Source organism: Cuculus canorus, chromosome 2, assembly GCF_017976375.1.
Source record: "Cuculus canorus isolate bCucCan1 chromosome 2, bCucCan1.pri, whole genome shotgun sequence".
In the NCBI taxonomy this organism is placed as follows: Eukaryota; Metazoa; Chordata; class Aves; order Cuculiformes; family Cuculidae; genus Cuculus; species Cuculus canorus.
The window spans coordinates 89268485-89390400 of record NC_071402.1 but is presented as its reverse complement, the minus strand read 5'-3'; the positions used below and the strand labels follow the sequence as shown (position 1 = coordinate 89390400).

The 121916-nt window shown below is 43.3% G+C and overlaps 5 protein-coding genes across 15 annotated transcripts; 2 read left to right on the top strand and 3 right to left on the bottom strand.

The window, feature by feature from the left end:
• Positions 1-15013: 15013 nt before the first annotated feature.
• On the top strand, positions 15014-17607 carry LOC128851241 (tubulin beta-2 chain). Its single transcript, XM_054058773.1, has 4 exons — positions 15014-15172; positions 15599-15707; positions 15988-16098; positions 16314-17607. The coding sequence occupies exons 1-4, from the start codon at positions 15116-15118 to the stop codon at positions 17372-17374; spliced, it is 1338 nt and encodes a 445-aa protein (XP_053914748.1). The 5' UTR covers positions 15014-15115; the 3' UTR covers positions 17375-17607.
• Positions 17608-29124: 11517 nt separating this feature from the next.
• On the top strand, positions 29125-31868 carry LOC104066605 (tubulin beta-1 chain). The gene is made up of 4 exons (XM_054058771.1): positions 29125-29286; positions 29904-30012; positions 30267-30377; positions 30593-31868. The coding sequence occupies exons 1-4, from the start codon at positions 29230-29232 to the stop codon at positions 31651-31653; spliced, it is 1338 nt and encodes a 445-aa protein (XP_053914746.1). The 5' UTR covers positions 29125-29229; the 3' UTR covers positions 31654-31868.
• A 135-nt stretch (positions 31869-32003) lies between these two features.
• On the bottom strand, positions 32004-49433 carry BPHL (biphenyl hydrolase like). Its single transcript, XM_009569220.2, has 7 exons — positions 49301-49433; positions 46731-46834; positions 43987-44153; positions 39870-40023; positions 37454-37585; positions 34601-34724; positions 32004-32245 (listed from the first exon to the last, which is right to left on the bottom strand). The coding sequence occupies exons 1-7, from the start codon at positions 49402-49404 to the stop codon at positions 32158-32160; spliced, it is 873 nt and encodes a 290-aa protein (XP_009567515.2). The 5' UTR covers positions 49405-49433; the 3' UTR covers positions 32004-32157.
• A 7420-nt stretch (positions 49434-56853) lies between these two features.
• On the bottom strand, positions 56854-85375 carry RIPK1 (receptor interacting serine/threonine kinase 1). Of its 3 annotated transcripts, XM_054058213.1 has the most exons (12): positions 85193-85375; positions 80477-80692; positions 78700-78853; positions 78093-78230; positions 73452-73680; positions 72441-72590; positions 71220-71296; positions 68253-68343; positions 65460-66017; positions 63726-63806; positions 61460-61609; positions 57102-59206 (listed from the first exon to the last, which is right to left on the bottom strand). In XM_054058213.1, exons 2-12 carry the CDS (start codon positions 80626-80628, stop codon positions 58908-58910), a joined length of 2079 nt encoding a protein of 692 aa, XP_053914188.1. In that variant the 5' UTR covers positions 80629-80692; positions 85193-85375; the 3' UTR covers positions 57102-58907. The 3 variants fall into 3 exon arrangements, with proteins under 3 accessions (XP_053914189.1, XP_053914190.1, XP_053914188.1); XM_054058215.1 differs by lacking the exon at positions 85193-85375 and having other exon boundaries at positions 56856-59206; positions 80477-80638; XM_054058214.1 differs by lacking the exons at positions 80477-80692; positions 85193-85375 and having other exon boundaries at positions 56854-59206; positions 78780-78853.
• Positions 85376-87877: 2502 nt separating this feature from the next.
• NQO2 (N-ribosyldihydronicotinamide:quinone reductase 2) lies at positions 87878-100853 on the bottom strand. 9 transcript variants are annotated; one of them, XR_008448463.1, is made up of 8 exons: positions 100754-100853; positions 99909-99961; positions 99397-99561; positions 97815-97945; positions 95530-95643; positions 94093-94194; positions 92810-92929; positions 87878-88013 (listed from the first exon to the last, which is right to left on the bottom strand). XR_008448463.1 is itself a non-coding variant. In XM_054058220.1 (8 exons), exons 2-7 carry the CDS (start codon positions 99913-99915, stop codon positions 92817-92819), a joined length of 693 nt encoding a protein of 230 aa, XP_053914195.1. In that variant the 5' UTR covers positions 99916-99961; positions 100754-100853; the 3' UTR covers positions 87878-88013; positions 92810-92816. The 9 variants fall into 9 exon arrangements, 6 of the variants coding, with proteins under 6 accessions (XP_053914195.1, XP_053914193.1, XP_053914192.1 ...); XM_054058220.1 differs by having other exon boundaries at positions 92810-92990; XR_008448462.1 differs by lacking the exon at positions 87878-88013 and adding an exon at positions 88026-90565.
• Between the last annotated feature and the right edge of the window lie 21063 nt (positions 100854-121916).

The window sequence follows — 121916 nt, the reverse complement described above, 5'->3', positions numbered from 1 at the left end:
GAGACCTTATAGCAACCTTCCAGCACCTGAAGGGGGCCCACAGGAAAGCTGGGGAGGGGCTATTCACAAAGGCTGGTGGTGACGGGAGGAGGACCAGCAGGTACAAACTGGAGAGGGGCAGATTTAGACTAGATATTAGGAAGACTTACCAAGGGAAGTTGTGGATGCCCCATCCCTGGAGGTGTTCAAGGCCAGGTTGGATGGGGCCTTGGGTAGCCTGATTTAGTGAGATGTGCCTGCCCATGGCAAGGAGGTTGGAACTAGACGATCTTTAAGGTCCCTTCCAACCCTATCTATTCTATCATTCTATGATTCTATATGGTTGGCCTTCTGGGCTGCGAGCATGCATTGCCAGGTCCTGTCAAGTTTCTCATCAGTCAGCACCCCCAAGTCCTTTTCTGCAGGGTTGCTCTCAATCACATCATCCCCCATCCTTTATTGAAATCACAATGAGTGAACATGCACTATTAGGTGCACAAATCCTCCCCTTCATGCCTCCCCCTTGCCAGTGCGCTGGCCCCGCCAGCACAAACACACACCCCTCCGTCTTCCAAGCTTCTTCAACAAAAGGACTGCAAAGACACCTCACCACCCAACCCCATTATGGGCATCAGTGGAGGGGAGAAAAAAAGAATCAAAGATCTGTATAGAAATGTATCAGAAGCACTGAAATTTTGGGAGGGACTTTTTACAAAGGCTTGTAGTGACAGTACTAGGGGCAATGGGTACAAACTGGAGAGGAGTGGATTTAGACTAGACCGAAGGAGGACTCTCTTCATGATGAGGGTGGTGAGGCACTGGCACAGGTTGCCCAGGAAAGTTGTGGATGCCCCATCCCTGGAGATGTTCAAGGCCAGGCTGGATGGGGCCTTGGGCAGCCTGATCTAGTGGGTGTCCCTGCCCATGGCAGGGAGGTTGGAATTGGATGATCTTTAAGATCCTTTCCATCCCAAAATATTCTAGGATTCTATGATATGGTATTGGTCCAATGCATGTGCTTACATTAAACACAGTTAATAATAAGTGAGCCAAAAGACAACTATGAAATCCTAACATCTACCAATATTCTAAACAAAGAACGTAAGTATATGGTTTGGAGGTTTTGGGTCATGCTTGTTTGAGAACAGGAAAACTTAAATTCACTCATAAGAAAATCTCATAAGCAAAGATCTCGCAGAACTGAAGTCCATCTTGACTGACAGTTGACAACATCAGTAAAATGAATCTAAAACCTAACACGGAAAAACAACGTTTACTACAACTGGTGGAGGCAGCCGCACGGATGGAGAAACCCCACTAGATGGCAGGTGAACCCCTGCTTGCAGAGGCACGGCCGGTAAACAGGGGTCCAGGCTGCTTCGAGGAGTCACTCTGTGGTTTCAGGCTAAAGGAAAGGGTGAGGCTGTGCAGCCTCGGACCCTCCCTGAGGAAGGGGAGGAGGAATGTCACGGTGACCTTGGCTTCATTCAGCTCTGGAAGTTTTTTGGATTACTGGGAATCTACAAAGCAAGCGAGTTGGGTTGGCTGAGCTCCGGAGAATATGGGACTACGAATTAAAGGCCCTACTTTGGGTATGAATTTTGTGCCTACCACACTTTCACCGGAGCACAGCTAAGCTGGTCATTACTGAAAAGGATTTTCCTTAACTGTGCCGTCTGTTGCTGGTGAGAATACAGCCAGCACACTGATGGCCATGGGCCAGTTGCAATTAGAAACGCCTATTTTTGAACCACGGGCAGGGTGTTATCTCTGCCTAAGAAACAAGCAAATTAATGACATGGACTGGGTTTTTAGTTAATGTTTCCTCTGCCTCCAATATTGTATTCATTTCTAGAAATCAATATTTCCATCTCCAAATTCTAAAACTTCATTTTCACACTGAAGAAACGGGAAAAATAATGAACTACTCATCACTTTTCTTCTCTAAGCCTCCCTGTTTCTACTGGCATCTGCTAAAAAACAAAACCCACAGCCCTGCTAATTTCTGCCCATGCTGCCACATCAATGCTAAATCCCGGGAGGCAGCTAAGCCCAGCTCAGCTGCCATACCCCAATATCCCACGGCACAGGATCAGCTTGGAGGGGGGGGGGGTGGGGGGTGTCACAAGCCACCTCCTCTGCCCTACATTTGTCACTTAGTGCTTGCACAAAGCATCATGGGATGTATGGTAGCAGACTCCAGCTACGCCTGTCCCTCGCCTTGCTGCTCCAGCAGGGTCAGGTTTGTGCTGGTCCCCAGCTCTCCCCTACACCCCACCTCCACAGCCTATCCCAATTCTTTGGCTCTGTGTGAACTGGCCTTCTACAAGGTGAATATCTGCAGAGCCTGAGGCTTGTGCTGGGGCTTGAAAATCAGCCTCTCCCTGTCCTAGTAGCCTGTCACAAACTGACATTTAGGCAGGAAGGCAAACAGGTGACAAAAGCCACCTTGGAAGGGGCCAGGTGCTGGCTACCTGCATTGAATGCTCATTCCTCTTTCTGCTTGATGCAGCTGCACGTTCGCTTTGCACTTAGGGAGGGGGTAAGGCCCCCACCTAACACAGTGAAATGTATCACTTGCTGGGTGCATTGCAGCAATAAAAATGAAGGCACAGATAAAATATCTGCTGGGAGCCACACAGGTGGTGGGGGTGAGATTCCTGTGATTAGACACCTGTGGGTGATGGAGATTTGCCCCCGGCTCACTTGATCAGGGGAGAGAAGCAGGCAATTTTAGGGCACAGTTCATCTGAGCTGCTTCAGATCTCTCTTTTGAGTGAGAAGCATCCGCCCATGACTGATTTCTGCTGACTCCAGTGGAGGAGAGGGTGAAAGGTAAAAGGTGTACACTTTTGCAGATGTGTTTATTCATGTAGGCAAATCCTTCTTTAAGTGTTCAGAGCCAATTTCTCTGTTACGCTGGAACAGAGATGGTTTCTGCAGTGGAGTCTCACTTCTCTAACGAAGTTCAAGCCCAGCATGCTTCCTCCCGGTTTGGAAGTTTGGGCCTCCTAAACCTAAGTTTAAGTGATCTGCTGGATTGAAGTAAGAGAATTCTGTTTTCTTTCCTGGTCTTTCCACATCAAGTACAAGTTTCTTGTGTTGCTTCCAAAGCTGTCTACAGCTTTGCTCCTTCTTAGGGGGGAACCACCCACAATTCCATCATGTTCTGATTTGCTCCTCTTCTCATCAGGAGTCTTTTCCAAAGTGCTTGTAGCTTTCCTTGGGATCCTAAGCCCTGCAGACCTCTGAAGGTAAGCCATATGGTTCCTCTACACCTAAGCAGTTCTATTTAATGCTTTTCTCTGAAATGTAGCTGTCATCTGTAGACCATGCTAAATCCTCGTTTAAGCTCAGAAGAGGAAAACCGATTTATCTAGTGAGTAAAATGCTGAGTAAGCATTTTATTTGTAATGCAGGTGTGACGAGTGAGAGGAGCTGTGCAGAACCAGACTATCAAGTGTGAAATGAATTTCCTAGTTAGAGTGTTGTAAAGCCATCAGAGGCTCTGTAAAATGAGAGGGGAAAGCACTCCGGCAGCCTAGGGAATCTCTTGCATTTCCTTAAAGGTGCTTGTCTTTTTTCCTGTGGTCATTAATGCAGTATCCATTAGTCTGCCTTATTTATCAGGTATAAGGCTAGAATGAGTCTCAGCTGCAGTGAGACACCAGATGGCAAACCAATGATAAAGCAAAGATAGTGTTGTAAAAGCACTGCATGCATACATGGATGCGTGTGTATCTACTGCCCATCCTCTCCTACTCCCAGTACAGTTTTAAGCCAGGAAAAAGATCTTCTTCCTGGTAACTGAGGAATTAAGAGACATAAAGCATGTTCTCACGAACAGGGATGTCACTGAAAGAAGCAAATGTTTTCTGATTCTAAAATGTATTCTTACACTTTTGCTCCTGCAGGAATGAAGTGTGAATTTGACACGTGAAGTTGACCATTAGTGTGTGTCAGTAAACCCTTTGCTGATGCTTCAGGACATGCCAGTTTTCTTGGTTTGTTGTCCTTTTGCAGAGGAGTAAATGACCTCTCAGTGAAGCAAAATGAAGCCTCTCAGCTCCTCTGGTGAGGCTTCATAGTACTAGGCTGCTGCAACAGTAGCTGTACTGCAGCCCCAGATGTTTGGGGGCCTGCTTCATGTTGAAGCAGGCGGACTGTTTCTTCGTGTTGAAGACCCATAGGCGGACTTTCCTTAGTGCCACTGGTGGCAGAGGGGGTATTTTTCTGTCCCTGTGCCATTGGGGCACCTGAGGAGCTGCAAAATACTTCCTTTTCTTTTTTTTTTTTTCTGTTTTTTTTTTTTCTTCTTTTGTCATCATTAGATTGTTTTTCTCAGATGGATCAGTCCTTTGGTCTAGTTCAAATACTTTGGCTGCCATAGTAGAGGGCAGCATTCAGTGAGCACCAGCAAGTGAGAAAGGGAGACATGTCTCTGCTTGTGCTGTACAATTGCTGTGGCTTTGATGCAGTGGCCATCTAAACCAATATTAGGTGTTACTACCCCATTATTGCATTCTAGGGCTCATCTGCTAAGATGATGAGTTGGTCTTGGGAAATAAATCAGCCAAAATCTGTTCCCTCTTGTTGCCGTGTTTATTTTTTGTGATTTTGGCTCCTTGAGGATTCCCATACAAAAGGAATGGGAGTTGGGGAAAGCTGAGAGAGGCAGCAGCTGACTGGGATGGGATGTTTATTCAGCTGTTATGGGAATCTGCTCTTGGAACATCTAATCATGGCTGCAGCACTTTCTTAACTTGAGGGCTCAAAACTCTTTGTCAAGAGTTGACCGGCCTGACTTATGGTTCCAGAAAAAAAAACCAGAAGAGAATCTAGGATGGATTTCTGGGAGTTTCAGAAAATCAGGCCATCAAACTAGTTAACTTGTTTGAAAAACACAGTTTAAGGGATCTCCAAAGGAATCGCACCAAATTTATGCTATGAATCTCGTGATCCAAAACAATACCAAGGCCAGCCCCTCCCCCTAGAAAAAACATGTATGAAAAAGCACCTGTGAGGAAATGCAGCATGTAGATGTAAAAGCAATTACACATCTGCAATAGCTGCTGTGAGGGTGTTAGCAAACCTGTTATAGTAACTGCTCTATGCATCTTTTGATACCCAGACAAGCCTTGCTCCGAGGAAATCCGGTTCTGATTTGCAAAAGACTTAAGGTACCAGCTTTTTCCTTTCAGTAAATGCCTCTTCTTTTTTTCTGGGGTTTGTAATGTCAGCTATAAGGATTTCCCGGCCTGGGATGCACATGGCACAGTGATCCTCTCATGGGCACCTTGTGACCCAATGCACAGCATGTTGGACTAGAAATCGGGACTGTTAGGTTTTATGCCCAACTGGCATGGTGACCTTGTGCAAATCCCTCCTACTCTGCATTATTTCACTCCTCTGCAGACTGGAGGAGTGCAATAACCCTTGCCTGTCTTCCTGCAGCTGAACAAAAGTCTGTCTAACACACAGCTTGTAAGGACCTTTGTAAGCTCAGACTAAATTTCTGCCCTTATCAAATGAGACATTTTCCTTTTATTCATATGTGAGTCATTGGAGAAACTTGTCTTAGATCTATCAGAGCATTTGGGACATGTACGCTCATAGCTGCTAGATAGGAGGCACTAACACAGAGTGACTCATTGCTCCCCTTGAGGACAAGAAGACACGGTCGACTGGAAATCATATTTCCTATGCAGATACACTGCTTCTCGGTGGACAGTCTTGAAGCAGCTTACAAACACCGGCTCTTATGCACAAAAGCCAGCAGCTGTACTGAGATCTGCACAAGCAATGGGCTATTAAATACCTGTGACGTGACTGGAAAAGGAACAGGCATGAAAGCTTAATGGAACTGTGCTTTTGAAAGTCTGAGAAGGGAAGAAGAAAATAATCAAGTAGTACTGAAAATTGTCTTCCCTTATATTGCTCAATTCAATGCCTACATCCTACATTACATACAACATATCTGATGGATCCCACTGTTTTCTGCCCTTGGGTCACCTAGCAGGACACAAGGCTGAGGTAAGTAACTTGTGCAGGGCATGTTGTGTCCTTGAACCTGATGGGATGCCAGTCCCCTACCGACTCAAGGACTCATTTGTCTGCTCAGGTTGCAAAGAATTATGTTCTTAGCTGTGGAAGTCACTGATTTAACAACATGCAGTGCTAGCAGTAGCAAAACAAAGGCTGTTATTGTCATGGTTATGGGGCTAGATGCACTTTTGATCTCTTCCCCATCCCTCTGGCTACTTTCCCTTTGCTGATGGCAGAATTTCCATTAATCTTCTTTTCCTCCTTAGATTGGGCCTTGAGCTTAATAGTCTCTGTCAACTGAATCCCTTAGCCTGCAGCTCTGACTGGACATGCTTACCCACAGCTTCCTCCTTTCTCAAGCATGCCAGCAAGTGCCTGCCTCTCAGCCTGGTTCTCCAAACAGCTACTCTCTTTCATTGCTTTTTAAAGTAATGCCATGGCCTTTTGATTTTTTCCATTTTCAGGCAAAACCAGCTGGACAAAATAAGCTTGGATTATTTTGCTTCCTCCTCTTTGGACAAGCAGTGAAGCCAACAGGCTTGGCATTGTCCCTTAGCAGCCCTCAAGTGTTTGCTCAGAGGTGGCTTAGCTCAAGCCAGCCTTTCTTTTGGCTTTTCCTTCCTGCTCTATCGAATACAGTGATTTTGCAGCAAGAGTAAATATCCCAAGTCCTAGCATTGTACCTGTAGGTTACTAGAAAGCAGCCCAACACCATCTGATCCACTGGGGTGTGGTTGTTTGCGTCAGGCTCTCCAAGCCTGTAGTGCAGTTCTTGAACAGCATAATTTAGATCAGAGCTGTATTTGCTTTCCTAGCAGCATGGTATTAAACAGCTAATATTGCCATCTAATCACTGTACCTGATATTATTGAAGATTACACAAAATATAATTTTCACTACCATCACTGCAGTGATCTGTCTCTAATCTCCAGATTCAAATCCAAAGATGAGTGTGCTGCCTATTTGCATGACAACAGAACAGATAGAGTAGTTAACAGTCAGAACATACTACCCTAGGAAAACGTTATCAAGGTTCCTTTACTGTATTTCAAAGTCAAGTATGTTCCCAACAGGCTGAAGCTGCATCTTCAAAGTCTGTGACCTGCCCTAGAACAGCAACTGAAACCCGTCTTTCCAAGCTGCCTCTCAGAAAGCAGGAGAAATCATCCCCCTTTTCTGCTTGGTGTTTGAAAAACCTGGTGCCAGGCACTGTTGCTACTGTTGTTACAGAGTCCTGGGATGAATGGTGACCTTCCCTAGGCCTGAAAAGCTTGTGTATGCATGAAGTCCCATTAAGGGACAGTTGTTATGCATTTCTCATGAGGCAAAACCAAATCAGGTGAAAATTATCAATGAAAGAACCATAAAAGGGAAAAGAAGAAGAGAGAGGAGGACAAAGGAATTAATGGCATTTGGGAGTGATACCTTTCTTTAATAGATTCAGGATCTGAGCCAGCCTCTACAGAAATAAATTGAAAAAAGACACCTGCTAACTTCTGTGAGCTGATAATAAAATTTGTAATGATGAACTTTGCTTAGCAGTTGTCCAAAATGCTGCAGTTTGGGCTCCTGAGTTACTGCTGGATATCTCACCCACCTACCTGCATCCCCACCGGTGCCAAGGTGAGGGACGGCTCTGCAGGCACAGACCAACGCCCTCTCCATGCTCCCCTATAAGCACCTGCCACCCACCTACCCAGATTGCCCCGAGTGATGCTGTCAGCGCCGGCACAGGGGCCCTATGTCGCCACACTCCAGTTTTGCCACCTTTTCCCCATCGCTGCAGTCCCAGCGACAGGAATTTATTAAAGTACAAGGGCAATGAAGGAATGGAAACAGTGTTTTCCTCTCTGCTGCAGGTTCTAGCTTGGTGAGGATGCTTTCAGCTTTCATAAACCAGATCAAAGCCTTTGTGTAAATCCTGCCGTTAGGAGGGAGGTTGTGCCGCTGTACTGACAGCGCAGCAGAGTCCCGTGCAGTTCCCCAAATCCTGTTTTTCGCAGCTGCAAGCTCTTGACACCCAGATTTCTCCCTCCAGCCCAACACAGAAGGGTAACTGATGCTGGGGAGAGAGAAATCCTCCCTAACAGTCGTTTTGTTTTCTAGTAAGACAGAGATTTAATATATTTATGTGAGTGATCTGGGGGCATATTTTTTTTCAGCCTTCAAAATTGTATTTGTTTTCTTTCCAATCTTCTGAAAGATGCGCATCCGAAGCACCTGAGTGCAGCCACAACAGCTGCCTGATAAGATCTTTACAATTCATTTGCACAACCATGCCTTTCGCAAGGGGAAAAAAAGCAAGTGTTAACGAGTTGACAAGCGCACTCTTCCTTACAGCAACCAGCGCTGTCAGCCGCAATATTACTGCAGAGAGGAGAGAGCAGGGTGGTGGCAGAAGACCTTGAGAAAAATGCTTTGTTCAATCCGGCTACAAAGACTCCTGCTTCCTTCACGTACTAAATCCTAGCTGGCGAGCAAGGCAATGGATTCAGTAGAGAGACTCGACTCAGGTAACGATGCAGGGCAGCGTGTTGCTATGTGAGTTTCAAAGATGAGTCCTTGGGGTGGAAAAGGAAAAACGCTTGCCAAGAAGGATCAAAGCGAAAAGGAGCGTTCACTAGGCATGTGTCTTCTGTATCGCTGCGGTGCCAGATTCTGACCTGGTGACTGCATATGGGGGTCTTACAGTGGTTTTACCCTCTCACACTGCCATTTGCAACCAGATCCTCAAACTATGCAAAATTGTTGCATCTCAGTTCAGCCCGAATACACACAAAAAGATCCAGCTTAGGAAAGAAAGGACCAAGACTCAAGAGTATCTCAGACAAGCGAGTGAATATTTTCTTTTATGCCTTGCTCTTTTGGATTTACTGAATTTGTTCCACATGAATGTAGAAACAGCTGCATCAGCACGAGCACTGAGGCTGGAACCTTATTAATATTTATGCCTAGAGAGCAGAGCACACAGGAATCAAAATGCCTTCCCATCATTGGTTAGGGGACCCCAGCATCCGTACAGCATCTTGCCATGTTTGGGGGCTAGGCAAGCAGATTTATTAGAAAGCAGATCAATTTCTCATCAGCATTCTCACTCGATTGCAGGAAAACTGCCCTTTGCCTCCTACCTGCTCATTGCTTCTCTTCATTCAATAATTTCCTAATTAGAGAAATAATTTTTCATTTCTCCTTTGCACTTCTGTGGCTTATATTCTCATCTGTTAAATATGTTGGAGACATCATTAAATGCTTGAATTATTATTCTTGACTTATATAAGGGCATACCCAAAAGCCTAAGTATGAATGAGATGAAATAAGAAATAATGCTGTGACAGGTCCAGCATGTGCTAGCAGGGACTGAGCTCATGATACGTGGTGCTAGGCACATGAAAGGTGTCGTGTGGTGCTGCTGTGACCCTCAAAACCTCCTTTGGGACTTCTTACTATTGTAATTTGTGGTGACAAAGTATCTCAGTGAAAGTCTTAAATCTGAGGCTGGGGGTTTTCTTTTCCAAGAGTGCTGAGTCGGTTCTGGCCAACAGTCTTGCCCTGGCTTTTGTTTCATGAGAGCAACCCTTAGCTTGTCTAATAATGAGTAACTGGTGAGCAGGTAGGTGCAGACAGTGTCTCCAATATAATTAAATCATTCACACATTTTTAAGTAACTAATAGAAACAGCAGCTTGCAGCAGCAGTAAAAGAAAAAAGAAATAATGCCGTGATCTGGTTGAAGCCAGTTGCAGGGCAGACTCGTAGCAGCCCCATGTGGCTGCACAAGCAGCCCCTGGTTTTACCTCTGTTGAGGCCAGGGACAGCCCCAGACAGGGAGCACCAACAGGGGCTGCAGGGCAAGTGTGGCAGCACCAGAGGGGTACCCCTGCTCCCCCAGTGTGCTTCCTCTGTGAGCATGGGACTACATGGCCAGAGCCTGGACCAAGCCAATGACATAGCCACCAGTTGCTGCTTGGTCCTAGGCTCTCTGGGTATGTCTCACTGGGCACACATTGCCATCAATCCTAGATACTGTGGCCTGAAGACAGCTTGGGTTTGATGAGCTTTGGGACTTAAGCATTACACTGATGGGCAGAGGCAGCTGCTGGTGTGCTGGCTGGGCAGGTGTGGGCTGGAGGAGGCAAGTTGGCCTTTGCTATTCCCACCAATGTGTCTTCAGTGTTGACGCACTGCAGTTTTGTGCCGCTTCCTTGTTTTCTTTCATTAGGATCTCACAACTTTCCACGCTGGTGTTGATCCTTTCTTCCTCCCCTGTCCTTGAGCTACTAACGAGCATGTTCTGATAATCCTATCTCTGCCTGCAGTTGTATCCTTTCTTATCAGCTGTGGTGCTGCACTTCTTACTCTCCCATAGCTTAGTGATTTCCTCTAGAGCCTGGATTGAAGCTGTGCAGCCTGGCCATGCTACATCCAGAGCTTTTGCTGGGGCCAGTATACAGAGGGTCACATCTAGCACTGCCGTGGGTGCTGTTGCTACCAGCCTTGTCTGCCCCTTTTCCTTTCCTACCAGACAGCATAGGTGGTTCCAGTCACTGGCATAGACTCCATGAAACCTGTATGTGAAATAAACAAGAGCAGGATAATGAGAAAAAACCGCAAATCTTAAAAAACACCCTCCCCCCCTCCTTCTTCTTGGGCTTAACTGTACTCACAATTTTCTCTACCTCCTCCATCTCAGCAGGGCAGGGGGACAGGGAAAAGGGGTTGCGGTCAGTTTGTCACATGTTGTCTCTGAAATTCCTTCCTTCTCAGGGGCCTGACTCCTCACACTCTTACCCTGCTCCAGTGTGGAGACCCTCCCATGGCAGACAGTCCTCCATGAACTTCTCCAATGTCGTTCCTTCTCATGAGCTGCAGTTCTTCACAAACTGCTCCAGCATGGGCCCCTTCCACTGGGTGCAGTCTTTCAGGAACAGAGTGTTCAGGCATGCTTTCCCCACAGTGTAACAAGTCCTGACAGCAAATTTGCTCTGGTTTGGACTCCATGGGTCCACAGGTCCTTCCAGAAACCTGCTCCAGCACGGGCTTCCCACAGACTCGTGGCCTCCTTCAAGCATCTACCTGCTCCAGCATGGGGTCCTCCATAGGCTGCAGGTGAATATCTGCTCCACTATTAACCTCCATGGGCTGTACGGGATTCTCTGCTCCAGCACTTGGAGCACCTCCTACCCCTCCTTCTTCACTGACCTTTGTGTCTGCAGAGTTGTTTCTTTCACATATTGTCACTCCTCTCTTCACCTGCATTATTTCCCCCCTTCTTAAATATCACAGACATGTTATCATCATCGCTGATGGGCTTGGACTTGGCCAGTGGCAAGTCTGTACTGGACATAAGGGAAGCTTCTAGCAACTTCTCACAAAAGCCACCCTGGTGGCCCCCCGCTATCAAAACCTTGCCACACAAAACCAATGCCGTGACAATGTTGTAGGATGCAGAAGAGCAAAATTTTGGCTTGCCCTAAATGACCTAATGAGCTGCCCTAGGCATAGGTCATCTACTGTCTAATTTGCTCTGTGGTGTAGGACCTCAGCTTGCGAGAGTCCAAACCTCTTTCTCATTTTTACATACTGTAGTGTCTCGCACCTCAAGATACAGAAGTGCCACTCTTGAGGGCCTGGGTATAACTTCAAGGTCTTTGAGTCATTCACGTCCTTCTGAGAGGGGCCCATGGACAAGGATGTGAGATGGGATGCTGAGCCATGGGATGGGCACGTCTTCAAGTTTCTCTTTAGGAAAAACCTCTATTGACCCACAAACTGTGCTGCAGTACATCACACAAGTGCACATATTTCCTATTATAAAGCAAAATGACCAAGTCTTCCCTTGGGCTTTTGTTAGCATTTTTTTGCGACTTTCTGCATCCTGCAAGGGGGTTGGGACTTTCATCATTGACCACCTCAATAGCTGTGACGGTGATCACACCCAGCCTTGTAGCTGGGAGGGTGGGAGCCATGAAAATGAGGGAGGAGAGGATACAGGGGATAAAACTGGGTTGATCCTCTGAGCTTCATTAAACAAACTCTTGTCTGAGGTGATGCTATTCCTCCTCTTGTATATCCAGCGAGGATGGCTGTGGAACAACGCTGTGAGCCGCCGTTTCTGTGTTCCCATAGCCGCGATGCTTTTACACCCTGGGAAATCAGCCGGGCGAGTGAAAATGTTGCAGGGTTTTTTTGTTCCTTTCTTTTTTGTGCAGCTCGTTTCTGCCGAGAGGGGGGGCCGGTTGCCGGGGAGACTGGGGATGGAGGAATCCAGCCAGGGCTGGCCCGGGGCTGGGGCAGGGGCTGCTCTGACAGACACATAGATGTGAGGCAAATACAGAGAGGGGAGAGGCACTGGCAGCTGAGGGCTGAACGGTCCATTTCCCAGCAAGTAATTCACAATAAGCTACGCTGAACCTTAGGGAAACTTCTCTGCTCACCTTCGAATTAAGCTGGACCTTGTCTGAAGTCTCCTGAAGTTATTCGAATGGCTGCTGTTTGCTTCTAAAGGTTCTTGTCTGGGACTGCAGAAAAGACAGACCTGGATTTCTTCCCTCATCCCCCGTTAACGTAGTTGTTTATTTTATAAATCAACATTTCACGTTTTTTTTTTTTCCTTCCAGTCTCAACAAGTTCTATACAGAAGATATTCTTGAACCCTCCCCACACATTTCAAGAACGTGAATTAATTTATTTTAAGATAAAGCAGTCAGGGTGGGTTTCTTTCCTCCAGTGCTAATATTCTGGTTCCCTTGAATTGGATTTTAAAATGGCTTCCTTTGAAGCCTCAAGCTGTTAGGAAGGAGCTTAACATAGGTATGGAGGACGTGTAAAATCAGCTATTCCCTTTTGTGCTGAAATGTCAATAATTCATCTACTCAATAACTAATATGCAGTGTGTGATACGCAGAATACTTGGAAATCACAGCAGCGAGCACTCATGGCACCTGCATTTTGCACCAGCTCTGCTGTAATGGGGTTGCGCTGCGACAGTGTTTCAGGAGCACACCCACCGCAGCCATGGGAAAGAGTGGCATTACTTTGAATCATTACCTGAACTGGTCAGTGTTGTGCTGGAGCTGCTAATCTGCAAGTTATTTTTAAACAAGTAATTAGAGATGTGGATGTTGATTATGCACTCAACATGCCATGAGAAAAATAAAAAAAAAAAAAACCCAACCAAGTTCCCTTGGAATTAAAGCTACACATTGTTGGTAGAGCGTAGTCAACCAAATAATTAAATTGCTCCTGGCTTAGACCAGTAAAAACAGATTTTTACAGGGAGTGCAAATGATCAGATTTATTTTCCTCAAAATCACTACTGAAGAGACACCCCCGAGAATGTGTGTTCTAGCATCCCCTGTGGAAGCTGGGATGCCTCCTCCCAGTAAGGTGAACAAAAGAAAGGTGTGGACGCTTTGGCGGATCCTTGGGAGGATGCCCCGTTGTTCTGCAAATTGCCTTGGAAGAATGGAAAATCAGGTCTAGAGGACCACGGGCGGGGTTGGCCATCTGCATAAACGAGGTTCGAAAGATTTGGGGAACCAGCACATGGATAGAACAAAGGAAAGACTATATCAAAGAAATACGGGCTGGAAATGGGGATGAAGGGTTTTTTTTTCTGCACCTTTAGAATAGCTGCAGCGCTCATCCAGCGGGTCGCTAACCTCCGGTTTAGCGGGGCTGCGGGGAGCCCGCCTGGCCTTGCGGGGCTCCATGCTCTTCTCTTCCTCCTCCCGGCCTCCTCCTCCTCCCCCTGGTAATGCCCGCGGTGCCACACCGGGCTGGCCCAGAATAAACGGGGGAAAGCATCCCCGAGACGCATATGTTCAACCCTCCCTAGCACCACCACCACCACCCCCAGACCCTTTTCAGCTCCTCGCCTTTCTTCATCCCTCATTATGTATAAATCCGCAACGAAGCGACAAAGTGCTGTGAGTTTGCAAGAGCCGATTGCTGCAGAGCTCAGGGAAAACACCCCTCCCAAGCCCCCCCCCCCCCCAGCCCGCCCCCCCCCTCGAGCCCTCTGCAGCAGCAGCCGCCTCGTCCATTGTCTGCCTGAGGGTCGCAACCAGACAGGGGACAGGGCGGAGCCGGTCCCTTCGCTGGAAAGCGGCTCCTAGCTCAGCTATGGGAGCGAAATCCGACTTCGTTAGGCGGAGAAAAAAAAGCTGAGCTCGGCACCGGGGTGACACCGAAAACACCGGCAAATAAAGTCTCTAAGACTCGTTTGGGAGTTTTACAAAGCGAGCATCCTTATCGGTGCTGGGCAACGGGAGGGAGGCATCTCCAGCAGTCGTGTGCATGGTACCGGGCAGGGCGGGAGGACGAGAGGTTTAAACGTGGCTGGGGGAGACCCGCCCGCGTCCTGCCGGGGGGCAGGAGAACCGGGGCAGGGCACGGGGCTCCCGGCAGGGGTTGCCCGGTGCCTCCGGGGGAAGCGGAGTCTCCCGCCGGCGCCGTGTGAACGGGGGGGGGGCGGTGGCAGCCGACGGGCTCCCCGCACCCTCCCCACCCCGCCCCCGCGGCAACGCCCGCCGCTGCGGCAGGGAAAGCTGCTCATCTCGGGGAACAAAAGGCTGCGGCGGAGGGACGGCGGCGGGGCCGGTTCACATGGGCGGCCAACAAAGCCCCGGGACGGGCAGAGCCCTGGACTGGAAAATGCCCACTCTGGACGGGAAATGAGCCCCCCTTCTCTGAGCTGCAGCCAGCGCTGCTGCCCCTAAGCCACGCTCAGCGCCTTTGTCCCTGCTGTCAGCGGCGAACAGGGGCGGCGGCGGCACCGCCGGTGAGCGGCGGGCGCTCCCATTGGCCACGCCCCCTAGATACAAGCCACGCCCCTTCACCAAAACCACGCCCCATTCACCCATTGACTACGCCCCCTCCGCCACAGACAATGCCGCGGGTCCGCCCCGCCCGCCCGCGCCCATTGGCCCCGCGCCGATGCCGCATGACGTCACCGCAGGGGGAGGGGCGCCGCTCTCGATTTAACGGACCGGCGCGGGGCGCGGCCGCTGCAGCGCCGAGTGCGGGAGCGGAGCGGGAGGAGTGCAGCGCGGAAAGGAGCGTGTCGGAGCACCCTCGGAACGCCGGGCACCATGCGTGAGATCGTGCACATCCAGGCCGGGCAGTGCGGCAACCAGATCGGCGCCAAGGTATGCGGCGGGATGCGGGGGGACCGCGCAGACCCAGAGAAAAACGATCGGCGTCGGTGCTGCCCGCAACGCGGGGCGGTGCCCGCCCAGCCGGGCTCCGCGTGTCCCGGAATGGAGTCCCTCTTCCCGCTGGGAGTATCACTGCGCTACCTCGTCCATGCGGGGCGGCTGCCGGGATGCGGGGTTTTGTGCGGGGCAGCCCTGCCGCGCATCCACCTCCCCCGCGGGCTGCAGGGGTCCCGGGCGGGCGGAGGGAAGGGGCTGGGAGCCGGTGCCACACCCCTGCCGGCGGAGCCGGGGGTGGCGGTGCCCGGCGGGGCCGCCCCCACGCGTGGCGAATCCCTGTCCGCCACGTCGCGGGGCTTCGGGCAGGGGGCGCGGGCGGGGCGGTGCTGAGACCCTCCGTTTGTTCCCTGGTCCCGGCAGTTCTGGGAGGTCATCAGCGATGAGCACGGCATCGACCCCACTGGCAGCTACCACGGGGACAGCGACCTGCAGCTGGAGAGGATCAACGTCTACTACAATGAAGCCACGGGTAACGCCCCTCTGCTAAAGAGCTTCCTGGCACCTTGCTGCTGCGTGGGAAGGCGGGGTCCCTCTGTGCATCCCGCTTTCCCTTAGCCCTTCCCATAGCCGGTGATGCTCCAGCACAGCTTAAATGGCTGCTTTGTATTCCCATCCCCACCTACCTCCCACCGAATTCCATCACCACCCTCCATGTCCTGGGCAGTGAAATGCAGAGAGATGGAAGGGAGCACAGAAGGGCTGTGATACTGACTGTAAGGCTGTAACACCGGCTCTGGTTCCTCCCACAGGTAACAAATATGTCCCCCGTGCCATCCTGGTGGACCTGGAGCCCGGTACAATGGACTCTGTGCGCTCCGGCCCCTTTGGACAGATCTTCCGACCTGACAACTTTGTCTTTGGTGAGTGAGGCTGGCATGGAGGAGTCTCAAAGCGGGAGATTCCTGCATGGAAAAGGCTCAGGGCAAGTGTGCTGCTGACCCTGGGGGACCCGAATCCCAACAGCACAGTGGGGATGGAAGTTGGGGGTGAACCTTGTGGGGCAGGAGATGTGGCATTCTATCTGTTCCTCTGCGGAGCACTAACTGGGCACCTTGCTTCTGGTCCAATCGTCTAGGTCAGAGTGGGGCTGGCAACAACTGGGCCAAGGGGCACTACACGGAAGGTGCCGAGCTGGTGGACTCTGTCCTGGATGTGGTGAGGAAGGAGTCGGAGAGCTGTGACTGCCTGCAGGGCTTCCAGTTGACCCACTCGCTGGGTGGTGGCACAGGCTCTGGCATGGGCACCCTCCTCATCAGCAAGATCCGGGAGGAGTACCCCGACCGCATCATGAACACCTTCAGCGTCATGCCGTCCCCCAAGGTGTCAGACACGGTGGTGGAGCCCTACAATGCCACCCTGTCTGTGCACCAGCTGGTGGAGAACACGGATGAGACCTACTGCATTGACAACGAGGCCCTGTATGACATTTGCTTCCGCACCCTGAAGCTGACCACTCCCACGTACGGGGACCTCAACCACCTGGTGTCGGCCACCATGAGCGGAGTGACCACCTGCCTTCGCTTCCCGGGCCAGCTGAACGCCGACCTGCGCAAGCTGGCGGTGAACATGGTGCCTTTCCCTCGGCTGCACTTCTTCATGCCGGGCTTTGCCCCCCTCACCAGCCGTGGCAGCCAGCAGTACCGAGCCCTGACGGTGCCCGAGCTGACGCAGCAGATGTTTGACTCCAAGAACATGATGGCCGCCTGCGACCCCCGCCACGGTCGCTACCTGACGGTGGCTGCCATCTTCCGGGGCCGCATGTCCATGAAGGAGGTGGATGAGCAGATGCTCAACGTGCAGAACAAGAACAGCAGCTACTTTGTGGAGTGGATCCCCAACAATGTGAAGACGGCCGTCTGTGACATTCCCCCACGTGGTCTCAAGATGTCCGCCACCTTCATTGGCAACAGCACGGCCATTCAGGAGCTCTTCAAGAGGATCTCGGAGCAGTTCACGGCCATGTTCCGGCGCAAGGCTTTCTTGCACTGGTACACCGGCGAGGGCATGGATGAAATGGAGTTCACGGAGGCGGAGAGCAACATGAATGACCTGGTCTCCGAATACCAGCAATACCAGGATGCCACTGCTGATGAGCAGGGGGAGTTTGAAGAGGAAGGAGAGGAGGATGAGGCGTAAAGTTGAAATGGGTAGGAATTAAGTATAGTCTGAGCAGGCAAGTGTTCATTGAGAGGAGGAATCTGTGCAGTTGTGCTGAAGCATGCATTTTTTCATTTGGTGCTCTCCACTGTTGCTTCTGTCAGCAGTTTTGTATCCTTGACTGTCCAATGTAACAGTAGTTGCAAAAATACTTCAGAGTCTTCTGTTGAAATGGTTAACTTCTCAAACATAAAGGCTTTTTGTGTCCTAAACTGTCTCCTCTGACTTATTTCTTTCTCAATTAAGAAAGTAACTCTTGTAGTTTTCTGTAACTTCACTCTTTAATCCTTAATCTCAGAGAAAGGTTTAACTCAATAAAAGAATTTTTTTTTTTCAGCCCACCAATTTGGCAGCATAGGTAAACTGCAGTTGCTTGGCTTAAGGTGGTGGTTAATTTATGGAAACTGGGGTGGGGTGGGGGGGTGTCACTGTTAGATAGTCCTATGTCTAACAGTTAATCTAGCATTGCAGAAAATGTTGCCTTAACTAGCAGAAAGAAGACATTGCACTTGAGAATCCTGCAACTCCTATTTATGGACATACATGGTAGTGAGGTCAGTGAGAAGGTATTGAATTCCACTCTACAAGCTGTCAAAACTGATTTGACAGGATAGCTGCAGGCTTACCCACTGCTATTCAAGCAGCTTTTATTTAACTTGTTGCAGGGCCTATAGTACATGCATGTGGGTGGCTGCCTCTGATTTGCCTTGGCCCTGAGCTGCGGTGTCTCCCCCAACCCTTCTCTCTAAATAGAAAAATCTATGCAGAGAAGTAGGGGTGTGTACTAGCAGATGACTCGAACTTCATTAAGAATCTGAATATTCTTCTAAGGCATAAAATTCTTGAGTACTTCCCAGAAATAGCCACTAAGCTGCCCCCAACTGTAAAGTGATTGACTCTTCAATCAATTCCATTTAGAAGATAAGAGGTGATGGGCAGTTTTCTAGAAAACATTGTTCAAAATGCTTCTTAGTGCATACATACAATCTTTGAAGCAGTTGGGTGGATAACCTGACAATAGCTGTCTACTACATCCAAGTTATGTGTTTACAGGGCTGTTGATATTTGATGCTCTTGGTTCCTACAGCAGGAAATGGATTTCTACCTAGACAGGTGAGAGCAGTGCAGCAGCCTGTTGAGCATCTTTAAGGTAAGTTTAGTTTCCTTACAGTGAGGGATGGGCAGGATTTATATTTCTGTATGCTTTAAGGATGCACAAACCCTGCATGAGGGGTCTATAATGCATTTGTCAGTAGCTATAGGGTCTATGAGGCTTTTCTTACCTCTACAAAACAAAAGTAAAATTCCCCCATGGAGTATGGCCATTACCCAAATGTAATCTTGGTCCTTACCTCACCCAAACACCACTTAGTTGGTAAGTCCTGTACTAAAAAAAAAAGTTGCTTTGAGATCTGCTACCAATACTACAATTACAGTTGTCCTTACTCCTCTGAAAAAGCTGGTAATGTGTGCAACCTCTTTTGTGATCCTCTAATGAAATGCTTACAAGGAATTCCTGGAATAAAAACTTAAAAGGGAGCTCCTGTGCATGATTAATATCTTGCCTGTTTTGGCTATGTTAATTGACTGCACTGCCTGCAGACCCTGCTTTGAGTGTAACCTGTTCCTTTGCTGATGGCCTTAATTAACCTATGGTGAGATGTGTGATGGTGTGCAGCACAGCAAACACTACCTAAGGATTTGCACTCATCTATGTTCTTCACTTCTGATGTATAACCTATAAGGTGGGATGAGAAGTGCTTAAACTGCCAGTAAACATACAACCACATACGCCCACAGTGGTACCTGCATTTCTTAGTGCTTGAGCAGTTCTGGGGTTAAGCATTAAACACATTGAGGTTTTTTTAGTAATCAAGTTACTACCTGCTGCCTCAAGCCCTTAGGGGAAATAACAGCTTATTTGGTTGTCACAGTAACCTTCCCTTGAAATCACCTAGCTGGGTTGCACTTGAAACTGTGTACTGCATGGCTTTGTAAAGCTGAGAAGGGGAGACAGCAATCAAAATTTAAGCACAGTTTAAGGAAATTATGAGAAGCTGGTATCTGATAGTAAAGATCTTCCATTCTGCTGTGGGACTATAGCAGGTTTCACTAGTGTTCAGCACGTCTAGCTTCTAATTCTTGGTGTAATTGCACTCTGTCTCTAGCTAACCCTCAAAAAGAGCTACCCAAGCGACACATTTCACTACAGCTCCCTTAGTAGAAAGTAGGACACCATCCCACATTGCTTGCTGTTGTTTGTGTTCTGTTTTTTTTTCTAGAGGAAGAAAAATCTCAAATAGCGATAGTCTAGACAGAAACATGTCCTTTCACAAATCCTACACAGCTTATTTTCCAGTCATAATCATTAAAAAAAAAACCCGCAAGCCGACATTTCAGTAAGAGTCAAGGGAGGGAGAGGAAAAGGGGGTTCTGGAAGGTTTAAAAACTCCTTGGTAGGTACAGTAGGCCAGATATAAAAGAGAATGAGTCTCCTGCTGGGCCTGGGGGCTGTGATACCATTTTTTCTGTTGAATCTTTGAGCTTCAGCTTTATCTACCACCCAGGAGTTCATTAACTATAAAAAGTGGAGACTGAATGCTGTATGCCAAACAACAGTCTTTGCAAGTGCCTGTGACTGCAATTGTTCTATTTCACAAAGAAAGCAGAACCACTGAAAGGATTTCAGATTGGGTAGTCTGACTGCCTTAACCTCTACTGAGTGTTAATTTGCACTTGTCCATGTGACGAATGATACCTTTACAGTTAAAGGTCTTGCGTGAGGCATCCTGTGTGGAAGAAACAAGGCTAGATAGTACAGGCTTAGTGGCGTGCAGCTTAAGCCGCTTAAAATAACCCATTTGTGTTGAGATAGAAGTTAATATCAAGCAATATATTTTTATTTCAACATATCAATGATGGCCTGCAGGGGAGCATTCTCCTCTCTTGATGATTAGAGCTGATGGTGTTGGGGTAGGGAACAATCTCTTTGTGTCCTTTTTAATGCATGGCATTTTTAAGTGCATTAGCAGAATATCTTGACCAAGGCAAACAAGTCTGTCTGTGGCTAAATGCAAGATGATAAAGCTAAATAAGCCTGTAAAAGCAGCTACATACTAACGATGTAGGTTTAATTTAAATAGTAATGGAATGAGGTGTGCTAGCTCTGAGATGCCAATCTCTTCTAATTTCCCTTCCCTTTTTAATTTTAGGACCTCAACCTAAACCCATTTTACCAAGGAAGGATATTTCAATATATGGTCTGTTTCTTCAAAACATTTAAGTATCTATTGAGAACATAGGCTTATATCTGTGTTCCAGCAGATGTTTTCCAATCTGTTAAATGGGAGCAATAATGATTCTTCTCTTCCCAACATATGTGAGGTGACGATATACATCAGAGACCAGGTTGCATTAAATATACAGTGGTCCCAGTGATATGAGAACCTAAGATTCAAACCTGAGATGCATCCTGTTGACAGGTGTATTTTTCCAGAAGATATGAGGGGAAGAACATAATAAACCAAAGTAGCAATAGGACTTATAACCTAAAGAAAGAAGGGAATCTAGATCAAGTCTTCTCCAGACAATTTTCTGTAAAAATAGAGCAAATCCCCAATATGATGCTCATGGATGATGTTATCAGATGCCACATACTTCAGAAAAGTATAGCACTAGCAGGTCCTTCTAGATATTTCCACAAATATTATGTGCTTAAAGAAACCTTGATAAACTGACAGAGCCCTTATGGGACAGTGCTGCAACACCCTACTGCAAAACACAGCTCTGGTACCTGGAGGGACAAGCTTTCTTACCTCACCAGAATGAGTTGAGGCACCTAGCAATACTCGATGCACCAGAACGATTTCTCCCCTTGCTTACTTTGCCCAATGGCAAAGCTATGTGCAAGATAACAGGATGAATCCTGATACTAGCTTTAAGTATGGCAAGTTTCATGGTGTTGCATTGAAATCATTTTCAAAAAAAACCCTCCCAAAACCTCGTCTTACTACATTTTTTTAATGGAGTGCTGTTAAACTATATTAAACTGCTTTGCAGTGGGAGGTGCTTCAATTATTGCTTCCTGTTTAATGAGCCTTATATTTTCGTTTGCTAAAGCTATGAGGAGATAAAATTCTCTCTGGAGAAACCATATGACTACCCCCTTTATTTGGTACACATTCTTTCTCCCAAAGGATGCTGTTATACTTTTCCATTATACATTAAAGCATAACGAACATACGTTTTTAGGGATCATTCAGAGTAGCCTGCCTAAGAGCTATAGGTAACGCAGTTTCCCTGAACCCATTCAGTGTAGAGGAGGCACTGTTTTTTTTCATTTACTGATAAATCCCCTTCTCGATCTTCCTGTGTATTTTTCAGCTGCTTCTGTGTTTCCACAGAAAAAAAGCTCATGACTCTTTTGATGTGTTTTATGTGCCTAGGGTAATCCAAGTAAGGTTATTTTTTTCCTCCTTTCCTCAACTCAAAATAAATTTTTATGGATAAGTATTTGGAGCTAATCTTGTCTGTGACTTAAAAAAAAAAGACATCTGAGAGTTTTCCTCCTTCCAATCTAAAATTCATTCATGGTAGGCACCTGCCTACTGATGGTCCAGCAATCACCTGCCCTGGTCTGTTTGTTATTTACTAAGATGGGAAAGAGCAGACTATTAGATCTTGGATACTTCCATTTTAGATGGGGGTTATCTTTAGCTTGCCTAAATGACCGTTCAAAGTGGAAGCATTTGGTCATGGGAATGTGCCTGAGGCCGTGGTGCATTTTAGAAAAAGACATTTCTTGGCGCTGACTCTATGGACACCTGTCCAGCTGGAGCCCTCTGAACACTTGAATTCAACGCACAGGGATGGTAGTGGGGGCAGGTATGAAAGCCTGCCCCTCTCTTGCCCCCAGCCATTCTACCAGCAAAGGATACAGTGCAGGTGACAACTTTTCCCTCTCTTTGAGCAGTTTAACAAAAAGCTAACTATTCCCCTGCTCCTAGCTTCAAACCCATTTCAAGCATTTTACTTGTGAACCTGCCAGAAAGAAAAATTGTGTCTTTTTGAAGTGTGTGCATAAGAAGGCTACCTACAGTATCTTAGCAAACCCCAAAATAATATGAGAGTAGGTCTTTCCCTCCTTCCCCACTTACAGTCGCTTTTCCCTTACAAGTAGAGTTCCAATTGTAAGGGAAAAAATTGAGTTAGCTTTGTTAAATTCCTCTTTATCAATGTTTGATTCTTGTATTGTATAGATTTTCTAACTAGACTCAATTTATCCATATGTCATATTTTACAATTAGATTATTTTTCTCACTGGGCTTTCTTGGTAAATTTAAGGCATGTTTTCTTATCTTTTTGGCAAGAATGCCTCTACCATTGCAAGCAGAAATGTTATTGTGAACACAGCTTAAGCAGAATGTGAAAACACTCACTCCAGAGGCTGAAATGGCTGCCGTAGCAGAGATTGTGCAGCTTGTTCAGTAAACGGTTCTCTGTTGTTTTGCACTGAAACATGTTTCCACATTTTTCCGTGAATGTAATAGAAAGATATTGGCTGCCCTCATGGTGAATAATTAAACAGAGTTTTCAAGCAGAATTCAAATGGTCTCACAATAAGCTCTACAAACATTAAACAAAACTCAAGCGTTGACTTCTTACAGTCTGCTTCTCTGCATCCTGCCTGATGCTGGTCTTATAATTACTAAATTAATTTTATGTCTGTTTTTCACAAATTCCAGCTGCACCCTCGCAGGCATGGAGAAAGAGCAAGCTTGGATTAGAGATTTCCAGGGCCTTGAGGAAACTGCCACTTGCAGAGGTGAGTAGCTCCATGGGCTGGGCTGATTCAATATCCTCTAGCTGCTATTCCCCTTGCCCTGCTTCAGGAAGTTACCTTTGTTATTTTCTTAGGCAGCTCCAGAGCGTGTCTTACTCCTCTAACCAGTCAGTTCAGCTCCCTGAACTCCACAGTAAGGGACAGTAAATTGGGGAGTGTGCCAGAGGGACAACTGGTGTGAAAGAGCAGGAAAAGGCAGGCAGCTAGAAGCAGGAGAGGGCAGGGCGAGGTATTTAGTAGATTCAGCCACCTAAGTGGGACGACTCTCTCAACTCTCCAGTGGGGAACCCAGGTGATTTTAAGCAATGTACATTGAAATCCCACCACAAACTACTACATCTCTTAGCAGATATCGCAAGATGAAGTTTAGAGTTTGCGTAGTGTCAGTTTGAATTACAAGTAACTATCGGATTGCAAGATAAAGCAAGGAGGCTGAGGAACAAAAGAAATGATGACTAGCAGATCAAAGTCACTATCTGTGCCTTGTTCTTGATGACGTGCAGGAAATAAGCTACCCTGGAAAACATGATATCAGCATTTCATTTATATTGATGCTGGAATCTTAGTCATCTCTTGACCGGTGGACCCAGTTTGTAGAGCTAGCAGACGTATTTCGTCTAATGAACCATCTTAAAAGGTAGATGCAGCCTGGATGGGGGAAGGAGCCATCTGGCTGCTACCCCATCACATCTGGTGTGCCAAGCAGAAATAATGAGAGGCTGCATTGTTTTGCCTTTCTTCTCAGTAAATCATTGCTTGATGATGATCAACATATTTTTCCCTTTCTGGAGTCATTTTCTGAACAAGTAGTCGTGTTTATTATAGTAACTTTGGAAGCCAAACAAGTGGAGTTGTCTTTGCTGTGTCCTGTACAACCATATTCACAGAAATTCCTGACTCTTGGAAGTTATAATCTGAGTTCACAAGAGAAACCATAGGTTATAGAAGAAATATTAGGTTCACGAGGAAACAATTCTTCCTTCAAAAGAAGCATGGCTCATTTTAGTACTGACAGTGCCTTAAATTGCTCCATGACATGATGTTCTCTCACTTGCTCATCCTCTCTTCTCTTCTGTTCTTGACCAAACACACAACCCCCCAGGTACAATAAAAACAAGTACAGAGGATTCTACAATGAAACTGCTTTTGCTCATTCATAAAAGCATGCTCAGTGTTGTAGAATTTAATTGCTTCTAGTGCCTGCAGTGGGTTGTAATTTTGAAATAAAAATAGATTTTCCTTTTGGGTATTTTATTATTAGAATTAAAAATACCTTCACAACTATTCCACCCTCTTGCTGGTGGCAGAAATATTCTTCTATCTTAATGCACATCACAAGCGATTAAGCATCAGATTTCAAAGGTGAACTCAGACAACGTTCATCAGGTGGGAATATCGTAGTTACCAGGTAGAAAGGAAACAATAAGCTAATGAACAGAGCCTGTCATCTGAGCACCAACACAAAGATTCAAAAACTCACGTAGCCTCTGATATATATGTCTGAGAAAGACATGACGTCACTCACTATAAATAAGTGAGAATAAAGCCATAGGCAGACATTTTGTATGCCTGAGCAGCTTTCGCATTTGTACATTTGTGATTCTTTTTTGAACAATGGGAAATTACGGACTGACATGAAAATGTTGTGGGATCCCTGTTGCCTCCCTTGTGCATCCATCTCCCGGGCTCTGCCGTTGCCTTGGAAACTAGGAAGGTAGGATTTGATGCAGGCGGAAAGCAGGCTGCAGAGTGGAGTTTCAGCTGCTGAAGGGCACATGGGCATCTCTGGGCACATGCCTTGCTTTTGTATGAATGGGAGAGTGCTGACTTTCATTTCTAACTCTTAATGTTTAGAATTTATGGACCTATACTAAAAAGTACAATAGGGTACTCCCACCTTTATTTAAATAGCATCAATAGGAAGTATTTGTTAAAGTATTTGCCAAATATAGATTTCTGAATTGACATTTAAGCAGTTGACATTTAATTTGCTCCATTGTGTATTCAAGGATGCTCAGCATTGCTATAGATGAGGGCGCTTATTAGACACATAAACATGTACTTCCCTTCAGGTACTCTGTCTTAAAACCTGGAGCTGTACCCCAATAAAGCTGATCTCTACAAAGAAAACAGCATTACAGCATCTAAGAATTAGGTCATTTCCTAATAGAAGCTCAAAATCCTTAATGGAATAACTATAGAGCCCTAGGAAGCCACTGTGCGTATGTGGAAAGAAGGCATGGCTAGGAGGGAAGGAGTGGACAGATGCCTTCAGGAGGGAAGTAAGAATGCTTCAAGCTGATCTTCTGTAGAGTGCCGGAATACTTGAGCAGCCGAAAACCTCTTCAGTACCTGTGTGGATCCCAGAGATCCCACAACAGCCAGAAATGCAGTTGTGTGCAGTTCCACCAGCAGTGAAAAGATGTAACTGCCTACAGCTGCCCAAAAGGTTGGGTTAAGCCTATAGCAAGTAGAAAGGTATATGCATGAGCAATAATAAAGACTGCCTGTGATTGAATTTGGTAGGAATGTGTCAAAGGAAAATACCAACAACAGCCAGAATAAAAGAACACAAACTTCAAGAGAATTTGGTAAAAATGTTTCAATGCTAGCACAATTCTGAATGTTTTGTGATTGAAAAGCCAGATGTAATAACGCCACATGTAATTCCATGTGTTGCAAAGCCTGAGCTTTGGTTTTCAGAAGAATTCATTCCATCATCTTTCTAGGAATCAAGATGAAGCTGTCTGGCCTGTGTTTCCTTGGATCCCCCTTCTTGCTGTCTTGAAGTTAGCAACAACACCCTTTTTTTATTTTTCCAGTCCTTGAGAACCTCCCAGCTTGGCTTGACTTTCCAAAGATTATCAAGAATGTCTTCTTATCATAATATCTGCCAGCTCCCTCGGCACTCAGGTAAATCTCACGAGACCCACGACTTTTGCATGTTCAATTTATTGAAATGTTCCCTATATTCATCTTTCTCTACTAAGACTAAGTTTCCATTGCTCCAGACTTCCCAACAGGTATCCAAAGCTTCCTAAGTGCAAGCTTTAACCGTGAAAAACAAGGTAAAGAAGGCATTGAGTACTTCAGCTTTTTCCACGTCCTTTTGCCACTATGTCCCCTCCCATATTCAGTAGCGTGTTGATGTTTTTCTCTAGACTTCCTTTTGCTGCAGATGAACCTGTACAAGTCTTACTTATTGTCCTTCATATCCTTTGCTTTGAGCTTCCTAACCGTTTCCTAGCCCTGCAAGCTAGGACAGTGATTCTATGTTGCTCATGGCTCTACTTCCACTTCCTGAGTTCTTCCTTTTTACATTTGTGTTTACTCAGGAGCTTCCTTATTCATCCATACATGCCTCTTGCCACCTTTGCTTGTTTTCCTGTTTGCTGTCATGGGCCATTCTTAAGGCTGGAGGAGGTGATCCCTGGAAGTCAGACAGCTCTCATGAACTCGCTTCTCTCCAGGGCCATTTCTCATAGGATTCGTCCAGACAGATACCTGAAGAAGCTAAAGTCTGTCTTCCAGGAGACCAGGGAAGTGTGATCCTGCAATTTGCCTTGTTCTCTTCTATCAGGATCTTGAACTCTACCATTTCACAATTTCTGCAGCCAGGGCTGCCCTGAGCCTTCACAACCCTGACCACTTTTTCCTTGCTTCTAAGTATCAGGTCCAGCAGAGTCTCCCTTTTGGACTCCTTGATTGTCTGTCATTGATTTCCATTGAAGTTATCATTGATACACTTCACAAAACTCCTGGATTGCTTGTACCCTGCTGTGTTGTCGCTATACCTGATACTGGGGAGGCAGAAGTACCCCTTGAGGGATAGGGTGTGAGACTTCTAGTTACCTGAAAGTCTTACTTCTCTTCCTAATCAGGAGGTGTTTAGCAGATACCTACCACAAAATAGCGCGCATTAGTTTGCCCTCTAATCCTGACCCTTTAGACCTCAGCTGGTTAATCATCCATCCCCTGGCAAAGCTTTGTGTGTTTCTGCTGCTCTCTCACACAAAGAGCAACTCTCACACCTCGCCTGCCCATACTATCCTTTCTAAAGAGCCTGCATCGCTCCATGGCAGCTCTCCAGTCATGTGACCTGTCCCTGTGATCCCAGTGAGACTACAGCCCTGCAGCTGCATGCAGATTTCTAACTCATCATATTTATTACCCATACTGTATGTGTTAGTGTAGAGGCATTGCAGAGAGGCACCCAAGCCCGCTGATTCCCAGGAAGAGTGCGAGAACTTGCCTTGCCATGCTGTCTTCTTGGCACCTCGGACCCCCTCCAGTTCTGTTGTGCTGAATATGAGGCACATCCTCTTTGCCAACCTGTTCCACTGCTTCCTCGTTTGGTTGTGAGTTGTCATCTCCCTTCCCTGGTCATAGTGTAAAGCTGTCCACATTAGATTGGCCAGCAGTGTGGCAAAGATGCTTTCACTGCTGAAAAATTTGCAGTTGTGAATCAATTAACGTTTTATAGTCGAGTCCAATAGTTCCTGCACAATCCATTACAGACCCTGCTGAAGTTTATTTTGGATATTCTCCATGGCAACAACACAGACAAAGGCATGTATCGTGGTTCAAATGTGTTGTTCTCACTGTTGTACTTGAACTGTCCTTCCTCCCTCAGTCATCGGCCATGTACTTAGCTCAGTTTTTTCCTACGAGAGCACACAGAATGATGCTAGGAGCTCGGTCCAAATATCTTCCAAACTGAGGTGCATGGAAGGCGTCTGGTAAGGCAGAACATAACTTTACTTATAGAATAAAAGATATCCCATTCTTATGGGTGTTCGAACTGCTATCACTCCCTCAGACCACTCCCAGAAAAAGATGCGGCAGTGTCAAGTTTCATGCTAGCCCTCTGCACTCCTGAAATTAGAGACTCGCATACATGGGTTTGGCAGCACAAAGTAGGGTTGCACCACTTGAAAGTGGCTGTGGGCTTTATCATCGCCACCCAGTCCCCACTTGTTTCAGGTGCCCAAGCGATGGAAAGATGCTTCTTGTGTTTAAGACATATCGGAACATGAGTTAGCAGGCCTGAGCTAGAAATACAGGCTTGAGGGTGCTAATAAAATATAGAGGTACATGCTTTGCTGCTGTGACGCATATGTGGACAGGCTGAGAGCGTCGGGCTTGTTAAGCCTGGAGAAAAGAAGGCTCCAAGGAGACCTTAGAGTGGCCTTCCAGTAAATGAAGGGGGTCTACAAGATACCTGGGGAGGGACTTTTTACAAGGGAATGTAGTGATAGGGTGAGGGGGGAATGACTTTGAATTGGAGGGAGGAAGATTTAGACTAGACATTAGGAAGAAATTCTTCACGATGAGAGTTGTGAGGCACTGGCACAGATTGCCCAGGGAAGTTGTGGATGTCCTTTCCCCGGAGGTGTTCAAGGCCAGGTTGGATGGGGCCTTGGGCAGCCCGATCTGGTAGGAGGTGTCCCTGCCCATGGCAGGAGGGTTGGAATTAGATGATTTTTAAGGTCCCTTCCAACCCAAACCGTTCTATGATTCTAAAAACAACAGTAAGGGGAAGAGCTCCAACAGGTGTGCAGAGAAGAGACAAGGTTTTCCTTGGTTCTATTTTTAACTTTTTCATTTTCAAGACAAGCCACGCCTTATCAGAACCATCCCCCCCCCCCCCTTTCCCCCCGATAAAGGCGAACCTCCTCCAGTGCCTCCAGGGCAGCCACGCTCTCCGGACCCGGCCCGGGACGCCCCGCTGGCCACGCCCCTTGAGCAATCACCACGCCCCTATTTCAGGCCCCGCCCCCGCCGGAGACAATGCCGCGGCTCCGCCCCGCCACCCCGCGCCCATTGGCCCCGCGCCGATGCCGCATGACGTCACCGCAGGGGGCGGGGCGCAGCGCCCGATTTAATGGACCGGCGCGGGGCGCGGCTGCTGCAGTGCTGAGTGCGGGAGTGGAGCGGGAGGAGTGCAGTGCGGAAAGGAGCGTGTCGGAGCACCCTCGGAACGCCAGGCACCATGCGTGAGATCGTGCACATCCAGGCCGGGCAGTGCGGCAACCAGATCGGCGCCAAGGTATGCGGCGGGATGCGGGGGGACCGCGCAGCCCCAGCCCCAGAATGAAAAGCGCCCCCCGGGTGGCGAAGGCAGAGCGGCTCCTGCTCCCCGCGCCGGTCTGAGCTCCCGTGGGAGCAGGGCTATGCCCGGGCTCGGCCCCGTGGCTGCCCTGCCCTCCCCAGGCAGCTGCAGCGTCCCAGCCGCACCCCCCCCCCGCCTCGCCCCTTCGGGAGGAAACGGGAGGTGTTTCAGTACCGCGGGTAACGCTCTCCCTTCGAGGCTTTGGAGGTGCTCGCAGAAGCTTTGGAGGTGCTTAGGAGCCATCTTGTAGAGGCTAGAGGGTCTTAACTCACTGCTAGACAATGGGAGACCGGCTCACTGAGATCCCTGGGGACTGTCACCCTTGCGATACGAGCTATAAAAGAATTTACTTGCACTTGGGTGCTCCAGCTGCCTGTCTGCCCCCCGGGGGCTCAGCTGCTGTGCAATCCTCCTGCACTGACTCGCTTTCCTCCCGGGCAGCTGCTCCGCCCTGCGAGGGAGTGGTCGGGCCAGGGCATGCACAGCCCCCGCTGGGCTCTGATTGGCACCGGCCAGCTGGGCTCAATCGCCCCTTTTCCAAAAATTTCTTATAGTTCTGGGAGGTCATCAGCGATGAGCACGGCATCGATCCCACCGGCAGCTACCACGGGGACAGCGACCTGCAGCTGGAGAGGATCAACGTCTACTACAATGAAGCTGCTGGTGAGTGTGTGTCTGCTTCCTCGGATGGCAGGTGTGCCAGTTCATCAGGGCTGGAAAATTCCCCGAACAAGAGCTGTCATCTGCAAGTGACTCCTCTAAGAGAGCTTTGTTCTCAGAATGGCTCTGATAATGCAGTAGTCTTGATGGAGAGTGTGTCTCTGTCAAAATGCGGGGAGGCAGAGGGGAGCGCAGCAGGGCTGTGCTGCTGGCTGATGACTGTGAGGCTGTAACACCGGCTCTGGTTCCTCCCACAGGTAACAAATATGTCCCCCGTGCCATCCTGGTGGACCTGGAGCCCGGTACAATGGACTCTGTGCGCTCCGGCCCCTTTGGACAGATCTTCCGACCCGACAACTTTGTCTTTGGTGAGTGAGGCTGGCATGGAGGAGTCTCAAAGCGGGAGATTCCTGCACGGAAAAGGCTCAGGGCCAGTGTGCTGCTGACCCTGGGGGACCTGAATCTCAACAGCGCAGTGGGGATGGAAGTTGGGGATGAACCCTGCGGGGCAGGAGAAGTGGCATTCTATCTGTTCCTCTGCGGGGCACTAACTGGGCACCTTGCTTCTGGTCCAATCGTCTAGGTCAGAGTGGGGCTGGCAACAACTGGGCCAAGGGGCACTACACGGAAGGTGCCGAGCTGGTGGACTCTGTCCTGGATGTGGTGAGGAAGGAGTCGGAGAGCTGTGACTGCCTGCAGGGCTTCCAGTTGACCCACTCGCTGGGTGGTGGCACAGGCTCTGGCATGGGCACCCTCCTCATCAGCAAGATCCGGGAGGAGTACCCCGACCGCATCATGAACACCTTCAGCGTCATGCCGTCCCCCAAGGTGTCAGACACGGTGGTGGAGCCCTACAATGCCACCCTGTCTGTGCACCAGCTGGTGGAGAACACGGATGAGACCTACTGCATTGACAACGAGGCCCTGTATGACATTTGCTTCCGCACCCTGAAGCTGACCACTCCCACATATGGGGACCTCAACCACCTGGTGTCGGCCACCATGAGCGGAGTGACCACCTGCCTTCGCTTCCCGGGTCAGCTGAACGCCGACCTGCGCAAGCTGGCGGTGAACATGGTGCCTTTCCCTCGGCTGCACTTCTTCATGCCGGGCTTTGCCCCCCTCACCAGCCGTGGCAGCCAGCAGTACCGAGCCCTGACGGTGCCCGAGCTGACGCAGCAGATGTTTGACTCCAAGAACATGATGGCCGCCTGCGACCCCCGCCACGGTCGCTACCTGACGGTGGCTGCCATCTTCCGGGGCCGCATGTCCATGAAGGAGGTGGATGAGCAGATGCTCAACGTGCAGAACAAGAACAGCAGCTACTTTGTGGAGTGGATCCCCAACAATGTGAAGACGGCCGTCTGTGACATTCCCCCACGTGGTCTCAAGATGTCCGCCACCTTCATTGGCAACAGCACGGCCATTCAGGAGCTCTTCAAGAGGATCTCGGAGCAGTTCACGGCCATGTTCCGGCGCAAGGCTTTCTTGCACTGGTACACCGGCGAGGGCATGGATGAAATGGAGTTCACGGAGGCGGAGAGCAACATGAATGACCTGGTCTCCGAATACCAGCAATACCAGGATGCCACTGCTGATGAGCAGGGGGAGTTTGAAGAAGAAGGAGAGGAGGATGAGGCTTAAGTCCCCATGATTTAAAAGGAACTTCTGTAAAACAGGCATGTGTACTGAATGACTTCTGGTAGTGGTGGTGAAGCATGTTCTCTAGAAGCTATGTACCCAATTATCCTCTCAGCACTTGTAACTTTGACAGATTTCTCAATGTAACAGTTTAGAATCCGAGTTATTACAATGGTTTTGTTCTTAAATGTTAAGAGCACATAAAGGCATGTATTCTAGATCATGTTTTTTGTCTTTCTTAACACCTCTATTGGACACAAAACAGCTTTTCTGCCCCTGTGTCAAGAAGTAAGTTTAAAGAAACATCAGAAATCCTTCAGCACAGTGGTGCGCTCTGATCCAGTGAAGCTCACACAGTCTGAAAATGTATGCTTTTTCATACAAATACCTTTCATATTTTTTCTTAGAGCACTCAAACCTATCTGTAATTTGAATGAAAATGGACAGCCAACTAAAATGCCTGAATAAGGCAAGGACAAACGCCTCTAACTTGTTTTAGAGTTTAGGTCAGTGTAGGAAATCCTCAACTTGTCTGTTGAAGTCCTCTGCAAAACGCAGATGTAGGTTATGTTTTCCTTCTGGCATCAGAAGCAGCCTTAAAAGAGAAAAATCAAATACTGAATATGCATTATATTCTGTGAGCATAAGTAATTAAAATATTTGTTGCTTTCTTCCTTATCTTGGTTAGCCCCATACAGAACTGAAGTAACTCTTAATAAAATGTACTAGCCCAGTGTATGAGGTTCAGAATGTGAACCACAGAAACAGTTACGTCAACAAGAATACTACATGCCCCACTTTGTGGAGGATAAGCTGGGCTTAAAACTTTGTGTTCTAGACCCAGTTTCTAAGATCCCTTCTGGTGGTCTGCAAAGAAAACCTTCCCAAATTAATGGGAGTGGGATGCATCTTTTTAAAGGTAAGTGAAGTATGTGAGCTTTTTTGCCTCGTTTAGAGAACAGTGGTTGTGTTTGGCAGTGAACACGCTGAAGACATCGCTACAAAAACATAGATTTCTTGTTACCACCCAAACTTAGTTAGCATTTGAACTTTGCCTAATCTTTCTACAAAAAGACAAAATCCAAAATTAACACCATCCATTCATCTATTAAAGCAGAAAAGGTAGGTAACGGTTCTTCACCTATAACAAAAGTTTAGGATTCACATCTGTGCACGTTACATCTTTAGATTGTAATACTACTATGAGTGCAACTAACCTAAAATTCCACTTGCAATTGGTTTTTTTGTGTGAGAAATTTTACACTAGTATGTACTTTCTTTGTATTGTGGTGGGAAATTCTTAGTAAGTGGGAGTATAAAATAATTTGAAGTAGTCTCAACAGAAAGCAAAAAACCTCTTGAGTGATGCATTACTATGTTGCTCCGCTCCAGCAGGGGAGATCTTCCTTCTTTTAATGGTGACAAGTGCTGTTTTGTCTTAGGGGGATAAAAGCAATAGTGTGTGAACCTGCCCAGCTATTCTAACACTTCTGTCTGAATTTCATTAAGTCTGTCTGTTGCACAGACGTGCCAACCTATGGCATCCATAGTGGATGGTATCCACTGCTGCTGTTAAGCCACTGTAATGTTACTGAACTCTAGCCATACCACACAAATACAGAATCATGGCACACGCTCTTACTGTGAGATAAACAACCAATGCATCTGCACTACACTCGACAAAAGCTTTTTCTGCTCTACTACTAGATAAAAATCAAGGCAAGAAAAAGTTGATGGTAGAAATGTGTGGCTGAAAAAATATTAAATCTAAGGTTATATTCTGCTTCCCAATGGAATATACATACGAGGGAGCGCTTCAGCATAAAGACAGGCAAAGAACTCCTATACTTCACATTTTATTGGATCACAGCTTCTAACGCTGTTTTGTCTTCTGCTTGTCTTTCTAAGAGAAACTATCTGATCCTCATCTAGTTTTTGTGATAATTTGCCTCAGCACCTGGAACATTTTGGAGCTCAGTGAACCGGATGACGTTCTGAGCAGGGTACATGAGAGTAACTACCTAGCAGACAGGGAATAAAACACCTGCCTGTGACTGTTAGAAAGGTCTCTTGTCCTCATCTTTCCTGTGGCACAATGCATTTCTACAGACAGTGAGGCTGACTTTGAGGTAAATACATCACTCAATGACACCAATGAACTGGTTCCCTACATTCTGCATTCATAAAACTGGGGTTTGTTCTCCCAATTTTCCCCAGTGCTAATCATCATGGTCTGTTACTAAGTAGTAACAGAACTCTTTAATTTGTGTGCAACTCTATGAAGGAAATACTGCTAGTGAAATGCCAGTTTTTTACAGGAAGCTGGAGGTTTCAGATGGTGCCCTGAAATTTTCTTGTACATAAAGTAGTATCTCTGAGCGCAGTTGTACATCTTTTTCTCATTTTGCTTTTCTTAAAACCACTGAAGATTCATGGGACAGGTGGAAAACCAAAGTCTTTGAGGCTGTTCAAACAAGAAGGCAGAGCACACATCAGTATCCTGCGCTTCTATCCATTAAGTGGGACTCTCTCTCCATTTGTAGCACCTAAATTCACTGCTCTACCGAATGGGGCAGAAATGCAGTCTCTCACAGCAAAAGGAATGCAATGGCCATTATAGAGAAACAGAGAAGAAATCTGCTTGTTTTGATAAATGTTAGGGAGCGGTTTTGTGTGTGAAGTGGAAAGAGGAAAAGGACCTTACTTGTTTTCTTTTGGAAAACACTAGGAAGGAGGTCATTAAAATATTCTACTACTTGTATCACAAGAAAGGTCCAGCTACGCTGCTTGCATCGTAACTTGCTAGTGAAGTCTAGAACAGAGATAGAATGTCAATGTAATGTCTGTGGCAGCGACAACTTGTCCAAATAAATTTTTTTTTTTACTTTGTGGGTTTGAACTACTTCATTTCATCAATGTTGATTTATAAACACTCCATCCTACAACTTACCGGGAGCCTTTGATGTGCTTATGGATGTATTCTGCGTGAGCTCTTGGAACCAAAGGGTCTTTCTCACCATGAATTATAAGTGTGGGACATTTAATATCTGGCAGCAACTGTTGGCAGATACTACCTAGGGAGAAAATAAATGAAGGTCAAGCTTTGTTTTAAAATAGCGTTAAAAACTGAAACTGCCTCTGTAAAGGATCGTGAACTCCACTGGGTTCTAGCTATTGCCTCTCTTCATGGACAGCATGCCACTTATCTACAGAACTGTGTAATCAGAACTATAATTAAAATTTCTTTCTCCAAAATGGTCCTTCACTGGAATTTGGTTCCTAAATGGATACTAGTTCAAACAGATACAGTGAACTAAGTACTTCTGTCCCACATTTCATTCAGGCTCTTTTTGACAGTTCAAAGCAAACACAGGCATCTCTTCCCTGGCTTTGTTCTTTTCAGTGTTAGAGTCTCATGGCCTTGGTGTTTAGGCTACATTTTGTTGCATTGGCTGTCTGTTACAAGATTTGCTACTTTTATCAAGTTAACTTAGGTTGTACTCATACCTGTTCCACCTTCCAAACTCTTCCCTGTCTGTAGCAAGTTAGCTATTTAATACAAATTGTACTAAAGTTATTCAAAGGTTATATTCCCTGCCCATTGATCTTACAGAACCTCAAGAGTAATTTTATGCTGCCTCGTCTTTAATCTCACTAACTTCCCAAACTCTCACAAGAGAATCTTTGGGCAAAATGTACTTGATGAGTTCTATATTTCATTTATCTTTAAGCTAACTTTGTCCTATTTGTAGTTGTCTCCTTCCAACTGCCAACAGCTGTACAGTTACTGCTCATACATGCACGCTTTCCTTAGCTCTAGTGTCATACGCTGTTTCACAGAATTTTTCCAATCACTTGTTCATTTACGTAGTCTTAGTTTGCAGTTCTACCAGTTAAATATTTTAATTTAGAACATCTCACCCATAGTCCTCAAACACCTGCACAAGCATTGAATGTTTTAGCAGAACAAGTAAATTTAGGTTATTTACCTAAGGACATATTTGGCCGTCAAAGTCTTATTTCCTAGCTTCCAGTTCTACAACTGTTCTGTAGTAGAGCCATGAAATTATATTTACTTCAGAAACAGAACAGCAAGAAGAATCTTGAACTTTGCAGCTTTATGCAACTTAGTTTCATTAAGTGTTGGCACCTTCTAAAAGTTCATTTCTTACGGCATTTCACACTGAAAGCTGTCCCATTTAGGGCAAATAGTTTATTTCTTAAAAACTGCTAGAGTTGAGTTTTTGACTAACAAAGGCTTTATTGTCTTTCTTTTATCTCTGATGGGGTTTACTAACCCCCTTTCTTGTATTTGCCATATCTGCATCTTTGTGCAGTGTGTCTTAACTTTAATCCCATGGAGGCCTGCCTGTAGTCGAAGTCATCCTCTCCAAGCTACATCTGGAAAAAAATGCAGTATGACAGTTGCTTTTTTAAGGAAATGTTAGGCCTCTCCCAATATCTAACCCAGTTGCAGTAATTCAGCTCCTTGTTAAATGTCTCCAGGTGGCTTCTTTTTCCCAGTCATTCCATTTCATAGTATTTGAGGCTTGTGCAGACAGTAAAAGGATGAAAGTCACAGGCACAGTTTCACTGGCTTAGGCTTTGAATTTAAAGCATAAACTAGTTTTAAGGAGATGCAGTCTAGAAAGGGGTAAAATAAAATCAGATCACAATTTGTTACATCCCTCTACTGGGAGAAATTCTGGTTTCATGTTGCTGATATCATGCGAAACTTCATGGAAAAAATACAAAATGAAGGAATACTTTCCTTGTAGTACTTGCTGCCGTTCATTATGAAAGCTACAGAAAAATATATACGAGGGTTACAGACTCCTTGTTTTATATACTATGTATTTCTGCACTAGGTAAATTTAAAGCAATTCTCCTCTGAACTAAAACAGGACAATGGGTTATTCACGGTATCCTTTCTGCAAAAGTCTAAATAGAATAATTGCAGGCATTTTCAGAGATAAATACCTAATAATTATATTGCCTACTTTAACTATTCTTTTTGGATTTTTCAACACCTGAGCTGAGTCAATAGTGTTTTTTTCAAACATGCTTTTGTTAATTCTGAATTCTTAAACTCTGAACTTCCTTCTGTTTTAACTCCTTATATGCTATAAGTTTTGAAAGAATGCATCAGCTCTTGTTTGCAGAAACTGGAATGAGCACAAAGATTTCCGCTCTGCTAAAATCGATCTTACATGCTACAATATTACTCTAACTCAACTGCTACAGCTCTGCTCTCTGAAGCTCGGGCAAAGTCTGGTTCAAAATGTAATCAGCATCCAGCAGGAACAGCCAGCTCTGGACAACAACAGTTGTTTCACTGTAACAGTCAAAAAAATGTGCATAAATGACTTAGATGAATATGTAAAACACTAGCTATTCATTAATTAATATCACTTTTTGGATATTTTAACAAGCGGTAATCCTTGTCACCAAGGGGTAACCCTTTGACGCTGAGAGAAGAGAGGAGAAAAAAGCTTGAGCAAAATTCCTCCCGTTCAGTCTGCACAAAAGCAATGATTTAATAATGTAGTTTTGTGGTGGAACAAGAGGAGAGACTCATCAGCTAATGCTTCCCATAACTGTTTTTTCCTCCTGTACCTTGCTGGTTCTGTGAACCGTCTACAGAGTAATTGCTTTCTTCACGAATGTGAGTCAGACCCAGCTTTTAATGCCATATGCAGAGTCCTTCCTTTACTGGCTGCTAGTAGTACTGTTAGATTATTTTTTTTTATCCAGAAATGTCTGCTACCATAACTGCTTCAGTTTAACACTGTAAAAGCCTTACCATCTGATTCTTCAGCAAAGTGAGATATTCCATCTACCCAAGCCTCACAGGTTTTTGCAAAGTATTCATGTCCGTACATCTCTTCTAGTGGTTTCTTGACCTTTTCACTCCACTTTGAAACATCTCGGATGCCTACATAAAATAGCATTAAAATATGTTAAGTCCTTTTCAGCAACAAGATATAAACCAGTACTATCAACATCTAATATGAGAAAGTTTTCAAACCAGATCATAGGTGTGTATTTCAAACCCGAAACCACTCTGAATTGTTTTAAATAACTCAGTAGTATGGGAAGTGTATTAAAAAGATAGTTTTACAGTCTCTCCTGTGGTCTTTCTGAGTTGCTGAAGACCATCTTGTTATTATGGTCACAAGGAAAAACAGAAGAAAATTAATTATCAAAGGACTCAGTCCTCAAGCTTCTGATGTTTCTTTTTGGAGGACTTGCAGAAGAAGAGCTTAAGGAGGTTGCTTGGTTATAAGAAGGAGACTTTTATAACAGTATGCAAGGGCTGGCAATTCTTTTTTATGCCCTTCAGCCTTTGCTTTGGCTCATGGATGGAAGTTCTTCCATAGCTCCTACTAGTATTCACAGAAGGAAGTTCTTACTAAGGCATTCCAGCAGGCTGACATCACGGTACCTTTTCCGTAGTCTCACAGAAAAACAAGCAACTCTACTAAGAAGAGCCTCATGACTCATGGCAGGCTGGCTAAAGCTGTACAAATAATCTGACATTCTAGTTATTTATTTATCAGATTTATCTGGTTTTCTTTTTCCCCTCAAATTTTCAGTACTGCTCATAAACCAGATATCCACAAGGGTGACTTTCACTAAACTACATTTCAGCTGTATAGCTTTGTGTCAATAAATGCTTACATAGCAGAGAACCTGAAAAGTACTGCATCATTAAACAGTAATGTATGCCCCTAGAAAAGCTTTTAATTGGTTTCAAATGGGAATTAAAGGAAGAAAGGAGTGAGGTGTTTATTAACAAACAGAACTTGTTTAGCCAAAGGAGCAAGGTAGCAGTGACCAAAAGAGCTTTCTAACAGCATCCGATTGGAACTGAGTTTGCTCACCGTAGGCTAGCTGTTACTAAAAAGCTGTTTCCCTTGTAGAATCTACTGTTTTATCCTTATGGCTGGCCTTAATTTTGAAAGGGTAGGGGGAAGCCAACGTTGAAAGGACATGCATCAAGTACGCCTTTGCGTCCTACCAAACCTTCCATGGCAGCTGAGATGCACTGACGGGCCAGCTGTGGGCTTGTACTGCTGCTCTCTGAGTCCTGTCACCCAGAAAGAGGCCAAAGGTGAGCACTGCTGTGGGCGCTCTGCGTAAAGTAAGACTTGGGGATTTTTTTAAATCTTTTTTGTTTACATTTTAGCCTGTCGGCTGATATTGACTGATGTGCATTTCAGAATTATATAATCAAAACTTCATAAATATAAAGCACATAAAGAAATAAAGTATCATCTTTACAGACCTAAAACGCGTTTTGCTTGCTCAACTGAAAAATACACTGCTACTACCAGTGCAAGTGCTTTAGCACAGGTAAGGTTGGTACTCATGCGCAATACATACACTTGTAATTCAGCTGAAGCCAGTCAGATTTCACAGCTGGTATAAATCAAACTCCAATCACTTAAATCAAGTTATACTGGGCCACATTTGTTGAAAGTCGGTATGGCTGACTCTCTTAATTTCTAATTTCAAAAGGAAATAAGGTGTCTTTCTGAGTTCACTGGTAGCTTTTGCTGTGTTCCTTTGGAGTGACAAATGGCCCGATTCTACTTCATGTGAGTGGAATAAGGATCAGAAATCCCATTTCTTTACTTTGCAAAGGTTTTGTAACCACAGTAATTAACTTTAAAGGCATGCAAATTAGGCATCTGGGATGTTTACTTGAATGATTAATTTGCTTCCTGAATTCCAATGGTAAGTTATGAGCCTTTTTTCTTACTATCTATGTATTACGTAGGTCTTGGAGGCAAAAGCTGCTGTGTGCTAGCCCAGCTCAGTGACTTTCTGTGGACCTTGTCTAAAGGTTGCAGAAGACATGAGAAAACAAATGAAGCCTGAAATTGGTAGTATTATTTGGAATTTACTTTTAGGAGTTTATTACAGCAAAAAAAATTTTACTTTCTGAAAAAAACTACTGACACTTTTCAGCAGTGTAAATTGGTAAGGACTTGTAAAAAATTCCATTGTTACCTTTGGAGTTATTGCTAGGCCACTTCTCGCCATGGCTTTAATCTACCCCTCTATCTAGCAACTTGGTGAATTTTGAGTCCCCCTCCTTCAGGTTTGTTCTGTCCTCAACTCTGTCACCACTTAGCTGCAACATGACTAAAATCCTTAGGCCAAGAAGAAATTAAAATAATTCTTCAAGAATATGATATTCAGTTTGTACATACCATTGTAAATTCTCACATCCTCTTGAGTAACGCTGGCATTTGCTCCCCAGACAACCAACTTGTGGATAAGAGTTGGATACTTCGCAGCTGCAATGAGTGCTGTAATTCCACCATCACTCCACCCCAGCAAAGAGAACTTCTTAAATTTCAGTGCCTTGTTTTGTACAAGAAAGTTGTATGCAAACCATCAGCTGGTCTTACAGGCAAATATCAAATATTTCTTGAAAACTAACTGTACAGATTTAGACAGAACACTACATAGTTGAACTATAGCTAGCTTTCATAATTGGAAAATATAATTTTTCCTGCTATACAAAAAATAGGAAAGGTCAAATATTTAGAAAACAAGGACTTTACCTGCCCTTCGAATTTTCTACAACTCTTTAATGAAACAGGCATTAGCCATATTGGGTTTTTGCTGCATTTAAAAAGCCCTCTTGAAATTAAGAAATGTTAATTTACAAGGGAGAGTAAAGACCTTCTCAGAGAGCCTGACTGTATCAAGAATCTGTGGATTCTCCTGGTATAAAGTTGGCAAAGACTATCACAGTGTGGGATGATAGGCAATCCAAGACCAAGATAAACTTAAGAAACAGAAAAGTTTAAGACTTGAAAAATGGAGCCCAGTGACCTAATTTACTGATGCCAGCTGATCTGAAAAAAACCAAACCAAAACTGCTCTATAACAAGCAAAAAGTGCTCAAAGTATTTGCTATAGGATTGTAATGAATTTTAGTGCCCAATTCACATTTTTGAAAGCTTTTAAGTGTATATTTTAAATGCTACTTCATGTTGAATTGCAATCCAAAATATTAATAAATTCCTCCTTCTCAGAAAGGAAGGCTCAGGGCAAAAAATATGACAGCTGAGACCTTAATTCATTCTGACCGGTACAATGCTTTCCACTAGAATTTGAAACTTTTGCTTCCTCGTATACTGCAGTCTGTGGTAGGGGGTACTAACAGGGACAGGAGAGAGGTTTTTGTGCATGTCATGTTCAGTGGGCAAGGGACAGGGAAAGTAAAGGCACTCAGGAGCAAACATATCTGAAGGTTGTACAGAGGCAATATTTGATGGTTAAGCAGTATTTGCAGTTTAGTGGGTGGGATGTTTTGGGTTTTTTTTCCAGAAATTACAGCCTTTTAGATGTGATTAATGAAGATATTGTACTTTTGGAGGAAAAAAATCAAGTTAGTTGAGTGAGTTGTTTTGGTACTTGGTGTTTTGTTGTTGAAAGTGCAGGCAATGGACTTTTTCGGACAGAAGAAAGCAACAATGCAGGCAATGATAGAAACAGAGACAGAAAAAACAGTTTCTAGTCTGCTTGCAAACTCAAGGCTGAAGTGAGATATAACTTTATCAGCCAACCTAATATTTAGGAAACTTTTATCACTTTCAGGCTTTTCTGGGTTTGGCTTCTTCCTTGTTATTAGGCTACTATAGTGTTGCTCAAAGTATATTTCACTCTGCTAAGCTGTAATTACTAAACAGAGAGGAAATAAGGTAGGGAAAAGAAAGGAACACGAAAAGTAGGAGCTGACAGCAAGAAAAGAGAACCTTGATTTTTGGCAGCTGATCAAAAGTTGACCCTGGCCTGCTGAAAAAGTAGTTATCTGTGACCAACTTTCCATATCATGTTGCTGAAGGGTTACTGGTGTCTTGGCAAGTTTCAGGAGTTGGCAGCAGTGCTTGTAAAGCTTAAGTTTTTGCTGTTGCTCTTCTCCTATCACCACCAGCAAACTATGGATCTCATCGTCAGCTGGTAGGTGGAATAGCCGATTGAAATTTTTGTTCTTCATGCCAGGTTATTTTCCAATGCTTCAATTGAGATCTATTTGCCTCCAGTATTTTTCTTGTTTACTAACCCTTATCTTGATGCATTCTTTTGATTGTCTCAGGATGCTTTTTCGAGCAAGAGGAATTTAATTTACCCTTTGCAACCTCCAAAAACAATGTGATGTAACAGATGTGTTGGATACAGTATGCGTGTTTGCTTTCTTTCATCTTGAACTACTTACAGTACAGTCCTCCACCTAACATTGTCAATAACCTGAGAGCTGGTTGCACTGCTCAGTTCTGCAGGTGATTTTGTAAGGGCTTTACTCTGCAAGTGAACAAAATCTCTTTTGAAATCACCTCCTCTGTCCAGGCCTACATGAAATGCAACCAAATTATCACATATGCTGTGACAGAAGTAAGTTACAACAGTGAGCTGCAATACGACAGCACTGTGCACTGTATGCTTTCATTGGATCACAGGCAGTATGTTACAAGTAAGGGTTGCGGTTTATCTACAAAAACTTGGAGAAGCCTAAGCTCATCCTTTCACTAGAACAGTGGATATGAAGAGTAAGGACCTCTTAAATATCAATACTAATTATTTCCATAATGATTGTTTTAATGCTATTGGCCTTTGCTAGCATTAGTCATTAGGCTGAAATGCAGCAGTGGACTTACTTGCATTATACTCTTTCCAGTTTAAGCAAACTCCTTCGGAGAACATATACAGTGATACAGAGCAGTGTCATCTGCATCAAGGTGTTAAATACTCTGCAGAATTTCAGCTTCTATTATTTCACAGAAATCTTGCAGGACTCACAGCTCCAGCAAAGACAGCAGAGTCTGAAGGATCCTAGAATAAAGGTTCTAAAGGCCCATCTATACAGATAGGTTTTTTTGGCTACGTGTTAGGCCAGTGAAGTATATAAGCCGTACATCATCATAAAGCCCTCTACAGAGGTATCTGTTTCATTCTGGAAGTCCTACTTGGGATGATTCCTTGGGATTTGTGCTATCCTTTGTTACGCTAAAATTGAAGCAAGATACCCTGCTTGGGAAGATTTTAATCATTTGTTATTATATACATGTATCAATAAACATCTTCAAAAAAACAGGATGTTGTTTCATTTGTTTTGACAGCTTTAGAGATTGGTAGGCTGTTGTCCTGTTTAACTGGAAGCTACAGAGTTACATTCTTTCTGGGGACAGCTCTGTTTTCTATTTTGAATTTGTTAGTATTTGAACAGAGGCAGGAAAGGAGGTTACAACCATTTATACTGAAAGTTTGTCACCTATCCATGGAAGCATCTTGATTTTCTTTGTTAGCATAGCAGAAGAAATGGGTGATTTACAGTGCAGAGAGATTGCTTTTATGGTTAGAGGGCAAAATTGTGTCTTAATCCTGATTCTGCTGTCAGACTTATTTTGTTCCACCACGCAGAATGCTCCAGGAAGGTTGCATTTCCAGTTTCATATGGGTTTCTGGAAGGTTACTGCTTATTACAGAAATGCAATTGGATTGACTGTCTGAATCTTATCTCATATTTTTGGAATTTTATTGCTCTGCCAACTGTCTTAACATGGCCAAAGAGACTGTATAGCTTAACATAACAAAGCCAAAATATTAGCTAAAAGTAAACCAGAAAATAGTGTTAGCACTTATAGGGCAGAATAAAAGAGGAACACAGAAACACAGATTTGAAATAAAAAAAAATCTGCAAGATGGAGAAGTAATAACAGCTTTAGGTCACATTCTTTACAATCGCAACAGCTGTATTAGTTATTAAGATCTGGGACAATCACAGGAACTGTTCGATTTCCCACAAAAATTATTTCAGTAATATGTTGTAAAATGCAAAGTGCCAGGTTACTTTTTAGAATCAAGTGCCTATTGAAATGGGCTGCTCAAGGCAAAATGCAAAGATTCTACTGACTAAAAACATTTCTAAGACTTTTTCACTACTGTAATCCCTTCAGTTAAACCACTTAGCACAGGGTTTGGTTTTTATATACACTTTACCTAAACTTATACAGTTCTTGGCTGCAAACCACTTAGGCAGGGTTTTGGAATAAGCCCATATTGCTTTATAATTAATTCCCACTGCTGAACCTATATATTGCAGAAGAGATGGAAGAAGAAATATTTTCCAGAACAGTGTGCATCAGTGTGCAGTTTTAAGCCTTCATTCGTATGCCCTTTTGCATAATTTGCTGTCTGCTGGAAACAACCTGCTTAACAGCACTCTTCCTCCTCCTCAAAATTTAAGGAAAAGAGTTTTAATATATATATTTTATATATATATATATATAAAACAATAAAATCTCAGAATATACTTACCTGCATAAGATCCACAGCATCTTTGGCATCCCTCTCAAAGAAATCTGGGGGAAAATCTCGAGACGGAGGAATGGACTGTCCATATCCCCGAGGATCCCAAGCAACAATTGTGAAAAGTTGCTTATTCATAGACTTAAGCTGTGGTCCAAAATCTGTTTGACCACTCCCTGAAACATCATTTTTGAGTTACAGTAATCACAATGACACATAAACAGTATACATACTGGACATAGAAAGCCAGAGAAACTTGTAAAAGAAGTTATCCATCAACTGAAGTACATTCTATCTCTGATTGCAGCTAACCTTTTCAAGCCTGAGGAAGTACCACAATAAAAATCTTTAGAACTATCTGCAATACGCTCAGAGCAAACCACTTCTGGTAGGTTTGTAAGCTTACGAAAAACTGTGCTCTACGTATGTGCTTTAATGCAGAATCTTAAATTGAGTTACCTGGGTAGGGATTTATCTTTAACAAATTTAAAACACTAGCAGAGCCATTGCCATTTATCTGGACAGCACAGTTGAAACTGAAAGGGGAGGAACATACTGACTCTAGCTACAAATCTGTAGGTGAAAAGCAATGTGTGAGACAGTTGTTCTTATTTAATAAAACACTTCTATGAGAATATTGGTGCTTAAAGCTGAGCTTTAAGTACTTTGTTGCCTGAGGAGATACTGGTGACAAAAAAGCACAAAACTGTAACTTTTGATTTTTCTAATATGTACGTTACCAAAATAAGACAAATACAACCATCTTTCTGATGCAGAACAGTTTCTTTTATTATTAGCTCAGACCTTTAAAGGATTAAAAAATTAAGTAATCCAGACTGTTGCACTAAGCTATCTGTGAACACTAGCATAAAGATACGACTACAATTTATTTCTTATTTGCATTATGGTCATTTGGTAACAGGTTCACGTGCTACTTGATTAAAACATGTTCATATCTAATATATTCAAATGATGTAAACCAAATTTGCTATCCATTATTATATTAAAAAGGCTGTTTAAGGGAATTTAAGATTTTTTTTCTGTTTACTTGGAGAAATATGTCCTCAGATACCTCCTCCTTTACCATCAACTGATAAAATGTCTAAATGATAAAAGACGCTGTATATAGCGTGCCATGATGGGCTGACTACAGGCTGACATGATCTCTTCTCTCTTGCAACACCAATTAATAGCTAGAGTCAGAAGAAAAATATCAGGTTGTCTGAAAAATAACAACGCAACCTGATTAATATTAATCACGTATTCTTACATAGGCTTTGTACCAAATCTCTGCACTGTCATGCATATGCTTATTATACTATATTTTTGTAACTAAAAAAAAACCCCATAAGGCTGAAAGCATATCTGAATGCTGTGCTTTCTCAGTACTTCTCTAGTTAGAAACATCACTTTTGTTTTAATGTAGTTTACAAAGAGATAAATTAATTCTATTGAGCTAAAAGCACCTATTTGATAGCCACAACGTACTTAGTCTGTTAATACCGTAAGTAGCATGCAATAACATAGAAAACTTAGCATCAGAACAAAGGGAAGAAGTATGCCACAAAACCAAAGTTCAACCCTACATGTTGCCCCAAAATATTAAACCAAAAATTAATAATGGTAAAAATATGAAGCCTAACTACTACTGTTTATATTAATGCCAACTGAACAACAGCAGTGTACACCTAATAATGTTGTTATCCACAACTTTCTATTTAAGAAGTTAGAACTGGCAACAGGATTACTTGTTTAAAAGTCATTTAAAATTAATAGATTAAAACATATAACTACCAAAGCACCCTTAGCATTAACTTTTTCCACCCTTCCCTTGTGATTTTTTTAAAAGGAAGAACCACTTCAAAATGACTTGAAATGTTGCTGCCAAGAACAAATGTTTCCTGCTCTTCAGTTCTTGGCATTCTATCATCTTGATCCAGCAATTCACTTAAGCATGAGCCCAACTCTGAGCACAATAACGGTCCTACTGACAGCCTGCCATGAAGTGCTACTAAGACTGATTCCTTCTTTAGAACACCAAGAACCCAGAAAAAGAAAAAAAAAAAAAGCCTGTGTTAATTTTAAAAGGTTGTTATCAAAAGCAGTGATTTTGATGGACAAATACCACTTAGCTAGGAGAACCTGTTGTCCATGTCAAAAAGCCATTGAGAATGTTAATGATGTTGCCCTGAAAACCCGAAAGAAGAAAACATAAGGAAAAGCAAGTTTCAGATGTGCCTTTTTCACTCTGATAATAAACTGATGTGCTGCATTATGCGTATTAACGCAATTGGAATGCACCTAGTTTCTAAAAAGCAATGTATAATTTAGTGTGTGTAACAAATATAGCTGACCTGGTTTCCCCCCAGCCCCCTGCTATTTTGCACCTTGTGTAGCTCTTTGCCTAGAAGCTTGCTAGCGAGTTTAAGACCTTGGAATTGTTAAAGGAATGCATTAAGTCCAAGCAGAAAACCAAAATATGAAGATAAGGACCACATCTGCAGCACTCCATTGCTCAATGGAAATTCACTGGAGTAGCTGTTAGCTGTGTAGAAAAACACTACACAAGTCTTTGCCTTTACACATTAAAGCGATTTCGTTTGTCACCCCAAAATGAAGTCCGTGCCTTTAATCGCTACAATGCTCTGTAAGCAGGTACTGAACATACTACAAATTAGTTTTGTGCATTCTAGCTTGAGACAGGCTGGCAAAAGAGGTGGTCGCTCTACAGAGATAAGATAAAATTTCCAGACCTAGCATTCCGGGAAGCAGAAGAACTGCGTGGCTTCCTTCTCCTGTCTGCTGATAATGTAGGTGGACTCCATTCACTTGGATTTTGGCAGATGTTATTGAAGTACTAGGGATGGGAGAAGGGGACAGAAATAGGGAAACTTTCAGACAGTTAATTCTCATTACTAACTGGTCATTCAAGCAATACAGAATAATTATTTCTAGATATTAATGACAATATAGTGACATTTAAATGGGTCACTTGCCTTTCATGGGTGTGCAGAACCTGTTCAACACAAAGTCATTTGGATTTTACACAGAATCTTGGTCTGCATAACCAATCGTACCATATACGAGCTGTGACTGTGCAGAATAAGATCAGCTCTTTCTGCCTGTGCAGATCCAGTTTGAAAACCAGAGTACTAAGGCAGATCTGTGGCAGAAATACACCTCAAAGAAACTCATTGTGCTATCATAATTCAGTGAGTTTTGCTGAATTGTTATGCAAATACTATTCCAGTGATTAGTTTGAATGTAATGTTAAACCTCCTTTAAGTACACATACATGACTATATACTTCAGAACCTGAATTCTGAATGTAGCATTTAGATGGCCTTCTTATCTCTTTTTTTAATACCCGATTCTTGCTTTTTTCTATTTATAAAAGAATTTATTTTTTTCTGACTATACCATCTTTTGGTTTGTCATTAATTTTAACAGGTTATTCTATCAGAGTTCTCACCATGGCAAACGAGTACCTTGACCTTATTAAATTTTATAGAAATATGTGGGGGGGTTTGCTTCTGATTAATAATTGCCAAAAACATTTCCAGTTACTAACACAACAGAAATAACCACCATCTTGGTTTTTTTTTTTTTGAAAGTACCAAACATGTCGTTTTAATTGACAAAGAATATATTCTGCTTTCCCAACTCAGATGCTAGATTTTTTTTACACAGTTCCACATTTTGGAGGATTAATTATTAACATGAGGGGCTTGAGAATTTTGCTGAGTTTGTGATGCTTTATTTTATTCTTGGATTGTGCTTCAGTGTGAAGCCCAATTAAATCCAGGAATTTCACAAGGAGAGTATTTTCAGTACTTTCTGGATCGAGAACAAGTAAGTTGGTTCCTTTTATGCGCAGAGAAACCACACTAGAACTGGCTACACCCAAGGCAGATTTGGTCTTCCCCATGTCAAGTTTCTGAGTCTGAAATCTCTTTGTTTTGCTTGTCAGCATAACTTCACTTCCATCAAGTTTTCATAAAGACTGCATTTTCCATTATGTAGCATAATCAGAAACTGTTTTTAAAAACACAAAACCACCCCCCCCCCTCCACTATTTTGTAACTGAACCAGTAATGTTAAGGTGTATAGCTCTTTAAGAAGCATTGCGTATGTCCTGCCCATGTTTACCACGACAGTACAGATGCAGAGTAGGCAGACTTTGTACTCTGCCTTGCTGGAGGTCACACTTCACTTCATATTTTGCAGGAGTGCAGCTTGATCTGCGAACCTTTCTGTTCCAGCTGTGCTACGATGCAACCTAGTCTTTATCTGTGCTGGAGGGGTGGGGAGGTGGGGAATAAGGTTTTACGGCTGTTTTCGGATTTGCAGAATAAGCAGTATTATCTATATCGCATGTATGCATTCTCTTCGCAAGCTCAGTGACATTCAGGAAACACCTTATGGGCAGGCGGCGGAGAAGCAGGGAGGGAAATGGACTCGCAGAGGGGAGGGTGGCAGATGCTGATGATCAGGGACTGTGCAGCCTTGCTTGTACAGCTCTTTGCATCTAAGAAAGGGCTTTTCCTTCCCGAGCGAGATGAATGGCCTGGCTAAGGGCCGAAACAGGTACCTCGGGGTACACCCAGCAACCCCGGAACTGAGGGTGCACCCGTTTTGCTAAAACACCTTGTTCCCAGGCACACAGACACACACATAGACAGCACACTCACACACAGAGGAACAGACGGCAGAAAGACAGACGCACGGAAAGACACGGATATACACACAGAAAGACACAAACACACAGAGAAACATGCAGACACACAGACGTAGACAAACAGACACACAGAGACACAGTCACAAACACAGAAACACAGACAGACATAGAGATACACAGAGGCAGACACACAAAGACGCAGAGAGACACTTGCAGATATGCAGACGCATAAACACAGGCAGACACACAGTCACAAACACATACACAGAAAGACAGACATAAGAGATACACACAGGCAGACACAAAGACACAGACAGAGAGAGACACATGCAGACATGCAGAAACAGACATACACAGATATACAGATACACACACACAAAGACACAGAAACAAACATACGCAGATGCAGATACAGACACAGAGTCACCAACACACAGAAACAGGCACAGACACATGCAGACACAGACAGAAACACAGTCACAAACACAGAGACAGAAACAGACAGACACGCGGACACTCTCACTCACTCTCAAACACGCAGACGCAGACACACACAGACACACACACACTCTCTCTCTTGCTTCCGCAGGCCCCGGGTAGGGAGCAGGGAGCGGGAAGGGGCCAAGGAAGCGCTATGTTTTTTACCCGTAGGAGGCGGCCGGTCCCCGGGCCGTGAGCGGCGCAGCCCGGGCGGGCGGCAGCACCAGCAGCAGCGCCCGCAGCGCCCGCCCCACGCTCCTCTGAGCCATTTTGCCCAACGACCCTCCCCGCCGGGGAAGGGAGGAGAGAGGAGGGGAACGGGGGCGGTGCCTCTCTCCCCTCCCTTCCCCGGCGAGGAGGGCTGAGCAGCGCCGTGGGCTCAGTCGCTTTGGGAGGAGGGGCTGTTTCTGAATTGTTTGTTTTGGGGAGCCTCTAAATAATGTGTCAGAATTCGTGATGGAAAAACCCATCAATGCATAGATGTGCTGTGCATTGTCACTATCATTTCATTTATACTACTCTAGATTATTTTTTTTTGTGGACGTGATAGATAAAAGGTTAATTGGTGTTCAATGGAGGCATTATTAGCCCTTCATCAGCTACTAAACTAGTACAGGAGGAATGCGAATCATTACTACAAAAAGCCAAGACCAGTATGTTTCTTTGTCTGTGTGTGTTTGTGTGCATGTGTCTCTGCCTGTACACGTCTGTGCATATGTGTGTGTGTGTGTGTGTGTGTGTCTGAGCATCCTGGGCTGCATCAAAAGAAGCGTGGTCAGCAGGTCAAGGGTGGTGATTCTGCCCCTCTATTCTTCTCTTGTGAGGCCTCATCTGGAGTACTGTGTCCATTTCTGGAATCCTCAGCCTAAGAAGAATATGGAGCTATTGTGAACAGGTCCAGAGGAGGGCTACAAAGTTGATTGGAGAGCTGGAGCACCTTCCATATGAGGACAGGCTGAAAGAATTGGGGTTGTTCATTCTGGAGAAGGCTCCGAGGAGACCTTATAGGCACCTTCCAGTACCTGATGAGGCTACAGGAAAGCTGGGGAGGGACTGTTTACAAAGGCTTGTAGTGACAGGACTAGGGACAATGGGTATAAACTGGAGAGGGGCAGATTTAGACTAGACATAAGGAGGAATTTCTTCATGATGAGAGTGGTGAGGCACTGGCACAGGTTGCCCAGGGAAGTTGTGGATGCCCCAACCCTGGAGGTGTTCAAGGCCAGGCTGGATGGGGCCTTGGGCAGCCTGATCTAATGGGAGGTGTCCCTGCTCATGGCATGGGGGTTGGAACTGGATGATGTTTAAGGTCCCTTCCAACCCAAACTATTCTATGTGTCTGTGTGTGTGTGTGTGTCTGTGTGCCTGTGCATGTGTGCCTGTCTGTATGTCTGTGCATGTGTGTGTGTGCGCACACCTGTGTCCGTGTGTACGTATATGTGTGTGTGTGTGTGTGTCCATGTCTGTATGTGTATTTCCTAATGAGGTTTATAGGTCTTTTTTTTGTCCCTCCCTTCTTTCCCTCCTTCCCAACCGCACCCACCAACATATGAGGAGAGGCCATGGCACTGGGCGCTTTGACCGCCCCTAGGGGAGGACAGGGGACACCACCCCCTCTGCTGCCCGCGCATCCGATTGGCGATCGCCGGTGTCACTCAGGGCAGGGCGGTGTCAATAATCAGGAGGTTGTCCCCGTTCCACTTCGCGAGGAGCGGGTGTTGTAGGTCTCCTCCGCAGTGGTTTTCCAGTGTACGTTTACGCAGTGTGATCCCTGATCCCACCTGCCACCCGCTGCCCTGCCTGAGGGCAGGAGGTGCGGGCTCTGCTCGGGGCCCTTCTCCTCAAGAAGCACCGGGGGAGATTTAGGTTGGGTATTAGGAGGAATTTCTTTACTGGTAGGGTTGTCAAGCGTTGGAACAGGCTGCCCAGGGGGGTGGTTGAGTCACCCGCCAGGAGGTGTCTAAAAGATGAGTAGATGCCATACTTGGGGACATGGTCTGGAGGCTGGGTAGATGGTTTGACTCAATCTTAAAGGAGTTTAAGAACCAAAACCATTCTATGATTCTGTGATTTCCTGATTCCTCAGGAGAGGAGAGCAGCAGGTGGTCAGCTGCTGGTGGCCAGCTGTGACGGGGAGCAGGGCACTGTGAGCGTCTGTGACCTCTGCGCCTCGACACGGCTCCACCTGGGGTGTCTGCAGGGAGGGAAGGTCCCTGCTCTGGGAGGTAAAAGGTACCAGGTCATGAGCTCCAGCTCTGTCCATGATGTGAGAAGCTGCATGGACTGTGAGAAAACAGAAGACATGGTGGTCTTCTGTGATCCCAGGTCTGCCTGGAATAAGGCTCCCAGTACAGCCAGGGCAGTTGGAACAGTGAAGGCAGCTCTGAGGACTGCAGCTTCCCTAAGTCAATGTCTTTGGCATGCTGCGCCCAGGGCCTTGGCAGGAATTGGTTGCTCTGCCTCATCAACTTCATCCGTAGTGACTCATTGTGGGCAAAGCACACATCTCCTGGCTGAGGGCTTTGGCCTGGCAAGTGCCCACACTGCTCATGGCCAGCCCCTTTTGGAGCAGACTGCCTGCCTTTGTTCACCACAGCACTTTGTTGTGCTTTTTTCAGGACCTCCACACAGGTTGCTCATAAAGCAAGGAGGAAACCAATTACTTTCCTGAGTGTCTGCTTTCCAATTGCAGAAGAGAACGACCATTGTGAACCATGGCCTGCCCAGGGCAATGGCGGAGAAGGCTCTGAAGGTAGTGAGGAAACTAGCAGAAAGCTGTAGAGCTGGTACCTGGCTTGAAACAAACCTAGGAAATGAGGACTCCTGCCTTATTCCTGCATGAAAGGCATTTCCTCAAGACAGGTCTGTGTTACATATTCAGTCCAGCCCAGCGGGAGCTCGGTGACTGCCCTGAATGTGAATAGTTTACAGCCTTCCCGCTCCATTGCCACTTTCTTGTGTGGGACTAACAAATCTTAGAGGTGGATGACAGTCATAACAAATCCCAGCACATAAAGAGATTAATCCAACTGTGTGAGCATTCTGGTTCAGTTTATCCCCTGAGCAGATCAAACCATTTAAGATTAAGGTCTTTAGTATGGCTAATTACAAGCAATCCATCATCAGAACATGCTGCCTTCACTCTTGCCCAATGATGTCTGCAAGCCCCTACAGTTTCCTTGGCTGTTACGCGACTTGCAGAAGCTCATCTTTGTTGTGAATGTCACTGTCCACATTTCTTTCTGATGGAAAATGACCACAGGTGACAGCTCACTGTTCTGCATTTAGGGAAATAGAGGTAGCTTGGTCTTCTGCTACACAAACTGTTGTGTTTTTCTGAGTTCTGCAATTCCCATAGATCAAAAGGAGCTCTTATTTAATGTTTCACTATGAGCTTCAGAGGGTAAGGCCTCAAACTTTTTGTATTACTCTTGTTAAAATATCTTTCAGTATGATCTTCCTGTATATCTTCTCCCTACTGTGGCTGAAAGGGACGTAACAACTTCTCAGAACCTGTGCTAAAGAACTGAGGGAGAAAGGATTCATCGTACAATGGATTAACGCCACTGTCAGTGTGACAAAAGCTGAGGGGTCTTTGTGCAGAAAGGGCTGTCACTCCATGACAGGTGCTGAGCCATGTGTGATTCAAATGCCATTTCCCAGCCCACAAGTATTTTCCCAAACTTCTTGTGAGGGACAGAATGGCAGAACAGTGAGATCTTTCAATATACCTATTAAATTGTGAAGACAGAGTATTCTTCTGATTCCTGGTTGGATAGAAAATATGTATCTACAATTTTTATACTTGCTCAGGTTGTAGAAAATCTAGAACGACCTAGTTGAGTATTGACTTAGCGCATCCTTTGAGAAATGCTGGAACAGCAGGCAAAGACTAATTCCAGTTCTCCAGAGGCATTAATTTCACCTGCATTTGGGATTCCCATATCAGAAGCAGTGACACCAGAATCATTACAACTAGTAGGGCTTTATCTCCGGAGCTCTTAAGGAGGAACTCATTTATTGGGTCATCAGGGCCCTAATAAGCTTTAATAGCCATGACGAGCCTCAGCTGGGGTCTTGTCCCAGAAGCCTCATTTCAGCTCAGCACAGGGGCATCAGCTCCTGCTGCAGCTGCTGCATTACAGCCGTATCTGTGTCTTGGTAGGGTCCCCAATGATCCAGATGTTGTTGTAGACTTTGCTTCTTGTTGCAGAGTTGCTTCCTGAGTCTGTGTACATGCTGACTGATCTTTTTTTCCTCTTTTATTTTAGCTATTTCTATGAAGTGAATTATCCTGCTATTTTCATGTTTGTTTTGATGCATAGGCTTTTGTGCCTCTTGAATGTTGAGCATTAAACCAGACAACATTTTCACCTTAGGATCAGACCTTATTCCTCCAGCTCCACCAAAGAGGTAAGATTTGGGTAGTGGTGAATTGCCAAACTCAGAATGAAGATGTGAAAATGCTGATGTTTCTGTGACTTGGTATTCACCTTCCTTCATAGCATGTGTTTTTGTAGTAGGAGGTCTATTCAGCTAGAATGTTAGCCAAGTTGATAACAACTGGACTTATATTACAAAGAAGGGGATGCTTTGTTGTAAGCAGAAAAGCTAGTAGAAAAATATCTTGGATACCTTTCCTCAAAGAACACTTTAGATCAATGAAGAAACTAAGATGCAGACATGCATTTAAGACTCAGTTTATTTTATGCTTGCTGGTATTTTTGTTACGCTAGCAAAAGATACCTGTCCTACAGCTTAAGCAGTGTCTACATGCCTTTCCTGTGTTCATGAATAACTGCATTATAAACTCAAAGTGCCCAAGTGCAGATGTGTCAATGTGAGGCAGTCTCATAATTTCAAAGTTGAATATGATTGCTATTCCATAAATCTAAGCAGGGTCTTGGTATAACTTTTGTTCAAATTCAGGGCATTATAGATGCAGAGGCCTGAAATGACTGCAAATACTCTGGTGTAAAAGCGGAAACAGCTTCTCCCTTGGAGAGGCCAAGAATTAACACTCAGAAGACAGTTCTTGATATGTTTGTGGAAGGGGTTTTATGAATCTGTTTTGGTGAAGTCAGTGAGCCTGGCATCCTTTCCAGTGCTGTGTTTAGCTCTTTCAACTTGAGATGTGCGTAGGGCACATAGCAATTGCAACCCACCATTCAAAATCCCACCAGTATTACCGGTTTGCTAAGATGATTAGTGTGGATTTTTGTTTCAAACAGTTCTCGTCAAGTGTTTCTTTGAGCTCTATAAGCTTTAATGCTTATCTGATCGCATCTTAGCTCTAGCAGAAGTTAAATGTCTGTACCAAAGAGATGAGGAAACTGTGCTAAAGAGAAAGGAAGTGACCTACTTAGAATCGTAGAGGGGTGGAGAGGAGAGGGAAACCCAGCACAAGTCAGTTTTCTGACTTCTGGTCTCCTTTGTTTCACTCATAGGCAACACTTCTTCCAGCACAAAGACAGCTTCTAGACTCTGCACCCTAGATCCTGTTCTGATCCTAACTTCCCCCTTCCCTTCTCCCCAGGGTCTGTATTAAGTACAGAGTGTGAGCTGCACTTTCCTTAGCTGCTCTTTTGTGGTGAGGAACAAATAAGCATCAATTGGCCGACTCCTGATGCTCATTGGCATGCTAGGGGAGAAACCTGGCAGTCTGCCAGTAGAGGCAGACTACTACTTTAGGTAGTCTGTAGAGGCTGGCATGAGGAAAAGCTGGAAAGATGCTTTGAAAGCCTTGGGTTCCAAGGAAGAAAGCCCTCCCAAGTGCTAGTTGGCTCTAATGTGTCCCTGCTTGTATGGGATGATCCTTCCTACTTTGTTTCCCTGTAGCTTCTTCTTGTGATGTACAAGACTGAGCACGTTTTGAAGACTCAAAGATTCTTACTCTATTTTCTATGTCTCTCCAAAGCTGAAAGAAGGTTTTAATTTGTTGTAGTATAATGATCAAAAAATCTGTCAGAGAAAAGTGACATAGCTTTATTTGGAGCTTCATCATCAGTTGGAGGCCAAATTCTTGAGTATTGCCTCTCCTTGAAAACTGGCCTCTGAGGAAAAGAAGCTGTATGTTGCCACCTCAGTTCAAAGTTCACATCCCAAATACTTGCATCAGATTCCTCTCAAAGTTTTTCATTCAATACTATTAATTGGTATTATTTAGCAGTTATATTGGAAGCAGTAAAAATTTCCTCAAATTCTTAGGTCTTATGCACTGTTAATAATGACACAGCAGAAAATTAACCAAATAAATTTTTCTGAATTACATGGACTCTAATTGTCTTGGTGTTTAAGAATTTCAGCACAAAGTGGCTGCTGAGTAATGGTGACTGTAGCTATGGGGCGGAGGCTGTACTTGAATCATATTTGTTCTTTTGCTGTTAAGCAACGTTCTAGCTTTGCCTCTGCGGAAAAACCTCCAAGACTTGCTGTCTAGAATAAAGGAGAAAACAAAATCAAGTGATTCCAAGTAACACAATAATTCTAGGTAGGGAACTAGTGCTTCCTGTGAGCCGAACTCAACTAGCAATAAAACTCTGTTCTAAAGTCTTGAAGCTTTTACTGTCCTAAACCTGGAAAATGTAATGTCCTTGTGCATAAGTAGATGAGTTCCTCTGCTGTATAAGCTCTTCAAGGAGAGACCATGAGAAAGAGCTCTGCTGCTGCAACCTACAGCCTATTTCTCCCTGGCTTGCACTTCACCCATCTTATGAAAACTCTCTGCAAGGCTGCTGCATTACTGCCACCTCTATACTTGAGGCTGGTAACTTGCCACTTTGATGTGAAATTACTGTTCTGTCCTTACCCTTCATGGCAAAAGAAAGCAGAGAATCTGATGTGTGCCATAATAGTCCTTGCCCACATTATATTCCTGTATTTTTGATCTGTCATGATAGGTTGCTTTTCAGAAATCAACTCATTGTTTTTGGTTTTTTTTCTTGTTTTTTTTCCAATTTTGTATTTGGCTGGAGTGAGGGTTGCAGATGAAATGAGTGACCCAGTAAGTTAATATTAGCTGATCTCTCTCTGCCATACTTAACATTTCTGTAAATTTTTAGGCCGGGGAGAGCACTTATCTCTCTTCTGTGGACCTCTTGTGCACCATTATATTTTACATTTCACGTGCTTAACATTGTCTTGAGACCTGTAGCTTTCTTTTTTTTTTTTTTTTTTTTTTTGCCATATCCACCTTAAGAAACAAGACCAGTCTTATTAAAAGATATCAAGAGGATTCACAGACTCCCTAGGGAGTTTGTTCCAGTAGTTAATCATGCTTATTAAATATGTATTCTAATTTCAGCATGCCTGGCTGCAGCTTCCAGACATTGGGTCCTATTATGTGGTTTTCCACAATATCCGAAGGAGGTTTTAGTACTTTTTATTTTCTGCCCAGGAAGCTGAATCTTCTCTGTCACTGAGTTCTGCAAGCCCTGTACTGAAAGAGCTTGTGTCTTTCAGGTTTGTAGTTTTCTGTTATCCACAGCATCACCTGAACTATAAGCACTAGTCTAGAATTGGACTGGACAGCATCAAAGCTAAAATGACCTTCATCTTCCATGTCTCACTTTAAAGGTCTAGGACTGTCATATGCTGAAGTCTTGTTCTGAAATGCTTCTTCATTTTTATTGTTTTAGAATATAAGATCCAGGCTTGCTTTCTTTAATAAAGAGAAAATGAAGCATTTAACATATGCCCATTAAATGACCATGATTCATTTTGTGTACCAAATAAGAGAGGGATTTTATGAGGGAAAACCAGCATGTTGTGTAAAGACTATAGGTATCTGAGACCTAAAAGCAAATGGAGGGTAGGGAATTGATGTAGCAACACCTTGAAACAAAACTTACTAGAACATAAGGAATGTTTCATGAAGTAACATAGCAACTGGCAGTTGTAACTCTCTGTGTTTTGACCCAGCAGATGACTTCCCATCTATTTCTAGAATTGCTTCAAGAAGAGTAAATTATTTCTGGAAAGTGTATATTCATTATACTGGAGAATGATGTCTCTTATCTGTCTATTGTGCTCAAGAGTTTATAAAAAATTTATCATGTTGCTAAGTCAAAACATTAAGGTAATGCAACAAATTCTGAGGAATTCAAAACATAAGTAGTATTGTGGTATATGTTGATACACCCCAAGCAAGCCTCAGCGAAAAGGAAAGTATGGGTTTTAGCATACACTGACAATAAATCTATTTATTAAGATACTCTTCGGTATCTAGGTGAATGACACACTTATTGTATTGATTTCTGCTAAACTCTCCATTTTGGGGGGCTATTTCCACTATTGCCATGTGCTAAGTAGATTTATGGATGACAAAGAAGTTAGTGCTTGCTATGATTCCAGTTCCAATATGTTTCTACTGAAATGGTAGCTGCTGTATCAAAGAGCAGAAATCCATTCTTCTTAACAGTTTTATTAAATTGTTAGCTTTTTTTTTGACAATAATCAGAAGTTAATGAACACTTATGGCTTTCTTCTGCAGCATAAAAATGACTTGGTCCAAGACATCTGCTGGAAATATTTGTAGATTTGATGGAAATAAGGAGGTATTGTCCTTCATAGGAAGAGTTTGGCATAATTATTCCTAAGGCATAAAACTGTACAGCTCAGTAAATCTTCTTTCATAGATCTTGCATGCTGTGATTATGTCAATCCTAGTAAGTTATGAGTAGCAATGAATATCTGCAGGCACTGGGGTACCATCACCTACACTACGGAGCTGTTCTTGGGTTCCCTGAGACAACTTTAGTGCTGGGAAGCAGCTCTTGCACCATATTTTGAGGTTTAAAGCATTTGCTATCCTGCCAGCAGGCTGCAGCATGCCAGTTAACCTCAGCACAGCAGGAACATTCGCAGGCACATTCAATTTTGCATGACAGTATAAATGCAGCCTAAGAGATTCAGAAACCAGTAATGCTCTCAGCCCTCAGGGTGAGTAGGAGAATGGGTCTTTGATCACGTGGTAATAAGGCACTTTTCCCTTTCCAAAGTTCTCACATCTCCAGTTTTTTACTTTGGATTGCATAATGACTGAATTTTTTTTTTTTTCATAAAACAGATGAGAAATTTATCACATAAAATCTTTTCTACCAAGGAATGTAAAAATAAAATGCAATATTAACCAGTGAAAGAGTATTTTATCAATTATATACTTTTTAAGCCAAAGATAATTTTTGCTTTTATTCACATTGCTCTTCTGTATAATTCCAGGCATCTGTATTTAACATTATAAAAAAATTTTAAAAAATAGTATCATATTGATGTAGAGCAATCTGGGATAGCACCCTTTTAAGTACTGGCACTTGTGGCAAAATCTGAAGAGCTGATCTTGTTTTCTGTCCAAGTTTTCCAGGGAGTGAGTCAGTCTTTCACATATTAGTACCAATATATTAGCTTTGCTGAAGGTGCTTTTGTTCAGAACTGAACAAGGGTACCAATGTGTTTCGAGACAGAATCTAGAAACTTTGACTAATGCATTTTCATTGAATTGATATTCCTATTGAATTTTGTTGTTGTTATCTTCAGACAGTCATTTTATTCAGAAGGAAGATGCTTATTTTCTTTTATCCTGTGGAAGACCCAGTTATCTTGGCATAAACTTGATTTATTGAAGGTTTTCCTTGAAAACTGCTTCGCAGAAAAAAATCTGTTCCAAAAAGGAAAAATCCGTGCATAATCAAAAAGTCCAAAAAGTCTGTTCAGAATTATTACTTGTTACTGGAAGGTCTTCAGGAAAAAATACACTCATTTTCCTCCAGATCTCTTATTCCTCAACGTATTGCTCATTCATTTGCATCAAGCTAGTAATAAGATCCAGTCTTTGGCAGCCAAAGAGGGCTTTGGCAAGCTTTCCAACTGTAGCACCTTTGGAGCCTTCCCTCATCTTCCACTTAAGCAGCATTTGGTGAACTTTTTCTTTTAGTCCATCTCGTTCATAGTCGTGATCGATTTCATCGATCTCGGGATCACAGAAGCCCAGCTTTCGAGCACAGTCCTTCCACTGTTTAGCCAGGTTTTCTCTCACTAGATTCACCTGTTTGTCATTCAGGACAGTGGTACTGTCTGCAAAAAGAGTATACAAAAGTGGTTTTGTTTAAAATCTCTTCTGCTCCTTTTACTCTGTCCTCCCCCAACCACTTATTAGTAATATCTTAAGACACATTTTTAGTGATACAATCAGAAGGCGGTTTCATGGAGGCAGTATCACCCAATGATGCCAGGAAAGAAACCCAGTCAGAACACCTGTATTCACACGTCAGTGGCCGGACTTGCTTTTGATCTGAGGCTATCACAGGTTGTCACTCAGACAACTGCAAAATTGAAAAGCTACTTCCTAGAGTTCTTAGCTGACTGATGTCTCTATGACTACAGGCCTGTCAGTCTCACCTCAGTGCCAGGGAAAGTCATGGAACAGGTAATCTTGAGTGCTATCATGAAGCACATGCAAGAGAACCGGGTGATCAGGCCCAGTCAACATGGGTTTACAAAAGGCAGATCTTGCCAAACTAACCTGATCACCTTCTATGACAAAATCACTCGACTACTGGATGGGGGAAAGGCTGTGGATGTAGTCTTCTTGGACTTCAGTAAAGCCTTTGACACAGTTTCTCACAGCATTCTGCTTAGGAAACTGTCAGCCTCTGGCCTGGACAGGCGCACACTCTACTGGGTTGAAAACTGGTTGGATGGCCGGGCCTAGAGAGTGGTGGTCAATGGAGTTAACTCCAGCTGGAGGCCAGTCACAAGTGGAGTTCCTCAGGGCTCAGTACTGGGTCCAGCTCTGTTCAATGTCTTTATCAATGACCTGGATGAAGGCATCGAGTGCACCCTCAGCAAGTTTGCAGATGACACTAAGCTGGGAGGAAGTGTCGATCTGCTGGAGGGTAGGGAGGCTCTGCAAAGGGATCTGAACAGGCTGGACTGCTGGGCTGAGACCAATGGGATGAGGTTTAACAAGGCCAAATGCCGGGTCCTGCACTTGGGGCACAACAACCCTATGTAGCGCTACAGACTGGGGGAAGAATGGCTGGAGAGTTGCACGGAAGAGAAGGACCTGGGGGTGTTGGTTGACAGCCGACTGAACATGAGCCAGCAGTGTGCCCAGGTGGCCAAGAAGGCCAACGGCATCTTGGCTTGTATCAGAAATGGGGTCACCAGCAGGTCCAGGGAGGTTATTCTCCCTCTGTACTCAGCACTGGTGAGACCGCACCTTGAATACTGTGTTCAGTTCTGGACCTCTCACCACAAGAAGGATGTTGAGGCTCTGGAGCGTGTCCAGAGAAGAGCAACAAAGCTGGTGAGGGGGCTGGAGAATAAGTCTTACGAGGAGCGGCTGAGAGAGCTGGGGTTGTTTAGCCTGGAGAACAGGAGGCTGAGGGGAGACCTTATAGCTCTCTACAACTACCTGAAAGGAGGTTGTGGAGAGGAGGGAGCTGGCCTCTTCTCCCAAGTGACAGGGGACAGGACAAGAGGGAATGGCCTGAAGTTCCGTCAGGGGAGGTTCAGGTTGGATATCAGGAAAAAATTCTTCACAGTAAGAGTCATTAGGCACTGGAACAGGCTGCCCAGGTAGGTGGTCGAGTCGCCTTCCCTGGAGGTGTTTAAGGAACGGGTGGATGAAGTGCTTAGGGACATGGTTTAGGGAGTGTTAGGAATGGTTGGACTCGATGATCCAATGGGTCCTTTCCAACCTTGTGATTCTGTGATTCTGTGATATTCTGGGACACTATTAATTTGTTTACTTAGGAATGCACAGGCAGAGTTTAATTCAGTATTGACCAATGAAACTAAGTTACATTTCAAAATCTACTGATTTCTACCCGAATTAGGTGGTCGTGGTTCAAGAAGTGTTTGAACAATGCTCTTGGATGCATGGTTTAACTTTTAAAAGTTAAACCTGTGGTGGTGTCAGGTGCTGGACTCGATGGTCCTCATGGGTCCCTTTGAACTCGAGGTATTCTGTGACTTAAACAGCCAGGTGGGGACCACCAATCCTCACCTTGCTTCTACCCATCTGAGTGCTGTTTTTCCTCTTGTTCTAATACATCTCTACTTGTAGCTGTATACAGTATATGTATCTCTACTTGTACATTATAAGAGGTCATGAAACTACAGGACAAAAGAGATACATGGTATTACAGAACAGTATTTAGCACAAGCCCTTACTTTATACGTTTCCAAGTACACAGCAGAAAAGGATCCAGTTATTTCTTAATTATCAGAGACAGAAAGCTGTACTGCTTTCATACATTCCAAACCAAATAAAGATAAATACACAGGGAGAATACATCAAAACTAGGGAGCTATTTCTCTTACCAAATATACCCGTTGCTTTGTAATGCCTATAATTTGATTCTGTAGCAACAGAAGTGCCGATGTGTTGATTGTGCTCTTTAATCTTCATGTTATTGTAGGATCCAATTTGAATTCCAGAACTGTGACTTATATTGCACTTGATTGAATCCTCTGTATAAAGGAATTTAATACAATTTTAAAAACAACTGCATATGGTTCAAAATGTCAAGAAGTAACAGAAGAAGGAGAAAAGGAGGAAGAAGGTTCTGCTAATCAAGGAAGCGATAAAATGTTTTACTTGCATTTAATGTAGAAATAGCCATTTATTGTCAACTGTGAGAATATTTTCATTACACAGTGTGACATAATGTATTTTAGTTAAAGCCCATACTATTCTATTTTATAATGAAGTGCCCTAACCAAGCCTTCCATGCTGGTAGTTACTAGACTGTAAATAATGTTTCCTGCTCTTTAGGAATGTGCAGTAGCAGCTTTGCTTTTTGCTGGCTAACAGCTTCAGGTCAGTATTTACCTGAAAGTGCTCTTCATTTAAATCTTAAAGCCTTACTTCTGCCTCTCAGCTTTATTTTTCATAGATGTAAGTTCAGGTTACAGTTATGACTTCAGTAATTTCCAGTTGCTCATAACATTTCTATGCTCTGTGCTATACTATGCTGTCTTGATGGCATCTCACTGTTTCACAATGCATTTCATCCCTGATTTCATCCCTGCTGTCTAGAAGTATATTCCTCATTTGTATCTATTCTCACAGTCAATCAGAGCACGCTTCTTGCTCAGTGTTTGTTTCAACAATTCCCCCCCATTCTGTACTTTTGGCTCTGAGGCAAGAGTGGAACGTATTCTGAGATACCTTATCAAAAAACCCTACTCCTTTAATTTAAGGCATAAGTCAACATGTATGTGTATGCACCGACTGTACAGCTACATCATGTGCACCTCTGGGAGACTGCATCTGTGGTTTACTTGTATGCAATTAAACACCCAATCTGGTGTCTTTTTGCCAACAGCTGTCTGATTTCCACACATAATACGAAACTAAGTGATTATTCTACTCATGTTGGGTGATATCAGTTTTCTGTTCTCTCGACAATATTTTCTGAACTCTGTTTGGACTCATTAGATATTCTAACTCCATTATAAATGGTGAATATCATTGTCTTGTTCTAAAATTAAAGTACAGATACTTAAAATGATAGACCAAGCTCTGTATTTAATCACCCAGAATGACGGCTAGATGCACAAACATCCGTGTTACACACTCAACTGCAATGTGAAGGGTGGAAATCTATGGTCACATATGAAAATCTGGCTAAATGCATTTAATATTTGTTAACTTGATAGCCACTAGTTTGAATTGCTTATGTGTACACATGATTAGTTTCTAGAAGTTGCACAAAAGGAATGCATTTCATTATGTCCCAGAATATTATGATTCCTTTATCCTAAATTTTTTCTTGAGATGAAGGACCCAAGAAATTTGCTCATATTTTTAGGTTAAAAATGAAGAAGTATCGTATGTTTGCTTTTTTTTTAACCTGGTAACAATAAGCACAGAATATGAAAACATGTACAAATGCTTTGTTAATACTAAAAGTTACTTCAGTCATAAATCTCCTTTCCCAAGCTTCTACACTTGACTTGCTTGTCACATTTGGGCCATAAAGACACTAAGGGGCATATAATCAAGAAGACAGAAACCTGCTGATTTGAATGTTGTTTGCACTTACAAGCCAGGCAAGTTTTGAAAGGGTTAATTAGAATTCAGGATGCACCAGGCAATAGAACTTGAAAGGAGCATATATTCACAGGGGTTTGACAGCTGAACTGTAGAGACCTGTGCTCCAAGGAAGGCTGATCAGCACAAAGCCTGCACCTAGAAATTTGTACTAAAAATACAGAGCAAGAAAAGAAGGTGTCCCAAATGCATGTGCAGTTCAGGAGTTGGGTAGAGTCAAAGCAACTTCATGTTTAAGCTTAGAAAATGACTGGGTTAGGAGTACAGGGGATTTGTAATGCTTTCATGTTTTTAAAAAGCTCTTCTATGTAAAAGATGATGTCCTTGATCCATCAAAAATACATATAATGCTGTATACAGGTCCTTCTAGAGAAAAGAATTAGTTTTACATACTAATAACTTCAACTATGGCTAGAGGTATTAAGCAATAACATAAGTTATTTCAAGATCCTAGAAGTTTTTTGCTTTACTGATCAGGATGCGGTGTGTGGCCTATTGGCTACCACGACAGACGAAGGCTATAGTGTTTACCTGTGCTTCCTCTGAGTAACTGAGGTGCAGTAGGACAATATGCAAACGTTCCCCTTGTGAAAGAAGTGGAATCCTTGTTACCTAAACAAAGAGGGAAAACAGAAAAAATGTGAAAACTATTATGTAAATTAAAAAAGCCAACATAGTTTAAAATGACTGTGATATTTGTAACAGTATGACTACGTAGTTTGTGCTTTTAAATACGAGACAAGAAGGGTTTTAATTAACAAGAATATCACCTTGAATAACTCTAGTTAAAGCCATAACCTTACCATGGGTTTGCTCAGTGATTAATAGCCTTAATCATTCTTGGATCCCAGTGAGGGCAATGGGCTTCCATCTGGGTGCACAAATACCTGGCTAGTAGAAGGCAGCGTGGTATCACAGTGTAGCTGTGGCTTGAGTTGCCTCATATTAGGTATTACAACTTAACAGTCCCAAACTCACAGTGATGCTGCTGCTGCTTCCTGCTGAGACTGATCATGTTTGTATTAGCATGCTAGTTGGGACCAGCTCTAGCAAAGGCATGGGACACCACTACATCTTCTGCCAGGGGCAGTAACGCCCACCAGAGATGCATCTTCCCGTCCAGGGCAGCGATTAATTTGGATGCCCACAGATGAGCTCTGTAACTCATGACAGGGTAGTAAGAGTGACTGGGTTATGGTCACCTGACAAATCAAAGGAAGAGCTGCAATGCTTCTCAGTCTGATATATGCCACACTATTGCACACAGCCTCCCTGTAATAGCCATTTTCTTCTTTCAAACAGAAGATTTTACTTCATTGGTCATGTCAACAGTTCTAATCCTTGCCTTCTGACATGACAGATCTCAGACTCACTTCAGTAAATAAATGCACACAACCGACTAATCACAGCCTCTGCATAAATAATAGAGTAACACCTTTGTGGCATTCTGCCTGTAAACGGCTAGGCATCCTTGATTTTCTTGTGAGACAATCTGGAGAAGAATGACACACTAGAAATAGCCAGTATTTAGAGTGAGCAGGCTAATGTATCTCATGCTACCTCTAGTTCCTAAAAGTTACATTTAGCAGGCCTCTAGTTACCATTCATTTATACTTTTTGCCAATGCTCAGTGCTGTTTTCCTTGTCTCCATACCTTTTTACTTCACAGTTCACTAGCAAATACCGACAGAAGCTCCCTCATCAGCACCAGGCAGAGCTCTCTAGAGAAAATGACCTTAACTCCTTGTTGGTTCCCTAAGCTTTGAAGTCTCTTGCCTTGCTGCAAATCAACTTAAAAATACCCCTCTAGCATTTTCTAAAATGCTACAAATGTTGTTTCTGCTCAAGCAGAATCTATAGTATGAATGTTACATTTTTGAGAGTCAAGAGTTTTCCTTTGGCTCCCTAGCATGACCCTTAGCAGTATCAGCTGTCTGCTACTACTTAGTTGGTAGCTGAAGAGTTAGCCATTGGGTCTGATGCTCCTCAATTATGCTAGTGCTTTAGAAATGTTTCGCTTGAAGTTAACAGCCTGAAATCAGTGAAAGCAGCATAATGAAGTCAAAGCTAGGGTGTTTTAGTGACCTGAATTAACTTCAAGTAAACAGAGAACTTCATGAAATAAATTCGCCTTTGCTTTATCACAGATCAACTGTTAGCAGTAAGCAGGCTGTTACGTAAACTACAAAACACACTTGACCACTTCAGTTTTAGAGTAGAAATGCGTCTTCAGAAACATAGGTGTTGGAGGAGGAGGACTCTCACCCGTATCTGTGTCTGCATTCTTTGGATACCAGCTTAAGCTGGTCTGTGGCTGCAGATGTGAACAAGATTCAGGCACAGGAGGTTTACTTAGGCTAAAGGTATTGGCTGAACACAATCCATAGAGACCTTCTGCGTTTCCCGGTAGAAGACTGTTAGGCCCATAAAAAATATCTACATTTCCCGGTTTTGGGATTGTTGCAGCTGGCTGTGGCCAAAAATATGGATTAGTGTTTGTTCCTGTTTTTTCAGCTCTTGGATATGTTTCATTCCATTGAGGAGTAGGAGTTGACTTTGCAAACGGATCATAGGAAACTCTTCGTCTCCTTTCTTCCTCTCTCATTTCAGGGGTATATACTACAGGTGGAACTGCTTTATCCATCCGGCTCCCGAATACATGGTAGTTGTATTCATGCTGAAGTTTTCTTTCCAGATTATCAGCAGATGTAAATGAGGTCTCACAGCTCTCAACTGGTTGGTTCTCAGGGGAGGCAGCAAAGAGGGCTTCGTTAACCTGACTGGTCATGGGACCTTGAGAGCTGTGCAGAGAATTAGGCTGATCTGAAAGAGAGGAAAATTAAATATTTCAAATATATCCAAAGGCAAGTATATAACTTATTGCAATGACACTAGAATCTATCTACCTTTAGTATTATGGTAATATATAAATGGGGACAATATATTACTTCCAGCATAAGCTGTGCTTTATTTTGCAACATATCTTTACTGAGAAGCACTACAGATTTTTATCTAGGAAGTACAGGCTTGTTTAAGCTATTGGTGTCAAAACCTCAATTAGTCAAATGGTGTCAGAATTCACAGCATACTTTGCTTATATTGACAACAAGTTCTGAACCACTGAAGCAGTTTCTGGAGGCATTTGTTAGGGTCTGATTTAATACCATGTCTCCACTGGCATTAACTGGAGTTTAATTAGTCCAAAATTGGTGTAACAGGATGGAAAATAGCACCACTATAATAGGTATCACTTCATACAGCACAAAAAAAAATCCATTAAAATTATGTTTGCAAATAATTATGTAAAATACCTCATCTGGGTATTTTTATGATGAATCCCTTTTGTCTAGTTTAACCTTCATTGCCCCAAAGAATAATTTTTCACAATGCCTAAGAAATAAAATAATTTGTGTTGTCTACGTCTTTCCAACTGATTCTATCAAAGTACACTCTGTTTCAGTCTTGAACTAGATTGAGTTTTGATCTGAGTAGTGCTGCAGCATTCCAAGACTAAACAAGAATGTAAAAATGTGCCTGTTACTATTTGTTCTACCCTTAAAACCACATGAGCTATAGATGCTTTCTTAAAAAATTCTGGAACCTTCACAGTTGTCAACAAAACATTGTACACTGCTTAAAGCCAGGGACTCTTGCAGAGCACTGTAAAATTGGAATAATGTGTATGTATGTGCTTCTATTTAGCTCAGATAATGCCAGTAAACTGGTTCTTTTTTTTTCCTGTTGTTTTTTGTTTTCCAAATTACATTGATTCAGTCCATATTAGGCAGGACCAAAAGTAGCTCCTTTTGATGGCTGTATATTAGTACGCCTTCAGTCTGACTCGCTCTGCTTCTTTTCTAACTGTTGATAGAGAGGGAGTGGGAGGAATAAGCTAATACAGAAACAACCTCATCAAAAGTGACAGTCATTAGCAATTCGGTATTCGCATACACTATGTGGCACCCATTCTCTGTGGCAAATGACATATATGAACAAACCCTGTGGGATGTATTTTACTACTACTATGACTAATGCCGATTGACTGGAGAAAAAACCCTGACTTTGATGGGCTGTCAGGATAGTATCTTTCTGCAGTGCAGATTCCCAATAAAGCATTTCAGACAAGGGCATCTGTAATCAACTGCAGTAATACATGATTATTTCTTCTAGGGAAATGTAATTATACTAATTAAAATTATAGCAGCAGGGCTGCCCTGCTAAGTCTGTCAGTTCTACTGAAGAACAGTTATGGCAAACCTAGCTTTGGGTAACATTTATCAGTTGCGCGTCACAGTTTAAACCTCACTCATTTAAACAAGTCTTTCAAATGGTGTGAGCAAACTTAGCAGGATTTTATTTCTACTGAATTTGATATTGTTGTTTGTAAATTAGCGTTGCAAATTTGATCCTATATCCTTTGCTATTAAGAACCTTTGGTAAAAGGATTCCAGATACACTACTATAAAACTGTAACTATAAATCACGTATTAATGAGACAGCTCTATAAAACCATGAAACGTGCAACTCAATCAAGATTTGATAGAAAATATGAGAGAAAGGAGAGAATTCATCTATTAGCACTCCTCAGATTCCATAAAAAGCAAGATCATAAACAATGTTATAATTATCCATCCTGGTTGTATTCAGAACATTCATAAGAAAGGCTGGAATGGGAAAAGGAAAGTGTTCATGAAATTAAAGCCTACAGACCAAGCAGATGGCATGACAAAAAGGATGGGAAGAAAGATCAAATATGAAAAGTAGTTATTGAGGTGACCACTGAAAAGTCTAACATTAAAACAGATTTTTGGCATGAGAGAAGAAAGCAGAAGAGTGTAAAATCAAATAGATTCAAACTGTAAACTATGGAAAAAGTAAGTATGAATTTTGAGAGCCTGGGAGGAAGTTTAATCTTTTCATTGATTACAATTCTCTCTGAAGCCCTGAATAATTGAGTCTCTTCAAGCCCCTTAATGATAAGATTACTTACTTTTTTAATTTAATTACATGTGCACAACTTTAGCTTTGGCAGAATATACAGAATAATGATGTGCTTACCTACTTGACCATTACTGGTATCTACTGCTACAGCATCTATTTGAAGGGACTGCATCCTATTCAGCAGTTCATTTGACTCGGGCCACATTTTCTACGTGTAAGAAAGAACAAATGATCGAGTTATAGGCAAAAGCTTAACCAAATGGAGTATCTGCAGAACAGGAAACAGCACAGCTTCACAGTGGAGTGACCTGGATGAACAGATTCTGACAATCCGTGGGAACAGATCCCATACTGCTACAGAGAGCACAGCCTGACAGAAAATACCCATTGCTTTGCTACAGATAGGCCAAATCTTTTCTTCAATGAAAGGAGGAAGGACTGCAATGCAACTGCAGTTTATAATGCCACAAGTTGGGCCAAACAATACTCTTGCCTACAGGAGTATGAGCTTAAGCCAGACAGAGTTGCTTTGCATTGCCTGTTTTGTACTGAACAGCTAGACTTTCTGCAAGCAGTCTTCGAGAGAGTGTGCTGTAAAGGTAGCAAATGTGCATCCTGTTTTGTGGATCTATATTTAGTAAGCGGAAGAGGTCAGGAAGATTTACATCCAGGTATGGCTACACTGACTTTTCATAAAAGTATCAGGAACAAGGAGTTCAAAGCAAATCTTCAGAAAGATGCAGTACAATTTCCTTTCTGTAAGCCCTCATCCTCACTTCACTAGTGTGAAGGCAAAATGCATTCCTGTTCTTGTGATGTTCCCATTATTCATACTTCAGTAGAAGTAATTTTTTTTTTTTGTTACCTTAAAGAATAATTTCTCTATTTGTCCCAGTGCTGCTTCCACTAAATCAGGCTGTCCAACCTGGCTTTGAATGCTTCCATGGAAGGAACATCCACAACTTCTCTGGGCAACCTGTTCCAGTTCTCACCACCTTCGCAGTAAAGTATTTCTTCTTAATGTCTAATAGAAATCTATCCTCTTTCAGTTTAAGACCATTACCTTTCCTCCTACCATTCCTGAGAAAATAATAGACTCATGGTTGACTATCTAAATAGTCTTTTGGTAATGCAGCCAGTGTAAGTGGTCACGATATTGATTTAGGACCACTATCATAAATTACATGTATATACTTCACATCACGAGTTTGGTCAAATCAGTTCAGGAATTTTATTTCATCAGTTTCATTTGCAAAATGCTATTGCTTTTCTTGAACAGTCACTGGTGCTTCATAAACATCACCTTCCCTAAACCAGAAACTCTTGTTTCCACAATTGTAGACTTGGTGACAGAAGGAAGTACTTTAAAGATAACTGTAAGCGAATGGTTTCACAAAGGAATTTGTTTGTCTTTCCTTAGTTAAAATAAATGGGTATGTACTCTTCTGAGCCTCACTTGCTGCAGAGGTTAAACTCTTCATGCCATGGGTTCTTACTGATAGCTGTCAGTACTACCGAAGTGAGTAAATTGATAAAAATCTGATTAAAAGGTTCCATAATCTGCCCAATTACTCAAGAAGTTCTCAATCTCTTATTTTCAGTCAGGAAACAAGTCTTTTTATCATAATTTATAAACCTACAGCCAGAAAAGTAAGAGAAACCAACTTGGATAGTCAGGGAAAACATCTGATTTCAAATTTTCCTTGTTGTTATTACTGTGGTATAGCTTCCTGGTCTCAAGCAGACTGGGACTCAACAGACACGCCCTGAATGCAGGACAAAATTACTAAGAATTCAGAGTTTTTTTAAACTTCATCAAAATTGGATTCTGTAACTTTTGAATCTCTAGGAATAACATCTTACTTCATGAGTGAGGCTTGATGGATATACTAGGAGCTTTTTCAAAGTATTATCACAGAATCAGAGTGTCACTCAGGTGGGAATATGCCTTGGGGGACCTCAGTCCCACCTCCTGCTTAAAACAGGATCACTTGTGGTATCAGAGTTGGTAAGTCAGAGCTTTGTGCAGTTGGGTGTTGAAAACCTCCAATGATGGTGACAGACAACTGCCTTGGGCAGCCTCCTCCACTGCTTGGCTGCCCTCAAGGGGAAAAGTTTGTTGTTTCCGGGTTTCTTTATTTTTTCCTCTTACATCCAGCTTGAATCTCTCTTGTTTCAGTCTATGTTCACTGTCACTTGTCTTCCTACTATGCACTGCTGTGAAGAGTGTGGCTCTTCAAACTCCTCAAAGGCAGGTGCAGGTCCTGCTAAACCTACTGCATATCTGGCCTGAAACAGCCCTGGTCCCTCAGCCCTATCTCACATGGCAGGACTAACAAGTGCTGAGCAGATCTGCTCAATCCGCTGCCCACGACCCCTGGTACAGCTTAGGATGCTGCTGGCCTTCCTGGCTGCCAGGCAGGCTGTGCTGGTGCCCAGGTTACTGTTCACCACCATCCCTAGCTCGCTCTAGGCAGCACTGCTTCCCGGCCAGCCAGCCTCCAGCTGGCACTTAAGAGTTATTCCAGGTGCAGGACGTTGCATTTGTCCTTTCTGAACCTCAGAAGCTTTCTGTCACCCCATTCCTCCAGTCTGCAGCTGGCAGCCTTGCCCTTGTTACTGTACTGGCTGGTCCTCCTAGTTTGGTGTCAACTGCACACCTTATGAGAGTAAGCAGTGTTACTTCCCCAAGGTCACTGATAAAGGAGTAAACCAGGGAACATCCTGGTATAGTAGACTCCTGCACCACTGCAGCTGTTACTGGCCTCCAGGTGAAGTAGGAACCGTTAACTGCTGCCCTCTGAGACTCATTACACAACCTGTTTTTGTCTGCCCATCCATGCAGTAACATCTGGACTTGGATGCATGAACACTTTGGGAGACAGTGTTGAAAATCTTCCTAACAGTAGGGTAAATGACATGCACTGCTCTCCCTTCGTTCACAAATCCAGCCATTCTATCACAGAAGGAAATTGGGTCAGTGAAACATGATTAGTATCAAAATGATAGAATCTGGCCATAACAGGGGTTGGGGAGAGGGCATGTAGGGAACTGATGCTTTAAAATGCTTAGAAAGTTACTCACTTTTAACTTCTTCAGATCATCTTCAATATTTTTTCCTAGATTTTGATAGTAAAATGGCTCGTATCTTTCACTAATGTCTGCAAAAAGAGAAGAACTAAGTGAAAGTGTTTTTCAATGGAAAATCAGTGATTTATACTGTTAACAATTTTGATGGATAAGGATTGAATAAGGACTTGTATGAACTTAGAAACAGGAAAACTATACATACATTTGGAATCTGTTTGCACGGTTCATTTAGCCTTAATATAGTAACAAGAACAGGATGATTTCTAGGGATTTTTTTTTGTCACTGTATGGCTTTTTAGAGTGGAATGTGTCCATCTGTGGCTGACAGCAACTTGACTGGCAAAACGATTGGTTGTCACATTTTAAGAAACAAGGTACATTCAACTGCATTCAGCTATTTGATAAACAGCTACTCTGTCTCTTCTAAGGATAGTATTACTGAAATTATCTACTAATATGGTAAATATCAGTAGTTTGCATATGGGAAAACTAGAAGCTCAAACCCAGTGCAGGCATAAACTCAATCCATTACCAGTAGATTATGCAGGTTAAATATGGAAATAGTAGATGGGTTCCTCCTGATATATAAATTTCCTCTGAGTATGTAAGCACGTGCCTGTTGTATGTGAAGGTCTTGCTGCCCCTACCTAAATCCAAGCCTCCATTTCCTGTTATGTGTAGGGATTTTTTCTGTGGTTTGTTTGGTATTTGTTTTTTGCTTTGCTTGTTGTTGTTTTGCTTGGGTTGGAGTTGTGGGGTTTGGGATTTTTTTGGCACTACGTATTAAGGCAGAAAGAGGAGGTAAAGAATTTTGACTTGTATTTCCTGCCTTTTAGTCTCCTTCCCAGACTACTCATTCAAAGCTTTTACTAGGACAGCTTTTGAAACTAGTTTTGATAGGGTATTTTTTTGGTCATACCTAAGGTATACTATATCCCCTTTCTGTAAATTTCAGCAGGAAGATTATTCTGTGCTGAAGACAAATTGTCGGCAGGTATAAAGTGTCTAATTTCCATTTCTCAATCTGTAAAGGTTGGTCCAGATCCCATTTTTGGTCAGGGTACAAGAAGCAGGCTTTACTGGGCATGTGAATTGATATTTCAGTTTTCAAATAAAAAACTTAAATTTTTAAGAGGAAAACACTCCCATTTGTTTTGCTGCATTACAGACTATTGACAGATATATAACAATAAGCATGCCAAACCAATGCCTTACCTGCAAAGGTTGGCCGTTTGTCTGACTCTTGCTCCCAGCATTGTTTCATTAACTCAATAATTTCCATGGGACACTTATCACTGATCTCCTTTATGTCTGGTCTGTTTCCATTCATGATGCCAAAGCAAATCTGGGCTTCATTTATACCATCTGAAAAATAAAATTTCCTATCAGGTCCTGATCACGGGTTTTGCTTCCTCTCTGTAGGTAAAAGAAATAGTGAAGCAGTTCCTTTTGTGTTTGTGGATATGTAAAAGAAGATGTCTGATGTATAGCTACAGGAAGATATCTGATTTATAGCTACAAATCTCCCATGTTAGTGAATCTGAATCCACTGCCCTAACTTCCAAAGATTAGAGGTTTATTTTAAAGTTAATGGATTTACATTTATCTGTAAGACATGCCCAGTGAGAGTAAGGGTGACAGATCTTGCTCTCTAGAACACGAATCAGTTATGCTCTCCACTGGGTATGAACACAGAGATGGCCATGTTTAGGCCAGGCAATGTTTAGCCATTTAGTTAGCAAAAATCCATTCAAAATGATAAAACTCTGGAATTACTCTGGATTATTCTGGAATTCTGAAGTCTGTTCCTATTGTTCTACATGAGCACATTACTGCATGTTCTTGCACCATGAAGCTAAGAAGTGATAGCTTGATGTGTGACCACTCCTGTTAAAAGAAAACCCACATGTAACTAGCCCTCCTTAGCAAATAGCGTACATCGAAGTTTCCATCCTGGCCTGCCCAAGGTTTGTCTTAACTTGTGCCACCAAGTTCAGGTTTCTGCTCCCACATCATGTGAACGTGAATAGGTCGGGCTATTCAATCCAGATTCCATGCTTAGAAGTCAGGAATAATGCAACTAATGCCTCTTACTGGACACAAGACATGAAATGGGTGCTATTCTGGAGCATAAGTGATTTAATCTACTAGTCCTAATTTTATAACTCCAAACACTTAACATCTGTAGTTTAATTTTGTGACAGCATCCTTTGGGAAGTAACTTACGTTCATATGGCTCTTTGTTAGCAAAAATCGCCCAGATCACTATGCCGAAGCTGTAAACATCTGACTTCTCCACAGGTTTTGTATTAACACTGCATAAATGCTCTGGGGCCATATAGAAGAGAGTCCCAGCATTGTTCTGGCAAGTGTTCTTGATTTGCTTCTGTCGGACAGTCTCTTCTTGAGTCAGCCGACTCCAGCTCTTAAAGGAGGCAACACCAAGATCTCCAATCTGAAAAATGAGACACATCAGAGCTACTTCTGGGATGAAGAAGAGCTAAAAAAGTATTTCATGCAGTGGTAGATTTTATGATGAATAGCTGATAATAACTTACCTAAAAATGAAACAGCAAAAAATGCAACTGCAAGAAAGGAAAACAATTTGCCATTTTACTATTCTTTTCTTCTTCCTAAATAAAGTATCACTGCCGAATTGGAAACAATAGGCTGAACCTTCATTATTAACCTAACCCCACTTGGAACAATCACATGATGTGATGAAAAAAGAAGTTTGTTTTCGCTCACATTGACAATCATGTTCAAGATCTGCTTGCAGTGCTTGTGGCAGAACAGAAGATCCACATGAGAAGAAGTTAAGAAGCAAATCCCAAAGTAATCAATGATATAGGCAGGTGCTCTTCCTCCCTCACTGCCCTTTCCATTTAACTTAACTTCCTTAGATCTTCCTACAGGAACGGGGATGAAGAGGATCTAAAATGATGTGATACATGCCAGAGAGACATGGAAAAGGACAGCACAGAATAAGTTTAAAGTGGGGATACCTGGGCACTGTACAATTGACAAGGTGACATTACTGAAACCTTTGGGTGGCATATAAGCATGCTGAACTCACTTAAACCACCTAGTTTACATGTAAGGCAGATCACGATGGGATTTTTTTGGCCAAAAAAAAGAGAAAGCTTGTATCTATTACCTGCAAGCTGCTCATACTGCACTAGGACTTGCTACTATATTATCCTAAGAAGGATGTGGAGCTGTTGGAGGGTCCAGATGAGGGCTATAAAGATGATCAGAGGGCTGGAGCACCCAGGTTGGCCTGAGAGAGTTGGACTTGTTCAGCCTGGAGAGGAGATGGTTCTGAGAAGGTCTTATAAGGACATTCCAGTACCTGAAAGGGGCTACAAGAAAGCTGGGGGGGAAATGTTCGCAAAGGCTTGTGGTGATAGGACTAGAGACAATGGGTATAAATCGGAGCGCGGCAGATTTGGACTAGACGTAAGGAAGAATTTCTTCACCATGAGAGTGGTGAGGCATTGGAAGAGGTTGCTCAGGGAAGTTGTGGATGCCCCATCCCTGGAGGTGTTCAAGGCCAGCCTGGATGGGGCCTTGGGCAGTCTGAACTGCTGGGAGGTGTCCCTGCCTATTGCAGGAGGTTGGAAATAGATGATCTTCAAGGTCCCTTCCAACTTAAACTACTCTATTCTATGATTAGCCTCATCAAACCACTTCTCTCTAATTTATGTGTGAGAAATTCCAAATGACAGAGTTCTCTTCACAGGAATTTATTTTGTAGTTTTGTAGTGTAATGGGGTGATTATTTCAGCAAGTCACCTTGATCACAGACAGGACACTTGATGAGGACTGCTGCAAATTCTGCTGAGTTTTATTCAGTGCTAGGCTCTGCATATATGTGTCTTGATCCAAAACCCCACTCAAGTTAATAGAAGGGCTTTAGAACAGGCTTACAAACCATTCTTTGAAGTAGCTTCCTGCTGCTTTTTTTGTAGCTGCTGGCTGTCATTTAAAATGATGACTAAGGGGGAAAAAAAGAGGAAGACGAACAAGGTGAAGATAATAGGCAAAAGAAGGAAAGGAATAAAAAGGAAGAAGTAAAGGCAGGAGGAGCAATTACAACAGTAAAGGACAAAAGACATGGTCCATAAGACATTTTGTTTCAATCTCTGCATGATTAGGTTTGTTTTTTCTTTCTAGCTTTTCTGGTTTTGTAGATCATCCCGACTTTTAAATACCTCTAGGGCTGGTGACTCAACTACCTCCTTGGGCAGCCTGGTCCAGTGTCTGATAACCCTTTCAGTGAAGAAATTTTTCCTGATGTCCAATCTGAACCTTCCCTGGAGCAACTTGAGACCCGTTCCCTCTCATCCTATCACCTGTCACTTCAGAGAAGAGATCAACACCCAACTCACTACAACCTCCTTTCAGGTTGTTAGAGTGATAAGATTTCCCCTCAGCCTCCTTTCCTCTAGGCTGAACAACCCCAGTTCCTTCAGCCGCTCCTGCTAAGACTTGATCTCCAGCCCCTTTACCAGCTTTGTTGCCCTTCTCTGGATGTGCTCCAGCAGCTCAATGTCCTCGTAGTGGGGGGCCCAAAACTGAGCCCAGGACTTGAGGTGTGGCCTCACCAATGCCCAGTACAAGGGCACAATCACTTTCCTGGTCCTGCTGGCCACACTGTTTCTGATACAGGCGAAGATGCCATTGGCCTTCTCAGCCACCTGGGCACACTGCAGTTGGCTGTCCACCAACACCCTCAGATTATTCTCTACCAAGCAGCTTTCTAGCCACTCTTCCTGAAGCCTGTAGTGCTGCACGGGGTTGTTGTGTCCCAAGAGCAGGACTCTGCACTTGGCCTTGTTAAACCTTATTCTGTTGGCCTCAGCCCATCGATCCAGCCCATTCAGACCCCTTTGCAGAGCCTTCCTACCCTCAAGCAGATGGACACTTCCTCCCAGCTTAGTGTCATCTGTTAACTTACTAGGGGTGCACTCAATCCCTTCACCCAGGTCATTGAACAGAACTGGACTCGGCACTGAGCCCTAGGCACACCACTTGTTACTGGCCTCCAACTGGATTTAACTCCATTTACCGTAACACTTTGGGCCCGGCCATCCAGCCAGTTTTTACCCAGCAGAGCATATGCCTGTCCAGGCCAGCAGCAGCCAGTTTCTCGTGCCAAATGCTGTGAGAAACAGCATCAAAGGCTTCACTGAAGTCCAGGTACACTACATCCACAGCCTTTCCCTCATCCATTAAGTGGGTCACCTTGTCATAGAAAGTGATCAGGTTAGTTTGGCAGGACATGCCTTTCATAAACCCATGTTGACTGGGCCTGATCACCTGGTTGTCTTGTGTGTGTTGGTGTGATGACCTGCTCTGTGACTTTCCCCAGCACTGAGATCAGACTGACAGGCCTGTAGTTCCCTGGATCCTCTCTTTGACCCTTCTTGGAAATGCACGTCACATTTGTCAACCTCCACTCAAGTGGAATTTCCCCAGTCAGCCAGGGCTGCTCATAGATGATGGAAAGGGGTTTGGTGAGCACCTCTGCCAGCTCCCTTAACACCCTAGGGTAGATCCCATCTGGTCCTGTAGACTTGTGAATGTCTAATTGGCCAAGCAAGTCTCTAACCATTTCTTCTTGGATCATGGGAGCTTTAATCTGCTCTCCCTCCCTGTCTTCTGGCTTGGGAGGCTGAGTACCCAAAGGGCATCTTACTTTACTATTAAAAACGTGGCAAAGAAGGCATTAAGTACCTCAGCCTTACCCTTATCCTTTGTCACTACTGTTCCCTCTGCATCCAGTAAAGGATGGAGATTCTCCTTGGCCCTCCTTTTGTTGTTGTCATATTTGTAGAAACGTTTTTTTATTCTTTCACAGAACTGGCAAATTTAAGTTCTAAAATCTTCTGATTTTCTCTCTGCATGATTTCACTTCATCCTTGTAGTCCTCCTGAGATGTTTGCCCCTTCTTCCAAAGCTCATATACTTTCCTCTTTATTCTGAGATCAACCCAAAGTGCTCTGCTCAGCCAAGATGGTTTTCATCCACGATGATTCATTTTATGGGACACAGGGATGGTCTGCTATTGTGCCACCAGAATTTCCTTCTTAAAGGGCATCCAGCCCTCTTGGGCTCCTTTGCCCTTTAGGATTGCCTCCCAAGGAACTTTATCAACTATCCCAAAAGTCTGCCCTCCCAAAGTTCAAGGTGGTTGTTCTGCTGCCCCCCATCCTTACTTCTCCTAGAACTGAGAATTCTACCATTTGTGATCGCTGTGCCCCAGGCGTTTTCCAACTGTTATGTCTCCCACAAGGTCTTCTCTGTTCACAAACAACAGGTCCAGCAGGGCACCTTCCCTAGGTAGTTCACTCACCAGTTGTGTCAGGAAGTTGTTTTCCACACACTCCAGGAACCTCCTAGACTGTTTCCTTTCTGCTGTATTTTACTTCTAGCAGACAGCTGGGAAGTTGAAGTGTGCCACAAGGGCAAGGGTGAGCAGTCATAAGACTTCTCCCAGTTGCTTGTAAAATATATAATCAGCCTCTTCTTCCTGCCTGGGTGGTCTACAGCAGACTCCCACCATGGTATCTGCCTTACTGGGTATTCCGCTGATTTTTACCCATAGACACAACCCTATCATCACCATCACTGAGCTCAAGGCAATCAAACACTCTCTAACACAGAGATTATACAAATCTCAGGCTCAGGGGGTTTATAGATCACCATATTTCGTTGATCCACTGCTACACTCTCTTAGCAATGGGTTGCTAGCCTACAAAGGAGTTCATCTGCCAATCAGGAACAGTAACCAAGGCAGCTGAACTGCATTCTTCAACAGTTCTTCAAACCATCAGCTTTCTGCATTTACATTCCAACAAGTACCTTAATGTGGAAATCTGCATCCACAAGGATGTTTTCTGGTTTTAGGTCTTTGTGTACGAAGCCTTGCTCATGCAGATAAAGCATTCCTTCTGTGATCTCCAGCACAAAACGCCCTTTCACTGACAAAGGCAGTGAGAGCTAAAATAAAGAACAGAAGTACCATTTTAAAAAATGCTACTACAATCATCAAATTAGAAAACAGTCTTTAAAAACATTTCTTTCTCAGTCCCAAGAGCACCTCTACTCAAGCCAGGCTAAAAAAGAACCCAAGTCCTTCTTGGATCTAAATTGTTGCATTAAAGTAATTCTAGATTCACTCTTATATTTACAGAAGCTTTCTTCTTTAGCAAATTCTCCACATATCTCCACGAACACTTCTATAATTCTGAACCTAAAACTGCAGTCCGTGCCTCTGTGATGTGCAGCAGAGCACTAGCTGTCCTATGCTGTCTCTAGAGAAGGCAGGGCTGCCGCGGGCTCTTTAATACTGAAAGGAGAATGAGAAAATAAAGACTCCTTTCTTTGGAGACAGCAGAAACATCTTGTCCCTTTCAAGCATCTTATCAGCCCTGAGGAGTGGCAAGGGATGAAGCAATTCACTGCTCACTTTCTGTAGCACTTTCATCATGTTCCCCCGGTTCACATACTCCATCACAAGTGAGTAGTTTCCGTCTTCCAAAATTATACCTATGAGTTTTACCACACGGTCATGCTGCAGTCTGCGCATAATCTTGCCTTCTTCAAGGAGGGATGCATTGTATCTGTCAAACAGAAATTACACTGAACTTAGATACCAGGCTAGAAAGAAATTAGGACTAAAAATGCTGTTGATTCATAACGAAAACAATGGCAAAAAACATCAACATCCCTAGAGTCACTGTAAGATGAACCATAACCTTCAGCTGTATTTGAATTGATGACCAATTACATTCACGTCTCAACTGCCTTGATGCTGTCTGCTCACCCTGATTTTAAAGCCTGCTTTTCAGAAAGTGCACAAGCATTCTTTTTGTAGGTGCACTGCTGGTTGTTTATGTTCCAAATCCCTGAATTGCGGTGAGTTCTGGACAGGCAGGGCTGAAAGAGCCTTTGAAGAAGGAGGATGAAGACACGCTCCACTACTTCTTGTACAAGAAACTGTATACAGGCCTCCTTCTCAAAGGGCTGGTATTCGTGTTCATGTTCAATATGGATTTATTGGAGAGGATCCACCCACATACAGGATGATGATAACATTTACTAACAACTACTGGTTTAGGATGAATTCAAACCTGGACCTCACTACAACGCATTAGTAGTCACAGGTATACAGCTGGGAGCTCACTAAGGGTATTAAAGAAGGATGGTACCCATCATATCAAATAGTCTTCTTTTTACTATTGCTCCTTTTCTAGTCTTAGGACAAAAGGATGTAAGGAAAATCTTGAGAGTATGTTGCTTGCTAATGCTTTCCTACCCAGTGACTTAAAAAGAAACTCTTTTCTCCCTCTGTGTTCCTCTGTAGCACCAGAAAAGAAAGTGGCTGTTTCATTTGCATTAGCTGTAAATTTGCCTAAGACTTTTCATTCAAGCCTTCAAGGAATTATAAGCCCATGTAGTGAGAAAGTAGAAACAAAACCCCAAAAATAAACCAGACAGGCTTGTCCATTTTAACTGTGTTCACCCCACACTGTCAGTCTGCAGACCACTAAAATCTCTTCATTCACTTTCCACTGGCAAAATAACAACTCATTTAAATTATTTATTATAGCTCAAACTAGAAGAACGTGGGTTTTGTCTCTCTCTAGTGGATGACTTGTGGGAGAGTTTAAGGATTGTCAAGCCTCTGAGACAGCAGCATTGCAGTGTGACCTGAATCCACTGAAATCAACAGCTAATTCAAGACTTGAATTTAGTTCGTGGGCTTGGCACACTCTGCTTTTCTCAAGGGAGAGAGGATTACATTCTTGGTATTATACGTGTGGGACTGGCATTCTGCTGATAGCTCATGTGTGTTTAGTAGACATTTACAGTTGGACAACTGTATTGAAAATTGATCTGCAAGCTTGAAAATATCACACGCCCACTGAGTTCCTGCATTTCCTTAAGTGTGCAAGATGCCCTCGATTCTTAACAACTCGCAGTAGTGCTGACCTTGTAACAGAAAACAGGGACTTCACTGGAACAATGAGTTAAAACTGAAAAACTTGGCTTCTGAGCGGGAAAAAGGAAAATTTGCAGGACAGCTGCTAGTATGGTCTTTAAAGTATTTTCCCCACATACAGTATTTCCAGGATCCAAAGACCTGAAGTTACTGCACTTTATTTAGATTTATCTCCATTGAATTTAGAGGATTCCTTAGACTAACTGAAGGATAAAAATCAGAACTAAGATCTGTAACTTACTCGGTGCGCTGGGGTCCTGTATACACTTTTTTTAACACTACATATCCATGTTTCTTGTGAAAGCATAAAGATACTGTTCCAAATCCTCCAGCATCTAATCGTTCTTTTTCAAGCAAATCCTGGATGTTCATGTGGATGTCTTCCAGAGACATGTTTGCAGTCTTTGTGGCTTAGCAGTTAAAACTAAATCAAGTACAGCAAGCAGTGCTTCAGGACCTGTAGTATAAAAGAGGGAAAGAAAGCGTCGACACAAAGCATTTAGCTGTTCCACTAAATAAGCACCTGTGTAAGGAATAGAACACAAATGTGTACTCTCATGACCCTTATGAACAAAGGGCCTCAGTTTGAAACCAAAGATGCTGTGGTCCTCATAGGATCAGACCTAAAGATGCCAATGACTTATCCTGTCAATCCATTTACATCCAAATCAATGTAAAATCATTTCTTCACCTGTGGATCTCAAAGTGCTGTTTAAATAAATAGTTTTTATCCATATAACATGCAGTAGGTCAGCACTGTCCCTACACTTCACACGTGCAAAAAGTGAAACCCATTAAAAAAAATGGCCATGGTCCCAAAGTTAGGTAGTGCTTCATGATTCTGACAGGTATCTCACTTTCTAAGCTGCCTGAACATGGGCTGTCAGGTGCCCAAATACTTATATAACTCTAAGCTACCTTTTAGGCATCTTTGCAAATCCAGCTCTAAAGGGTTTGTTTGAAGCTTAAAACAAATAAACAAAAGGCGTCTTTAGTGGGTGAAACAAAGAACTCAGCTTCTGTGGGAAACTTTCACAGCTGTCTGAACTTAAGGACACAAGTGCAAGGAAGGACTGTGGCTCCCCAGCCCCGCAAAAAGAAGAAGGACAAAGAAATTGTGAAGGTTTGCAGTATCTCTGAAGTGCACCAAGAGAAGAAGAGAGTTTGGAGAGTCTGTGAAATAGGTAGATAAGTAAACCCCAGTGGATGCCAGAATAATTTTAAGCATTTGGTAAAGCTGTGGTGATCTCTCAGGAGGCTACACCTTAAAAGGAACCTAGATCGCCAGAACCTTTGGCAAATGCCAGCAAACTGCATTGCTAGCCCAGGCAGAAGCCACAAGCTCTGTTCTCTTCCTCCCTGAATTTTTATCTTAAGCACCATACATCACATAAAGAAAGAGTTTGAGCAAAGAGAAAGTTCAAGCAACTAGCAGGACCACCTAGTTTTCATACCTTTCAGGTGACTATGACACCGACACACAGAACTAGTGGAAAAGCACTATTTCAAAGTGCTACTAGCAGCTGCAGTAGATCAGCTCATTCAGGTAATTAAGAGCTCTAAATAATATAGCAAAAGGATTGCTAAATTTTTCAGACCAACAAGTGACTGCTAACTCCTGTGAATTACCATGCATCTGTCATCAAATCTCTAATCGAAAAGATTGCTTAATGTTGTTATGGCCATCAGCTGCAGCCTAATTACCATAGCCTCTTTCTGGAGCCTGGGAATGAAAAAGGTAGGAAAAGTGTCTGTAGGAAGTAGGTGTCTGAGGGAAGAGAGATGTTTATATGTAGATCTGCAAATTGTCTGGTCAGTTGAACACTGACAAGTCAAAAAAGAGAAGAGTAAACGTACTGGAGGAAAAAGAAGGCTGTGCCTGTAGAAGAAAGAAAGCAAGAGTTTCCTCTTCCAAGTATGCATACATATACACTCTATGATTTGTTCTTGTATAGACAGGGAAAATCCTCTCCGCACCTGAAGCAGTGTGCTTTCTTCAGAATTTTCTTCTTTGGCTCTCCTGTCTTCGAAGAGATGTAGATTTTGTTTCACTGAAGTGCTAGCCTGAGTATAGGACTGAGGATACGGCAACATTCACTTTGTAAGAAGGTAAGCTCTGCTACCCTTAATAATTGTTAGGGGAGAGGAGTTTTTTTGTGTTTTGTTTGGACTTTTAAAAACTTATTTACAGTTAATCAAATAGTTGAGCAACAAATGACCCATAGCAGTGCCAAGAATATCAACTACTGCTCTTATAGGCGAGCTTCTGTCTCCCTGTAATATTCTGGTAGTGGTTCTCTTGCTTTCTTGGTGTGATGCTACCGACTTGTGCAGATGAGGTGGGTGTCACTGGTACAGAGGCCTGAATTCAGTTGTCAGACTTCACCATGGCATGAAGTAAAATCTTGTTTCTTTATCTAGGGTCTCCCTTTCAAGAACTGGTTCAAAGTAATATGTCTGTGGTAATTTTCTAGGCTAACAGTAATCAGGCACCTATTTAGCAGTCAGTCTTGTAAGAATTGCAAGAGTATTCTTGTAAAACTTCCTTTCTTGTGAATGCAAATTAAGTGTGTGGTTTTGAATGCTGAATCTCTAAAGCTGCACGAATACTATTGATTGCTTGCGGCTGCCCTTCAATACTATATAACTTGATGAAAAACAGCCCTGCCTCAAAGCGCAACAATATAGGACCCTGTTACTATTTACATTGCTAATACCTGTTCTTATCAAGCAGATGTAGTTACTGTAACCAGAAGGCTTGGAAATTCAGAAGTAATAACTTCTGAATTCATCAGATAGTTGCTGAAATGAAGATTCAACAGAGGGGAATTTTCTCATAAGAGGAGAAGGAACCCTTCTGTTTGGGCATGCGATACTTATTAGGATGCTACTACTTTTGTTGTTATCGAGTAGTGAGGTACCCTGAGTAGAAGCTCTTTGATCTTAAGATTTATTTAAAATCCAGAGGTTTTGTAGGATGGATGTCACAAGAAAGCACTCTCTAGCCAGATTTTTAAGTGAAGATTATTTAATTCAGTATTAACACGAGGTATTGGCTGATGTTACCTTGAAATGTCAGATGATAAAGAAATCGAGCAGGGAAGCTCAAAGGCCTAAGCTCATTCCAAGCTAACTGCTTTTTATTGAGTTACATGGTGATTCAAATGTATGCTCAGTACCTATGATAAACCAGTCCATGCATTATGTATCTGTGGTTAAGAGAACCAAAGTTATGTAGTTTGGTTGAGCCTAACATTAGAGAAGCTATGTTTACTTCTACAGTTTGCGTTCTGTGGAGTAGTCCTCATCTGGTTACTTGACTGATTATAGAGCAACTATTTTAATATGTTACTCTAAACATCTGTATTAGGGTGGGTTTGTATTTAACAAGTGCCAACGTGTATTATGAAAACTTTGAACAATGGTTGCTAGAAAAAAGGGATTTTTGCTCACCAATGTGTTTGGTTTTTTTTCTAGAAAGAGACAAAAGTATAATAAGTGGGTTCGTGGCATTTTTCTTTTTAACGCCATGGTTATGTTCTCATCTCTGACTGACGAAGGGCACACAAACTCCCAAGAATCATGACCTGATCATTGGGTTTATTGGGCCCGATGGCCGTTCAGAAGTGGTTTACTCCACTCTGATGATTTGTTACCAATTTGATGTAGCTCTTGTGTAGCCTCCGTCGTTAGGAAGGATTGGTGAATACATTAGCATGGAAATATGAAAAAGTCACACAGTAATCGTAGCCCTTTTGGTCTGATTGTACTCACAGTTCCCGAGAGGTGTTATGAGATACAAGGTGAACAAACTTGCAAGCACCAAAGCTTGTGGCCACTTAGTTATCAATCAGGAAGGAAAGGAATAACAGACAGGAATCATATGGGTAATGGAAGATAAATGGAAGGGTTCTTGTAGCCAAAGCAAAACTCACTACATGAGTGGAAGACGTTTCAAAAGCTCTACCGCTGTAACTCTCGAAACACACTTCACTTAAACCTTTCCCTTCTCCTAAGGCTTCTCTGCTGATGGCATGTTCTTTTTCTTTTGGAAATGGCAAAGAAAAGGCCTGTGTGGGATCAGCAGCAGGTGACAGGAGGCAGCCCATGGGAATGCACAGACGAGTCGTGGCAAGGGGAGCAAAGGCGTTGCTGAAACACGAGTTTTCCGAGGACCGGAGCAGAGGAAGGGGGGAAAGGAGGCAGGGTGGTGTCTGTCGCTTGTACCACTACAACTGTGTCGCAGCCGGTTCCATTTTAGGCCATAAACCCGTGTATCCCTGCCTGCGGACGGGCACGGGCAGCGGCACCCCGGGAAGCGGAGCCGGCCCGGGCGGGAGGCGCAGAGCCAGGAAAGCCTCACGCGGGTTTTCTCCGGCCTAGTTCCTCGTTGGCTGCCTTGACACGTCCTCCTCCTCCCGGCGGCTTCCTGCCCGCCTGAGCCGCCTCTCCCCGCTGCGGCGCCCCGGGGTCCCTGCGGCCGGCGACCCTCCCAGCTGGGACAGCGGGTTGCGCTGGTCTGGGCCGCCCCCCGGGACCCGGGCCGCCCGGCAGCGGCGCTTTCGGTTTCCGTTGGGCAGCCCGGGTCTCCCTCCCTCCCATCCATCCTCTTTTCCTCCCTCCCCTCTCTCACTCTTCCTCCCTTCTTACCATGCATCCATCTACCCGCTCTCCCTCTCTCCCTTCCTTCCATCCCCCCACCCACTCTTCTCTCCATCCCACCCTTCCTCCTTACCATCCATCCATCTACCCACTCTCCCACCCTTCCTCCGTCTTCCCACCTTCCCCCCATCCATCCACCCATCTATCTACTCTCCCACCCACTCTCTCTCCCTTCCATCAATCCATGTATCCATCTACCCGCTCTCCCTCCTTACCATACATCCATCTACCCTCCTTCCCTCCCTTCCACCGACCCCCTCCTCCATTCCCCCCTTCCCGCCGCTCCCCGCCTTACCGAGGCCGCGGGCCGCTCTCCCTCCGTCCTGCCGCCTCCCTCGGGCGAGCGCGGGGCCGTGCGGATGCGCCCTCTCAGCCCCAGCGGAGCGGCGGGAGGAGGTCCCGTCCGGTCCCGTCCCACCCGCTCCGGAGCGGAAGAAGCGGCCGGGGCTCGCCCGAGGCTCCCGCGGCGCTCCTGCTATCCCCGGGGCTGCAAAGTGACGTCGGTGCGACACAACGCACGCCCCGCACCGGGAAGCACCGCCTCCCCCTGCCGGGTGCGGAGCCGCCGCTGCCGGGAAGGGGTCGGCTAACGCGCCCGCCTTTACTGAGGCTGGCGGGGAGCCTGGTGCGCGCTGGAAATGCGTTTCTTCACGATGATTTCGGTGCCGAAGCAGCAGCTTTTCGTTCAGGAAGGGCGGAGGCAGGAGTTGGTGAACAGAGTAACTGTGACAGAGAACAGTCCTGGCTCCAGCAGCAGATATAGTAACCTACAAGGACCACTATAAAAACTCTGGGCTGCATCAGCGTGGCCAGCAGGTCGAGGGAGGCGGTTCTGCCCATCTGTTCCTCTCTTGTGAGGCCTCATCTGGAGTATTGTGTCCAGTTGTGGCATCCTCAGCATAAGAAGGATATGGAGCTGTTGGAATGGGTCCAGAGGGGGGCTACAAGGATGAGCAGAGGGCTGGAGCACCTTCTGTATGAAGACGGGCTGAGAGTTGGAGTTGTTCAGCCTGGAGAAGGGAAGGCTCCGAGGAGACCCAAATAGTGACCTTCCAGTACCTGAAGGGGCTACAGGAAAGCTGGGGAGGGACTGTTTACAAAGGTTTGTACTGATAGGACTAGGGACAATGGGTATAAATTGGAGAGGGGGAGATTTAGACTAGACATAACAAGGAATTTCTTCACGATGAGGGTAGTGAGGCACTGGCATAGGTTGCCCAGGGACGCTGTGGCTGCCCCATCCGTGGAGGTGTTCAAGATCAGGTTGGATGGGGTCTTCTGCAGCCTGATCTAGTGGGAGGTGTCCCTGCCCATGGCAGAGGGGCTAGAACTCGCAGCCGACTGGACGTGAGGCAGCAGCATGCCCAGATGGCCAAGGCCAATGGCATCTTGGCTCGTATCAGAAACGGCGTGACCAGCAGGTCCAGAGAGGTTATTCTCCCTCTGTACTTGGCACTGATAATACCGCACCTCGAATACTGTGTTCACTTCTGGGCCCCTCACCACAAGGATGAAGGATGTTGAGACTCTGGAACGTGTCCAAGAGCAATGAAGCTGGTAAGGGGGCTGGAGAACAAGTCTTATGAGGAGTGGATGAGAGAGCTGGGGTTGTTTAGCCTGGAGGAGGCTGAGGGGAGACCTTATTGCTCTCTACAACTATCTGAAAGGAGGTTGTGGAGAGGAGGGAGCTGGCGTCTTCTCCCAAGTGACAGGGGACAGGACAAGAGGGAATAGCCTCAAGCTCCACCAGGGAGGTTCAGGCTGGACATCAGGAAAAAATTTTTCATGGAAAGGGTCATTGGGCACTGGAACAGGCTGCCCAGGGAGGTGGTTGAGTCACCTTCCCTGGAGGTGTTTAAAGGACGGGTGGATGAGGTGCTGAGGGACATCATTTAGGGATTAATAGGAATGGTTTGACTCAATGATCCAGTGGGTCCTTTCCAACCTACTGATTCTATGATCTTTAAGGTCCCTTCCAACCAAAACTATTCTGCGATCCTATGATCTAGTCCATCATCCTGTGAACAACAGGTGTGTCTAGGGCATCTCTGACATTGTAGTTTGTCGTTGTCCTAACAACAAAGAAGATGCCATAACTAACGTGTTCTATTATTAGGAGGAAATTTTTTACTGTGAAATGGTGAGGCACTGGCGCAGGTTTCCCAGGGAAGTTGTGGATGCCGCATCTCTGGAGGTGTTCAAGACCAGGCTGGATGAGGCTTTGAGCAACCTGACCTAGTGGAAGGTGTCCCTGCCTATGGCAGGAGGTTTGGAACTGGATGATCTTTAAGGTCCCTTCTAACTCAAACCATTCTGTGATTCTATGATTATTTTAATTAGGAAAACTGTTCTAATGTAGAAATAACGGCTAATACAGCTTCTTTACATATGTAAAAACTGATCCCTTTGCCTTTTCTGCAGTGAAACGATGGCGATGATGGGCATCTGCTCTCTTTGACAAGACTTTTCCAATTCAGGAGAACTGCTGCATTCCCTATGGTGCTCTGCAGATGCTGTGTTTACAGCTCTGTACTACTTGGCACTACCAAAAGAGCAACGGCAGCTCACAACTTGTGTTTAAGGGAGGGAGCCTTTCTGAACCTGGAAGGCAAGCTTGATAGTGATGAGAGAATGGAAGTGGTCCAGGAGCCCCGTCTTGCTTCCTGGTAAAAACTGAGGTCCCAGACTGTTGTAGATCTGAAAGAACACAATGGCCACAGAGGGTTTGATTTAATTCCGTGCTAGGCCCCATGGTGGATTTCATGGACAGGATTCCTCAGCTGTGGAGGACTTCTGAGGCTATATTTGTACCTGTCCTATTCCTGTTACATTCAAACAAAACACTAGTAAACAAAAGAATTCCATTCAGTATCATGAGGCCTTTGAGGTTTACATAGGTGCACTGGTGTGTGATGATGATGTATTCTGGGCCTCTGGCCCTCTCCAAGTACAGAACTCATCCTTTATTTTTCCCTGTGATGTTTTGGTTTTGTGGCATTTTTTTTTTTTTTTTTGCTTTTGAACTTTGCATTGTGTATGTGGCTGAAGGCAGGGCAATAAGAATTGCATGGTTAAAAACACTTCAGTCCCATTCAGTGGTGATTTGTCAACAAGTGCTAGGCAAAAAAAAAAGGACAGAAATTAGCCTTTATTTGTTGGTGCTTAGAGGTCAGCGTTGCCAGTTATGACATTCCTTCTCAAAATGAATAGAGAAAATAAACTGATCCAAAAATGCAATCTGAATTTATGGTGGAATCTCTTAATCTTCCTTTCTTCTCAATCAGAATTATCCTGAACTGGATGATAAGGCCAGTAAGGTTTTAATCCTTTTCACAGCAATGCATTTATGTAAGCAGAATTTTTCAATTTTACTATTAATGAAAATAAAATAAGTCCAGTAGTTTTCTTTTAATGTAAACTTTCACTAATCTTGATCCAACTTTCACTTACTTTGTCCTAAAAGTCTCAGCCATCTTATTGAAACTTGCAGGAAAAAAATGTAAACACAATTCTACATATTTTATTTTTTTTTACATATATAGCTGTTTTTATTGTCAGTAGGATGAAAACTGCTGTATGTAAAATATGCAGGTTTTGTTGCGCTATTGCAAAAAAATTGTAGGGGCTGATAAATAAAGTGTCAAAACTTCACAGTGCTAGACAAATCCTCCCTGGAATGGTTACCTATCTAAAATGAATCCTAAAATTAATGCTAAAAATGGAAATTAAATCTCAATAAGCTTGTGCTGTAAGGGGAAAGTGACTTTGGACAGGAGTATCTTCCTGGTATTAACTCTGAAGGCTATATTGCAGTGAGCTTTTCCTACAGGGGTTTAAGTTTTTCTGCTTCTTCCTTTTTAGCTGCAGTTGGCTGCCAGGTGTCTCTTAAGAGGCTTTTCCCTCTCCACCTCTCACATGAATTGTGAGCTCTGCAGGGACCTGCTTTTTGGTGGGACCTGAGTGTAATGGTGCCGTGGCTGTTGCTGACTAAAGGCTCCACTGGGTGAGGGAACATCCCTCACCCAGGAAGTTCCCAGCTCTGGAGATGAGTCAATGCTGAAATGTTAATTCCGGGTTCTTGTTTCCCTGTGTTTTTCTGAAGTTGCAAGCATGTTTCACCTGCCATTCCACAATATCAAATAAAAGAAACAGTTATGATTTTTGGAACAAATTATCAGAGAAAAAGACCAGAGCATTGCCTGAAATTGAGTGGGAGAGGAGCACCACCAGGAGCCAAAACTAAATCCCCAGGCTAAATGCAAGAGGAAAGCATATTGTTCTTCTCCCCTTCTCCCCCTCCTGAAATGCAGCTACAAGTTACTCACCTAATCATAGCTTTATTCTGATGAAATCAATGCTGTTTTGACAGGACTGCATTTGGTCTTTAGCATAATGTGATTCAGCAGGGCAGTCCTTCCTTACATCAAAATGTCTGTAATGTTTCTAGTACTACCAAGAAACTAACACTGCCACTGCCTTTCTCTTTCCTTATTAACCACAGACCACTCTCTATTGGTTTGCTACATGGTAAAATCCTCCCTTCAGGTTTTGAAAGTCATGTGCCAGAACACACAGGCGCCCCTGCACAGTGTGCTGTGCAGCAGGCACTGAAAGCATGTTAGGACAAGGACTTTGCCTCTTGGCTCAGCACCCACTGTCACTACACAGCTGACTGGCTTCCAAAGCACAAGAACAGCACCCTTCAGCAAGCGTGGTTTAACCTGTTAATGTGTCCACAGCTGAGATACAGCTCACAGCCCTGACTACCTCTTTTCTGAATAGATATAGATGAGCTAGGTGGGAAATAAAGGAAAGTGACAAGAATTATAAGGTACGTGGAACAACTTCTGTATGAGAATAGACTACACAGAGCAGAACTGAGACTGACCATGGAAGGTTACAATTGAATAATGTTTCTTATTCATCCCCTCCCATCACGTATATCCTTATACAGTCACTTTCAAATTGTAATGACATACCTGAAGAATTTATTTAGGAGAAGTTAAAGCATATGGAGAATAGTGATCTGGCTGTTATAGTCTATCTGCATTTGCAAGAGACTTTTGACAAAGTTTCATATCAAATTTCTTTTTAAAGAAACTAATCAGGTAGAGGATAAGAAAGAAGGTCATGGCATTGAGACCTGTTTAAAAGAGAGGACAATGAGGGCAACAGTAGATGGTCAGCCCTTGGAACAGACGGAGGTTACAAGTGCAGGGATGTGAGCTGTCAAAAATGATCTGGAGAAGAATATAAGCAATGAGGTTGTGAAAGTTTGTTGATGATACAGATTACTCAGAGGAGGAGATGCAAGTAAAATATATTGTGAAGAGTTCTGGAAAAATAGTTGAATGAATGGGCAACGAGACAGGAAGTGAAATTCAAGTTATGTAAAGGGGTGCACGTGAGGAAAAAAAAATACCCTAAAATGATATATAGAATAATGGCCCCAGAGCTGGCCATTACAACAGATAAAAACATTAGCTAAAGCAAATCATACATCAGATAAAGAAGAGAAGAAAATCATATGAATCCAAGAGTCGTGGAGTTGACTCTGCATGTGCTTCTGGTCTCCTCTTCTAGGTAATGGGATAGTGAGACCGGAGAGGCTCAAAGACCAAAAGCCAGTGCCTTCTCTTGGATGAGCAACTGAGCAGGACTCCATAGCCTGGGAAGGACATTATTTAGGAGAGGGGGTGATCCACACCTACAAAAATCTAAGCGCCACAAAAAAGAACGGATTGGACTGATCATTTACTATTGACTAGGAAGAACCAAAAATGCTACTGGGAATGAGGTGCTTCACCTTTCCCAGGATCCCTCCACACACCTTGACCTACTAAACTTTGCCAAAAAATATTGGCTGCTTCAAGCTGGCATGAATTTGAGAGAAGACTGAACAACATTCAGAACAGAGATCTGTTTGGCTTGGTAATTATAAAGAAAGTGTATATAGCTCAGGAAATCCCCCAAGCTAAATATAGTTGGAGCCCAGGACAGTATTCTGAGGAAGTACTTCCTCTTTCTGGCCTACAACTACTGTGAAGCAAAACCCTGGGGCTGGAGGAGCCTTGTTCTGACTTAGCACAACCACTCTTGTATACTTACGTTACAAATATCCAGTCTAATACAGGCACTTAATGCCACCATGTGTGTGGGAGCTGGCACGCATCTGCCAAATAGCGTTGAGAAGTGTATCTTCATTATATAGGTCAGTCTGAGATTTTCCATTTAACACTTAATCCACTAAGTTCTGTGATTGATCCAATACAGTAAGCTTTGGTTCAACAGCTGCAACTTCTGCTTTCATATCCATTTCCTTCTTTCTTGAACAGTTTGGTAACTGAACACACTGAACATATGGATGATTCATCTGTCATACAATTTTAATATTTCATTGTCCTTCAGTCTCTGTTCAGGTAACTTAAAGTTGTTTACCTTAAGTCCTCTTGGCAAAAATCTGCTTTTCCCACAAGTTACACATATAACATTTTCCATTTTATTCCCCTTCACCTTCTTTTTCCCATACAAGCATTACTGAGCCAAAGAAAATGTCTTGCTTGTGTAACCTAAAGACCTTGACTCATTCACACTGGAGCAGACATTCACAACAGCTTAGAGAAGCACTGCTCCCAGGGGTCTGTCTCTGCTACAGGTGGCCTTTTGCTTCATACAGTGACAAACAGGAACATGTGACTCCCCATGGAAGCAATTCTCAGTCTGGCACATGAGCTTATGCTGCCACTCCAGAATCCAGGCTCAGCATGTTTATTATCCAAATATTCCTTAAAGAAACATAAGGGTGGGGTATGAAAAAACTGCTACAAAGAATGTACAGCAGATGTGTGCTCTGTATACAGGGGCCTAAGTGTCATTTGACAGTGACTCAGAAGACCATTTCTGATTTAGGCCACATTCTTTTAATATCTAAGTGCAAAGCCAGCTGTTCAGTAAGTTGATCAAAGCAAGAAATTGTGCAGCTAAGCAAGAAACTCACCCTTTGCCATATTCACAAAAAGGGTTAACTGTTCTCAAGCACAAAAAAAATCCCAGTAAATTTCAAAGTATAAATCGTGGGTGTTAAGAGCTAGATAATAGTTTTGTCCTACTAGATCCTGGCTCACAGACAGACAGTGCTTCTGTGCATTTTTGGGCAGGCATTGCAGGTGCTGGAGAGACAGGGAATGGATAGGATTCCTCTTTTGTGTCTATTTAGGGTAACAAAAATAGAGAACTCCCTTTGATTTTAGGAAACTACATTCTTTACAAATGGGAGCTGCATTCTATAAAGGCTGGCAATACACGCACATACTGCTATATGATATTTGTCTTTTCCTTTTCTGGTTATCTGTCATCTCTTTAATATTGCTTTGTAAATGTGGAAAAGCCTAAGGCTGTCCACAAGGCTTCCCAGCTAAGTCACTGTGAACTGTACATCCTTTTGCATTATTCATGACCTGGCTTCATAGCCCAAAGGCACAAGTATAGATATCTCATTTAAAAGAACAGGACTGGCAGTAGCAAGGTTGAGTATGGACAGTATATTCCCTTGCAAACTAAAAAAAAAAAGGGTTGCCAGTACAAAAAGTGTTAAAATAAACTTGGCAATTTACTATTTCATAAGCAACAACTGCACGATCTGTAATTAAATACTGCTTTTGTTATTAACACTTGAAGGCAGGATGTAAATGTTCATATGAGCGAGGATAGTTCTTCACAAACAGTTTTGCACCCATCATTGAACAGAATCTCCCAGGAATCAATAAAGATAAAATGCTATATTGTCAGTTAGGCTGCTAGCTGTAGTACTCAAGATACTTATAATACATTCAGATTAGGAGATTAGAATTCAGATATTGAGATAAAACACAAAAAAGAATGGAGAAAAATTAATTTTTCTGTAGTCTTGTACCTGAACATTACTTGAAATACCACTCAGGAGTGCAGTTTATGGGTTTTTCCTCCCAAAGAGTCTTCAGACGCTCAGCCCAGGCAATCAGCATCTCCATCCTCTTCTCCTCAGAGACATACTCTGGAGCAAAGCAGATGTGGGGTGCAAGGACTTTGACACCACAAAAGTGCATGATTCCATGCTGGACTCAAAGCAAACAAAGAAACGCCTGAGGAAATAGATAGTCTTTAACTTTGATTTCAAGAATGTGGAAAATTCAAATCAGAAACTGTTTCTCTGACCCAGTATAAGGCAGATTTTCTAAACTTGTGCATTTATGAGGAGAAGGGAGTAAATTGCAAAGGTTTGTTACCTATCCTGGCAGTCACTGTTGAAGGTTAGGCGTTAAGCAGAATGACGTACAATGCACTGAAAAATAAGGTCAACTAAATTTCTTTTCCTCTGTGGAATTTATTTTTAAGTGCTATTTGAATCCACAGAACTGTTCTCTTTAGCTGCTGTATGCTATTAAATTTGCAAGAATCAGGGACAGCCTAAAATTCATTGTACTGTTTGGATCTCCACAGATTGTTCCTGAACTGCAGTGTGTTTCTCATCTACTTACCTCTAAAGATTTTTCTAACCTTTTACCTCTAGCTTAGTCAAATGATCTTGAACAAAGGCTGGTGCCTTTTTTCTGTGTATTTCTGAATTGATGGTTGTGGTTCAGGTTCTTTGTTATGTTGACTTGCTCTGGTGCTACTTAAGGACAGACAGCTGGTAATCACAATGCATATGAGATGGAAGAATTTAAACACATCCATTGTATTATATCAAGAGTAGCTGGCACAATTTGCCTTGTCACCTAAATTTCTCATAGCATGCTTGCTTCTTCTGATTGAAGAATAGCAATAAGAAAAGACATGCTAACCATTAATGCTGGGATAACGCGTAGCTCGCCTCCTACCTCCATCTTACATGAGTCAGGTAGCTATGGGGAAAAGAAATTCTGCACTGCTAAAAGAAATCCTAGAACACCACAGAAATTTAAAGACTGACAGTATAAGCTTTCTGCAGATTCCAGTCTGGAGCAAGAGGCACAAAAATACTTCAAAACTCTGTGGACTTTTAAAGTAGTCTCAGGATTTTAGGGCCCAATTTATAGCGTGCAGATGCTTGGAACTGACAACTTAATTATTTCTTATTATATTTAATATAAAATATACAATAATACAACCATTAAATTAATTGGAATAATAAAAATTAAGGCAAACAAATAACAACCAAATAATCATATATTATACCTGCATGGGCCACAGGAGATAGCGAATATCACCACTGATACTTCCTTTTGCATACATCTCCTTGGTTCCTCCAGTGGTAAAAGAAAACAGGGCTAATTTGTTCTAGAATTAAGAAAGCAGCACTTGAGTTAGGCATGCTTAAAGGAGAGTGACTGAATAGTTCAAGACATATTCAGGAAGCCTGGACAGCATATATTTTCAGAGGAGGTGGTGTCCTCCTCTTTCCCAGACCTGATGTGTACTGGCAGCTCTGATGCAAAGATTGATGACATACAACTAGATGGCGGACTGTGGGGTGGGCAGACACAGGTTAGAACAAAAAGGAATTGTGTATCTGACACCCTTGTATGAAGTAGGGCTGACTCTTGCTCTCCCCTCTGCAATGTTTGGGAAAATCTGGCTGTAAAGCACTTTGTTAGTGAGAATAGCTTTATTCCTGTTCTTCTTGAATGGTACAGTCCCCCTTCAAACCTGGGCTTGCTTGTATTTTAGCCAGGCCTATTGTGATAGGACAAGGGGTAATGGTTTTAAATTAAAAGAGGGTAGATTTAGACTAGATACAAGGAAGAGTTTTTTTACAATGAGAGGGGCAAAACACTGAAACAGGTTGCCTGGAGAGGTGGTAGATGCTCCATCCCTGGAAACATTCAAGGTCAGGTTGGATGGGGCACTGAGAAACCTGATCTAGTTGGAGATGTCCCTACTCACTACAGGAGGGTTGGAGGAGTTGACCTTTAAAGGTCCCTTCCAAGCCAAACATTTATATCATAATTTCTGGATGCCTTAGTTCTTACCAAATAAGATCCCCTAGACAGTGGGTCAAAATTCCCCAGCCCCAGGGATATTCCCAGTGCCACGGAGAATAAAAATGTATGAATGGTCATCTAGAGATACTGATCTTTCCTAATTTATAATCTACAGAGAAGAAAAGGCTGAAAGGAGGTAGGTGGTAGGTGGCAGGCCCACGCACTGAGTATTTAATATTTCTGATTAATTTCTATAGGTTAATTGCAATCTTTGACACCTAATCCTAGGGCAGGAATCTTGTCACCTATTTTAGCATGCCACTCATTACAGGTCTGTGCAATCCTACAGTGATGGGAAGAATGACAGACTATCCTTTTAGGAAATGGATCAATTTTAACTGTTTGCAAACTGTATACCATCCCAGTGCACTCTGATACGCTTACCAAATTATAAAGCCTATTTTGTAGGCCAACTAAAAATCTCTAGGAGATTGCTTAAGTCTTTAGGAACCACTGCCTCCTCCTGATTGTACTACCTTTCAGACAGTTGTAACAAGAAAACGTTACCAAAGCATTACTTCAGCAGAGCGTAAAGTGAAAGCTTTCAACAAATAGGATGGAAAAGACAGACCAATACCTTCAAGACCATTGCACAAATCTTGATTGTAGTAACATTATCTCGGAAACATACCTTGAGCAAACCAGAATCATAGCAGTTCGGAAATTCATGAGCAAATCCTTGGACCAAGACTCTGTCCATCCAGCCCTTCATGATTGCTGGCATACTGAACCAATACAAGGGAAACTAGGCAAAACATAAAGTACCTTGTTAGGGGAGAGTCCAGGCCATCCTTAGGCGTGGTTTACAGGCAAAATACTATTCTCTTAATCTGTTCAGATCTTGTACATGCTTTCTTCCAGTTGTCAGCAGAGGCAGTAACTATGCTTCTCTTTCTGTTTGTAGTAGTCTTGGGTGCATACCTAAGCATCTACAGCACACTAAAACCATGGTGAATGTAAGGGCTTCCACACAAATTAAAGGTGGAATATGGTGAAGCAGGAAGGTGTGATTGAATTTAAACTTGAGACTGTACAGAATTGCATCTCTTATTGCTGAAATGCAAAAGCAATGATCTAACAGAAGATGTGGCCAAAATATATGCAGACAGCCTTACTGCCAGGACTGACATCTGGCGATCAGTTCTGATCTGACAGCCTGCTGACAAATGCCATGGAACCTTAAGAAAGATGAAAGACTTAATTTCACACCCTGCTGACATGGTGATCCTGAATCACTTTGTTGAGAAGAAAACTTCTTTAACAGTAGGATCCTCTGTTTCTAGATCCTCCGGTTAGCCCATGGGACTACAGCCTAAAGCTGTCATGTCTTATTTGCACCATCTTGAATGCTTTATGGACTCTTATTCCAGGATGCATCACTATCCCTAAGCCTTTGTACACATTGCAGTACAGAAGAAGAAATTCTGTAAAAGCTTATCCACATGTGGCCTAATTCAAGATGGAAACAATGTGAAAACTGGGCACTACCTCTAGAAGTGGTCTACAGTTTAGCTGTAGTATATTTTAAATTACTATATGGTGTCTTTCAGAGGCTTTTTTTTCTTTCTTTCTTTTTTTTTTTTTTTTTTCACTCTGCACCAGAATGTATTAAGCTCTTCTCAACAGTCTACAAACAGAAAGTAGAAAGCAAGCGCTTCCTTCAGGGGATGTTTTACTATACTTATCTCGGAAGCAATAGTGTGTAATGAAGAATACTTACAGCAGAATGCTTAACTGACACATGGTCACATCCTAAATTTCATTAAGAATCAGACAGTGCAATATATATACGGGCTATGCCTAAGGCAACAGTCACACAGACACACAAAGAAATGTGGGGCTAGTGTTGCCTTATACAGTATTTCTGACACCAAGGACAGACCTGGCACAGAGGGGAGTGGAGATGGGGGTGTAACATCAGTCAGCAAGTCCAGACAGGGCTTCCGCAACTCAGCAATAAACAAGGACAGTCTGGTGGGGGAAGTCCAAATTCCTAGAGCCTGCTGGCTGGCTCCAGCTGCTCACCCAGAAACTAAGCCTTGCCCTACTCCCTGCTGGCCTGCCTGACAACTGTGGTCATGTACATCTTTGTGCATCCAAATATTAAGTCTGTCCCACTACTGGTGAATTACTGAAATTGCTGTCATTTCAGGGTAATTATACTGCTGAACAACTGAATTTGCTGTTGTAGTGACCCAGATAACTGTACAACTGATCTGTATTTGTTTCTGTACTATTACTTAGAGATAAAATGTTTATTCCTAGAGCTGTTGGTCTGGTGTCTGTTACCATTTCCCAAACTTATAACTCAGCAGGGCCACTTTAAGCCCTTACACACATCTCTATGTGTAGCTCTATGTTTGCTTTGTGTGAACTTTAAGATGAAGGGATAGTACCAGGCTGCCTGATAACATGGTTCTCCTGTTGAGAATTACAGTGTTGTTTTGCATTCAATACTTTCTGGTCCAAGTTGCTCAATGCATTTACTTTGGAGTGCAGGTAGCATAAGGACCAGGTCTCACAAAACCTATGCAACCAGACTACTTGTGAATGTTTATTTTTCAGGGAAGCAGAGCTGTGAATTCTACTTAGGTATTTTAAGGTTCCAATTTCAGATGCCTTCCTAATCCCCAAAAATGCCAGTGTGGAGCCATTATTTGTGTGAAAAATTCAGCCTAACATGAATAATGCTCACACATAATTTTGTATTTTTTATATTTTCTAATGTTCACATATATCACAAAAACCTGCAAAAAATTGCTACACTGGATACAGATGGGTTTGTGTTGATGACAGACCTACAGCCTCTTTTTACTTTGGCTAAATTCAATGTTCCTAATGAAATCTATAGTCTTCTCACTGTTACCTTTTTATTGTTTAGCCCTTAAGTCTTCTAATACAATTTAAAATAATGACCTGAAAAATCAGTAAGTCTGCTTCCTGCACCTTCTTTTGCTCTTCAATCACATCTTTGGACAAACTTCCTCTCTTGTAAGCTTCCCATGTCTCCATGCCATAGTTAAATTCTTCTGAGTTGTGCAAGCAACCTGTGGGTAGAAGTGAACGGTCACTGCTTTTCCTGCTTTTGTCACTGTAGCCAAATAAGAATTAAATGCATGTTGCAATCTACAGTTCTAAATTGAGTTACTTCTTTTCATTTTTCCCTACTTTGCTCCTCCCCCCCCCTTTTTTTTTGTGGATATTCCGCATCACCACAGCTGATGGTGATTTGATTTTAAACTGGAGAGAAATGTAGTGTCTCAGAGTACAAACACTCACCTTCTGTAGCAACATATGAAGTGTATTAAGAGGACCTAAGCTTGGACCTAGACTCTGGTGATGCAGGTGGATGATTTAGAGAATCTTCCTTAGAGATTACTGAAACCACTATGTAGTCAGCCTTTTTCAGCCTCTATAACTGCAAAACTCAAGCAGGGGCTGGGTAACAACTACTGGCCAGCTCTCCTGACTCCACTACAGTTTGATGAGCCAACTCAAGTATGTCTGAATTGGACATACACAATCATTCTGCTGATTCAACTAGTAGACCACCAATTTGTATCAGAAGAGAGAGGCAGCAGCCTCATGAACTAACGACTAGCAAGTCAGAGAACAGTATCCAAAGGCATTTCTCACACATGAGAAATGGGCTTCAGAGACCAATTATGGATGTGTGCTAATGCATTTTTCCCTCTCAGTAATGTCACTATGAGCCAAGGTTCATCTTCAGGAGTGTACTTTTAGAAATCCTTACATCTGGTCATTAACAAGTTTCTTCTTGTTTTTGCCATAGCTTTTACTAGACCTGGGCTATTTCTTTTTGAATGAATCTCAGCTGCATCTTGACTATGTTATGGCTTTGTATTTTCTAACCTGGAAAAATACTGCGGATGAAAGCTAGTAATAGCATAGTGAAAATATCCCATAAGCCTAACAGGAGCATCACTGTTTTTCTCAAATCTTAACTGCACCATCTAGTCATTTTTAGTGATCATATACTACCAAGGAAGTCAGGAAGTGCTAAGACAACTCAAAAGCCCAAGCACTTACGAGCCTGAAGCTAACTTGCAGAAAGCATTTATTATCTTGTTTGTTAAGAGAAGGTAGTTCTTAGAACGTCTCTGCACAGATTGCAAATACTGTGAAAATAACATTTTCCCTCATTCGTTTTAGTTTAAAGGCCAAACGCTGTTTTACAAATCTGTACTATACAGATACTTTATTTTTTCTGATTGAGGGGTCATTTCTAGTGATCAGATTTATTTAAATAGAGATTATACTTATTGGGTTTCTACACTGACATTTCTTAGTCAATGCTAATAGGAAAAAAATAAAAGCTGCATATTGTTAGTTGAGGGATATTTGTGCAAAACAATAGCAACTATTTTTAGGAGTGCACCTAACAGCATAGTTCTGGATTGCTATTAATGCAGCAGGATAGACAAGGTGAAAGTTTGTCTTGTTACTGTTGATAAAAGTGTATTTTGGCTAGTCTCACCAACAATGTCATTTCTTGTTGCTCTTGGCTCGAACTGCATTGCATATAAATCAGACACCATGACAGTGCAGCCCTGCTTGCTCAATTCTTCCACAGCAACCCTCTTCAAAGATCCGTTCAAGGACTTGGGCTCTTGATGTGCATACACTATCAAGACTTTTTTTCCTGGAGGCAGAAAGAAAACCAGAAGATACCTTTGACTGTAGGAGGCAGATGACAAAGAAGTCAATGTCTTTCTTGGTAGTGAGGGGCCTAAAACTGAACCCAGGGTTTGAGGTGCAGCATCACCAGTGCCAAGTACAGGGGCACAATCACTTCCCTGGTCCTGCTGGCCATACCATTTCTGACCCAAGCCAGAATGCTGTTGGCCTTCTTGGCCACCTGGGCACGCTGCTGGCTCATGGCCAGCCACTGTTGACCAGCACTCTTGGGTCCTTTTCCGCCAGGCAGCTTTCCAGCCCAGTGTGCCCAGGCCTGAAGTAAACAGCGTTTTTATCAGTATTTGTTCTTACCTGCCATTTTCCAGAAGCACTGAGTAGCTTCTCTCTGGAGAATCTGACACGACCTGTGAACATAAATAACAGATTTCCTTATGTGAGAAACGTCAGGAAAAGGTGGAAGGAAAACCACTGCTAGTGTTCTCGAAATGGTCTCTTTACTGTGGGATGCAAATGGGCTGTAAGGGATAACCATGGTGGGAGCGCCTATGTGAGTGTACAGATACGTGCAAGCCTGTGTATGTAGAGGTATATGAACACACAGACGCACAGACAGATGCACACACACAGATACGCACAGAGATACACACACAGAGACATACACACAAGCACAGACAGACACACAGACGCACACATAGGCACATACATGCACAGACGGACACATGCATACACACACAGACACAAAGATGCACAGACAGACACACGAGCAGAGATGCACACAGATGCACACACAGACAGACGGGCACAGCTGCACAGACAGACAGACGCACGGATGCACAGACAGACACGCACACACAGGCACATGCAGACAGACACACGGATGCGCACACAGGCACATGCAGACAGACACAGATGTACACACACAGAGACACAGAGGCACACAGACGCACACACAGGCACACGCAGACAGACACAGACACGCAGATGCCCACAGCCGCCGGAGCACACGCAGGGGGCGGCAGGGCTGCCCCGGGCGGCTCCCGCACAGCCGGCTCGCCCAGGGCCTTTGCTGCACGCCCCGCACCCCTCCCCGCAGAGCGAGCTGCCGACGCGCCCGTTTCTCCCGCTCCCCTCTCTGAGCCCCTCTGGAAGCGGCTCCGAGCCCGCCCCGCGCAGCTCCGGCTGCAGCGCCGCTTTACCTCCCGCCCGTCCCGGGGCTGCGGGCGACCCTCCGGCGGCTCCGCCCCGCGGGTTTCGGCGGGGGGCGGGCTCGGAGCCGCCCCGAAGGCGTCGCTGCCGCTGGGGGCGCGGGGGGGCTGCGCTGCGCTGCGGGTGGTGCTGCTCGTCCTGGGGGAGAGCGAAGGTGGGGCGTGCAACAGAGATGGGGAGGGACTTCTTACAAGGGCATGGAGTGATAGGGCAAAGGGGAATGGCTTTAAATTGGAGGGGGAACATTTGGGTTAGACATCATGAAGAGTTTCTTCACCGTGAGAGTGGTGAGGCACTGGCACAGGTTGCCCAGGGAAGCTGTGGCTGCCCCGTCCCTGGAGGTGTTCAAGGCCAGGATGGGGCCTTGGGCAGCCTGATCTGGCGGGAGGTGTCCCTGCCCATGGCAGGGGGGTTGGAACTGGGTGGTCTTTAAGATCCCTTCCAACCCAAACCGTTCTTCGGTTCCATGAAAGCAGCGTGGTGGAGAAGGATCTGGGAGTGTTGGTGGACAGCTGGCTGAACGTGAGCCAACAGTGTGCCTAGGTTGCCAAGAAGCCCAACAGTATCCTCCCTTGAGATGCCATGAAAATGCAGACATAATAATCAATGCCAATTTGATTATTAAGTAAAGTATTCTTCAATGTGCCATCAGGCATGCAGGGAATCGTTCCACCTAATGTGCACGCAGCTTCCAGTACAATTCACAAAGGCTTTATATAGTCAAAGCATATGTGTTCATCACTTTTCCTGGAACAGGTGTGTCTGTTATAAGCAGTTCCTGGAATTTATTTATGTGTTTCCTCTCCTTGGAGCACACACTCTGCCCTCTGGGGGTCTTTTTCAGGGGTCTCTGGATGAAGGCCATAGATCTTCCTCACAGCCAAACTTTTCAACTCTCCTTCTTGCGCAAGCTCTTAGAGTCCTTGGGCACCTCTTCAAGGTTGCATCTGATCCTAGCTGGTTCTTCTTTTTCTTATCATCACACTAGTCCCTGTTATCTGGCTTAATTAGATACAGTCCCATTCTTTCCCATTCTTTCTAACTGCAGCTTTGTTAAAATTCCTTATTTAAGCATAAGTATCCAGGCACAGGCTAACTAAAAGTTAGTACTCAAGCTAATCCTATATTTTAGTATTAAAATGACCAAATCTATACATAATAGGTTAGCAACTTACAACAAATAATTTCTTCCTTCACTTGTATCAGAAAAAACGTGGCCAACAGGACCAGGAAAGTGATTGTGGACTTGGCACTGGTGAGGCCACACTTCGAATACTGTGTTCAGTTTTCGTTCCCTCAGTACAAGAAGGACATTGAGGGGCTGGAGCATGTCCAGAGAAGGGCAATGAAGCTGATGAAGAAGCTGAAGCACGAGAGCTATGAGGAGTGGCTGAGGGAGCTGGGATTATTTAGCCTAGAGAAAAGGAGGCTGAGGGAGACCTTATGGCTCTCTACAACTGCCTGAAAGGAGTTTGTAAAGAGCCAGGTGTTGGTCTCTTCTCCCAAGTAACAGGTGAGAGGGTGAGAGGAAATAGCCTCAAGTTGCTCCAGGGGCGGTTTAGATTGGATTTCAGGAAAAAATTCTCCACTGAAAGGGTTGTCAGGCACTGGAAGAGGCTGCCTAAGAAGGTGGTTGAGTCACTATCCCTGTTCCTGCTTTCATCCTCAGCATTCACCCTGCATTGGGAATTGTTTCTACCTGGACATCACCTGTGCATTGTCTGGGTCTCTGCAGGACCCTGAGGGGTCCTGTTTTCCTTCCTAGCCTTATCTCCTGCTATCAGGAGCCTGGTCAGAGTGAATGATGGCTGTTGCCCAGGCTATGCATCCAAAGCTTTCTCTGGGCTCGTCATAGTTCCCATATGCATTAGAAACAACTCTCATCCTCTGTGAATGACTCGCCTATAAGAGGAAATGTTAATTGTTGCGTCAAGTATTGCTGAAACCTTTAACGTGCAAGAGCAGGTGGGTACACACGGCTCTTACTCTGCTGTATGACTGTGCAATCTTTACCTAAGGTTAGGCATCAACTGGGTGAAAGTTTTGAAGGCAGCAGGAGTTCATTTTTGCCTGTCATTTATGTAATTTTAAATCTTTCTTTCTCTCTCTCTCTTTCTCATTTATTCCTGCTACAAGGAAGCATAGTCATGGTTAACTGAAGAGAAAGTTCTCATAAATAGGAAGCTATAATTCATTTCACGTTAAACACTTAAAACGAAACCTGAGAGACTGCACCAGGAAGTCTCAAGCAAGTGGCCTTAATTCAGGAATTTTTATTAGTTATTAACCTTACCTTTTCCCCTTTCATTTTAAGATATAATTTAGTTCACAGGTCAGATAATCCTGTTGTTATGCTTCCAGTGGTATTGTATTGAATGTCTACCATAGGCCTGGAGCTTGGTCAGATGAGTAATACTAAAGCAACAGAGCAAGGTTGAGATATGAAAAATAAGGGAAAACAGAGCACATAAGAAAACAGAAAGTATGAGACAGTAGCCCTAGCAGGCTGATGTTCAGTTGTTGAGAGATTTATAGCAAAATGGGAATTAGGAGCTTGGTGTGGACCTAGGTGGTTTTCCAAGCAAAAAACTTGCCAAGTACAAGTCAAGAAAATCTCTTAGCTAGTAATAAGGTGTATTTGACAGTTTGCTTCTGTTCCCTAGTGAAATGAAGTATCTTGCAAAATCGGAAAGGACATAAATAAAAAGGGAATCATTCATATAAAACCTCTTCATCAAATGTCATTTTTTGATTCTCTTCCCCAGTATGGAGGCAAATTTCACTGACTCCTTCCCTTCCCTTCCCTTCCCTTCCCTTCCCTTCCCTTCCCTTCCCTTCCCTTCCCTTCCCTTCCCTTCCCTTCCCTTCCCTTCCCTTCCCTTCCCTTCCCTTCCCTTCCCTTCCCTTCCCTTCCCTTCCCTTCCCTTCCCTTCCCTTCCCTTCCCTTCCCTTCCCTTCCCTTCCCTTCCCTTCCCTTCCCTTCCCTTCCCTTCCCTTCCCTTCCCTTCCCTTCCCTTCCCTTCCCTTCCCTTCCCTTCCCTTCCCTTCCCTTCCCTTCCCTTCCCTTCCCTTCCCTTCCCTTCCCTTCCCTTCCCTTCCCTTCCCTTCCCTTCCCTTCCCTTCCCTTCCCTTCCCTTCCCTTCCCTTCCCTTCCCTTCCCTTCCCTTCCCTTCCCTTCCCTTCCCTTCCCTTCCCTTCCCTTCCCTTCCCTTCCCTTCCCTTCCCTTCCCTTCCCTTCCCTTCCCTTCCCTTCCCTTCCCTTCCCTTCCCTTCCCTCCCCTCCCCTCCCCTCCCCTCCCCTCCCCTCCCCTCCCCTCCCCTCCCCTCCCCTCCCCTCCCCTCCCCTCCCCTCCCCTCCCCTCCCCTCCCCTCCCCTCCCCTCCCCTCCCCTCCCCTCCCCTCCCCTCCCCTCCCCTCCCCTCCCCTCCCCTCCCCTCCCCCTCCCCTCCCCTCCCCTCCCCTCCCCTCCCCTCCCCTCCCCTCCCCTCCCCTCCCCTCCCCTCCCCTCCCCTCCCCTCCCCTCCCCTCCCCTCCCCTCCCCTCCCCTCCCCTCCCCTCCCCTCCCCTCCCCTCCCCTCCCCTCCCCTCCCCTCCCCTCCCCTCCCCTCCCCTCCCCTCCCCTCCCCTCCCCTCCCCCTTTCCTGTCATGCTGTCTACAAACTCTTCCTCTCCTCTTCTTTCACTAGTTGACAGGTGAGATGTCAGTGTGTATAGCCTTGGGACAGCAAATGGTATTTGGGAAGCCAGGCACATTTCTTTCTGCAGTTTATTCTGTTCCTAAGTATTTTACGCTTCTTTCAAACCAGCTGTTATCCTTAATGGACCATTATTACTTTCTCGAGCTGTTACTCTTTAAGTCTCATGAGCAATCACTGATTTTAAGCCACTCAGTCAAATTCTGCAAGCAAATAAAACTTCATTTTGCTCAAAGTACTTTTAAAATCCTCTCTGCTTTGCCAAGAAGCTCTTGTATTCTACTTTCAGTAATAAATATTTACTCTTAATATTACTCTGAAGTTATTGAATTTGGTGATAGAAAATGTCCACGATCATAAGGTGCATATATCTCATCTAGGAACTGGAGACAACCAGCTCATTGTCCTGAAATACTTGTCCAGAGGCCATGCTTTCAAGTGCCTAAACTTCCTGAACCCATAACAGTCCCTTGGAACAGTGACAGGGCTTAGAAATATTGTCATTGCTTAAGGAACCCCACTTCAGAGATGCTGTAGTGGTACAAAATTAATAACATAAGGGATTACAGTCAACCTCTGTCTTCTCACTCTGCCCTAAACTCACGTAAGCACTCCCCACTTAGGTAGGAAAGCAGGTGGAACTCTTCTCTCTTAATTCTAGCCATGTAGAAGTTACAGCAGCTAGTCTAAGCTCCTTATAGAGCTGGAGGAGTTAGTCACTCGGATGTGATTCCTTTTGCTTGTCTTGGATGCTAGTGGTAGAATATCCACCATGTGGCTTACAGGAGACATCTGGCAGCATCTATGTGGTTACAAGGAGCTGAATGCTGTCCTCCTCTCCCAGAATACTTGGACTTACAACAGCCATTTGAGCCATAGCTATTGTTAGGGCTGTGCAAAAACCCAAAATTCTCCAAATGCATGAAACTCAGCTATATCGTGTCAAAGAGTAAAGAAATAAGGGATTTTTTTCATATTTTGCTACCGCACCGAGGCTAATTGCTGTCTGGCACTGGGTGCTGTAAGAGCAGCATTATAAATTACCTGAGGTAGAATAGTCTAGGATGAGTCAGAAGCTGTAAACCAGAAAGCCCTCTGCTGGGAAGTACTTAGGCACAGCTTATTGCTGTGACAGTATCAGCAAAATTTATATTGCAAACAAAGTATACTAGAAGCAGGAGGAAGATGAAATCTGCAGATAATAAAGTGGCTGCAGGGAGAAGGAAAAAGGTAGACCCAAGGGCAGGCATGGCCCTAAAACGTTGAACTTTGAAATGAAATGAGTTTTCCAGGTCAAAACTGTGATACAAGGACATCTGCAGCGCTACTTCATGCGTCATACTGCTTTGTGAACAGAGGGAGACCTTTGTTCCCCAGTCATGTCTGAATAATACTTCCCACTTGAGCATCCTGTAAGAAGAAAAAAAAAAATTCTTTGTCTGTTGGTAGTAAAAAAAATAAATAAAAAGGGTCAAAACAAGAATATCCAAATACCTGAACCCAATTAAGTGCTTTTATTTACATTATTTTCTGATCTCTTACAATCAGTGAAATAAAAATTTTGAGTTGATTATAGGAGAAAAATAAGAAAATCCTGCATTTCAAATACTTCTAAGAGGGAGGAAATAGGTAACACATTTTATTGCCTCCGACCTCTGTCCATTTATGGCCCAACTTTAAAATCTGCATCCTAAGAATATGTTATTGGATATTATAATAAAATTCTCTCAAGTTCAAGAACTAAACTCCACTGAAATAATCAGGTTTATTGCTTCAAGCTAACAATGAGTTGTGTCATCAATGCGACAAAAAACATTATGGATGCCAATGTAAAGATACAAACACATCCAGCACCTAGGCTGACTCCTTCCTTCAGCAAGTGAACTACATTAGCATTTTATTTTCTTCCCCCCCTGTTTTATCAGATGACACAGCACCCAATTTCAATTTTGTGATCCTTAATATCTGTTGTATAAATTCACGTGGAAATGCTAGTATCATATTTGTGTGTGTCTGTGTGCATTTTCCACATACAGCTTAAACCACGTGAGATAGGGTGCAAGGTACAGTTGTCCGTCTTAGGCAATAAAGTCCCTGTACAGGAACTGTTCTAGCTTTCCTTATGCCTTTTCCTAGGATTAATATAAAGTTTATTTTACGCATTGTTCTGTCTCTGGAATAGTGCAGTGAGGTTTTAAAATGCCATGTATTGGCAGAGTAGCTGTTATGCCCTCTAGCGCCCAGTGCAAGGGTTTGTCTTCATCGCAAAAGCGAAGCCTTCAAAAAGAACAGTTTTTTAATATTCGATACAAGCTCTGTGCTAGAAGAAATGTTTTTTAGAACTTTTGTCACCAGGGATAATAAGGAGTAAGGAAAAACTATACTAAGAATCTTTAGCATGTGATAAATCCTATTTGATATTAGTTTTCTGTGAATATTGCATAGAACACGGCCACTGGGAGAGTAGTTCTAACTAGTGAGTACTGCAGATCTGCACTGAAAAAGGAAGAAAAAGGAGAAATTCAGAAGTAATATCCTACAGCAAATATATTTGCAGCAGTCTGTATCCCTATATGTGTCTCAATAACACTGTAGTTATTCCTTCAGCTTATTTTGTCAGGTAGGAAAGATAAGAGTTGCCCTCATATCAATCTCTCTTCTTATAGCAGAAGAGTCGACAGCTTGTGCAACAGGAGGGAAGGAAGCAGGAGGACTGCATGACTAACAGCCTCTCACTGTGACCTGTTTTCCTTCTTCTCAATGCCTCTGCCTGGTAGTGAGTAACAGAAATTTAGAATTGTAACTTCTGGGGTTAACAGGTCTATAGTATCTCTAAGTGAAAAACAAACCATCAATAGGGATAGTATGCTGGGAAACAATCCTTATCACTTGTTTAGCTTGTTTTGAAAAGTTATGATTTTAAACATTTAGTACTACTAAAATAGTAAACTAAATATGTATTTAGTTTGTCTATTTGAAACTTGAAGGTGTTTGTCTATTTGAAACTTACTTGTGGCTTCTGGTAGCAGATTTTTGCTGTGAAATAAGAAGACTAGTACATTCAAGTACAAATTCTGGGTTACATACATTTATTACTTGTAAATTAGTAATGTCTTCTGCATTTTTTTGATTGAGAAGTCTGGCCTGAGATACTCTTTTGAACACAGGCTGGAATTTCAAATTAGACTACAGACTCAGTCTTCGTGTGTAAAGCACAGCAGATCTAGGATTTGCCTTCACATCTGAATAATGAGAATCTTTGCCAAGCATGACTGTCATTCATCGCCCCATTTGTGATAGCAAAAGATGATAGGGAGCACCTGCACTCTTCCTCAACTTCTTGTGGAATTTTTCGTGTAAATATAGAGTGGATTGACTATTACCTGGTATCTAAAGAGATAATAAATATGCAGTCTGATTTCCCTGGGAAGGCACTTTAAGGAGCATTTGAACTGAGAGTCGCAATGCCTTAGCTGTGATATCAAAAAACATGAATACATTTAAGCATGGTTTTCTAAGGATGTTCTTGAAAATGTTCTGATATTCTACAGCTCTACCTGTTTAATTTTGAACGCTAGCTCCAAGCAGAGTTTCAAAGGTATTTTTTTTTTCCAGGGGAGAGGCAGAGGAGGTAGAAAGTGAATTTTCTGTGCCTATACTTCTTCCTTTAGATGAAACAAAAATGTAGGAGACCTGTTTCTATAGTCATTGCACTTCAAAGGTACTTTCTATGCCAGACCTAAGATTTGTTCATTATGGAGAGAAAGTCATATATCAAGTTGACATTTTGGTTTTGTATTCAAGTTGATGCTTCTTTAGATCTGAAAACTGAGGATGGAAAGTATCTCAGCTGCTGGCTGAAGTCTATTGCGGTAGGGGATGAATGTAATTCCATAAAACTGATAAATTCTACTTGAGCATCAGCAGGTACACAAGCCGCTGCCTCTGGTGAGTCTGGTGATGTATGACACAATGTGTTTCAGAAGGAATTAATTTTAGATATTCTTTCCAAAGGGATTTTTGCAGGTTCCTGTTACATGCCAGAGTAGTTGTCTGAAACATCTGCTGACGGTTCCCTCCATGCAGCTGCAATCCACATGGAGAGAAAGCCAGCAAAATGAGAGGGAGGACCCAGTAGCCCAGAGTGCCATGATCTTGCCTTGGCAAAGCTTGTTATGGGACATACCCATGAGAGTAACTTGGTTATCACTTCCGTGTTACTGTTGAGTCTTCCACTGGCATGGGATCAAGCTATAATATGGGATTGAGTACTGTATATAAACACATCATCCTATGATCTGAGTGCTAACCATCAAGGTAAAAAAGCCATGGAAGTAAAAAAGTTTTGACACACAGCGTCTCCTACTCAGGCTTCAGATGAGCAAACTGACATTGGAAATAATGAGCAAGTCAGTGATGATAGGCTTCAAAACAAATCCGGCTACTTAGGCAGTGTTCAAAAGAACAAATATGCAGAGGGCATAATTCTAGGGGGAGGATTCTCTGAATTTCTGCCACACAAAGATTCTCTTAAGTCTTCAACGGGAGCAAATGAACGTTTTGTTGACTTTAGCGTCCTGACACTAAATAATTCAGCAAGTGAGGAGCAACAGAAAAGGGAGGATGGTGCTTGCCTGGTCCAGGCCCAGAGGAGGGTGCTGGAGAGCCGAGAATGGCGCTGTGAAACGCCTTGGACTTGTGGAGACAGGCTGAGCAGTAGATCCGCCCCCATACCGGAGTTATTTCTTCTGTCTCGGTGAAGTTGCAAGCAGGGAATTAGTAAAAGTCTTTTCTTGTCTTCGCCAGATACTTTATGTAGGTGGATGCTCATCCTACACGTGTTGTCTTTCAAATTTATTTCGTGACCCCTTTTCGTTGCTTCATTTCTGTGTAATTCTGCTGAGCAGCTGTTTTGCTACCTCCATTGACCTTTCTTAGGCTATTTTATATGTCAAAGAATCTAGAGAGCTTGAGTTGCATGTATACATTTAACAGTTTACTCATAGAACAGATATTGTTGCCATAGTATTTGATACAAACTAAGAATAATAAATTATGTTTGATGATAGGCAAACTGATGCGTAGAGAGCAAGGGAAATTCGGCCTAAGATATAGCCACCTCCAATCTACTTATGTGCAAAATTTCAGTCCTTTGAACTCTTCTGCATCTGTTATGCTTAAAACCAACCTGGAGCAAACTTTCTGACTTAGGATTTGCCCAGGAATGTTTTAGGTAATGATTATGTAGTGTGATATGCAGCATGGTCCCTGTAGCCAGAGCTGGGATCTCTGCACTAAGAGGGCCAATGACCAGGCTACAGCCTTGTACTGTGAGAATAGCTGGTTCCTCAGCTCTGTTCTACTGGTTGAAGTCTCTTCAGCATGGAGGTATCCTTCCTTCCCCTCATCCTCACCCCCCATCCATTTCTGCAATATCATGGCCCTTGGTGGCTGAGGTGCACTGAGGCATGAAACGTGTGATAAAATCCTCTCCAGGGAGGCAAGGTTTCAATTCCAGTCTTAATCATTGGGCTACAACAAAGAAAAGGGGAAATTTAAAAAATGGCACATGCACACTCAGGAAAAGATATATGCTGACCTCTGGGTATGTCAGTGGGAGGTGGTGGATAGCTATTCACTTGGGATATGCCAAAATGGTTGGGGAAGCAAATGATTCAAGATGTTTTCCTGATATTACTTGCTCTTGTGCTGCTGTTGCCTAGTTGCAGGTAATGTGCTTTTCTGTGGCCCTGTGGCTCCCAAACCTGACACCTCTTTGCCTGGATACCCACGTCAGCTCTTCTCTGTTAAATGGCCCAATGCAGGCTGTAGACAGTGAAGGGACTGTCCTGGGGAGCTGCTGGGGTTTGGTTAGTTACCCTCTGGAAAACAGCTGCTTGTACCACAACCTCTCAGTCCCTGCCCTGACCAAGCACAGTCATCGACTGCTTGCGCTTGAAGCAGGCCTGGGCAGTAATGCTCACTGTTTCGATGCACTAAATATATGAATATATAATTTGCCCAGGGAAGCTGTGGATGCCCTATCCCTGGAGGTGTTCAAGGCCAGGTTGGATGGGGCCTTGGGCAGCCTGATCCAGTGGAAGATGTCCCAGCCCATGGCAGGGGGTTTGAAACTGAATGATCTTTAAGGTCCCTTCCAAGCCAAACTACTCTATGATTCTATGGAAGCTTTTGCAGGACCGGAGCATTACCATATCTGACAGCTACTACCCTTACCTCTCTCTCCAGGACTGCAGTCATCGAAGGTGTGGAAGGGTAGTCTTAACAGAAATGTAACTGCTGCCCATATATGCCTTCTCCCCAGGCACCAAAAAGAGAAAGGCATTCCCACAGAAGGAAGTGCTATAGCAGTACGTGTGCAGAACTTGGCTTGGTTAGCTGCCCTGCAAGGTGGAATATTACAGTCCTACAGACCAAGCAATACGAGTTTTTGGCAAATGGCAGAGTGGACGTACCTTAGGGTGATATAAATTGCATATTCATACAAGTTGTTAGCATCACAGAGTAAACACTAGGGGTTTACTCTTTGAGGGTTCTGGTTTGAGAAATATTAAGTTTGTTGCTACGATGTGAACTAAAATCACCTTGGTGTGCCCGATTACCTTAGATTGCTTCTATGCTTAGTCTGCATGACATAGTTGGCAAAGACTAATGTGTGGTTCAGAGAGCTATGTCGCATGCATTAAGTGGCATTAATCATATCACTATATGCATACTTTTATCTTTCTTTTTTTACATAGCCATGAGGTAACCGCATTTGTGCCTGGACCTCCTACACAAATGGTACAAGCACAAGCTGGCTTTTCTGCAGCACCATAACTAGTTGTGCAGATTCACTGTCACTGCAACAGCACTGTCACATTTTAGAATTACTTTCTTACTATACATCTGTGTTGCTGGCTCCTTCCCCTCCTCCCTTTTTAATTTGCTACCTGCAGTATTGAAACCCCCAAGAGCAATGAGTAGAGCTGAGAAATCCCCCAAACTCGGTTATCCATGCAGCTACTCAGCATAGCTCTCACAGCACTCAACATGTGCATTGTGCTTCCTCCACTGTTTTTTCTGACCTCTTCTGTGGCTTCTTGTCATTTAGCATTCTGCATCACACCACTTCACAAGTCCAAATCATTTGTTCTGGGATTGATTGCTGTGGTTCAGGGGCTCAACCTGAAAAGCAGAGTAGCAGCTGCTCTACAGCAGTCAAAGCTGACAACAAAACCCCAAGTGGAAAATCGAAAGAGAGACGAGCACCTTTCCCTTTCCTCTCCCTGACAACTAAAACACTTAACCTAAAAGTTTCTCTATACATTTTTGGATAAAGAGACATCATGGTCTTTTTTTTCCTTCTGTAATTTCTCTGTCCCATCACAGAATCCCTCACTACTACACTTTCACCTCGTGGAAAGACAGCGTAGCAAAATATGTTTCAAATTTTTCCCTCCTCTGTAATCACTACTATGGGAGTAGAATTTTACCGGGAAAAGTGTGCATTAATGTTTGTGATAGTGAATACAATAATGGAGAATTATTTTGATTTGGAGGTAGAGCAGTCTGAGAGATATGTGCAGGACTGCAAAGGAAGAACACTTCATCTTTGTCACAGACAATCTCTTTGGCCAGGGGAAAGTTCTGTAGACTCCTGTTTAGAGCATTCATTCACTTAATATAAATTAATGTAACTTGATTTTTGGATGCCTGTCTTGAAAAAGATGGGTGGTTGAGCGCAAAGGACCATACAACTCCTGTTCCAATGGATTTCTTAGAGACCCATTGGCAGCAGGCAGTTGTTGAGAGCAAGTTCAGGTTGGGCACCCAGAAACAAAAGCCTGCTTTTTTCAAATGGGCTTTATAGCATTAGTGTTATGAAAATGCTGAATATCTTGAATGCTTATTTCAAAAGGTAAGCTAGAGCCGAAGATGAGTCTTCCAGGAGAGTAAGAGGAGGAAGAGCAGCCAAATATCCACTACTGCTTCCCAGTCAACGTTCACTCATGATTTCCCTCTGCCCCAGCTGGTTGCAGGAGAGACACCACCTCTTTTGTGCCTCCCCTGCTTCTGCTGTCACTCTGAGGAATCACAGTCCACGTACAGTACACGAAGGCTGACAGCATCATGCCCTTCTGTATGAAAAGGGCCCAAGGGTGATGAACCTTGGATGGTCCCTGCTCAAAGATAGCTTTGCTGTGACTGACCAATTTTGTGTTGCTTCACAGAAGAGCTATAAATTATGATGATGGTTTTGAGTTGATCTTAGGAAGTCTTTCTGCCACATAATACAGTGATCTCTTGACCTGAGATGATTTCTTTTTCAGTTGTAGGAAATGATGTTAAAAAAATAAGCATCAAGGGAAAGACGAGAGAAATAGGAACAAGAACATGCACTACGTGTTCCTGGTCTGTATAAATACATCATAGAACTGAGTTAAAAAAGATAATAAGGTAGTAGAAACCTCTGTGGATAACTAGTCATTTGCTTTATTAGTGGTACGAAAGGAGTCAAGCAGGAACACCTAGCGTGGGAACACCTAACAGAAACCAATTCCTGGGTTTTTCTTCATCTACAGAACCTTTGACCAGGCTGTCAATGCTGCTCTCTTCCAGACATCCACACTTCCTGGCAAGACTTCTTGCTTTATCTGTATCAGTACAGGCAGACCTCCATAATATTGAGTACCTAACACTCTGAGGTACAGATGACGCTTGGATTCCTTTGGGCATTGCTCTAAAGGACAAACACTGAACTGCTTGCACAACCTCTAAGATGTCAGTGGTTACCCTGCAGAGACATTTAGTCAAAACATGCTCTGCAGCTGTACATCCCAAAGTATAGAATTGTTTTCAGGCTTTCTGGAAACGCATCAGGTTTTTGCTGAGCCTAATGTCTGCTGGTGCATGACCTGGGGTAAGGCTGTGTGATTATATTGCCTGCAGTGTTCACTAACTAATGGTTTCATCCCTTGTGATGTAGTGACTCATTTCATTCTGAGCATGCATATGGCAGGCAATGCCCTAAAAGTCTTCTTATGGTTTCTGACGTGGGTTGATACTTGACTTGTTGCTGCCAGTGTCCTCTCTTCATGACATTGCTTTTGGAAAGCATTGTTCTTTGAGATGAATTTCAATTTCATTTTGATTATCATACCCAAACTCTTTGCTTAACTTGCCATCCTGGAGCAGTATAAAACCTAAAATCATTCTTTTATTATGTTGAAAGGTCTCTGGAGAAGAACTACATCTCAATTGCTCTTTCTGTATCCCATAGCATTGATTATTTGCTTTCCCACTTCCACAACACAGTTTTATTTTGGAAAACTGCCCACTTGCAATTACATGTTAGGATTTGTATAAAAGATTATGAAAATACCATTTATATTGTTTGAAACAGATGTGAGAATACGTTTGTCTGTGTCTCCAAGATCTGCCTATGCAATCACCTTGCTGACATTTTATTTTTTTGTGTCTATATCATCATCATCACCATCACTCAGCATCACCTACTGTTCGCCTTCCCCTAAACCCCACTGAGAGTTCTTCTTGAGATGAGAAATCTGTGCAATGAGAAGGAAATGGCAGTGGTCTAGTCAGATGTCAAATGCACATCACTTTTTCCTTTCCCACAGCAGAACTTGCAGGTGATGGCTGTGTAGAATAATTTAGCTTGAAAATATATTACACCATATACCTAACCCCTTCACACTAGGCGATAGATATGTGCCTTATGTAAAGGGGAAAATGGCTCAGAGCCAGCAGCATCTAGTAGAAATTATGACAGTTGTAGCGGTGCTGCCATGTGTGAGATACGCTACGCAGGAATATTTCCTCTGGCTTCCCTGAGAGTTAGCAAGACATATGCAGAGTCAAGGGTTGAGCAGCAGCATATGTGAGTTTGGGGTTTAAAGACTAACTCTGACTCCAGATCCCAACATTGCACAGTATCATGTGCCAAATCTTAATAATTTTGGTTCTAAGTAAAGAGAGTGGGTTTGTGTAGAGAAATGATTGTATGTAAGTGATTTCGTGCAACTGTGAAAGAAGAAAGAAACTGAGCCTTTGTTTCCCTGTGAATGTGGTATTCCAAATACCATTGCTGCCTTCAGAGATAGTACAGGACTAGCAGGAAAACAGCTGTAGGCATGAAAACCAAGAAAAAGTCTTTAGTAAGATCCAGAATCAAAACCAAATAACTTGAATGAAACTAAGACTGTGAGTCTTAGATGTAAATCTTCATTATTGATAATAAACAAAATCATTGTTTTGTCAACAGAAGGATTCACCCTGACTTGCACATGAATCTTCACTCACTCTTAGCATCACTCAGGTACAAGGTTTAAGCAGTCAGCTGACTTACCTAATGTAACTTCAGCTTTCGCTGTTTAATAGCCTGTGTTTCTTAAGCCAACATACCTAGTTCAAGACACTGTTTCACATAAAAATCTTCAATTTTACTGGCAATTTATTCAGTGTCAGAAATCCTCATGCAGTTTAAGAGACCCTAAATTGGCATTAACTAAAATAGCTACGCAACAGGATAGATAATTACTCCAGACAATCTAAGCACGGCTGCAATCTTAGACACTTCCTTTAAAAAGAGAATCCAAGAGATCTTATCCCATTTTTTTTATGAAGTTATAGTTCAGTATCTGTATTTGAAAACTCTTCCTTGGAAATGAAACCATATTCAGAAAAAGTCGCACATCTGTATCTCATCTTTCTAGTTGGAAAGATGGAGGCATAGGTTGATAATCTTGGGATTTGAACCTCCACTGTCAGTAAATCTAACATGAACCTAGTGACATAAATTCAGCTGACATACCTCACCGATAGCTGACTGTTGGATTTAATCTCTGGGATGATATTCAGAATCCTGGTAGGAGTCTGCATTACAAAACAAACAAACCTAAGACGTTTCACAATCTCTGTCAGTCATCGCTTTTATGGAAGATCTGTCGCAGAGGAATTGAGCTCAACTTATTTCTGTAGTGTCTTTCCCACGTAAATACCAGGGGGAAAAAAGCCTACAGCAACAAGATTTTCAAAGTACCCATCTTAATACCGAATACCATGAGCATGAAAATCCAATGTAGGGAATTGATTGCATCAGACTACAGCCTGATATTGTAGCTACTCATTTTACAGTGCTGGCCTGCAAAAGCCCTCAGAGGAAGACCTTGTGAAAAAGGGGAAGTTGTTTAAAAGCCCTGTGCTTCCTTCCTTCCTCTGTTGGGCTGCTGTAGCAGTATCTAAGTCCTGCTGCATAGTTTGGGGTTTGTTTGAGTTTATTTATATTTGCCTTGCTGAGGGTGACAGTGAAGGACTCGGAAGAGAAGAAACTTTGAGCTTGCTTTGTTTCTAGTGCAACAAAAATAGTGGAGGCTGCATGAAGGGGTTAGAAAGGGACAGATGCTGAGGAGTCTGGTAGTTATGCAGAGGCTGCTCCCAACACAATAGCAGGATGGTATCTTAGCACGTGTGTTGCACAAGCTTTTGAAAAGGAAGTTGTGAGAGAAAGCAAAGGGACCACATACATAATGAAACTAAATTATGAGTAATGAAAGTACCACCTAGCCCATGGGCCTCCCTTTCTCCAGGAGCTGTTTGAGCCTTCACTTCCTTGTGTCTGTTACCTGCAACTGGACTTTGTTTCATTTCCATGCCTGTCCAAAAACCTCTTCCCTTGTTGTTGGCTCAGAATATTTCCCATGTGAGAAGTGCCACCACATTCACTGTGATGACTTATTGAGGCAGCATGTTAGCCAGGACCTGTGCCGGTACTTGCCCAAAGATGTCAGGGGTGGGTGGAGGCAAATAAAGAAGGAAGAATTGGGAGATGAGATATGGTGGAGACTGGGAGAGACTTCAGATGCTCTGGGGACAACAGAATAATAGTGGAAGCACCTGCTGGTGTTACCCTGATGTTTGCTGCCTTTCTGAGGACACCCATCCCTTTATCAGTAGCTAGTCTTGCTTTCCAGGGCTTTGATAAAGACTAAATTTGGACATTTGGATATCTGTCCTATGACTTCTGGACCTTTTTTTTCATTTAATTCTTCAGAAATTGAGTAGAGCTGTAAAGTTTTCCTTTTGCTTCTCTTATATTCCCTACAGGTGGTCCCCAGGGCCAGCATGGTCCCAGTAATGGGATTCTGTGTCAGCACTTCTAACCAGCAGCCAACTGACCAGACTTACACTGTGATTTTGTGGTTCATTTCTAAGAAAATACCAAAATATATATTTTTTCTTCAGAAATGCGAAATGCTACATTATGCTGTCTGCACCAAATTTACCACCCTCTTGTTGTTCTATTGATTTAGAAGGGCTTTACATGAAGATGGAGGTATTTCCTGGTAAAGGAGCGTCTCAAGTTTACTGATGAGTGTAAAGTCTGGCCGCCTTGAAACATGAGCAGCTCAGGGTTAAAATGGCCACGTTCTGAGAAGAGAGGGGGAAAGCTAAAAAGCTTGACTGTCAAGAAATTAATGTGTGGTTTGGAGGAATTCTAGATTGGTGGGAGGGAATAAAGCATGCGATGAAGCCTAAATACAATTCCAGTAATTTATTTTGAAACACAATTAAAATAAAACTGTACCAAAACCCAACACATCCATTTATTAATGTCCAGCCCTGTCTTCTAGCAAATTTGCTAACTAGCCTTTTGAAAAATTAAACCAGTATGATTTCCTCTCTTCTCAGTTTTTCTTCAGTTCGACTTACTTGTGACTGTTATTAGGACAAAGTCTGCTAAAGACGTTTTGCATAAAGTTATAATGTATCCAAAAGTTTAATACAGTTACCAGATTTAAAACATAAAAAACCCTCTTGAACTGAAATCCGGGCATCTCTACTGGTTCTGTAACTTTTCGCCTTCCCTGTCTGTTTGGTGGAATTCCAGATGCCTTTTACAGAGAGGGTTTTTTCTCTATCTAGAACTGCAGCTCTCCAGTTTTCATTTGGAGGGCTTATGTAATTCCTTTTCTAAACAGTTCCTTTTCCTCTCTCCCATTACGAGACAAGTTAATTTCAAGGACACCACTTGGGAACCTCAATAACCGAATTTCAGCTGGTTTTCAAAACATTGCAAATATGCTGGGAGGTCAATTAGTTGTGTCAATTTAGGAGTTGCACGGAAAATTTGGTTTGCCAGACATACGGTAGGATGACAAATTATATTTAGTGTGCTCACTACTGGTATCCAACCAGCTGGAGAAGAATGTTATGAATGAAATTTAAATGCAATTTCAGCTTTATTTCAAATTGATTTCAATTAGCTTTTGATCCAGTCAGAATCTGTGCTACTGGGACTCCATCACTGATGGTTTGAATTTGACCACTGCACTGACTTTTACAGCCTACATTTGCCAGAACTAACAGAAGATCTCGATGTGTTTTCTCTCCTACACAGTAGCACAGTGTTGTCAGCTCATTGTCACCTCATCCCTGGAGGTGTTCAAGGCCAGGTTGGATGGGGCCTTGGGCAGCCTGATCTAGTGGGAGGTGTCCCTGCCCATGGCAGGGTGGTTGGAACTGGATGACCTGTAAGGTCCTTTCCAACCCAAACCATTCTGTGATTCTATGCTTCTATGATTGTGCCTGAAGGAAGGTTAACTCAAAGACAAGAGTGCTCCTGTGCAGGTCCCAATGTTGCTCTTGCATTTTGGCAAGACCTATTCCAAAGGCCAAACAAGACCTGTCCCATTCAGATATGAACAAGGTCCAAGGCTGTGGTATGGAATATTTATGAACGGTTAGTTTCACTGTGAAATGTGCTCTCAAGCAAGAGTAACGTATTCTACCAACATTTTCTGTGGGTAGCCCACAGCACTCACATCTTCTGCAGGCGAGAGGCAACAGGTAATGAGGATGATAAAGTTGCCGCTGTGTGTTCTCTGAAACTCACAGGTCAAGATGAGGTTATTAATGATAGAAAACTCGTAAATGCTACCACTCAGACTTCATTGCAGGGGAATCCCTCTGCCCCTACCCTCGTCCCTCTTTTTGAAGAGTACATAAAAGGTCGTGAACAAAATTTCATGTCTGTTTTTATGGTATCTGAATGACTCGATTGGCATAGTGTTTGTTATAATTACCTCACTGTACTCTTGTGAAAAATAATTCACAAAATTGTTCTTGCATTAGACCCAGCACAGAGATGATTGCAAGTTTCCCGGCACTGTTCAGAGGGAGTCTGTGGCAAAAGAGAAACTGAATAGCTTTGGATAACTTGCAAGTGCCACAAATTTGGGATCATCTTTATACCAGTTTGTGCTTTCCTCCAGGTTTCTAGTGAAAGGTAATGGGAAGATAGAAAAATGCATTGTTGCGAAGAAAAGTCAAAAGGCAAGTATGATGCTGACTTGGCAGCAAAGAAAATAGATGTGTCCCTGCTGTGGAAGTTTTTCTTTTGCTTCCGTGAGCTATGAGGAATCTACTTGTAGTGATTAGTGTGTAGAAACTGTATGGTTCTCCTTTAAAGCTGTCATTGTCTGATGTGTTTCCCTGTCTGAAATGGTTTGAGAATCACTGCAGCCCTGCTACAACAAGTAGATAGACAGATTTTTTATATCGATAGTAAATGGTCTGTGTGCACCCTAGAGTGCTAACAGAACTCCTTTAGAAGATGCTTGGCATGAACATGAGGAAAGGCACACCATACAGGTATCACAAAGGTTTTGGAAAATGGTAAGCTGCTTGGTTGCCTTCATCTGTGTCTGATACTTGGTAATTCCCTTCAGTATTTCAGGGGAACAAGAGAATAAATGTTCAACGGTATCTGAAGTGAGACCAATTTTGGTTGGAAAAGACTGTGACTTGTCTTCCCCACAGGCTTTTTTCCTGATAGTAGTTTCTGGGACTTTCCCTTCCTGGAAAGTTGCTCTCTGTGGCTTGCAGCTTATGGCAGGCTTTCTCTCCAGCGCCCATCTGGCACTTTCAGGAGCTAAGCTGAAAGCTCAGCTTTCTGCTTCATCTCACTACTCCCACTCAGGAAAGTTTTCAGAGCAGAGAAGAGTTGCAAATATAATTGTAAGGGGGTCCCTTTTCTTAACCTAGCACACCACTGCAGAGATTTTTCTGTTCCTTGGATGTAGGTACAAATGCTTTGCACGGCTCAGTGGATAGGATCAGTGTGGCCACTGAGGGAAGTGGAGAAGGTGGCTATTTCTCGTGTTGGCTCCATTTGCAAGGTGTCAGCCATCCATGTGTAGGTGCTTGTGTCTTTTTTTGCACTTTTGTTGAAGTGATAAAAATACTGACTGACTCTTTTCAGTTGCCAAACAGTTACTTGTTTCCTGGAGTAAGCAACACATTGTGGCTGGTAGAAGTAAAGTTCACCTGACTGAAGTCTAAAAATAAATCCTTGTTTGTTGCTAATGACTTGCAGATCCTTTCTGGATAAAATAATTAACAGGGGAATGGAGGGCTCTGGGAATTTGCCTTAAGAACAGAGTGAGTTGTAAAGAGAGAAATAGAGAAGGGGATGGCAGAGAGGAAGAGTCAATTCTATCATGGGGTTTTGGTGTAGAGGCATTAGACTAGAAGCAGCTGCGGGTTTCACCCAAAATTGTGCTACACTTGGCAGAAGATATTTGAAGTTATAATGTAAGCATATTTTAGTAAAATCATGCAAGATTTACTCTTGTTATAGCCTTTAGTATCCAGACTTGCTACCTAGCAGATCATAATAAGCTATGTACTAATGATCAGGGTGGTGACAATAGCCTCAGACTCTGCATCAGGTTAACAAAAAGGTACGTTCTAATGACTGACTTGCTTGAAGAGCTTGACTTGGGTCATTCACTGAGGTAAAACAAATTACGGCCATTTGGCAGAATTTCAACCTAGATCTGGGATATTTTTCACTGAGATTTTGGATGCATTCAAATCCACAATGGAGCAAGACTCCAGCACAGGGACTACAACAGACCGCAATTGATAAGGTTTGGCATGAATATCTGTGCATTGATTTTAATGTGCTACAAATTACAAATGAGAGTCATGTTCCTTTGCTGCGGATCTAAATATTTCATTCTATTTTTCATTCACTGCTTATTTCATCGAACTGAAGAGAAGGAGAGCGTAATATTCTGTGAAAGATTAAATCTGGACCCAAGTTCTCCAGGCAACACTGGTGTGGATAAAGTCATGTCCAGTATCTAACAGAAATTAATTTTACTGTTTTATTGTCTTTTTAAAAAAGGTTTATTAGTGCAAAATAACTGTATTTTACTCTGAACAGCATTTTTTCCTTCTAGGATTTTTAGTTACATGATTGATTAAAGTTCATTTTTTTCTTTGATAATGAAGCTTCTATTAAACTATCTATGCACAAAAGAGAATATTAGAGTTGAGATTTATGGTCTTCTTAATTTAATTTATTCCATTTTCATATTCTTCACATAAAAGTTGTTCCCTGATTTAGATTATGACAAGAAACATTGACAGACACCCACAGGAAACTATTAATACGGATTTTTTTCCCTATGGCTCTTCCTCGCTCTTGCCTTCATAAAATTAGAAGGAGAAAGTAATAACTTAGCATGAATTAGTATCTGTGGCATAAGGATCTAGTAGAAGATTTTTATCTCAGGATTCAGTGTAGAGAGAAGGAAGGAAGTGGGATATCAAGTGAGAAGCTACAGGATCTGATTCAGTTACAAGTCCAGATATGAATTTCAGTGTTTGACTGAATATTCATTTCATCACTAACACAAGAAAAAGGGCAGAACCTGAATTGTGGGTGAAAGAATTCACGCTATGTACAGTGTACTCACTGAGCTGCAGCTACAAAACTCATCCTTCAAAGCAGTGATACAAAGAAAGGAATTTTGTTGCACTGCTTTAGTGTAAACAAAAGATGTCACTATTGGACACAAAAAGATTCGAGCTACTTAAAGATTATTCTGAAACTATTCAGATCATACAATTACGATATAATAATGATGATTATTTTTAGTCTCTTTCTTTGTACAAAAGGAAACTACTGAAGACAGTCTGTGAAACTACTTTATCTGAAAAAAACCCTGAATTCTGACTTACAAAGTTCCTTTCTTGACAGGAATGTTTATAGAAATGCTTCCAAGTTCCTGTAAATGCCCCCACGTTTCACACATCGTATCATGTGAGGCTGTTCTTGACCCTGAAGAAGATGTGGATGAATCATTAAACCAAAATGAAAGAAGAAGAATACGGAGAATAGAAAGTTTGTGCATTGTGAAGACAGAACATAGCATAGAGTGGAACAAAAGGGGAAGTTTCAAAGCAGTAGATACTAGAGGAAAAATAACACCAAAGGAAGAGATTATCTCCTGCTGTCATTCGTGTTTTGGTAGTGTTAAACAAAATGCAGTAAAACAATGTCTGGTACAGTATGGGTCTCAATTTTCACGATCTCATTGAAGTCAAACTCCTCTTGCCTCTTCTGGAAGTAGGACTGGATTCATGT

Coding starts and splice junctions, on each gene's coding strand:
- LOC128851241 (XM_054058773.1), top strand. CDS start 15,116: ATGCGTGAGATCGTGCACATCCAGGCCGGGCAGTGCGGCAACCAGATC. Junction 15,173..15,598: donor GCAACCAGATCGGCGCCAAG/GTATGCGGCGGG, acceptor TGGTCCCGGCAG/TTCTGGGAGGTCATCAGCGA. Junction 15,708..15,987: donor CTACTACAATGAAGCCACGG/GTAACGCCCCTC, acceptor TTCCTCCCACAG/GTAACAAATATGTCCCCCGT.
- LOC104066605 (XM_054058771.1), top strand. CDS start 29,230: ATGCGTGAGATCGTGCACATCCAGGCCGGGCAGTGCGGCAACCAGATC. Junction 29,287..29,903: donor GCAACCAGATCGGCGCCAAG/GTATGCGGCGGG, acceptor AATTTCTTATAG/TTCTGGGAGGTCATCAGCGA. Junction 30,013..30,266: donor CTACTACAATGAAGCTGCTG/GTGAGTGTGTGT, acceptor TTCCTCCCACAG/GTAACAAATATGTCCCCCGT.
- BPHL (XM_009569220.2), bottom strand. CDS start 49,404: ATGGCTCAGAGGAGCGTGGGGCGGGCGCTGCGGGCGCTGCTGCTGGTG. Junction 46,835..49,300: donor GGACCGGCCGCCTCCTACGG/GTAAAAAACATA, acceptor TCCCATCCCTAG/TACTTCAATAACATCTGCCA. Junction 44,154..46,730: donor TCTGCTTCCCGGAATGCTAG/GTCTGGAAATTT, acceptor ATGATGTTTCAG/GGAGTGGTCAAACAGATTTT.
- RIPK1 (XM_054058213.1), bottom strand. CDS start 80,628: ATGTCTCTGGAAGACATCCACATGAACATCCAGGATTTGCTTGAAAAA. Junction 71,297..72,440: donor CAAACGGCCAACCTTTGCAG/GTAAGGCATTGG, acceptor CTCTTTTTGCAG/ACATTAGTGAAAGATACGAG. Junction 59,207..61,459: donor CAAAGCAACGGGTATATTTG/GTAAGAGAAATA, acceptor CTCTTTTTGCAG/ACAGTACCACTGTCCTGAAT.
- NQO2 (XM_054058220.1), bottom strand. Junction 95,644..97,814: donor CAGACTTACTGATTTTTCAG/GTCATTATTTTA, acceptor TGTTTTGCCTAG/TTTCCCTTGTATTGGTTCAG. Junction 94,195..95,529: donor ATGATTCTGGTTTGCTCAAG/GTATGTTTCCGA, acceptor TCTTAATTCTAG/AACAAATTAGCCCTGTTTTC.